This window comes from Lotus japonicus, chromosome 4 (assembly GCF_012489685.1).
Source record: "Lotus japonicus ecotype B-129 chromosome 4, LjGifu_v1.2".
NCBI lineage: Eukaryota > Viridiplantae > Streptophyta > Magnoliopsida > Fabales > Fabaceae > Lotus > Lotus japonicus.
Window position 1 is genome coordinate 60029929 of NC_080044.1, and position 141497 is coordinate 60171425.

Below are 141497 nucleotides of genomic sequence, written 5' to 3' on the forward strand. Positions count from 1 at the left end.
GGCAAAGGAATTTTAAAAGAGAGGGTTGGCCCTACAACTATTGTATCTGGCCCTAAGAGGCTCTATGTGCCTCAAGACATCCTCTTGTTGGGATTCCAGTCGCGATTTCTCCTGTCGAATATCCAGCTCTTCACGGGCAGTAGAAGAAAGCTTGTCCACCAAGGTTTTCAGAGCTCCCACACTCCCCTCGGGGCCCGCCTGGCTAAGAGCATCCTTCAACTCTTCAAATTCCTCCATCTTCTCGTCAATCTGGTGTTCAGCAAAGAACACTCGAGCAGTAAGCTCCCGGTGTTCTTCATATAGAGGTACAGCTTCATGCAGGAGGCTCAAGAACTCCTGAAGAGGAATTCTTACCGAGGCAATAATATTCCTCGAAAGAAGTTGGTTAATGAGCCCCGTAAGCTCTTCAGCCAAAGGAAGGAAAGAGTGCAATTCCCAGAATAAGTCTTGGTCAAAAGCCAAGTTCCGGATCTGGTTGAGAACACGACGGCTAGCAATGGCTGAAGGGATTTATGAAAGCAGGAAAAGAGGTCTGGAAAAGAAACAAGGGAGAGTTTGGAGAAGTTACTGAAAAGAAGTAACCAAAAACGCTCTATTTATAGGGTAACAACCAAGGAATGCATTAATTAATGGCAATCAGTTGCCAACTCTTCATCTTATGGTTATAGGCCATGTAGATTACCACCACCATCGTGAATAGCTTTGGCTTTTAATGAGCAAAGACTTGCATTGAATCAAGAAAACGTGGTATAAGATTGCAATAAATTGGTTCATTCCCCAGAAACAAAGCGACGACTACGTGAGGGGGTGCAAGGAAGTTTGAACGATGCAACAGTAAATGAATAGCCGTCAAAATAAATGCGTAATGGAAACTGAAAAGACTTGGCAAATTAAACGTCAAATTATATGGCTTAGGTGCCAAAACCATTGTCGAAATATTACACGCAATTGGCATAGCCATGGTTAGAATTGTGCCATCATTACATATTAAAAAAAAAAAAAAGTCCTACAGCAGGGTTTTAAAAGAGTTCAAACAATCAGCAAAGGTGGCAATCTTGGCATCGAGACCCTTCTTCACAGCCTGATCAATCTCCAATTCCTTGATAACCTCTTTTGTCGAGATGATCAGAGCCTTGGAGTCTTTAGTAAGCACATCCAACTGATCCTTCACAGCAGGGCCTTCCTCGACCAAATCAGCTCGCTTTTTCTCCAGTTTGGTAATCTCTCGATGCAGCTCTTCAAGTTTGATGTCGACTTCAGAGATTTCATCTGCGATCAAAACCTTCCTAGCAGTGAACTTCTTGAAGTCCTCTTTCATTGCTGCAACTTGAGCTTTACCAGCAGAGACTTTTGCTTCCTTAAAGCTGACAGCTTGACCAACGTCCTTGACTTGATGAAAGGTGGCTGAAGCATCCACTAAAAAAGATTGAAGGTTAGCCAAAGCAGCAGCCTGTTGAGAATCGAGTTTTTGGCCAAGAAGGAAGACAAGCAATTCCTTAGCAGCATGGCTCGCTTGAGGATCAGCTTGGATCTGGTCGAGAAACCCATTGGCGAAGACAATAGCCTTCAGCCGACCCATACTCTCCTCGATCTGCTAAGAATTGGCTACCCCACTTGATTGAGCAGTCTCAGCAGTGGCATCAGCTTGACGGGGTGGAGAGTCCCATTCCAAGGTGCCATCGAGGAAGCTATCCAAAGCTGCCAGCGGGTCCTCCTCAAATAAAGTGTCGAGCTTTTCACTAGACACATGAGATGAAGAGCCACCCTTGGTTTGAGGCGAATGTTGCACAATGGCAGTCGATTTTGGAGGAGGCATAGGGCTGTCATCCTTGCTTGGAAGAGGCTCTGTTTCGCGGATGGGAGAAGTTGCACCCTGAGTTTCCTGCAAGAAAAACCTCTTTAATGCCCTTTCGATAAAGTAAAACGCATATTAGAGGAGTCAAGAAAACATGAAAAGTATAAAGATACCTGGCAAGCAGAGTCCTTAGAAGGGCTCGAGTTGGTGGAGCTTCTGGAACGGCGAGGAGACTTATGACGAGATTTGCTCCTGACCTTCCTCCTTCCCTCGGATGAGGAGGTCTTTTTAGCTGAGGATGCAGCCTTGGGAGGTTTCTCGACACCTTCAGTTTTGGATTTTGCAGGAATGGGAGCTGGGGAATTCTCACGGGATGGAGGATTGGAAGTAGAGTGCTCATGAACATCATCCTAAAGGAAACAAAACAAACAAGAGATGACTCAGATTAGGAAACCACGGGTTAAAAATGTCACAAGGTACCCTCGAGAATGGAGAACATACCTGAATGGCGGCGCCGCCACCACCCTCTTTGTCATCGACTTCTGTTTGAGCATCAGATGCCAACTTAGAAGCCCCACTAGGGGTGGAAACACCAACCCCCTTGGCCCTCTTCTGACTGGCCGAAGCAACAGGTTTAGGTTTCCGTTTTCGACTCTGTCGAAAAATACGTCAGCCCATAATCCAAGGAAATCGAAAAGGAAAAGGTAAAAGCATGAGGAAAGTACCTTGAGCTTGTCAGCAAGACTGACATCATCATCCTCATCATCATCATCATCATCCTCAATCACGACTGGCTTGTCCTTGGAGGAATGAGCCACTGGGGAAATAACTTGAGGAGCTGGTCGAATAATGACTTCAGCTGCAAACAAAAGAAAAATTAAGAAGTAAAACAGGAAAACCAAGGCCAAGTCGAAGTATTACCTTGACCAATACGCATGTTCAGCGATATGTGGTTGAAGATTTCGACGGGCACATGATACGGAAAGTTCCATAGGTGGTACTTAGTCCAAGTCACTCGCTTTCGAGGAGGTAGAGCTTGATTGGCCAACACATTTATGTTTACATGGTCAACCCATTTAGGCAAGACCGGTGGAAAAGCCAATGCAAACTTACTCGTAGGCAAAGACGGGAACCTAAAGCCAGTTTTTCGAATAACAAAAGATAGACCTTCCTCACCAGGAGGAACCACTAACTTGGATTTCTTGGCTTTAAGTTCCCATTTTTGCCTTAATACTTGGGCCGCTTTCGCAACTGTATCTCGAAGGCGAAGAGTTGGGTAATATACCACACCAAAGAACTCTTGAAAAGATCGAATTTCTGCCAGGTGCATACCTTTGGTCTTCTTCGGATCCTGCCTCTGCAAAAGAAAAGCATCTGTCATGCATTGCAGACAATCGACGAGGGGCTTCGAAATTTGAGCCCAATACTCAGACCACCAGGCTTTGAAAGCATTAGTGGCATAATATGAAGGAGCGTAAGTGAAGGGGCTCAGGTTGAGGAGTCTCTTGTTATAAAACTGAACAGTCGTGTCGAAAACAGGAGCCCTCTTAATAGTTTCGGGGTACAGGACTAGACTCTTGTCAAATAAAGTGTTGGGTAGAACTTGGCTAAGCCCAAACTGTCGAGAAACCAATTGAGGGTTGTAGCCACATAGAGTGTAGTCACTGCTAGCAAAGCCCACAGTTAAAACCCTAGGAGATAAGAGGGTCCTCCAAAGTATGATGTGGTGCTCCTTGGGCAACGCAGAATCAGAGGCATTAGGATAAGAATTCCTCAGCCAGAAAGGGCCACGAATAGCCTTGCTGTAAGGAGAGAAACTGGAACGGTAGTGCTTCAGCTCGAGAAACATGGTAAAGTACTTCCTGAAATCAGCTTCGAAACTCGACGCATCATAAGCAGGGGTCAGGGTCTCGAGCCTATGGGCATCGATCCTGGTGTTAGAAACAGTTAGAGGATTATCTTGTACCGGTAGAAGAGATTCGAAGACTGCATTCAACCAAAGTTGAAACAGCCAAAGTGGTCCAGCCGCATTCAGAGAGACGGTCTTAGTATTCCGGATATCCTCGACAGCTTCACTCAGCATTTGATACAGGTTGCCAAGGACGAGCCTAGCCATAGCAAGTTGTCGACCCTCGTGAAGCAGATTGGCTAAAGGCAAAAGCTTGGCAGGTATGCGCAAAGATTTGGTGCAAAAGACATAAGCAGACAGCCAATACAGCAAGAAAGCGACATGTTCAGCGTCAGACACCTCACCATTCTCGACATAATGGTCCTTAATGAATCGACTAAAAGAAACGTTGTCAGTAGGGATCGAGATGGGTTTAACAGGAGCAGGTGCAGAGTGATAATCATCACCAATGGGCCACAACCCGGTGATAGCAGCAACATCCAAGAGGGTGGGGGTGATCATACCAAAGGGAACATGAAGGCAATTAGTGGACCTCTCCCAGAAATAAAGTGCACTCAGCAGCATAGCAGGGTTATACGAGATTGGAGATCTCGACAGCTGAATCAAGTCGAGAATCCCTACATCCTTCCAGTGTTGTCTCTTATCTCCCTCAACCCTATCTAACCATTTCAGGTAGGCCTTGTCGTTAGCAGAAGGGTTAGGAGGGGCTGAACGAAAGGCTCGTTTTGGGTCAGAAAGAAATGGCATACGGTAAGAGGGTTGAAATGCCAAAATGAGCTCCTCTCCCCTAACGCTAGGGTGAAATGATTCATGTTCTTCAGGGAGACTATTGGGCCTATCATGCTTCACTACTTTCAAAGGGCCCAAAATGGCGCGTAAAGTACCATTAACAGAGAAAGGAATGAGTACCTGGGATTTCCAGATAGCTCTCTTCTCTGCTTCGTTGGGAGGCTCTGGGATTGGCACGCGCTTGGACTCATCCAGCTTAAGCTCAGTGGCCAACGGAATGGTTTGCTCAGGATTGGAAGCCATTGAAAGACGCAGTAAGTATTTCAGAGAAGACGGAAGAATATGAAGTGATGAAGTCTGGAAGAAGAAGTTGCAGGTTGGAGGAAAGAGTAAAGCTTGAACAAGGAATACCAAAAGGGTATTTATAAACGGAAGGGAAAACGGAACCCAAGCCGCATTGAGCAGCAATTTATTAAAATTTGGGGTCCAAGCGATTATTTTATTAGTTAATTCATGTCACCTCTCAGCTTTTTGGCATAGGCGAAATCATGGCCCTAAAAAGGCTATAACTGTCAGCTAGTGGAGAAGTCATCAGACGTTATGGCTGCCGATTGGACTTGAAGATCGAATGGTCGAGAGCACAAAGCATTTGAATCGTTGGAATCGAACGGCTGCGATATAAAAAATGCTTGGTGTCTTTGAGCTAAAGCAGTCGACAACCAACATTTTTGGGGGGCAATTGTTAAGCCAAAATTACAAGTACTACAATTCTCGACACCATGGTGCAAAAGTGGTTTCTCGACAGAAAGGGTTGGGCGAAGCCGGCAACTCAGCACACGATGTCCCTCAAAGACAAGTTAGTAAAAGCCATAACTCGACACACTCAGAAGATGAAGAAATCTCGATGGAAGAGGCAGTTACCGAATAACAAGCAACTACAAGCACGTGCGTACACCCACGATGCCACGAATAGCAACAGTTGCCCACGACTCAGAACCATCCACGTGGCAATAGAGTCACGTGCGCGAAGACCATCGGCTAAACGTGGGGTATGGCGCCAAAATTCAAAACCCACGAAGCCATCGTGCATCCAAGGAAAACCGCCAAGAACATGGGCAGAAAGAACAATATAAATAGAGGAAGCAGCAGCAGAAGAAAAGGTTCCCAACTAAAAACTCTGAAAATTCACCAAAAGCTCTAAACGTCCGCATCAATGAGACTTCGAGAGCAGAACGTGATGATGGAGGAGTATGTTGCAGAACCAACGCTTTAGTTTCCCTGCATTTCAGTTTGTTGATTTCCAGTTCTTGCGTGTAGTTTGTTTTGTCGAAATTTGCTTTCATGCTATTTTAGTTTGCTTGACTGTTTTGTAATCGACTCATATTCAATAAAGTCCAGTTTCGTTTGAGTTGTTTATTGTTGTCGAGAATACACTCGTTCACACACTACACTTTGGCAAAGCGTTTTCTCAAAAGGACCCCGAATCTAAACTTCCTTTAGTCGAACTAAGAGGATATTTGTTTACCAAAAATCCGTGTAAACAGGTGGATTTACTGGTTGTTAATTTGCATCCTGGACTGGGCAATTGTTATTGTGTATGCTTCAGCTTATGTCTTTCTGTGGCAGAGTTTGGGATCATATATAATGCAATTTTCTCCATTCTGAAACATTGACTTATTGCTTATTTTTTAGGATTTTGAACCATTGAAGTAAAGTATGGGACGTATAGTTAGAGCAAAAAGGGACCTTCGAAAATCAATCAGGTGTCAAACCGATGTTGCCCTCAGCATCACAGAGCATTTATTCTCAAAGGAAGAATATCAGGAGAAGAACCTCATCTTTTCACCCTTCTCTCTCCATGCTGTTCTTTGTGTCATGGCTGCGGGTTCAGAAGGCCCCACGCTCGACGAGCTTCTTTCCTTCCTCCGAACTGACTCCATCGACCATCTCAACACTCTCTTCTCCCAGCTCGTCTCCGTCCTGCTCTCTGACGCTGCTGCTCCTTCACATCGTCTATCTTTTGTCAATGGAATGTGGGCTGATAAATCGGTTTCCCTTTCTCATTCTTTTAAACAACTTGTGGCCACTCATTACAAGGCGACTCTGGCTTCAGTTGATTTTCTGGCCAAGGTACTATCACATTTTCAAGACCGTCTTAATTTTTTATTGACAAACAAATACTTCTTTTAAAATGTTTATGAAAAAATAATTAATTTTGATTTTGATGTGGTTTTCAAGTTTGACCAAGTGCGCCATGAAGTGAATTCATGGGTTGAAAGAGAGACGAATGGCCTTATAACAAAGCTTCTTCCTCCCAAGGCAGTAGGCAAGTTAACCAGGCTTTTCTTTGCAAATGCACTGTACTTAAAAGGTGCGTGGAAACACAAGCTTGATGCTAGAGGCTATTATGATTTTCACCTCCTTAATGGCACCTTAGTCCAGGTTCCCTTCTTGAGAAGCGAGAAGGAGCAGTTTATTAGCGTTTTTGATGGTTTCAAAGTACTCCGCCTTTCTTATCAACAAGGTCTAGATAAAAAGCGTCGGTTCTCCATGTACATTTTTCTTCCAGACGCAAAAGATGGACTGTCAGCTTTAATTAAAAAGCTGGCCTCAGAGTCTAATTTCTTGAAAGGCAAGCTTCCTCGGCAAAAAGTGCAAGTATTTAATTTCAGGATTCCAAAATTCAAGATTTCTTTTACACTTGAAGCTTCTAATATGTTGAAGGAGCTGGGAGTGGTTTCGCCTTTCTCTGAACGGGATGCAGATTTTACAAAAATGGTGGACTCTCCTTTGGATGGAGAATACGTTGAAAGCATGTTTCACAAAGCTTTCATTGAGGTAAATGAAGAAGGCACTGAAGCTACAACGACCAGTTCAATGAAGAAGGCGCCGAAGGGTAAAATGTGTTGTACCCGTCGTCCTGGTATAGATTTTGTAGCTGACCACCCTTTCCTCTTTTTAATCAGAGAAGATTTGACTGGAACAATCCTCTTTATTGGGCAGGTGCTCCATCCTCTGAAGGTTAGCAATTTCAATATCTGATTTGTATTTTGTGATTAGGACTGTTCTCGTTCTCCTATTGATGCCAAACATATTCGGAAGATACAATTCTTTTCACTTGGGATGTGCATTATATAATAGACCAGGTCCTCATTGGCATCATACTTGTTACTTGAATTTTCAGCAATTCAAGCTGATGATGTGTGGGGTTTGAGAATCAATAGAACACAATCAAGTTTAAAGTTTCCGCTAAAAGAACTCAATAATATGTCTTACATCACATAATTCCTTCTTTAAGGGTGTGTTTGGTTCAAAGGAGGGGAGGGGTGGGAAAATGACCTCTTTTTTATTTGGTTCAGGAGGGAAGAGATTTTAAAAGATATTTACTTTAATGACCCTTAGCCGATGCTACACTTCACAATGTTGATGGGATCTCTTAGGAGACAGGGATAATTCATGCTAAGAAAAATTAGATTAACTGGTGAGAGTTGAGATAGTTACTTAAATGCCTAGGATGATACAACACCAGCCTCAGTATTTTGGATTACTCTAATGAGCGTATATGTACGAGTCTACTGGAAGTGGAAAAAGATTATTTGATGGTAAAGACTGAATGTCCCTCGAGTTCTTGATACAATGGGTTTTATATCTCGTTTCTTTTCTCAGTGTTTGCTTGTTGCATTCATTATACATGTCTTCCTTTATTTATTCTTACTGTATAATGAACTCACCAAATTGATAAATGGTTTCTCCATTGTATTTCTTGGGTACGTTTGCATAATTTGTGTGCTTGATGAAGATTGTCTTCATTTTTAATCCACAGAATGTGGGTATTAAAACTGGGCACGAAGATTGTGCTATATACTCTAAAAGTTCACGCGACATAAGGCATAAGAGAAGACACAGAGACTGGTAGCAGCAAAAAATTGATTGGAAAGGAGGGACATTTTTGTCTAATGAAATGTTTCCCCTGCAACTCCTCCCACTTTTGGAGGTTACACAAAATTAAGTTAGGACTTGGAGGGGTTTTGGTCCCCCTATTCCTCTCCTCTCCTAAATATTGAACCAAACAATCTAAGTTAAAAAAACCCCTCCCCCTCCATTCCCCTCCAACCAAAGAATATGCAAGTGAGAATGGAAATAAAGACAATTGATATGAAATTTTAGTCATCTACACCTGTTGTTTTGTTGGGTTTTTGTATCGAATACAGTGCAAGTATAATTTCATTTTGTTATGTTTTACCCATTTGATTTATTCTTATACACAAAATGTTTTAGGAGGAGGATGAATCTAGTGATTTTGAAGCGGAGGTAAATTGGAAGGAAGAAGATGAAGGTCCAGCAAAGAGGAAGAGGTCAAGCAAAGAGGATTCAGATGCGGATGATTTTATAATCGGTAAGCGAAATAGAGATGGGTCCTTAATTAGGTGGTAGAGTCAATATTAGTGGGTTAAAACTTGTGATAGAGCAAATAACTTATGCCATTATTTATTACTATTTCTGATGCCCGTAAATTATTGGTTTATTTCTTCTGGTTTTAATTTATTGAATGGATTTTTTTATTACCATCTGGCTCGTTTATTGTAATTACATGCTGATCGGGTCAGCGGCTTCTCAGCTTGCCAACTGCCCCTTCAGAATTCCATTTTTCCTTATTAGATCAGCCACCTTACTTTCATAAAAATGATAGATATTTGAGGTAGAAGACAACAGCGGTCCTGGTTTATTGTTCTTAGGAAGACAGCAGTGATCCTGGTTTAATTGCTTGAAGAAAGCTTGGTTGGTGAAGCCAAGCCTGGCTTAGTGGCTGGACCATCTAAGCCTATGTTTGGTTTTCCATTGGGATTGGGATCGGGTCAGCGGCTTCTCAGCTTGCCAACTGCCCCTTCAGAATTCCATTTTTCCTTATTAGATCAGCCACCTTACTTTCATAAAAATGATAGATATTTGAGGTAGAAGACAACAGCGGTCCTGGTTTATTGTTCTTAGGAAGACAGCAGTGATCCTGGTTTAATTGCTTGAAGAAAGCTTGGTTGGTGAAGCCAAGCCTGGCTTAGTGGCTGGACCATCTAAGCCTATGTTTGGTTTTCCATTGGGATTGGGGTGGGTCAAACCAGTTTGCCTCACATCTGTGTATTTGCAATTTTAAAAGTACATTTACCAAACTTTGTTACACCTCTAAACCCACATTCATCTCAAGAGTCACTTTTCCTAAACCCAGATTGAATTATTCTGTGACATAATTGAACTCAATTGTCTTTCCCATTCTGGTTTATATAGTTGGTAATGTGTAGTTAGATTATTGGTTACTCAAGTTAGATAATTGGTTTATCGGCTTAGTGTGTGTTTGGTTTCAAATCTGGAGAGGCCAAACGTGGATCCAGAAATCCAAAAGCAACTATTTCTTGCTTCTGCAAACGTGAATCGGGGTCAAACGTGGATCAACAGAAGTTTTCCAAACACACACTTAGTGTTTTCTCTCTTTTTGTTGCTGGATGCGGAATGCCGTTCAATAATAATTAAAAGTTTACTGTTAAAGAAAAATAAAATTTGCTGTTTATGAAGTGAAGGTGTTTAATCAGAGTATTGAGAGATGCTTAATCAGTTTATCAGTATTGAGAATGCTTAATCAGAGTATTGAGAGATGCTTAATCAGTTTATCAGTATTGAGAATGCTTAATCAGTTTACAAAAACCAGTTTTCAATAGACTGATTTTAAGCTTTAATTTCATTATAAAATTAATATCCTTTTTGGTAATTGCACACTTTGAAAATTGTTTTCAATTAACATCATCCCAACAGGATTTGTTTATCAAACTTAAAAAAAAAACGTAAATCTCATTACAACAAATCCACTTTGCCATGAACTCCGTTCAAACCCACATTGACTCAAACACTATTTTATAATTAAAATTGGCTTGACTTAATTGCAGTTTTGGTCCCTTAAGTAACACGAATGTGTGCATTTGGTCCCTAATTAAGAATACGAGTTATTTTGGAACTATTGGTGATACGACTGTTCGACTTTCGGCCTTCCGTTAACTTTCTGTTCAACTTTCGTCCTTTCGTTAACTTTCCGTCCAAAAATCTAACGCAATCTATTTCTATTTGCTCTACCTTCACTTCTTTCTTTTATTTACACCATCTTTTCTTCTATTCTCCCCACATTCAACACACATCGGCAATTTTTTTTTCTAAACTCTTTTTTCTTAACACACACATCAACAATTAAAACAAAATATAAAAAATAACCCAAAACACTGAAAACAGAGAAATTAACCTTACAAAATCCTGAGCGAGTTTGAGATGTTTGGTTCGCGCTTTTGAGAATCGATCATGCCTTTCGGACGCGAGTTCGGCTCTAGTGTGACATAAAATAGTGCGCCGCTACTGTAGCCTGTCACCAAGCTCACAACCTCGTCGCTGGAGTCCATTGTATATATGGTCGTTGAAGAACCGTGGGACTTATATCTACTTCTTGCATGTGGATTGAAACAGAGAATTTCCACTTATGTAATTGTTACGTATTAGAAAATTAAAGGAATTATTGTTGTGGAGAGACATCTCGAAAACTCAATTATAGGCAATTAAAACAATTAAGGGAATTATTTCAAAAAAAGTAAAGGGAAAAAAAGAATTAAAGTCTGTGTTAAGAAGTCGAGTAAAAGGAAAAATGCAACAAAGCACAAAGAAAAAATAAAATGGATTGAATAATATGTTGAAAAATGGAAGAAGCATATTTTATCCGCGCAAAACAGAGGCAAAGAAACTATATGTCCATATGAGACATTGGACCTTATTAAAATTAAAATTAAAAAAGAACCAGGTGAATCGCTGCTGCGATGGAGCATCACGGTGTTCGCTGCGACGGACGAAGACAACGAGAGTGTAGTGTACTGAACCAGATGAATCGCTGCGATGGAGAGTTCTCAGAGTCAAGAACCAGGTGAATCGCTGCTACGATGGAGAATCACGGACACGGTGTTCGATGCGATGGAGTTTCCAAAGCCAAGCTGCGATGGAGCTTCATCGAATGGTTCAAGATACCGAGAATGAGAGTGAAATCGAACAGATGAGACGAAGAAGCAGGAGAACGATGAAGCTCGAACAGAGGAAATGGAGAACAGAGGATTTGAGAGGGAAAGAGCGATTGAAACTCGTTCACGGCTATGTTTCTGTTTGGCGTTATTTTTGTTTACATGAGTAGTTGAAACGACGAAGACACTGTTTGTTTGGCTCCCATGTGATTTTGGTTTTGGTTTGCATGTAACAGTGTAACATAATATTTGGGTAATTTGAAATCACTTTTATCTTAACCGACTTTTCACCCAAAAGCCAAATTCACCAAACTGAACACAACTCTCACTTCTACTTCCAGTTGTCATTGTTGGGGCATTAATTGAGAATTTAAAAATCATCACCTGAGATTATGGGACAATAACAACCCTTTCTTAACCATTGTAATAAAATCTTCATAAAGTTAATGCTAAAATGAAGTCTTCTATCTAATATTGGACATATCATAAATGGAAACAATCTAATCGAATATTCTAATAACAATTGTGGGTAATAGCTTGTTTTAATTTGCAAGGAGGAACAACGAAACGAAACACTTCTTTAATAGGACATTAATTAAAGTGACATGAAGCTTGTTATTATATTAATTGTATTATAAATTTCATATCCTTTATAGTAGTTAATAATTATACACAATCAAAAAAGTTAATAATTGTATACAACTTCAAAACTATCTTTAACTAATATTATTCAAACAATATTATTTCATGACTCTGTTTTGAAGTAACAATATTTAAACATAAATCACATTACATTCAACCTACTTTAACTTACACTAAGAAATTAACCCGTGCGGTCTACAGACAAGACTTTCTACAAATTGTTGGTTAAATTTATAATCTAATATGAAAGTTGAGATATATAGTTGAATAGTGATAAATCAACAATCGACTTCAGATGCAGTTTAGTAAATGGTAAAATAAGAAGATAACAACATATATGTATATTATTAAATTTGGAGTACCAAAGTGAGTTGTATGTATATCAGTAACTAAAGATTAATGGATATACATCATCGGTGTAAATAAGTTTTACACTGACGTCCAATCACATTATGTCACATAAGATTAAGTGGTTATAAATCTTTTTAATTTTAAGTAGTAAATTAATAAATTAATGATGCGACAGAAATCGATTAAGTACACGTGTAAAATAAATTTACACTGTCAGTGCACCTACCATTTTCTCTGGTAAGAAACATGTTATTACTCCATCTTTCCTAATTATATAATTATATAAGACACTTTAGAAAGAATTTAATGTTCTTTTTAAGACTACTACTGAATTTTAGAAATATTTGTTGCTCATTTGCATATATATTCTTGTATTTATTAAACTTTTATATGATTCCAAAATTTTGATAAGCAATAGTAATTAATCTTCCTCATAAAGTACCTAATCTATAAACTATATAAAGGGAGAGTTTTTGCAGCCTTGGGGGTAAATTTGTCAATCAACAAATAATTTCAAAGACTATGAAGCTTGACCATGGATATTTTGATAAAGATGTCTTTTATTTCACTTGGATTGAATCTCAACCGTTGATTTACAATAAGTTATTAGTTAGGGATTAAATCTTGACCATTGAAATTAACCTACAATCTTGATCTCCTTCAATATTTCGCTGACGTTTTCGTTTTCCTTCCGTTTTCATTTTTCCACCTTCTTGCGTCGCCCGTTTTCATTTTTCCTCCTCTTTTAATCGGGTCACCCGTTTTTCTTTTTATGGATTCCGTCTTCCACCTCATTCGCAGATAAAGAGCTCGATCGGTTGTCAAAGGAGACATCTTTGTGGTGCTTCATCTATGGTCTCAAACACCTTTGCAGCCGTTTCACACTCAGCAGCTTGAAGGAGATGGATCCAAGGGGATCTGTGGCTCTTCCGACAGCGGAGTGACCTGATTTTTCCCTTTCTGCTTTAATACCTTCTCTACTCTGCACTGATTTCGCCCGACATTTATGCTTGAACAGGTTTTGTTTGACAGTTTTTAAATTCATCATCTCAACTGTTACCATCCTTAGAAAGTGTTTGAGTTTCTGGATGTGAAATTCATCACTACTTTGATGTAGAGAACTTCTTTTAGCTACCATTTACTATAGAAACATTTTTACTGCATTTGATTTTTGTTTGTTGAAAAATGTTAGATTTCTCTATTGATGTATTGGTATAACGTTATATCTTTTATAATTTTTAGGTTTCACCAGTTCTTTTGGTGGGATGTGGCTGCAACTCATAATGTTTATTCTCAAAAGAAGCACGAGCACCAACAAAAGAAAAAGCAAAAAGGTTTCTTTCTCTTCATTTTCTCTCTCTATCAACTTACTGTTTTATTTTACTTTACAGATTCAAACTAAAAGTTCATTTTTTGTTTCTTGAAGCTTGGCTTTGAGTAAGAACTCTTGAAAGCTACCACATGCATGCTTTGTTTCCCTCTTTTTAATGTGTATGTCTTTTGTTAGATTTTTTTCCTCTTTACGACTGTGCTTTTTCTCTAATATAGCAATTGTGTTTTTTTCTCAAATATACTATTTAACACAGCTTTCTATATGCCTGAAGCTCTTAATATCCATTCTTAACTCTATCTTCAAGTCAGTATAAGTAAAGTTATCTATATTGGTTAATGTCCATGTTTTTGCATTGTTACTCTCATCTGTGTTGGTTGAGTGAGACACTTTTCCAAGCATGTAAAAATTTGGTGAAAGAATCCCTCACTGGATAAAGAATGAATAGTTATAAACTCACTTGAAAACCATTAAACATAATATATGACTATATTGTTGATGGGTTGAAATTGGTTTGCCTTCCCAGTTTTAAAAAATTGTTTCTTTGATTAGGAATTAGGTTGTTTTGGCAGATGGGTAGTTTTGTTTTTTTGTGATTGTGATAGAGGTTTTGAGGGGAAATGAAAGGATGCTAGGCAATTCCATAATTTCCATTAGACAAATTTAAAGGGAGAGACAAGGCTTGCAGAATCAAGAAAAGAAGTTGATGTAGAGATAAAAAAGAATGCAAATGTCATACCACTTATTTGATTATTTCTATTTCAATATTAGTTGCCATTCTTAAGTAAGTAAAGAGGGCCTCTCACAGAGTTGAAGGGCAATGAGTGTGGCAAAATGAGTTTTATATTCGGCAGTTGAAAGACTCCCACAGGTACTTCTCTTTTAGAGTGTTTGCCAATTTTTATTTTATGGGTTTGTTGTCTTTGTGATTGGGTTTGATTGGATGGAGGGGGAAGGATAATGGGTTGAAATTGGTTTGCCTTCCCAGTTTTGAAAAATTGTGTCTTTGATTAGGAATTTGTTTGTTATTATTGATTGGTAGTTTTTTTGGTGTGATTGTGAAAGAGCTTTTGAGGGAAAGTGAAAGGATGCTTGACATTCCCATTAGAGAAATTGGAAGGGAAAGACAAGGCTTTCAGTTACAAAAATTGTATTGATAATTAATCATTGTGACTTTATTTTGAGCACTATATTTAACCACATAAACAGGAGTCCCTTTTAATTAAAAAATACAGGTTTCATAGTTTAAAAAAATCAATGGTCATCAGTTATTATGCATTAAGGAGTATTAAGTGTGTTCAAGGGCTATCATTATAAGTTATGAAACCACTAAATATTAGCTTTATGTCTATTTAGTATTTTTAATTGAGGTGTTACGTATTGGTCATGAATTACTCTTTAATAAATGGAGAACCATCTCATGTTGCATGCCTAAGATGTTTGACAAAATAATAGAATTCCTCATTTTTTATCACATGATAGGTAACTTAGCTATTTTTCACAGATACATTATTTTTGAAGAAAATTTTCAGAGATACATGCCCTGTTTGAGATTGAGATTTGGAATATCTGAAGGTGTTAGAACCATGGAAAGCGAAGATGCAATGTAGAGTGACCTGGAGAAAGAGAGCGAGAGATCTGAATCGATGAGCTGTGATTGAGGTACTGCTTTTTGGTCGTCTTCTAATTTTCGGTGAACTTATTTTCAATTTTTTGTACAAAAAATTAACCTCAGCATCTCATCACTTTTAACATAATTGTAAGCCTCTCTTTCGAATTGGTGGTTGGGCCCCATAAACAAGAAAGAAAAGAAAAACTGAAATTGAATTTTTTTTTCTGATGATTTTCTTCTAATTGATCCAGGCGGGACTAATTGCAGGCAACATAGCATTTGTGTGTAAGCTATTTGGGAGATTCAACAGTGCTTTTGGATTTATCATTGATTTTGGCATGTTGTATTACATGTTTGCACTGGGCATATATACAAATGGATCCTTTTGTTGTTTTCGTGCAACCACGCAAGCATGCTAAACTTGCTTATGCAGGAGATATTTCAACTTTCCTCCTAGCAATTATCTTAACCTCGATGGTAAGGTACTTCTAAGGGGAAAACAAGATTCTATAATTCACCTTCTCCCTCTCAGCTCTTCTTTCTAGCACAAACTTCCCAGTCCTGACCCGTTTGATAACTCACCACAATGATGGAAAATTAGATATTAGAAGAGCTCTTTTATTAGTTTGCTGATTTTGTTCTCCTTATCATGATTGTTCTGTTTTCTGCTTTGCATGTATTGTTTACCTCATTTCTTCTTCTTAAAATGGCTGTTCTGTTTTGTTTCCTCTTATTTGTTATGTTTTGGGGTTTGGGTTATAGTGGTTAATCTTACTATGTCTTCACTTTATCATGTATAACGCAGATCAATATGAGCATGCCTGCATTTCGTGTAACTGACTGCCTTGGGGCTTTTCGGATGAAGTTTGAATGGAGACATGTTTATTTCTTTTTGCTCTATTAAGCCAATCTAATCCAAATCTGGGAACATAAATTGAGGCCCTTGAAGGTAAGAACTTTAGAAAATTGTCATGGTTTGTGGTTTATTTTGTAAACAGTGGCATACTTAATTGTATAGGGTGCCTAGAGAAATGGAAAAACTATATTTTTTGAATAGGCTACTAATTTGGAGAGGTGAATTGTTATTTTCTGAAATTCTTACTTGCAGACATGTGAATACAACATGTTTCTTTTGCCCGTGTTTTATCGATTCTCCCTGGTGTGACGTTGAGTCTTCCTTCAACTTTTGCTGTTATTTTTTAGGGTTAACTTTTGTTGTCATTATTTATTCAGTGTATGCTGCTTTTTTATCATTCATATTGCCTTTATTTTTTAAGAGCTCTAACTCTCTAATTCTATTTCTCCCCATGTGGATATCTGTGTCATTTTTCTCATTATTTGACCTTCCTTTTGACCATTCACATGGTCAGAGATCAAATAGAATAGTCTTTGAACCAAGATGGCTTCTATGACGGTAATCAGTAATTTTTATCTCATAGCTTCTCTGATTAATAGGATGCTAATTTGGTAAGGTTAACTTCTTAACTGCTTTATCAATCTCTTATGGTCAAGCAGTTGGGTCTACTGATTCCGTTCCAAAAACATGCTTCTTTGACAGTGTTGTTGTGCAGGTGTATAGAATTACATCACTTTTAAAATTACTGTGTTTACAAGCTGAGGGTGCTGCTAAAATGACCGAGGAGGCTTGAAGGTGTGAAAAACGACTAGAAGGGGGGGGGGTTGAATAGAGTTTTGAATAGAAAAACTTTCCCCTTAAGATTTAAAGTAAATCTTTTCGGTTTCTCTGAGATAGAAGGTGCAGTGGATAAAGATAGAGAGAAGAGAGAAACACACAAGTATTTTATCCTGGTTCACTTGATAAATCCCTCAAGCTAATCCAGTCCACCCGTTAAGGTGATTTCTTCCTTCTTAGAATGAAGGCAATCCACTAATCAGATAATTGTTACAACTGCACTTGAAACCTACAAGTGACTAACAATACACTGACTTAGCTCACACTAAGATTCACTCTCTTAGTCTTCTTTAGGATCCGATCAACCTTGATCTCCTAAAGGAATCACCACTAAGATTCACTCTCTTAGTCTTCTTAAGGATACTGACCTACCCGGTCCCTTAAGGAAAATCAAACAACTGTTTGAGGTTGGTGTTTACAAAGGATTGCTTCTAAAATAAGCTGAGTGTAAACTAAATAAGAACAGATGAAGAAAGTAGAGGCTTGAATCTTTTCTTGTATTGCAGCTCTTGGTTTCTCTCTCTACAGCTCAGTCTTTCTTCTCTTCTTCAGCCTTAAATAGTCCAAGGTGCAAAGGATATTTCTGTTGACAAAATATGACCGTTGGAGGGCATTTCTGGAACTTCCAGAACCTGCTGTGGCTGAACCTTGGTAGGTAGGCATGTTAGAATGGTACACTGCTCTTGTACTTCTTGATAGAGACATTTGCCTTTAACCAATGACATCTGATCAGAGTTATGCTTCGTGTTGGAACTTGTGAAGCTTGGTGATCAGAGTCAGAGGGATGCTTGGATCCTCTGACCTTCGTAACTTCTGCTTCTGGACCTTCAGAGCCTCTGGTCCCTCATAGCTTCTGGTCTTCAGATCTTCTGATCCTCAGATCTTCTGATCCTCTGATCCTCAGATCCTCTGATCCTCAGATCCTCTGATCTTCAGAACTTCTGACGAATATATCTTCTGGTGTCAAAATCAGAACCTGTTTGTCAAAACACTCAAGACAAACATTAGAGTATCATAATTGTTCATCCACAAATAAATACTTGTTATCATCAAAACATATAGTTGTACCACATGACCAAATCTTGATCTTACAAGGCTGGGTTTGTTGTTGTTCCCCATGTTCCTGAAGCTTCCAATGCCAGAAATCTTGCATGGATTGCAAGTGCAACAAACTTCACAAAGCTGTGAAGTGTATCTAGATATAGAAAGAATATATAAAGTGTATCAAGTTTTCACGTTTTTTCAACTTTCTTTCTAAGTTTCTTTCTTTTGTGGGCTTAGGATTCTGAGTTCCCATTTGTACTATCAATGGATGATATTTTCGATTTTAAAGGGCATTATAACACCAGCTATGATGTATTGGAATTGAAACTTGGTGGAATTTTGAAATGGTGTAGAGCGATGAAATAAAATCAGTCTATGACAAGTTGAGTGGTTTATTGCATAGATATGAAGATATAACAAACCAGAAAAAAAAAATTCATTTTTTTAAAGGCAAATGTTAGTAAGTTACAAATATCCCTCCCCAGAGGGTTCAAACCTTGCAACTCTTACTACTTAAGTCATCATTCCGAGATAAAAAAAATTACAATTTAGCGTTCAAAGTATAAAAAATCACATAAAAAAAATTGAATATCCCCATGCGATGCACGGGTAAAAAGTACTAGTACATTAATAAAGTGTAAATGAAAGAATATATAATTTTTTTTACTTTCCTATGTAACCAAAAAAAATATATAAACTTTTTTTAAAACCAATGCATCAGTTAATATCATTACATATTTTCCTAATAAGTGCAATTATCTCAATGAATCTTATAATTAGGAACTAAGGGAGTACTATGTAACTTACTCCTAGTTGATTTTAGAGGTTTAAAAAACGGTTGAGTTTGGAGTTTTTAATTGTTTTTTTATCTAGATTGTTTTAATATTAAACGTTATTGTTTTGATGAGGCTCTTTCTCTAAAATTGGATTTTTAGGGGTTTTGTTTTGCTTGTTCTTTTTTTATGTTCCCCTCTTTCATGAGAAGGTTGTTCTCATGTATTTTCTCTTCAATAAATTGATTTTTGCTGTCAAAAAAAATATATTAAACGTTATTATTTACCTAATTTAATAGGCATTGATATAAAATCGGGCAAGTAAAATTAATTGTTGTGTTAGTGCATTTAAAAAATTAGTATTTAAAATTATTAAAAACCTATTTTTGCATTGTCACTATATTTTCTAGGTACAGTTGTTGATTCACACTACTATTCTTTTGCTTTATGTACCACTTCATACTTTCTAGTTTCTATTGCTCGTAAATAGTTTCAGTTTTTCAATTTCATTTTTATATCTACTGAGAATGTTTATGACAAGAATGATGAAATTTTCCAAACATGTCAGTGGATTCAAGGTTATTCACCTTCACCTTAAGCCATAACCATGATTTGTGTATTGAATCAGTTCAATAGCTTTAAATGTATCTACCTACTTATCACTAGAAATTACAGAGTTTTGAGTTTCCAAATGAACCACACAGCTGCTAACCAGATTGTTGAGCCACCTTGTAGATGTTGAAGGAAGTGGACTGCCAATCCTTAGGCAACACAATGGAAAAGCCAAGCCACTTGTAGATTCCAAAGACCATATATAAAGGATACATAACATCTGCACTATTGGTGATAATTGCACAAACTTGCTCTCATCTGCACACAACTAAACTTTCCAAGCTAAAACCAACACATTTGATGGAGCTTTGATAGACCATCGCCTATTAAATAAACCTTCCACTACTTCCAGGAATGTCCTCCCGTTTACCAAAAGCCTCAGTTTGCACCAATAGCATTTTTAATACAAACATTGAGATAGTTTTATGCTCTAATAAGCTCTTCAATTCGCTCATAACCATAAATTAAAGTACTGCTTCAGTGGATGAAAAAAAACAAAACTTGAATTCTAAGGCTTGCTGTATTGAGAAAATGTAATGCATTAGACCGGCATGATCAGTGCGGCAACTCTTCTGTGTAATTTCTGGCTTTTTGTTATATACAATGTTTAAAATAAGAAGCTATGTAAATAACCATATGCACTTGCAATGGAAAACAATACTGCCAATCGGTCACATATATATAGGCTTCTTGATCCTTTTATAACGGTTAAGATACTACAGGAGCATACAAAAGAATAAGCACATTATGGACCTAAGTTTAAGATAAATTAAAGCAATGGATTAGAAAATTTCCAATATCATATTTTCAGGCTATATAACACCTCAAGCTTTCAGATTACATTTATTTCAGCTAGTCTGCTATAGTTCATAGTTCATACATGCAGCTGCTAGAGTTATATATATTGGTTACTTCTAGCACTTGTTGCTGCTAAATTTCTATTAAGAAATAGACTTGAATTTTTAATTTGTTGGATACCAACAGCTAAAAAATAAAGAGAGAGAAGGATATCAGAGAAACATGTAGAGCTAAATTCACTACTTGCCTGTGAGATGAAAACCATAACAATCACTGTTGGGAAGTATTTAAGACCAAGCCACAGCCCACAAGGACATAAATGTCAATTGAGTAGAGCCTGACTTCCAGTTAGAATTCGATTTTTCTTCATTTATTTCTTTCTCTCCTTTATAGTCAAATAATAATAATATGGCTCCTATTTTCCATATGTCATGTAGAAGTCATTTAGATGCACTATTTTGTGTTTTAGTAGTGGCTCATAAATAAACTGAATGCAACTAATACTTACTCTAGTATTTAGTTCAATATGAATTCGGATTTAAAACTGATTTTCCTATTCCTTTTCTTTAACCTCATGGAATAGAACTGACAGTAATTTATTTTTGAACATTCTACTTTTTAGTTACTGGATGACCATAATCTATTGCCTGGGATTTCATTTTTACTTCCTTTGTTTGTAAATGCAGCATGTTAGGGGGCACTTATGCTATTGCTGTGAAGGACACAAGCTAGTTAACATGAAATTCGTTAGTCTCCTAATGAATGAATCATAAGATTCACTTGAAGATTGTTAGCAAGTGAGTATCCCATTGTCTGCATCCATTTCTTTTATTTCATGTCTTAAGCGGAAATTATTATTCATTAAACTATGGTATTATTGAACTTTCTATCCAATATGTATATCACATATATTTACCTGCAGATGCAACATCAAATGTGATAGTGGTGGAGATTCATGCAAGGAATAATTATTGCAGCTAAGTATGCCTTACATAGAATAAAGATTCATGTAAAGCCGTAAAGGAATAATTATTGGTTTCTCAGTACATATCGTTTAATTTGAGTTATGAAATATAACTTCTGTTATTGGTTTTTGAAACAAAGTGTGGAAGATTGCTCACAGCTAGGATATTTTTTTTCTCCAAAGAAGATGAAAGATGAAGGAAGGATCTCTTTCTCTGCTTCTTTTTCAATTATAGGCTTTTGTTCTTATTTGTTTTCATGTTGGTTCCTAGTACTTGGGCTACCTAGTCTTTGAAATATATCTCCTTCTAAATCTTGGCTAAGGCATATGACCTGATTTTCAATTTTAGGCTTTTGTTTTTATTTGTTTTCATGTTGGTTACAGAAGTTTGTAGATAGAAGTTATGAGCAGAAACATGGTATAAGTTTGGTGCCCTGTGAAAACTGACTTTAAAGATTTGAATAGCATGGATCACTTGCATTGTTTCCTTCTATCTTGATTAATAGTAGACTTTTTGTATCAATCATTTCCTATAATTGGTGCATCAATCATTTATGTAGACTTCGTTCTGGGAAAAGAATTACTCAATTATTTTATATGTTGTGTAAAATGCCAATGTACTCTTTCATAGACTTCAAGGGAAGGAAGGTAAAGAGTGGAAAGTTATAATAATAAGTTCACTGTGCACCAATTGGACTAGTGAGATTAATTTGGACTGTCCCTCATGAGACTGAAGAACTTTTACAAGTGGTACCATTTATGCAACATGGATGTTATTGCAGTCGGAGATTTTTCTGATACCTAAGTTCTTTTGTTTTAGTGTTCATGAGGAAAATATGACTTCAAGCCTGATTTTGGCCAGAAAATTATAGCTACTGATCCTATGCTTATATTATACCAACATTCCAGTTCCAGGTCCCATCACATGATGAGCCACGGCTTTCTTGCTTTGTTGAATCTGAAGCTGCTGGTGTAAGTAAGTAATAAATCATTAACTTAAGTATAATATAGAGGTTTTTTGTTAGCAATTTTATCTTGGTAGAAAATTAACATTTTACTTTGGGCCTCCATGCATTAAACCAAACATATATATAGCTTGTGCACTACTGATGTCAGAAATTGAATCTTCCTTTATGGAGCAAAATCAAGTTCAATCTACCAGCTTGAGAGATGAATATTTACAAGTATGTTGATATTATATTTCATTTTTACATTAAAATGACTGATAACAAATTGTGGTTGATTTTGGAGATAATATTCTCACTGTTCCTGCAACACTCCACAATGTACCTGTTGTTGTAAATTGTAATTGAGTATGAAGCTCAACTCCAAAATACTCTTCTACCACGTGAGTTGATAATATATATATCACTAGGATTATACCCGTGCGATGCACGGAGGAACATTTTAAATGGATTAAATAAATTACGTATTTCAACTCATTTTAATTTTTATTGACACGTCACTAACTTGGCCTGTGAGAGCGACACGTCATTCTAGAAGTTGTTCTTTTTTAATATATATTGATTTCTATGCACTGATAGTGTAAAAAGTTTTACAAAGTTATTCAATCACAACCTTCCATTTTCTATTTTAAATATTATTAAATTTAAAATTAATTATGAGCTAGAAAAATATGAGAAGTAATTGAATGATTGTGTAAAACTTATCTACAATGTAAGTGCATAAAAATTAATATCTTAAAAATATGTATTTTGTTAATAAAATTTGTTATTATTATTTTTTAGGGTGTTTTATCATGTGAGACATGTTATTATTGTAATTAATAAACTAACACATTCACAATTTGTTACAAAATATTTATTTTTGGTGAATTTTTTCATGTGAGACAAATTATGACCTTCCATTAGTAAATTAGGACCTTCACGATTTTTTATTAATTTTTTTATTCTTATTTTTTGAAAGTGTTATTGTTATTGTTATTTTTTAATATGCTGAAAATTTTAAATTAGTATGCCCAAATTTTCCCTTATTTTTAGGAAAAAGTTTAGAGAGTTTCGTCATGTGAAACAACGTATTACCTTTCATTAATAAATTACGACCTTCACGATTTTTTACTAATTTTTTTTCCTGATTGGATTTTAAATTTACGATTTTTTTACATAACGGTTTTCTTTCAAAAGTACATACTTTTTGGTTAATTTCTTTTATTTTTTGATTCTTAAATTTATTATAATTGAATTTTTGTAATTAAATATGTATAGTTTCTTAAATTAATTAATATATATTAATTAATTAATACATATTTTGTGATGTTACTGTATGAATTGCAAATTGCTGGTGTATATTACAGGCTTGGTGCTTTGGTTTAAGCATTTTAGTTTTGTGGTGGGAAAGCTTTTTAGTTTTGTGGTTGGATGTAATGTCATACTTGTGAATTTATTATTTAAGGCATTTTAGAGTGTGAGTATTCTTTTTCTTTCACTATGTTTTTTTCATTGGGTTTTCTTAGTAAAGTTTCAACGAGGCTCACTTCTCTTGGTTGTCCTTTAGGGGGTTCAGTTTATTGTGAGTTTGTGACATTACTAGTGTTTTTTACCCGCGCGTTGCACGGGGAATTTGTCTATTGTATTTGATAAATCGATCGATATTTTAAATTATAAAAAATTTAAGATACTAAGAAGGTAAGAATAATCATAATAAAGATGTAGATATTTAAATAGCATAAATTCAGACACCCAATTCTAGTGTTTTGTAAAGTTTTGCATATATGAGGTATAACTGAATTTTGAATGCGAAGATGTATACCCGTGTTACATAAAAGATATTGCTTTTGTGTTTTAGATATGTAACAATACATAAATATATAATTATTGTTTACATTATTAAAAGTACACTTAAGTTATATAAAAATGTTTTTTTTTTCACTCGTACAAATTTTCATTTTTCATGTAAAATGTTCCTTCCCGTGAGATCTCGTAACTCAAATATGTTAGCACTAATAAATTTATAGTACATATGTATTAATATTTTTTTTATTCCTCATACTATTCTTACTATCAAATTATTATAGTTATATACATATATAAATATAATCACTCTTAACTTTTCTTTACCTAATCTGAACGGTTCAACTTTTAACTATTCTTCTTCTTCCACCTATTCCCTCTAATAGTATTGCATGACTCCAAGCTCTAAAACTCACTCATTAATATTCGACACTTCATTAGTGAATCATCAAATTCCATAAGTACTAATTGGATATGACATCATACCATCTAAAATTTCACATTTCACCTACTTCTTTGATCCCCTTGAAGTGCTACTGCATGAGATGCTTTTTTGACCGCATAAAAGCGCTTCTATATGAGAAACAAATGATCAACCTTAGTAAAGCTTTGTTCTCATATCAGTACTTATTCCACAGGTACCAAGAAGTATTACTACAATGTTCAATGCAGAGCTTGGTATATTTGGCAAAGCTCTGCTAACAACATAGAAATCAACCTTAATAGTCAAATTCTTGAGCCTCACTTCCACAATTGGAGCTTTGCTCCTAAGTCCTAAGACAATAGAAATAATCAATCAGTTCAAATCATCTATATATTATATTGGGATCAAATACATGATTCAGTGATTTGATTTTATCTTAAACATAAATTTGACTGATTCTTCTAAAAGTTAATAAAGGGCATAAACAGTGGCTAAAAGCTAGGTTAGCCTCAAAGTAAAATGTTTGATTAGAAGGTTAGCCTCAAAGTGACACACAACTGACATAAAAGCAGTAAAAATGAATCTATGCTGCCCTAAACCACCTTCTTAGAGAAGGAGAAAAGCAATGTAAGCATACTTGGAAAAAGGAGTAGACTTGAATCAGGACGGAACACAAACTTGACATCAATTGCGAGCATTTATGGTTTTAATTTTAACCATTCAAGAATTACCTCTCAAGAAATCTAATTCCCAAACCTCCATTGAAACAATGGTTAATCGGGGAATAGAGTTCCAGAAACTTGACCAAAATACTAAACATCAAATTGTTTTCCCATCTTAAGAGTGGAAAAGAAAATTTCTTCAAAAGGTGCATAATTTCTGAATGCGATCACTCCTTCAATTACACAAAAATAGTACTCCAAATACAACAATAGAAGGTTTTATATGAAAAGAACATACATTTGTATAAGAAATCAGATGCATAATCAACAATGGTACAATTATCAAACTGACAAAGGTAGCATAGTCACTTGTTAAAATTAAATTAACTAACAGTTATTGATCGTGAGAGATAGAATTTAAAAAATAAAACCAAAATAAACTTGGATGATCATTATTTCTCGCCATCCCATAAAAAAAAGTGCAAAAAATCAGTTTGAAATAACATACCTTAGGTACAAACATAGTTGTTAGAGCATTTAAAAATCCTCCAATCATCTATCCCTCTTCTAATCGTGCTGAAACAAAGAATTCACACACACCTTTTAGGACCTTGCTGGGAGCAAGCAAGATGCATCCTCCAATCCAAAGAATATAGTTGAAGAATGTATCCAACATCAAATGCCTAAATCACCACAAACTACATTTATATCCAATCTGTTTGCATCCAACATCAAAATCCTTCTCCAATAATGGCTATAATACACTGTTAGTCATATTTGTTTAAGAATCTAGTTGTATTTGAGTTCATGTTTCTGGAAAACTCATGCTTCGTGTACATGTTCAATTGTCCATGTATCTTGGTTGAGTGTGTATTTTAATATATTTTGAGTCGGTTATTGCTTTCTTTTATTGATTATTAAAATTATAATGGAATTAATTAATTTATGATATTAGGAGATTGAGTTTGTTAGAAATAAGATATGATAGTTATATGTTTGCTTTTTGAATTTTAAGTCGAGTTGCAGGTACATATAAGAGATGAGATGGTTGATGCAGTATCTTAGTTAATTAGCAAAAATATTTTAAAATTTTGATATTTTATAATCTCAGCACTACATATTTTATTTTTATACTGTAGATCATGAAAAAAATAAAAGGAGAAATCAGGGAATTCCGGTAAATATGCAGTAAATTAGGCTAGAGAATTTTCCTAATTTGAAGAGATAATGAAAACGGTTTCAAAATTTATTTTGAAAATAAATTTAGTAATGAGTAATCTAGGTAAATCTTAGATAATTAGAGCAAATATTTTGAAATATGGAATGACACGTGTTAATAGAAGAGAAACTTTCTAATGGAATAACACATGAAATTTTTTATAAACAAAAAATAATAAATTACCTAGTTTATCACCTAAAATAGCACGGCTCTACAATCAAGAGATGAGGAATTTAAAATTTTCATTTACATTAAATATAATGTTACATGGTGGCTGATTTTTTTTTAGTGATTTTTGCTAATTTTTACTTTGATTTTACGTAATTTCTAGTCAAAAAAACGTTGATATTTCATGTTTATTTTTAATTCATGAGTGTATGATATATTTATTGAATGAAATTAAAATATGAATTAAAGAGTGTGCATCCCAGTATTTCCAGGTCGAAGTTTAGAAAATATTTTTTTAATTAAGATAAAATCAAGAAATAAACAATCTAAATTCTAATCAAATAAAAAATTTAATATAAATTACACATAAATAATAGTACTCAATAAAATTAATATAACACAAATCCACTACTACTATGCAATGCCTACAAACAACAATCAGGATTAGAGTCCCAACAAAAGAAATGGGTATCTAAACAACTTATTTCTTGCTCTCAACCACCACTCCACTTGTTCTTAATTTCTTATCTTATCTTGAAAAGCTGAAAAAAATCCTTAATGCATAAACATTTATCATTATCAACAATCACCATGTCAATGACTATTCAAGCTTATCAGCAATCACATTCCACTCCAAAACCAGTAATTTTATACAGAAACAGGAAAGCTTTTGAGAGAGTAAACTAGAACCATTTACATGCAACTAACTGAAATTCTTGTCATTGAACAGTTATCACCGACAACTTGTTACAGGAATGCTACAATGATTACTAGCATTTTTGGATAACTTCTCTTTCCTAATAATCAATTATAACACCCAGAAGCTACTCAAAAGCTTCTCCGTAATTTTTTTTATCACTTTAGAATAAATTGTAGATGGACTTTGAAACACGCAGTTAGTAATTCCTCCTGATACAGAATGGACAAAACAATGCGTTTTGAGGGTGATGATATGTCTCTATGACTCTACAGGTAAAGTAAAGTTAAGGTAAAAGTCTACAGAACACTCTAATCATACATGCTATCACCTAAGACGACCCACAGTGCATATTTGAATGCACGGTGAAAAAACAGGGTGAAGTCAAAATCACGATAGACAATCACAAAAATTAAGGGAATTGAAGTTGTTTCTATCAACCGTGATTTAAGCTCACCGTGATTTTCTACTATGTATCCAAACATGCACAAAAAAAGGAAGAGGATATACAGAGGCATACTTGAAGAGAAAAAACTCCCATGTATTATTTTCCTCTTTGGGATTTCAGAATTTCACAAATTTTGTTGAGGTTGGCAATGGGGGAGCCTCTCAGAACTGTAACAAATGAGAATGATGATTATGTCTCAAAGGGAATTTTACCATTGGACTTTCAGAGTTCAGATCCCTTCTCTTATGGGACTTGTGGACTTTTCCTCTGCTCTAGACGGGTTACGTGAATGTCTCATGACTGGAAGGTGCTCCAAGGTAGCCAAAACCTCAGACATCTGTGGTCTAATCTTGGCCTCACTAATACATTGTAATGCAAGGCTTGAAATTACACAAGCTTGCCTCTGAGAGTACTGTCCTTCTAACTTGGTGTCCATGATCCGGAACAACTTCCTCCTATTATCCAAATAGGGTCTTGCCCAATCAACTAGATTACGTTCTACTCCAGATGTTGTTATGTCAACAGCATGGCGCCCAGAGAGTAGTTCCAACAACACAACCCCAAAGCTATAGACATCACACCTCGTGGTCAGCCGACCTGATAACGTACATAGAATGTAAAATAATACCCCAAAGACAAAATTTTAAATACAATTTCGACTGTTAAGAATTTTTTGTTTTCAGAACATATTTTTGCGTTGTGACAAAAACAATTGTGAGCTAGTAATAGGTGAATGTTATATCAAAATATTTTGCAAGACAAAGCACAACATTGCTCCCCAAAAAGAGGATAACGAGTCATTTCACTTAAGAGGACAACATATTTTTTATAAACCAGAAAGCATGAAAAAAAAAGCAAAGATCAAACCTGTAGCAATATATTCAGGGGCAGCATAGCCTTGCGTGCCCAGGACTTGAGTGGAAACATGAGAACGATCACCAGTGGGTCCTGCTTTGGCCAATCCAAAGTCTGAGAGTTTTGCGTTAAATTCCTACATTTGTATTAAAACATATTAAGTTCATGTTTGAAAATCATTCTATTGTTGATACTAGAGCCAAAGTCAAATCTACGGAGAAGTTAGGTGTCAGAATTGATAATGAGAAAAAGAAGCTGATGGACTACTAGGATACTAAATTTAAATTGAACTTTCAATCATCGATTGAAAGTGAGCTGCTTCATTAAATCTAGGAATGCATTTTATTTTAAATGACCAGGAAAGGAAGAAGGGTTAAGAATAAAATAGATGAGAAGAAAATAAAAATAAAAGATGTAGCTAATTGAGGGTTACACCAACCCATGCATAGTTTGCAAGTATTTTCCCCAAATTCCCACAAGCCACAGAAACATTGCAGTGCTAATACTTTACCAACATACCGAATCTAATAAAATATTAGAAGCCTTGAAATCACGGTAGATAATTTGTTGATCAGAGTCATGTAGGAAGGTGAGACCTCGAGCAGCACCAACAACAACTTTGATTCTTGTTGCCCAAGGAAGTAGTTTTTCCTCTACAATTAACAGTTCCACATTGATTAAAGCATATTCAGTGGCACGTTTTGAAAAAATTTAGGTGATATCAAACATATTTGATAGCTTGATTTGCTAAATGTTATATCAGACCATAGTAAGTGTACTCCTCTATGAAATTACTTAGAGTCTGTTTGGATATGAACCAAAGAACACTTATTAGAGGTTATCTACTAAAAAAAGCACTAGATAAGATCCAACAAGTGTTGTTTAGTCTACATCCAAGAGGGTTTTTAAGCTACTAAAGGCAGCAACATACTGCGAAACAGATGATTTTCCAAGCATTCATTGGGCATGTACTCATAAACTAGAAGTCGGTTATCTCCATCCAGGCAGTATCCAATAAGTTTGACAAGATTCGGATGATCAAGTTGGCCAAGATAATTGAGTTCAGACTGTACAACAAAGTAAACTATGAGTAGAGTTTGATTCATTCAGGGCAATGAAAAAACAGCAAAATTAAAGGCTCATGAATAGAAGCAACCTACCAGCCATTCTTTATGCCCTTGAAAACCTTCAGGCTTAAGCTTCTTCACAGCTACAACCATTCCAGATCTAGGCCATGTAGCCCCAAGGAATTGACCATCAATCCACCCCTTATAGACATGTCCAAATCCCCCTTCTCCAATTAGACTATCAAGACTAAAATTTTTAGTGGCATTCTTAAGATCCTTGAATGTGAAGGCTGTTAAGTGTGGGGACGAAAGTATGTCTCCTTCAGATCTTGGAGTGGGGAGAATCTCAGGTTTACCTCCTTTACTGTATCCATGCGCCGTCGGACCTGTATGAGCTAACAACTGGGTGCTTCTATGAGGAACTTTTGTAGCATCTACAAAATGATTTTCATTTTAGTAAAAGGAAACGCTGTTCTGTAAGAAACAAAAAGAGTAATCTGTAAAGATTACCAAATAAGATGCACAACAAACGAATATCAAAGTCCTAAAGATTTTTTTAATTATCACTTCTCCAATACTGAATTATTATAATCAAGGGTTTAAATTGCGGTTCGCGACCGCAATCGTGGCCGCAACATAAAGGGATTTGAACTGCCCGCATCAGCATCGCGACCACAATTGCTACCACATTTTGTCTGCAATTACGCAACGCGGTTGCGGGAATTTTAAAACCCTGCTAGTACGTCCTTCCAACTATAAAAATGAAAGCACGAGAAAACATTACAGTGAGGTGCTGTCAAGCACACTATTTGGTATGTGGGGACTACTACAACATTCAAAACAAAAAGGTCCTCTTAAGAAACCATAGTAGAAGCATATACATTGAATTTCACTTTGTCAACTGAGACAAAAAAGAAGATAGTTTTGCTTTATATTCATTGATACATCCAATTTGGGTGAGGTAAATATAAGTATACTATTTCCGTGCCTTGCACTGGCCGGGGTCCCATCCCCTCCCCCTAAATTTTATTGTTCACCAAAAATTCATTCATACATACTAACAATGACTTAATAACCAACTAGATAAAAGATGACCTAGTCAATAACAAAGCATATTCAAAAACCACAACCATTTCCTTCAAAACCGCATCAGGAAGAAAATAATTCTCACTTCTAAACTAAAATCAAAACATCATATGAGAAACTCAGAAGAAAAACATGTCACTCTGCGCTCTGGAAGCAGTGACAACTATTGGAAACTAAATAAGAAAAACACATCATGATCTCCCAATTCCCATATCAACAATGGCATAACATTTATTTTGCATGCACATAAAAAGAAACATGTTGGGAAAAAACATACCACAAGGTGCAGAACTGGGTTGGAAACTCAGAAGTTTATCATCAACCTTGGAACGTGCTCCAAAACAATTTCCCATCAGAGCAACCAACCTTATTTGAAAACCCCAGAAAAGAAAAAAATCAATTCAGCTTTATTCTCGGCATGCAATGTGACCTTCATCACATGTCAATCTCCTAACGCATTGTATTGTTGTTCTTTTGCATCATGTCCTTCTCCCGTGTTTCCAGAGAAGAACACGAAAACAAAGAACCAAATTATGGTGTTGTTTCGTATTGCTTTATATGCATATGAACCCATTAACATTTGTTAGGATATACAGACAAGGTTACACATTTTGATTAGAACTTTCGTTGGTCTCAAATGCAACAAGTTGTTGCCAAGTGTACCAACATTTATTTTTCCTTTGATATACGCACACAAAGTTATTTCATGTTAAGGTGAATATGAAAGCAAAAATGTCGCCGGTAGATAGCCAGTTTCTTTAAGCATAAGTTTAAAGTTCAATTTATGAGCGATGCATATATGATCGAAAAATGATTTGTTTTGAGAGGACACTTACATTGATTTTCAAGTTTCGAGGGATTAGTCTCATAAAAAATACAACTAAATAGATTAGCGTAGAGTCGAGATTCACAACTCTTATAAATTGGAAATACATTTTACCAATTTTATATTCAATTACTTAATATTAATTTTTTTTTTACTAAATATTCAATTGTAATTTTTTAATTTATGCAAATTGTATTTAAATATTTTGTTAATCATGAAATGTGACAAAATATCGAGAAATACTATTAACAGGCATACTCTCTTTCGAACACTCTCTCATTTAGTGATTATAGTTTATGTGGGATCCATTAAAATATATAGTGCTCACTTTCAATTTAGTGTAACTCACATAAATTTTGATAAATAAAGAATTTTTTTTGTTATTTATATATACTCATGTCTTCTGTTTCTGTAGGATAGTTCAAGTGAAAGGAGCTGGAGACATATGAGTTGGGTAGGGGGAGGTCCAGGGATCGATTCCTGGCGGGTCAAATTTATCTTTACGATGTACCAAAAAAAATATTCATGTCTTTCTAAAAAAGGAAGATATAGATGGTAATTTGGTATGCACTAATTTGTTATGTCCTTCATATATTTTTCTGTTAATTATTTAAATTGAGATCATGGTGATGAATGAGGACAGTGCACAAGCTCTTCTATATATCTTTTATTTGCTGGGAATCGAATCTTATTCTATGTTTTAAAAACACTTTAAAAAAATGTTTGAGTCAAGAGTTCTTCTAGTTTTATGGGGCTATATAGATATATTTTTTTGGCTTAACTGCATTTTCCCCCCTTCATCTATCGCGGTTGAACAATTTGGGCCACAAATGTTCAAATGACCAATTTTGGTCTGGAAATTTTGATTTGTGAAAATTTGGTAATTTTTCCGCTACTCTCTCATCCAATGTTTAACAAAAATGGTTAATGCAATGTATATAATAATATTTTATTATCACTTAGATCACGTTACGCTCTTTTTTCTACCCTATCACTCTGTATCCCCCTCCCACTTTCTTAACTAAGCCGCTCTCAACTCTCATATCACCTCCACACAAATTCATTTTAAATCATATCATAATTGATATTCTATAATTTTTTTCGAAAATAGAATAATTTATTGAAATAAGAAGCTTCCAAGAGAACAACCCTCTCAAAGTTTATTGAGTCTCTTGGTGGGTTTGAGCGGCCCCTTGAGTTTTGGTTGTTCTTTTCCTATGGTTTTTTGAGGGGTTTTGGTGGTGTTGCTGACCTTTAGGGGGAGTTTATTCTGAGGATATATTCCTTTGGGTTTTTTTTTTTTGTATATGGAGGGAGTGCTTTTGGTAGGTGTTGTATAGAGTGCTTGTGATTTTTGTTAGAGCTGTAGCTCTTTCCCCCTGCTGTTTTTGAAGAGGGTGGGTTGCTTCCCCTCTTTTATTTTTAATATTATTGCTTTTGCTTTAAAAAAAACAACCCTCTCAAAGTAAGGAAAACACAAATAAGAGTAGCAAACAACTCAAGGTTGCATCCTAAACCATCCAAGACAAACAAAAGACAGGAAAATAAAAACTAAAGTAGCATCAGCATAATACATTGGTATAACCTTGAAGTAACTGGGCGCCCATCACTCTGCACAGATGCAAAATCATTATAAAAGGATTATCTACATCTTCAAAAGGGAGAACTAGAATTAGGAAAGAAACCAAGGAGGAAAAACAGAGAGAGCTGAACCCAAGGAGGAAAGGAAGGAGCTTTGAGGCCGGTTGATCGTCCATTGAGCTGGAGACACGCCGAGGACACCGCCGATCATCGTCTTCTTCATCTTTTCTCTTTGTAAGCCCATATAGCATCCATGACTATGGATAACTAAAGCTTTCTTGTTGGGATTGGATGTATTCTTTTATCTTAGATGTCTCCATCTTGATTCTCATGTATAAATTCATGTTTCTATGTGTTGATTTCAATGATCTATCTTGCTGATGACCCGAGATTTATTATATGTTTGTCGAGTCCTTCTTATTTCTTTCTTTTCCTTTTTGAGTCCTTTATTGAGTTTTAAGTCAAGTTGAGTCACTTTTTAATTCATAATTGCATCTACATTAGTTTAGGTGTTTTTAATCTATTTATTTGATATTTTTATTAGTTTTAGTTAGAGAGTAATTCCTATGGTCAGATTTGAGCTGAAATCTTGTGAAAATAATGAGTGTTGATGGTCTTATGAGGGTTTTATTTGCTGAATTGAATGAAGGGATAATGAATTATCATGATTAATGAGATGTTCCCATGAGTTACATTGTTGTTTTGATGGATTCTTGAGGTTCTTTTCAGGTTTGAATAGGTTTTTGATGCAAATGATGATGGTTGAAGGCCAAGTAATGAGACATGATGATAGGTGAAGAGGGAGTTACAAAATTGGGGAAGAATCTGATGAACCACGCATGTGTGCCGGCTATGCCACGCACATGCGTGGTAGTTATGTGCAAAGGAAGGCAGAAAAAGTTGATGGCCACGCATGTGCGCCGCCTAGGCCACGCACATGCGTGGTGGGCTGACCTGGGCACTTTATTTTTACAGATGTTCCACGCATGTGCGTGGTGTGCCGCTGGTAACTCTATAAATAGGGTTTTTGTAATTTCTTTTAGGTATCTTGTACTTTATTGAACAAAACTTAGAGGTTTAGGTTCTTGGAGCTTGTGGGAGGCTTCTTGACACTCTTATTTCAGGTTTTTGTTCTTTTAATTTGCATTATGAATTCCCTAGCCATGCTTGGCTAATTATCTTTGTACTTTGGGTGAAGTGAACCTTAGTTCTTATTATGGTTTGAACTTCTGAGTTTCTTATATGAATAAAGTTTCATTTCTATGTATCTCTTCTTTGTTTCAATACTCTCTTGAATGCATGCAAGTATTTGGCTTTCTTCTTGCACAACGGTAGTTGGTAAGGATTAAGGTACTTGGTATTAGATTGATTTGTTTGCTACCACTTAAGTATAAGGGTGAGAACTTATTGTGTTGGCCTGAACATAGAACAATAATTCTTCAATTGTATTGGCTAGGTACTAAGGTATTAGGCTTAGCAACCTGAGATTGAATGATTTGCTTGATTAAGGTATTAACAAGTGAAGGTAAAGGCTACATCACCATAGAAGGGGTTCTAAAGTTCATATAAGGATTTGGCTGTAAGAAACATAATTGGATTAAGTGAAACTTTAACCAAGGTACTTCTCTATCTAAAATACAATTCTTGCTTTTCATCAAAAGTGTGTTAAACACAACAAAACCTCAAACTTATATTGCTTTCTTTTCCACATTCTGAACACTAAACTCTTAGAACAAATTGATAAACAACTATCCTCGTGGTTCGATATCTTTTTATTACTTCGATCAATCTGTACACTTGCGGAATTACTATCACTTGCTCTTAGTGCTTGTTTTAGAATGATCAACTAAAACTTGTTTTTGGGTTTGATTAAGTTAAGTAGTGGAAAGTAGTTACTTGAATCTGAAATAGATAGGATCATCTAGTGATTTTAAGTTCTAGGAATGGAATTAATTTCATTAGTCAAGTAACATCTAAGCTTAACACAACTTGTTTTCTTAATTATTCAAGGGATTGATGGTTAGAAAGTGAGTTGAATGATCCTTTTTACGAGGGAACTATGAAAAGGATAAGAAATGATGTGATGAAATTCAACATAGGAAGTAATTTATATGTGAAATCATAAGGATACTGAAGAGTTAATCGGCGATATCCAATTCCAACTATTTTCTCAACTTGTTCACAACATGTTTTATTACTGCTTTTCTTTTGTGTCACAACGTATCTCAAAGCAATCAACCAAACGTTTCTTGAAGTCTTTGCTTAAGTAATTTAGCTAAAGAACGACATTGTATATCCAATTCCCTGAGGATGATAAAAACCCTTTACTGTACTACAATTGAATCTTGAAAGGGATTTGAAAGTAGTTGTGGTAAAAAATCTTTCAACAAAATGGCGTCGTTGCTGGGGAATTGCGTCAATACATTTTCATTGCTTTAGCTTTATTATCTTGAGTAATTGTGAATATTGTATATAGTTTTTCTTTTCCTTTTACTTTCTATCTATGTTGTTATTCTCACATCTCTTTTGAGCTTTGAGTAAGGGGAGATGTTGGAGCTTGGATTGAATGATGTTATCTTGGCACAAAATATGCTCTTGCAACAACAGCTGGAGAAGATGACAAAGCAATTGGCCAATCTTCCCAAGCAATTCTTGGAAATGCAAGAATCACCCTCCAATCAAAAGGGAATGAGATGTGAATTGTGTTTTGGAACTCATCCCACTGGTATGTGTGCTTCACAGGAAGAACACATGGATTACAGATGGAGGCAAGAACCAGAACCTTTCATTTGGCCACCACCATCACACCAATCATATGAACCACCAGAACAAGATAGAATTGCTAAGTTGGAAGATACGTTGATTCAGTTCATGCAAGTATCAATGATAAATCAAAAGAATACTGAGGCTTCCATCAAGAACTTGGAGGCTCAAATGGAGAAGTTGACTGAACAAATGGCTGAGCAACAACAAAGTAAATTAGCAGCCAATGATGAAGAGGTTGATAGTGAGAAAATTGAGCAAAGTGAGAAGGTTAGTGGAAAAGAAAATGAGAAAGAAGCAGAGGATGAGGTAAACTCCAAATTTTGTTAATCACCAAAACATAGATATGGACTGTCAAGTTGAACATATTGGTTTTGTGTTTGGTGATATTTTTAATCAATATACTCTACATAACTCCTGAATTCACATGTCCATACTTGATAATCTTAAATATGATTGTGATGCTAAAATGAAACCATGTGAAATTGGTTTGAAAGAAGAAAATGAAAGAGAATTGGGGTGGAGTAAGAAGAGGAAAAAGAAAATGCGGGCCAAGAAAATAAAGAGGCCAAGAAAGAAGAAGGGCTTAAATTTCAATCATTGTTTGTGTGCCTTAAGGTTCATGAGACGTTAAACAAGCGCTTCCTGGGAGGCAACCCAGTGTTTTTATTGTTTTTTGTTGTGTTTATGTGTTTTAGTAAGTGGTAGTGTGATTTTGTGAAGCTTTATTTAACTATGTGCTTTAAGGTTCTTCACAAGTTTTGATAGATACATTGAGTGTGTTCTTAAGCTTTGGAAGCAATGAAAATGATAAATTTTGATTTTGAGGAGGGGACTTGTGAAAATGCATGAGGTTTGAGTGAAATTTGGGTACTGTGAGAATTTTGTGCAAAACCTTAGTTTAAGAGTTGCTACAGGTCCAATTCAATGTTTCTAATGCATAGGGTTTGATGGAAAGTGAGGTTTATATGAATTGAAAATTTTGAGGTATGTGGTTGTGTGGTTTCCAAGTGAAAAACAGGTCCCTCTATAGCATTCTCTACATAAACTGTGAAAACTTGCCTCTAATTTCTTGTGAACTATATCAATTTTTTATTCGTATATCACTTTTCAAGTCTTAGGATAGGTGTTTAGTGAACTCTTTGATGATGTGAAGGATTTTCGAAAATGAAGGTCAAGTTGTGCTTGTCAAGCCCATGGAATGTGTCATGATGCCATGTGCTTCAACTGTGTATCTTAAGGCGCTCAACAAGTTTTAAATGATGTTAATAGATAGTTTTGAGGCCTAGCGTGAAGGAAGTATAAGAAGTTCAAAATATAAAGTATTGAGTTGTGAACTAATGAAATTTGACCCTAATTTTGAACTTGAAATGACTGATGTGCTAAATATGCTTCAATTTCTAATCTTAAGTTATGCACAAGTTTCTTAGGGCATTTGTATGTGTTTGGAGTGATTGGCATGTTCTAGAAATGATCACATCAAAATATGACATTTTGAGTTGTGGAAAGCATGAAAACTTGTCCTTGAAGCCTAGAAGTCTGAATTTTTGATAAATTGGACATGGATGTTGGATCACAAGGTTTGAACATGTTTCAAATGACAAATGAGTGTGAATACATCAATTGGCTTGCTTGAAAATTTTAAAACTCAGAATTTAGTATGTTCACTTGTGATTAAAGAGATTTGAGTTTTGGATACATGTGCCAATTTGAAGCTTAGATTTTGGAGATTTGAATGAAAAAGATGTTTGGAATTCATGGATACAGGTGTTAATGATCACTTAGATGGTTTTGATGAAGAATAAAGGTGATAATTTTGCTTAGAATGAGGTTTGGGGGTAAATGTTGAGAGTTGTTGTTTTTTTTTACTGGTATAGACCGCCCAGCGTCCATCTGAGAGCGCTCAGCGGCCTCAAACACTGATGTAGACCGCTCAACGGTCTTCAAAGGCCGCTCAGCACCACCCTCTTATCAGCAATCCACTCTTTTATTCAAATGAGCATAACTTCTTCATTTCTTATTGGATTTAAGCCAATGACCACTCTCTGGAAATCTCTTGAAGTCTATTTTCATATGGACTAGGATTTGACTTGTTTTAATGCTTTTATATTCTCATTTATCCCTTGTACTCTAACATGTTTTTCAAGTGACTGTAGGTAGATTAACAGGAAAAACATACCGTTTGGCTTGAGGACAATCCAATTCTCATGGAGGGGGAGAGAGATCAAGGACTTTAGTAGATAGCTTTGATTCAAAGAATTAACATCACAAGGGAGTCCACTTCACCTTGTTTTTAGTTTCTTTTTAATAGTATAGTTTTATATATAGCATTTGTGTCCTGGATTTCATATTTCTCTGACTGTTCTCAATACTAGCATGACTTTTGTGAGAATTGCTTGATATGTGCTATAAAAACTAAATGATTCCATGACTGAAATTGTGTTGCACTCATTGACGCCATGACTTGATATAATTGCATGATTCACTTGGAATTCTTGAAGCATAACATGAAAATTACTTGAAAATCAGGGTTATTTGAAACTTTTTAGCCTGTGAGGGAGTGTTCCTATACAGTGTGATTTGAGAGAACATCACTTCTTTGCATGGTTGATTTTGTTTGAGTCTCTGATATCATTGGCTGCATGGAATCGATAGGAAAGGATCAAGGCATATTTTGTTATGTATATATAGCTACTTAGCTAAATAGCCTTCCTATTTCAACTGAAATCCATTTGTTACCCCTTCGAGCCTGAAAGTTGAATGTTTTGTGTTTTGTTCTTCACTATAACCCTAAGCATAAAAGAAAAACAATGACTTTCCTAAGCTCGATAGGCTAAGAGAGCATTCACTAGTGTGAGTTGTATGCAAGTTGGGGGGAGAAGGCTCTTGAGCTAAAGTTTTTGTGCAATTTCAGATTCAATGTATTTGTAAATATTTTCAAATGTGTGTATGCTTGAAAAGAAAAGAAAAAAGCAAAAATAGAAAGAAAGAAAAAAGAGAAAAATGCAAAAAGAACAAAAAGAGAATAAAGAAGAGTTTGATGAGAAAACAAAGGGTTGAGTTGAATTGAAAATGGTGAATGAGAGTTAGTTTAAAGCAAGTTGAGAGGAGTGAATATAATGAAAGTGAAGTGTGATTGCTCTCTTACCTTGTTGAGTTTCTTTGCATATCTTGAAAAAACAAACTCTTTGAAGCATAACCTCATTACAACCCTGTAAAGACCTTAGTGATCCTTGATTGCACATGTAGTTTTGATGATTGTGGAGACAAGTAACAATCTTGACTTTTGTGATTCAGTGATGTATATGAGCGAAACACTGACCTTACCTGATTTACATGCTATATCTTGGCTTGATTAAGTGTTCCCTGATCAAGAGTAATTGATTGTATGCCTATTGAGTTTTAGGTTGAATAAGTAGTTGTATCAATGTTATGCATCCTCTTGTGGGCATCATGTCTCTGTTCTGGATCATTGATTCAATTTTTGTGAGATCTTACAAATTGAGCTTTGAAAATGTTTTAGTCATGCTTGTTTGATTTAAGTCATCGCCTTTTGTTTTAGGACAAACAAAGTGTAAAGTTGGGGGGAGTTGATAAGTGTCAATTTTACCTAGTTTCGATGAGCACTTTAGGCACTTATCTTAAGTGATTTATAAGAAATCCTTATTAGTTCCCCTCATCTTGATTGAAATTTGTTAATTGATTGAGAATTAAGCTCAAATATGTTTTATGATTGATTATATTCTCAAATTATGATGTAGGGTTTAAGTTCTCAAGGAAAAATGCATATTTTTATGAGACTTAGAGAATTTTTGTATCATCAGGATGCCCATCGCTTGTCAGTGGCCGCCCAGCGCCTATGGCGGTTCCAGAAACCCAACCTTGAAGTAACTAGGCGCCAAGCACTCTGCACAGATGCAAAATCATTATAAAAGGATTTTCTTCATCTTCAAAAGGGAGAACTCGAATTAGGAAAGAAACCAAGGAGGAAAAACAGAGAGAGCTGAACCCAAGGAGGAAAAGAAGGAGCTTTGAGGCCGGTTGATCGTCTGTTGAGCTGGAGACACGCCGAGGACGCCGCCGATCATCGTCTTCTTCATCTTTTCTCTTTGTAAGCCCATATAGCATCCATGACTATGGATAACTAAAGCTTTCTTGTTGGGATTGGATGTAGTCTTTTATCTTAGATGTATCCATCTTGATTCTCATGTATAAATTCATGTTTGTATGGGTTGATTTCAATGATCTATCTTGCTATTAATGCTTGTTTTAGAATGATCAACTAAAACTTGTTTTTGGTTTTGATTAAGTTAAGTAGTGGAAACTAGTCACTTGAATCTGAAATAGATTAGATCATCTAGTGATTTTAAGTTCTAGGAATGAAATTAATTTCATTAGTCAAGTAACATCTAAACTTAACACAAATCGTTTTCTTAATTATTCAAGGGATTGATGGTTAGAAAGTGAGTTGAATGATCCTTTTTACGAGGGAACTATGAAAAGGATAAGAAATGATGTGATGAAATTCAACATAGGAAGTAATTTATATGTGAAATCATAAGGATACTGAAGAGTTAATCGGCGATATCCAATTCCAACTATTTTATCAACTTGTTCACAACCTATTTTATTACTGCTTTTCTTTTGTGTCACAACGTATCCCGTGAATGTCGCTCTGGCTGCGTCGTTTCTTGAAATCGCACGCTCCGAGTTAGAGTGCGTCCTGTAGGGTTGAGGTGCGATCTTCTGGATTTCCCCTCAATTGGTTATTTATATGGTTTCCTTATCTTTGATTTTCCTTGCTTCATTGTCCTGTATGTGCACTACAGGCCTGTTCATTATTTTTATGCTTTCGTTTTCTTTATGTTCTTCCTCACCGTGTTTTGCTCTTCGCAGGTATTGTGTCTAAATCGCAGCCCTGCGGCAAGGCAAGGCAGGTTGTTCATTTGGTTCAATTGGTGTTTGCCCATTCGCTATGGAAATACTGAGACAGAGATCTGAAACGTGATAATTTTGTCCCCAAAATTCAGGTTAATTGATAGGTGCTTTCCCTGACTCTTTTTCTTCTTCTTTTTCACCATGTCATAGCTTAATGAGTTGAGTGAATTGTTTGGGTTTAAAGATTGGGACAAATTGTGAAATTTCATGAAATTTAATTATAACCATACAGGTCCTTAGTTGTTACAATGAACTCGACATTGATATTTGATCACTTTCAAAGTTGGAAAATATTTTTCAGTTGCTCAATTTTGAATTTATCATCTTAAATTCACGATTTTGGGAATAGCTCAAGAAAGGGTGGAAGTTTGCAATTGCCAATGGTTTGCATTTGTTTGTGAATTTTTTTTAGTCATTTAGCAGCCTCTATGGCTTGAACTGTTCAATGTCTCTTCCTTCAACTCTCTTTCTGTAACTCTCTTCTTAGTATTAGCTATTTATTGTTCCAGATTTTGCTCTTCCATGTGTTGGCATGTTCACAAATGTTCTTCCAATCTGTTTTTTCTGAGGAAGAGCCATACACAGATTGAGCTTCTCTCAAGTTTTTTCCCTTAATTTTCTTTGGATCTGTTTTTCTTTTCATAATAGTGACTTTCCCTATCTAACTTAAGTTGGTTTAGTCACAAGACTGAAACTCAAAAGCTATCAGTTACACATGTTATTTACAAAAGATGCTATAATTGTAAGGTCACATAATAAAGTATCCTTCATTAGTCTTTCTATAGGGAATTGGTGATTGCTATTTTACCCGTCTGCTAACAAGCTATGGAAGGTGAAAGGAGAATCCTTTCTCCATCAGAGCACTAAATGTGTAGTCCTCTAATTCCTCTATGTTTTCAATTTTTTTTCCACTGTTGTCAATATGCATTTGTTCTGTTGATCTTAGATGGCTCTCTAGGCTCTAGCAATTTGATCTAAGACGTCTTGTGAGGTTAAAATGGATGCCCCTTATGTCACTCCCTTTGTCTTTTCATTTTTTTTCTTATATTCTAACCTGTTTATACTGAATGGAAAGAAGATTAAGCTTACGATTGAGTCCATCATGGTTTTAATAAGGTTCAAGTCCTTTTCCCCCCAATTCAATCATGGTTTTCAAGGTTTGAGTATGATTTTTCATTAGTTGCTAATGCATTGTTCAACGGTTGAGCTTTGGTTGGAACATGTGGGGAAAATGTACCACAAATTTTCAAGATGAAAGACAAGATAAAATAGTCTTTGGAATGAGAAGGGCTAAGATGATATTGATAGGTGAGTCTAACAGATATAGTAACTATATATGATGAAACATTAAAGTGATTAATATACAACGGGTGAGTGATATTAAAAGTTAATAAATTTGTAACATATAAGAGACATTAAAAGTGATTCATTTGTAATAGATGAGAGACATTAAAAGTTATTAGTTTGTAACAGGTGAGAAGTGAATTTAGTTTTATGCAACCATTAGTTAATTAGAAGAGCTGAAGAGGAATAGCTATGAATGAGTCTCATAAATAATATATAGATAATTGATAGAAGGTTAGCGCTATGAAACTCTAATGCTAACCTTCTTCAATCTCAGGCATCCTGTTGTTCCAGTATTTTTATTTTTTATGGAAGTGCATAATTATAACAATAGTCACTTAAAATTGACAAGCTTGGGTTTTCATGTTACTTGACACTTCAACTGTTCAATCCAATAAATTTTCTAGGTTCATTGTAGATGAATTCTCTCTGCTCTCAGCCTTTTGCTCACTACAACACAGCCACTGAACATGCGTGCTTCCTAACAACAGCCTCAGGGTCAGAGCTCTTAAAACCGGAAAATTCACAACAATGCTTGAGGAACTTAAAGAGCTTAATATGTCTTTGATGGGTATATTTTCATTTAGAAATTGGGTTCGTGCCTGTCTTTTGTGCTGAAATATATTTGCAGGAAACGTCCAGAAGATTTCCTTCACAGGGCACATACTAAAGGATTGTTATATATGATACGGGCAGAGACACATACCGTAATTTGAAGCTTGCAGAATTTTATCGGCACGATCAATTTTTAATGAGTTCAATGCAAACCTTATAAATATTTGGATTCTCTAACTGAATCTGATGAAGGTTGGTGCTGCTATGATTTACATAAAAGAGCCTTTTAAAAGTTTTGAGTTTTATGCTTGACTTTGTTTTGGTACATTATTCTATTTTGATTTACATTTTAGAGAGATGGTTGTGGCTTCTTTATTCCAATTTCTACAGACTTAGAGTTCTATCTGCATAAAAATTAACAAAATGTATGATTTTACGGGTACTATAGCATAGATCAATGGATTTATTATTTGGAAGTGCTTCCTTTATTCCTCCTTGCTTTAGACTGCCATGTGAAATTTGAGTTTGTCATATGCAGCTTTTCACTTAATTTCATGGAATAGACGCGTTGTAAAATAAATTTTAAATTCTATTTTATATATTTTTTGTAAAAATATGATATGATAACCTAATAGTGAAAACGTGATATATAGGTTCCATTTTTACAATTATTTATAGATTTTTTTAATATAAAACATGAATTAAGTTTTTTTTTGAATAAAACGAAAACCTTTCATGTAATAAATGAAGGTTTAATTTTATTTGGTATGAATTTTATCCAACTCCACCAAAATTATTTTTAGTCTTTATTAGTTTTTGCTTAATATCATTTAGAGAATTCGATAGGACATAATTAATTTCTTTGAAATTATATAATATATTAATTAATATTAATAAATTTTAAAATTAATATTATTAATTCTTAGAAAATAAATTCAGGGGTTTTGGCATTAAATTTAATTTCAGTGCTAAAAAAACCATTCCACTAACCTAATAAGTGTCATAATTGTCATTTTCTTCATTCCTAATAATAATAAATTATTCTTTATTGGGAGAGTGCATCGGAAATATAAGTTACACCCTACAGATATTGATCATTGGATCTTTCCCTCCTCAACGATACACCGCAATGTCATATGAAGATTTTTTACAAGAACTGTGCAATGATACGCACCCGGTTTTATCCTCAATGAAATTATTCCACTTGCAAAAAAAAAAAAACAATTAGTGACTATTATTAGGACATACATGTTACATTAACTCTATGTAATAAACTATCCAAGTATCCATATAAAAAAAACATCAATCGAGCACTTACGAAAATAATTACAAAAGATAAAAACCAGAATAGTAACTCAAAGAAATACATTGAGTAAAAAGAACGTATAAATTTAAGAATTTTCAGTTCTAGAATAAATTTAGTTTTTTCAATCCATAAAATTTCTTAAAAAAAAATAGATTTTTAAAAAAATACACAAAAAAACAAAAATGAATATCCCGTGCATCGCACGGGTATAAGTACTAGTTTGTTAACATACAAGAAAGATTTGAATTTGAATTAATTAATTATGTTAAGAATAATGTAAATATATGATTGTATGTATTGTAGCACACTCATGTGCGTGTGAGGCTTTTAAGAGTATTTTAGGAGGTTTTTCTACTATAGTGGCTGTGTTTTAGCAGGCGTTGTGCTGACCAGGTACTGTATCAATGTTGAGAGAGGTTGTTTCTCATTATTTCATATATATATATATATATATATTATATTTTACTTAAAAAAATGATTGTATGTATTATATTTCATGGATGAACGTAAATGACTCCTTTTGCTAGGATATTTTATAATTGTCGTTTTACTAATGATTTATTTGTCAAATGGTGAAAATTATGAATAAGATGCAACCTGAATTTTAAAAGACCTCTAAATTTTTCATTCATTTGAATTTAGTCATTGAAGCTGATATGAATGATTAATTTGTAGGTTATCCAAAATTCAATTTGTAAACTATTAAGTAATTTTCATCATTTGATAAAAACCGTATTAATAAAAGTCTTAATATTATGGTATGCATTACAAACATGAATATGAATATGGAACTTAGGGGCTTAATAATGTGACAAAGGGCATAAATAGTTAAGAGTTGAAGTATTTTCCACAATAAAACACTTTCATTCCCAATAAATGAAGTTTTTTCCCCTTTCAATGTAGGCAAGTTATTGACAGCCTACACCATGGTAAATTACTAATGACTATAACCGTAAAAAAAAACCATATAATAGTGATTTAATTTAAGCACGTAAGCACTAAATAGTATTTTTTCCTTATTCTAGATTTTTTTTAAGGACTAAAGTGCATAAAAAAGATTAGACACCTAGCTATTTAAATGTAGCCCTATAGGTGAGGGACTACGAACATATTTAACCATATTATTCTTGTTCTCCTAAATTAAATAGACAACATGTTATTTTTAATAGATTTTTTCTGACATCCTTAGTTGAATAACACATTTTTTTTAATTGCGATCTATCATATTTCAACCATTATTATATAATATTGACCGTATTTTTTTTGTTACTAGAGCAAAATATACTGACCCATTTTAATAATATACTAATCATTTTAATTATTTAAAGAAATATTAAAATAAATATTTTGTCTACAAAATGCCAATTTTTTCACCAAAAAATATTTAATGACATTCATTGAAATAACTATTTAGGATAATTCTTTAAAAAAAAACTATTTAGGATAATTAACATTAATTCTTTCAAAGTGGTTAATCAGTCAATACGTATCAGTAAATAAAAAGTCAAGTTAAATTTAATTAATGTGATAATATAAATCCGGTCAAAATAAATTTAATGTGAGAAATGCATAAATAAATTGGTCAAATATATACTTTATATGAAAATTCATTAAGAGATAATTGTTTTTTGAAAAATGAAATATGGTTAATCAGTCAATATCTATAAACTCAAAGAAAAGTTAAAATTAATATTTTGGCCAAATATATACTTTTTTTTTTGAAATTGGCCAAATATATACTTATGATTTAATATTTTTACTTTATATGAAATTGTTTTAAAAGTTGAGATATGGTAAATCAGTCAATATGTATTTATACATTCAAAATAATGTGATAAATGATAAATAAATTGGTTAAATATATACTTCATAATTTAATATTTTTACTTTCTTAGATAATTTTATTTAAATATTAAATTTTAAATTTTAAATATCAGATAATTCATAAAATAATTTTGCACATAAGGTTGTAAAACGTGACATCCACTGTGGGTCCTATGTGCTTTATTTTTAATCTTTTTTATAATATAATATTATATAATAAAATAATATTGTTTTTTGATTATTTTATAATTGTTTTGAAGTATAAATAGCTGATACTGTCTGTCACCGAACACAACAGAGAATAACCAGAGAGAACCAGAGGAAGAAGATACACTGAGAGTGAGAGAGAGAATCAAAAGGCTCATACCCATTTCAACTTCACTGCTCCTTGTTCTAAATTTGTGAGCTTTTCTTCCAACGCTCTCGTTTTTCTTGCTTTGCTTGATCAATCACTGTTTTTCATTTTCTGTTTCTTTCCAGCATTTTTCTGCATGTCTATCGTTTTTACCTGCTCAATTTCAGGGTTGAAGAAAATGGGGGAGAACGGGTTATTTGGGATTGTAGCCAATGCAAACTAAACGTGTTCTCTTTTTTGAAAATAAAAATTAACAGTTTTTATTATTTTACAGAATTCTGCTGTTTCTGAATTTGTATAAATGCATGTTGTCATTTGGATTGAGCTTTGTGTATCTGATTAATTCTCGTGAATTCCCTTTTTTCACGAGATTCTAGATATCTGATTTTGAAAAAATTCCATTGCATATCTCGATTTTACTTGCTGATTAGTGATTAGTGATTAGTGATTAGTGATTAGTGATTATGGTTGGTAGACTGGTTTCACCGCTTTGATACTTATTGCTGTGTCGGCGATCTCTCTGTGAATGTGCATGATTCTGCATTTATTTTAGTGCTCTCTTGCGTAAGAAATCGTTAATCGGTGAAAATTGTTTGAATGTGTTGTTGTTTGCTGCTATCTAATGGATATGGTGTTTGCATGATTGGATAGGGTGTTCTCTGGACTTAGGGGGGAATATATATCCGATCGCTATGGTATATGTCGATAGTAAGAATTTTTGATATTGATGTAGTGGAGTTTGAATCACTGTTATCTATCTGATTAATGGATGTTTTGTTTCAATTTTTGATGGGTAGGAACCAGGTTCACAATTTTCATCCACCATGTTGGAGAAACAATCCTTTCTCATAGCAAGGGACTTGCCAAACTCATGTGAGCAAGAGAGTGAGTGGGTTTACAATGCTCACCTTTTGACCGATCTCTCAGACGATAAGCACCCGGTAGAAGAGGGAGAAAGGAACAAGCTTTCTGGTGATACTGAGGGAGAGGACACTGAGATGGATGTGGATTGTCTTATACCTTCACAGGACCAAGGGAATGACCAGAATCATGCAGGTGTGATGGTGGATGATTCAACTTTGCTCATTCACCAGCTCGGTCGGGACATGTCGATCAATTGTCTCGTCCGATGCTCAAGGTCTGATTATGGCTCAATTGCCTCGCTGAACCGGAGTTTCTGGTCTCTCATTCGGACCGGAGAGCTGTATAGGCTCAGGCGGCAAATGGGTATTGAAGAACATTGGGTTTACTTCTCTTGTAACATCATTGATTGGGAAGCATTTGATCCTAATCGTGGCCGATGGATGAAGTTTCCCAAAATGAATTGGACTGAATGCTTTATGTGTTCAGATAAGGAGTCCTTGGGCGTCGGTACTGAGCTTCTTGTTTTTGGAAAGGAAATTTTGGCTCCTGTCATTCATAAATATAGTGTTTTGACTAACACTTGGTCAAGAGGTATGGAAATGAATGGTCCCAGATGCTTGTTCGGTTCAGCTAGCCTCGGAGGAATTGCCATAATAGCCGGCGGTTCTGATTTGCGCGGAAACATCTTGAGTACAGCTGAGCTTTATAACTCTGATACTGGAACATGGGAGACTCTTCCAAACATGAACAAAGCAAGGAAATTGTGTTCTGGTGTATTTATGGATGGAAAATTTTATGTCCTTGGCGGGCTTGGACCTGGCCACTCAAATCATCTAACATGCGCTGAGGTGTTTGATCTTAAGACAAGAAAATGGAGTGAAATACCCAACATGTTTCCTGCACGAAATGGAGGAGTAGGGGTGAGTAGTACACCAGTCGGTGCTGGGGCACCTCCTTTGGTTGCCGTTGTAAATAATGTTTTGTATGCTGCAGATTATGAACAGCAGGAATTGAGGAGGTATGTTAAACACAACAACTCCTGGGTTACCCTTGGAAGACTTCCTGATGGTGCAGCCTCTTTGAATGGCTGGGGATTAGCCTTTCGGGCATGTGGAGATCGGCTAATTGTTATTGGTGGGACTGGTGCTTATCATGGAAGGGAGATTGAAGTTAGTGCTTGGGTCCCAGATGAAGGTGCACCACAGTGGAACCTGCTTGGCAGAAGGTATTCAGGGAGCTTTGTGTATAATTGTGCAGTGATGGGATGCTGAGGTGTTTGATTTTAATGAATAGTGGTTTCGGGATGGAATTAACATTCTTCACTTATATCTGCCCTCTCTTTTAGGGGAAATTTTAGGTCTTATTTAAAATCATAGATACAGTTTCAGAAGGTTTACAGATCATTGATGTTCTCTTCTTTTTCCTTTTTCGTTGGTCTGAATCTTATCCTTTAAATGGCCATTAGGGCTTTTCAAATGTTGGCATCATGATGTAGCTAAATGTGAATATTTTTGAGCTCCTGGTATATGTTGGCCCATTTTTCATAAGTTCGATGAAAGCAATACAGAATAGTACTTGGCCTCGTTGTCTCTCAGTTTTATCTTGTTTATTTCACTTTCCACCTTCGAACATAGCCATTTATCAAGGACTAACTCTCCTAAAAGCTTAAGATACTAGGTGAATAAATTTGTTATAAAATGTCTCTAACATGTCCTTCCATCTCACACAAGAGCCCTCTAAGCTTGAAGTGCGAACCTTGACAATGCATAGGCCTATGCTACCATGTGCTGCAATTTTGACTTTTTTATTTACTACTTGGTCATAAAGACTTTGATAAACCAAGAATCAACTCTCTTATATTCTTAGGTTGTTGGGGGTGAAGACTCATGAATGACTTTATTATATCTCAAACAACATATATTCATTTTCTGACCTCCACAAACCCTGTATACACTGCCATTATCTCACTGCTCCCCTGCCCTATCTCTTGAGAAGACATAAGAGAAGAAAGTTCGAATAGAATTTGTAATTGTCTCTCATAGGAATAAAATCTTTCTCATTGTATTCATATTCATAGGAATAGAACCTTTCTCATTCTCTCTTATAGGAATAGAATCTTTCTCATTGTCTCTTATAGGAATAAAATCTTTCTCATTGTCTCTCATTATATTACATCTTTTTTGTGTTGTAGATGTCATTCTGTTTGTCAGTAATCAAGGTTGTAATGCTTCTGTTTCATAAAATGAAGCAAATCAATGAGAATGTTTTCAATCTATTTAACCATAGAAGTCGAAGAAATCATAGGTTATACTGTTAGATATGATTGATGAAAGCAAATAAGTAGAGCCTTAAATGGCACTGGTATTCCACGAACTTGGTATGAGGGGATGCCTTTTTCCTATTCAACAAAATAAATGGTATGGAAATTTGAAGCACAAGTATGTGCTCATGTATTTTGTGTGTATGGATGCCTGCATTTTTTACTTTGTAGGTGCGTGTGGATGCATTATACACATATTTTTATCCATATCTATAGAAGTTTCCTTGAAAGGGAAGATGTTAGCCTAATTAAGAAACTTGGCAGATATGGTTGAAATGGCCAAGTCTGAAGCTAGGGAATTATATTAATTTATCACATGAATGAGTCTTGGCTTAAAGTTCTTACAAATTTGTCTTGCACCCCCAAAAACTCCTTTCACTGTTGGTGGGTTGATGATGAAATATGATTTAGGTTAAATGATAAGCCTTTGGTTCTTTCTTGAATTAATCTTCTTAGTTTCAGCAGAATAACTGTGCTTGATTTCTTTCTAAACCATTTATTTCTTTCTGTCTCTTCATTAGTTAGTGATATAGTGATTATAATTTTCTAAATGTCAAAGCAGCTCTATCTGTTCGCTATTTCTGACTTAAATGGGGGCTGCACCAATGTATATGGTTTTCTTTGTGTAGTATCGATGACTAGATTTCTTAAATTATTCCCCTGATGACATTTTATTAATGTTGATCCTTCCTTGAATCCCTTGGCACCTTGCTTCCTTCATTATTATTGATAATCTTTCATTGGAATTTATTGTGTGATTTTCATTTCTATGGATGAGTTATTGTTTCAATCTAATCATAACCTTTTCTGGTTTGAAGGAATTCCTAGATTGATCTATGTTCATTATTTCCATCAATTACAAAGGCGAGGGTTGATCAGGAGAGAAGCCAGGGATTACAATCTCATAAGATCCTGCGAGAGAACAAGGAAGCTGGTTTCAAATAAAATCAGATTGAAATTGGTTCATGTAAGTCAATAATTTCCATACATTATTATGGTTTTCCTCCATGTTATCCGTCGATCGTGGTTTCTTAGAACTTAAATCAGCAGAGAATGGACTAATTGCTCTAAATTGATGAAGGTTTGAGGTTGAGGAGAAAATAGGATCAGATTCTTAGAAAGATTTACTTTCAGCAAGAAAAGCTAGCAAATATATGGGTTCTTTGAAATATATATTTAGCATTAAGGTATAGAATATAATATAAGATCTGTATTTTGACATTTACAAGTAGATTGATACAATTTATTTGTTACCATACACCAGATACATGACAAATTGCATTGAATCGGTGCATCAACTTGTAATGAGTTTCAGAAATTAGAAGACTTCTGCGAGGTTCGGTACTTCAGTTTCACATAATACAAGGGATATATCTGGTTTTTGTGAGTGATTGTTTTCTCAGTTACTGAAGCAGAGTTTCACACCAATTTCATGTATATTTCTTTATTATGTATATATCCTTGCTAAGGAAGTTCTTGTGCTCAGTGTCACATATGTATGTATGTATGTATGTATGTATGTATGTTAGTGCATGTTTGGATACACTGTGGAAAATCACGGTGAGGCCAAAATAATGGTGGATCCAAACATGCACTTAGTCACTCAGTTGTGCATATTAGAAAGCATTCTTTTAAAGTGCTAATTACCATTGTACCTGCCTGAATAGGTGCTGCGGTTTTTCTTTACAAAACGGGGTCCATGCTGGTATTCACTTGATGCATGAGTTATAAAGTCAAACTGCAGAGTTTCTAATGCATTGCTCTTGCTCATTTCATGGCTTATAATCTGCTGAAGTGGCTAGCCTTTTGCCCTAAGGACCATGAGGAATTCATGACTCAGAACAGAAAATTTCAACAAAGTTTTACTGACCCCTTGAAAAAACAAAAGAAAGTAAAGAAAAGGAAAGAATCTTGGTCGGTTAAGTGGTGCGTTATGTGTTCTTGAACAAGATAATGGTTTAACTTTGTTGGAGGACAACATGGAAAGTACAGGTTGTACCAAAAACACAAGTAAAAGGAAATAGATTGTGATGTGTTGTTGTGGCCCACCTTCATGTGTATCATCGACCTATTAGAAAACTGTTGCTGGGTCACGTGGTTGGTTGATATGATCCACTTCCCTCTATTGGATCTTTGTAGTTTGTACTCTGTACATGAACTTCACTTTTCTAGCCGTTTCTTCTCATTCAGATTCCTCGTATGCACTGTTGTTAGAATCCAGGAAACCGGTTATATACCCTTGCGGTACATTGTATTGTTCATCTTCTGGCCATTGGTTGGAAACTTTACATTTTAGTGCTTGTTAGGTTTGGTGTTAGAGTTAACACCATCGTAATGTAGAAACTAAAATTTTCTTGAGTTTAACCTGAATTGGAGAAATGAGATTTTGACATGTTAACTTCTATGTGGATTCATGTTGAGTTTAATAGAAATTCAAAGACACATTAAGTTTATATGTTATGTTTGGCAGTGAAGAAAAAAAGAATAGTAAGTGAAAAGAATGATAATGATTAAATATGTTGGTCCTTGTAACATAGGGTCACATCTAAATTAGTCGCTAAGGACTTGTTTGACACATCGTATTAGGCATGATAGTATAAGTTTATGTAATACATTATTGATTTTATCCTTTATTTGGTGCTAACATAGTATTGTATAAGCTTAAATATCAATCCCCTCTTATACATTAAAATGATAGATTATTCAATTCGGCATGATAAAAGTGTGATGTATAAGCCACAACCATAATCCTCAACCATCGCCACCACACCAACCGCCGCCACCACCACTGCCACCACCGTCATTGTCGTCATTGCTATCGCCACTATCATTGCTTCCAGCACCATCCACCACTGCCACCACCATCGCCTCCACCACCTCAACCATCATTGTCATTGCTGCTACCACTACATACCGCCATGACTCAGCACCACCACTACCGCCACAACCACCTGCCTCCGCCGCCGCTACCACTGCCACCACCGTCACTACCACTGCCACCGCTGCCACCATCATCACCATCACTTCCAACACCACCACTGCCGCTACCACCACCTAAACCACTACTACCACCACAACCCTCCACCATCGCCACCACCACCGCCACCACGACCATCACTTACAACACCGCTGCCACCACCACAACCACCACCCTCCATCACCGCCACCGCCATTATCGCAACTGTCTTGACCGCTACCGCTATCTTTACCACCTACTAACACCATCTTCATTTTTATAATACATGTCATTATTCAATATTTCACAAATATAAGTTTATATTAATTTAAAATAAATGATAAGATACAAAGTGTCACCAAACGTTGTATAATATTAAAATTTTATCAGGCTTAATACTATCAAGCGTTATACTATCAAGCCTAATACTATCAAGCGTTGTACTATCAAGCCATACATTATACAATATACCAAACTAGCCCAAACATTATTTTCATAGCTTTTTATCCTTGAATATTTTTTTATTTGAAATAAAGACAGGTTACGTTATAGTGCTTACATGACTCTTTTTTTGCTCAGTCAGCAACCAATATGGTGGGGCTCAATCAGCAACCAACATGGTGTGGGTCTAGTCAGCTTAAAGAAGTGGACATGGAATTTTCACCTCAGTTTAATCTCTCTAAAATTTATTTCATCAATTTTAATATGCCTCACCTTTCTTCTTTCTTCCTCCTCCGGCCATTGCTCCTTCTTCCCACCATTATAATCGCTAAAGAAACATGAAAATATATGTCAACAACAGTTATTTCAGCGGTTGACAAAAACCGTTGCTGATTAATCATTCGATATTAGTAATCACAACGTTTCACCAACAGCTGTGAATGTTCATTTTGTGGCGATTTGAACCTCCACCAATTGCTAAAAAAACCATGTTATTTTCCTCGTAGTGTTAAGTATAGATATACTTAGTGATTTATGATTGAATTCTATATTTTCTCATCATAGATTCACATTTATAAAATGTTGTCTTTTCATTAGAATAAGTGTCTTAATTACACCCGTATTTTTTTTCCATTTTGTAGGCTACTTCTATCATCGCTATTTTTTTTTCATAAAAGGAAGTGCATTCATAAAGAAGAAGAAACTGACTCAAATTATCATAATTGTTAGTGATATTAAATGAATTGAACAAGTGATATCAAATAGTTAGCTTTCTGTTAAGTCTTTTACTATTTTGAGTTAATATTTTTCGTAGTGTATAAATAGAAACAGAATCTTCAATTCAGAATAATGAAGAATACGTACTATCACTAATCTATTTGCTCTTCTTTCACAATCTCGGCTCATGTTCTAATATAGTAGTAGAGTTCCTTAATCCAGAGTTCTGTTGCGAACTCATGGCAATGCCATTCTGAAGCTGGATTCTTCAAATATTCATTCATGGTGACATTCTCATCCTACATTCTGTTTTTCGATTGGTGATTTTTTCATCTTTTTTCATTTGTGTTTTCTGCATCATTCTTCATTGAAGTTTTTGTTTATTTAATTTGGTGATATGACGAATCCGATAGTGATCAAATTTTTCTTGATTGAGAATGAAAACCCACGGGTGACAATTATCATTCATGCATGTTCAAGATCTATGTTCATGGTTCTTAAATCAAAGAGCAATAATAAATTTGTTGATGTCACTCTTCCTTAGCGCGAAAGAGAGATGATCCTCAGTTTGTTGTATGTGATAGATGTAACACAGCCACACTAGTTCTTTCTTGGACAGTCTTTACATGCATCGTTCAATTACACAACTCTAGATTGAAACTGTAGAAGAAGTGTGGAAAGAATTAAAAGACATATTAAATTTAGGATTTCTGAATTACAAGAAGAGATCTATATGCTCAAGCAAGGTGATCAAACAATTACTGCATACTTCACTCAGTTGAAGAGACTTGACAAGAAATTTCATTCCGACTATTAAAAGATATATACCATGAAAATGATTACGTGATTAGATTTCTAAAAGGATTAAATGATGGTCAATATGTATCTATGTTATATTCTGTATATTTAATATATTTATCTACATTTTGATCTTCCTATTGATTACTCTTAATTAAATTAACGTTGACAAAGAAAAAGGTTAAAGAGTGTTTGTAAAGTTTGAGTAGAATGTCTTGCTTAAATATTTAGGCGGTGGCCACATTGCTGAAGGTCAAAGAGAGTGGGTCAGAGAAGAGTGTGATGTGTGGTTTAGTTCAAAAATCTTAAGACAATTGGACCTCCAATATCAATACTTATAAACATTGTTCTTCTCTCCAACTCCCTCACGTAGGACTTATTGTATTTCATACTTCCCTCAAGTTCAATTGGACTCGTCTAGTTGGACTTGCTTTATCTGCACTTGTACTTAAGCAGAACCTCAGAAATCGTAATCATGAGCTTGTGTTCCTTCTGTGTGAACATGAGTCTCACAGACCCATGACTCTTTTTCTAGTTGATAGTTTTTTTCTTCTTCTTCTTCTTTTGAGCCTTTTTTAAGTTAGTTATTTTCCTTTTTTTTTCAAGCTCTCTTTTTATGAATCGTGAGCCGTTAGACTTAGTGGACTATCCACTTGTTGACTTTGGTGTGTGTATGAACCAAAACATTAGTGACGGTGAGGGAGAGTGGATCGAAGAAGAGTGTGGTGTGTGATCTGGTCCAAAAATCTTAAGGCAATTGGACTTCCAACACCAACACTTATAAATCATTGTTCTTCTCTCCAACTTTCTCATAAAGCTATTGTTTTTCTAAACACTCTTTTAATGTTGGGTTAGTGTCGGGCTTTAATATGATTTAAACCATGAGAGATCATCACATTGGGCTAAAGAGTAAACCACAAAGTAAGTTGGAAATCACATCTTTCACCCATAATCTTAAGACATTAGGTGTATGAGTACTCTCACTTATAAACTGTTCAAATTTGTCCTTATCTTCTAATGTGAGACTTACTCACGCTTGATTTACAAAAATTACTTGGGCTCAAATACCTGGGGTTAGCTTTGTTGGGTTCAAATACTACCATCCTCAGCCTCTAAACCCCAATCTCCAATTCTACCATCCTCTTCCATATCCATATGCTGTGAGTATCCAGCACAGCCACTAAGTAAAATTACATGATGTTTACACCCACTGCTAAGCAAGGATAGTCGTTTCATGATGGTGTTGTCAACAATCAATTATTTCAAAAGTTTAAGTTGTTAGATAAATGTCATATGAATGAGTTTTTTATTATTTTTAAACACACTCTCTCATGTAAGAACCTACTTGAGCTTGAAGTGTGAATAAAATATAAGTTCTGGTGAAATTCAACTGTTAATTATTAGAATAAACAAGGGGGACACAGATCGAACTCACCAAGTGTTCATAAAGATTCTAATAGCATGTCAATAACCAATATATCCCAAAAACTTAAATTATTGGGTTAATGTCACATGAATAATTTTTTACTATATTCTAACAGTGTTACCTCTTGGAGTTGGAGTCTAGCAGCAAGTTCTTCGCGTGATTCATTTGGTCTTTTTCAAAGTCTTAAGCCCATAGAACCCATTTGGTTACGCACTAAAGAGCATGCATTGAAGTTTTTCTACTAGAAAAAATACTAAATAAGTTCAACAAATGCTCTTTAATCCGCATCCAAACATGCTTATAGTCTTATGTGCTTGTAAGTAGGTGGTGCCTTCTTTTTGCTGGATCATTTTTCTTCTGCAGGAGTCTCTAGGATTTTTATAATCTGTTTTTGTTTAGAGCTCATGTTGCTGGTTTGTTGCTGAATGCTTGGTAAAATTCGAAGTTTCTTGCATTACTAATTACTACAATACTAAAACAACAAAGTCACTGATCGATATACCGGATGAAAAAGTTCTAGCTAGTAATGGATATATATGTGTGTGTATGTGTCATGATATCGATGTTATTTATGTTTTCCAGGTGTATACTTGTCCTACCACCAATTGATATTCAATAGAATGAGTGTGAACAGTCAGAATGTGAAGCAGACTTCTAGACGCCACCTTCACAATATCTAAAGCAAGTTGTGTCACAGCTTCTTCTTGATGTGGTAATTGTCATCAGAATTCAGAACAAGTTGTGTCCCCTTTAAATGCTTTGGATTTCTAAAGTTAAGTATTTATGTTTGGAATGTTAATTTTCTCTTGTGTGCTGAACTCCAAAAGAAATCTTACTGCCAAACCTGGTCATTCAAGAGGGTTTGAGTCTCACCCCCAATGTGGGTTCGAATGATATAGATCATAACACAGAAGTTGCCCATAGGAATGACCACATCCATCTTGTAGGAATAACACAGACAATGACAATGACAATGACAATGACAGTGACAATGAGATCGAGTGGCAACTTCCTTGTTGTTACAAACTTCATAGACTAAGTTAGTTATTAGTTACTGATCAGTTAGTTTGTTAGAGCTAACTTTCATTCAGTTATTGATGATACACATAGATCATCAATTGTATATATACTGCTTCTGTACATAGTTATGAAACTTAACTTCATATTTACCAAATTCTACATAGTGAGATCATCATGCCAGTAGAGTAGAGTGGATCTCTGCTGATCTCAACATGTGTAATAGAAAAAACAATCCTACCCGACGAAGATCTTCAAAATATATATATATATATATATATATATATTATAAGCCAAATAGTATTAAGGAAGTACTAGGCCTATATGAATCTTAAAAACTGATCCAAACACGCCTTGGAATTGCATGTTTCATTGGGCTGTACGGAAGAAATGAACTTAATTTTGGGTCCGAAATAGTTACTCTGCAACCTTCTTGTGGGTCATCGTACTCACCGCCCATTAATTACAAAGGCCTGTAATTAAGATGGCCTATCTACCACAAAAAAGGACTTGGGTAGCGGTTATGTTCAATGTTGAGTAGCGGTTAAGTGGGTGATGCTAAACTCAGCGTTGCTAAAATTGGGTAGCGGTTCTGAACCGCTACTCAATTAAAAAGATGGGTAGCGGTTCCGCGACCGCTTCGCATTAAAAGATAGGTAGTGGTTTTCAACCGCTACGCATATAGGCATAAAACCGCTACCCATCTTCTATTTTTTTGGCAGGAACCGCTGCCTTACTCTATTTTTTTTTATATAAAAAAAGCAGGCAAATGAATCAGAACCCAATTAACCCTTGATACCCAATGTGAAATATAACAGTAAGATCGAAAACTAAATAAAGAACAACTCAATATCCATATAATTGTGCTGAAACCGAGAAATTAAAAATTGTGCACCAAAACAACAAATTCAATCTGATATCCAAATACACTTGTTTTGTTTACAAAAAGAACAAATTCATCCCTAAGTTATACCTAGCTAAAAGATTTTGAATGGAGGAATCACGTTTATTCTTCAAAGACGTGTGACCCTGCAATACAAATTAGAGACAAAATTACAAACAACATTCCTCATGACTGGATATCTGTATAGGCAACATGTGTATCAATTCATTTACCTCTGCTTCTATTTGTAGCTTGCTAATCTCCCAGATGGAATCATCTTCTTAAGGAAAGAACTTTGGGTGTCATTCATCTCTCTTTCCAACTTGCTTATTTTGTAACATTGCAACATTGCAATCCTTTCTTTAAACTTGGTCTTGCAATTCATCAACTCTTCATCAGTGTCTAATCAATACAAGAAGCAGAAAAAAGCATGAGAAACATACAAATATAACTAGCAATTCATAGAAAACTACAAACCCAATACAGATCTAAAACTACAATAAAGCTATATTAATAAGTCACCTGCAACAATACTTAAAACTATAATCCTAATAAACAAAATGACATAGTCAGTAAGACAAGAGTCTGCCACCTAAATGTTTCCTAGCCAACACAACAGAGTCTTCAAATAGCCATAAAATGAAGCCAAATAATGCCAAAAGCAGGAACGAGAATAAGACAGCAACTACAAATTCCCTACATTCCAATGACTAAGCAACCTCCCAAGGAACTCAAAGCTTTTCAATGTAGCACACTAGCACTCCACTGTTGAAACTCACTAGACATGAATCTTTACTCATGAGGCTCAAATCTGCTATAAAATCCAAATAGCAGTCAACTAACATCTCAGCATTAAATTCTCCAAATCCCCAATAAGGGCTTCCCAATTTGGAATCAACATATTAAGACAGTAACAAAATGTAAGAAGAAACCTCACATAGAGACAGCCAAACGAGCCAACCCAGAAAACAGGACCAGCTATGGGGGTATCCACCCAACAGTCATCGTTATATGTTAAAATTACTCAGGGAACTTAATGGGTTTCTTACTCTAGAAAAAGTATATCATTCATATAAAGAGCAATTGAAATCCTTCCCCATAACATGTTCTAATTAGACTTTTGGGACTTGCAAGCACTAGTAAAATAACAGTCACGATAAAGTATCTTTTATAAAATGGGAAACAAAACATAACATGTTAAGAGATATTTGATTAAGTTACATCTATTTCAGGTTAGCCTTAATTATCACATCTTATTTTTCACACATTCATCACAAACTAAGTTCAAAAAGCCTCTTACAATTTTAGTTCACTTCTGCCTCATGTTGTACAATTTTCCAAAAAACACAAAAAAAAAGAACTGAAATAGTAACAAATCTGCCAAACGAAACATCATCTAAGGTGCAAAATATTTGAGATATGAATTCAAATAATCAATACTCTAATAACATTAAAGAGAGAAAAATAAATAAATCAGAGTTCAGTTAACGAAACAAAGCCATGTCCATTTGAGTCCACAATCCAATCCAATATAATTTACACCACAACTGACCTTTTTTTTTCAGCATCAATATAATTAACTCTTCACACCAGGGATCATTCTGTGAATAAAAAAAACAAGAAATCGCAAATGAGATAGATTAATGCAATGACTAATTAGCTTTTGTGAAGAAAACACTGAGTTGAGTGAATTTTTTTGACTAATCAAGCATAACCAAACTGGAACCCGAGCTCAATTAGTCATGGAATCAATTGCAAACAAAGCCAAATTATATCAGAATTTTGACCTTCAACAGATATATTCTTCTTGTTTTCATTAGCACAATCAGAAGAAATCCTTAAAAATCAATATAGTCAGGACCCAAGTCAATGAATTGGAAACAAATAAGTAGGTGATCTAGGCACATAAACAAATCATAAGAACAGAATTTATAGCAGCAAGAGCTAGCATGTCAGTACAAGAAATACAATCAAATTTTCGATTTCGATTTATCATGATGCTGAAATTGAGCTTCACCGAATTCAATTCAATAGCCCAATCAACAAAATGAAAATGATACCTGTAATCGGTGAAGCTGATTTGGCTATGGGGAATCATGGTGCAGAAGAGAATTGAAGTGTTGTGAGCCGGTGACGAAGCAGCAGAACGGAACCAAGGCTCGACGAAGAGAGAGAGACAACGTAGAACTAGGGCTCCCTGAGATGCGGCGCGGAACTACGACTCTCTAGATGTAGAGACGGTGATGGCAACGAGGAAGGGTTGAGATCAGGATCGTGAAAGTAGGAAGATTGGTGAGTAACAGAAGCAGCGTCGAGCCCCAGTAAAAAAAAGAAGGTAAGATGAAAGAAAAGGGAGATGTCACCTGCAGAACTTGCGCCCATGTCGAGCGCACTGCCAGAAGGGGAGCAGTAGTCAGTCAAGGCTTGTGGTTCAGATGCGGAGACGGTTACAGCAGGGAGCAAGGGTTATTGCGTTCACGACAGAGGGAAAGGGAAAAGGATTTCCCAGGTAGGGTTTTGATAAATTAGGGAAAAAAAGGTTCAATTTGGGTAGCGGTTAATGTAAGCGCTACCTAGCACCGAGAAATTTTACTTGGGTAGCGGTTTCACTATAAGATTGATTTTTTCTTTTCTTTTTTAATGTTACAATAGTTGCTTTCCATATTTTTTTTTTCTATAAAAAGCTTGGGTAGCGGTAAACAGTGAACCGCTACCCCATAGCCGCTGCCCAATGCCCTTTTTGTGGTAGTGTATATACACCTTGACAAAAAAAAGGTATACACATCATTGTATGTATGTATTAACTATTAAGTTCTAGCATAGATACTTTTTACCGTTGGTGTTGGGAGATGTGATCTCACAAAGACAAACAACTTTCATAAGGAGGACAAGTAACTTTAATTTGTTTAAGTTGATTTTGAGAAGACTTATGATGTAGTTAGCTGTGTTTTTTGAATTATATAATAGCTAGGATGAGGTTTTGTGATAAATGGAGGTATAGCTAGGATATACAGTGCTTAAAAGACACATCTATTTCTATTCATGTTAATGGGAGCCATTGGCATAAATTAATCCTGGTAGAGATTTAAGAAGTGGATCTTTTATCACCTTTTATGTTCATCATTATAGTTGAAGGCTTAAGTAAAATGATATAGAAGGTAGTGGAAAAGAATATGTAATCTGGTGTTCTTGTGGGAAAGATAAAGTTAAAGTTTCTCATTTGTAATTTTCAGATATGATACTCTTCTTTAAGGGAAGGCCTCTCTAAGGAATATTTAGGCAATGAAATCTATTCTAAATTTAATTTGTTCAAATTAATTTTGGATTAAATGTGAATTTTTTAACTATACCATCTAAATATTGAGCAAGGTTGGGTTACTGAAGCAACATCAGCTTTAAACTGCAAGGTGAGAGTTGTTTCTTTCAGTTATTTGAGCATTCCTTCAGGACAGGATCCCAGAAAGCTAGCAACGTCAAAACTGTTAATGCAAAAGGTTTAAAATAAGCTCTCATGTTGGTCTAGCAAGCATTTGTCCATTGGAGGTCGTGTTGTACTGTTAAAAGTTGTTTTGTCATCTATGCCGAAATAGAGACATTTAGATGATAATTATAGGTGTAGTAATAAAAGAACATAAGAGAAGAAATGATATAGAAAGAAGTAGAGGTGTGGTAATAGAGATATTCATATGATAATTATAGGTTATTGACAAGTTTTTTTTAAGTAAATTCGCCAGTAACCTATAAGTATTTCAAAGAAGAAGTTGTCAGTAATTTGAACGAAGTCAATAATCCAACTGTTGACAGATTTTCTGACGACATTTTCCATCAAAGAACGGACAATTTCAGATGGGGTTCGTCCGTGATAGTATCAACGGTTTGAAGTCATCAGTAAGGTTACTAGCTAATTTTTCCCAATAACAAATGTGAATTTCCGACGGTGTAGGTCATCGGTAATGTAACCCCCAAGATTTCCCATAAAAAAACACGAGCAATTGGCAGATTCGGTCTTCAGTAATACTTTCTTGGGAAAAACAAAGTGGTCCCAACCTTTGTCGTCGGTAATTCTTAAATTTACCGACAATTTTCAGACTATTAGTGCATATCCGTTGGTAATTAAGCGTTTTATTGTAGTGGAAGAAGATATTGCAGCTAGAGAAATCTTTATGTGCAGCTTGTGTACAGCATATGAAAGACTCTTCTCACTTATTTTCTACTTGTCCTCATATGGTGGCTGAAGTTTTCCCCTTGTTTTACTTTTCCACTAGTTACACTTTATTTTTGAAGTGTATCATATACCTCAAGAACATTTTACTCAATTCTTTGCTTTATATTCATGTCCTTTTGAAATAAAAGAGATATGGGTGATAATTTGGCACACAACAATTACTACAAGAATTCAATCAAATACCAACAATAGTTATCGACAAATAGAGACTGTAAAATCTCACTTTAATCCGACGATCATATCATTTGTAACAAAATTTTTTAATCAGTTAATAGAAAATATGTTGGTGACGGCCTTGACCATCCGTAGCTTAGTAGCAAGTTAATATATATTTTAATGCTAGTAGGTAATTAATATATTTTTTTCGCACATAACTTAATTTTTTATGCATTTGTACGTGGACCGTTACATATTCTGAATAAATGTATTAGTCTTTTTTAAAATTAATCAATAAGTTCATAACTTTTTATGGTTTCTTAAGGTAAACCTACAATCGGCAGCCATGAGCATAAATTCATAACTTATTGATAAATATAACTAATTAACTTGATTAGTATAGTTAAGGGATCAAAGAATTTGACCCCGATCGAGCTGCCCAGACAGATGGACCCCTCTCTGGGAAATATCTCAGTTGATGGACTATGCAAAAGTACGATTTTATGTATCTGTGCAGAATTGAACTGCTAGATAGTAACATGGTAACATCATTGTGTGAAAACGCATAGGGCCGAAAGGTTCATTCGTGTATAATGAAAGGTCAAAGTCATTAATAAAACAAAAGGGTCCCTTTTTTCTAACCCTCTTGCAACCAAAATTGTATGAGCAAGGTACTATTCATAGGGTCCATGGAGAATCATTATGGTTATCGTCATTTACTGGAAGGTCAAGTGAGCGTAATATAGGCCACTAATATTTCTCCCCCGTGAATATATACATGTACATATGAGATTGGTTGCCAAATGTTATGGTGATAAGGGAACGAAGACTTTAAAGTAGAAGGACCCTCCACTCCACCTAATATATATACAATTCAGTTAATACTCAATAACACTGTGATATAAGTGCTTGACAGGACAAAGCCAACCTTTATTATACACGTCCTTGTTGTACCACATGATTTACTTAATCCAATGCCTAGTTGAATGGCGAGGGGCGTCTTAGATCCACATGTTGTACTGTCCTGTTACTTGGCCAATGCCACAATCACACAGCAGCAAAGTAAACTTAAATAAGTTCTAATCTTGCATTAAAGACTAGGTTGTGCTATATTGGTAATTCCAAAAGATTAATTTGCGTTTGAGTAAGATTCTATTCATGTTCGGTAATCCCTTAATTATCAGAACATTGATGTTGTATGTGGAGTTCAATAAATTGTATTTTCAAGGTAAAAATAAAATCGCCGCACTCCCTTCCGAGAAGGGTAACCCATCACTATCGATCGAAAACACATGTCCAGGAAAACGACGATCACGTGATGAGGTGGGTCAACCGCTTCCTCAACAGTTGCCTCATAGTTGCCCCTGAAGAACGACGTCATATGTAACGTCATTATAACTCTCAGTGAGGAACTCACCGCAGCGTTAGAAGCGCAACTGTAATGCAACAGGGAGCTTAACCGGACGCTGATGGTGTCTCAACCAGCCAATAATGTCCTTGTGCAACCTGCATTGCCCCAAAACGTCTATGCTGAGTGTAGGCGCTGATAGCCCCTTTGCAAGTGTACAAAGTTATTCGTAGTAATAAATTATCGATCCCTCGAGGATTGTGATTCAATACTAATTCTAGTAACTTCTAGTATTTAGATTATGAAAATAAAAACTAATTTTAAGGATTTTGAAGATTGTAGCCGTCACTAATAAAAAGTAAAAGCGAAAATCAAATAGTTTAAGAAATCAGATGAGAAAAATAACACTTAGGTCTCGTTTCACCTAATCGGCTTATGCTTTCATTCTAACAATGTTCATATGAATCAAATAAACTTCTCTACGACAATTTAGCCTATGTTCTAAGATGTTGATAACTCACACGCCCTAGACTTTCAATTCAATTACTAAGTCTGTTTTACGAGCACCTAGACTAGGAAATTGAAGATTAAGTTATGTTTAAACTATCCAACACAATTAGGTTCTACTCTTGAATCAAGCAGTAGGGAACGCCTAATCTAATTGTTTCCTTATTTCTCTAATTCCTAAGGGTGGAAATAGGCCAGCCGGCTCGTCAGGGGCCTATGGCTCGGCTCGTCTGAGGCTCGGCCCGGCCTGGCTCGTTTATTAAAAAGGTCAGGCTTAGGCTTTTTAAAAGGCCTATTTAACTAAAAAGGTCAGGCCCAAACAATTTAAAAAGCCTATTTAGCCTGATAGGCCGGCCTACTTATATATTATTTTTATTAATAATATAAATAAATATAATTTAATTATATATAATTTAATTTTTTTTAAACTGATGTATACTTTAGTATAAAAGAAAACCCTAAGTCCCTACCCTAACCTAGATTAGAAACGTTCCAAACATATTCAGCATAGCACATCCTCAGCCACACAGGACGCAGGCTGCAGCCAGCCGCCACTACCGATCTACCGCTGCCAAGTCCACCTCTCCTCCAATGATATAGGTTTTGTTATTGAAATGCAATGATACAGGTTTTTTTATTTGAAAAGAAAGTGCAATGATATATAAAAGGCTTATTAGCAAGCAAGCCTAATGACCTTCTTTTGATAAAATTGTCTGTTAAATAGGCTTTTAAGAAGGCTTGTAGGCCAGGCCAGGCCCTAGAAAAGGCCAGGCCAAGCCATAAAATTTGGCCTATTGATAGGCCACAGGTCAGGCTTGGGCCACGAAAAAAAAATGCAGGCCAGGCCTAGGCCACGCAAAGCTTGGCTCGGCTCGGCCTATTTCCACCCCTATGATTCCTAATCAACTTCCGTTCTCATAAGAATTAGTAAATTACTAGCATGCATTCAAGTATAATCAAGATAAATTGAAACAACTACGTAGATTAATGAACAAAATTGATATGGAGCAAAGGTTCGAATCGAAACATAATCCTAAAACGGATCCACATCTTAAATACTAAAAGAGGTTTAGCCAAGCATTGACATAAAAATTACAAAGGAGTAAAAAAAACCTATGAAAGATTCAATGTCTTTTTCCTCTCCCTCGTTTTCGCCATTTCTGCACCTCCTCTCTGCAATATACGTACTGGTCCCTCTCTATATATTGCAAAACCTAATATTTGGGAGAACCTAATATGCACTAATTTTAGGTGGTATAATTTTACACCATCTACTTTAACTGGGTATAGCAGGTTAACACATTATATTTTTTAAGAAAAAGCATCATTAAAAAATTTGTCATATATTAAATATCTTTAAAAAAAAATGTTATCGTAGGTTAAAAAAAGTGGTCTAAAATTAGACCACTTTAAAAGTGGTTCACATTAGGGGTCACAAATATTTAAATATTGATCTTCCATTCCCACGTGCAGTTCACTTTTTTTTGGCAATTCAACCATCCTGCCACGTGTCAGCTCTGTATTGGGCTTTGGTTAAGGTGGAAAATTAAGTGGTACGCAACCCACGGCCTTATAGTGGTCCTTGGTCACGATTGTGCCACGTGGCTGGGTATAAAACGGCAGCCGCATGATCTGTGCGTGTGCATGATAGCTGCGTGGATCTCAGCGCAGGATCTGCTCCCTTTTCCTGATTTTCTCTTTTCTTTTTATTCCGAAAATCCTAAATAAAATAACAAGATAAATCAAAATCAAATACTAAAAAGATAATAACCAAAAAATAAACAACTTAAATCATAACTAAATATATAATTTAAAAAGTACTAATTAATGATAGATAAAAACTACTAAAATCTAATAAATCAAAATAAAAACTCATAAAATCCTAAATTAATTAAAAATCCGAAAAATACTTAAAAATACCATAAAAACTAATTAAAACTCAGAAAATAAATTAAAAATAAAATAAAAGACCCACAAAAATACTCTTATATCCCCAGGTCAACAGGCGCTCTGTCTGCCGCTTAGTCTCAATCTTTGTTTGCCAATGAAGCACAACCTTTGCTCGTATACAAGAGGTAGCACATTTTTTTTTGATAAACCAATGAATTAATGGAGTACAAGAGGTAGCACTTGTGGCTATAACCTAGAATCAAGGGAGCCACTAAAATGCCGTTGCAATCGACCACGACATGAGTCTCCCACAATTGTTCACATATGTGACATGATGTTCTACTTAGAAATATATCACAAATATCAACCCCAAGCTGTGAGATATTTGTATTTCTTTTAATTTATTCTCCTCCTTAGCATATAAGTTGAGGAGCCAATGCATGTATTAAACATTCAATATTTGAAGCAAATTTTTATTATAGAATTCAGAGTTTTTTCTATGTTTTTCTTTAGGCTTCTAAGTCATTAATTAACATTAGATCAAGGTTTCCAAGCTTCCTATGCTATCGGATTAGCCAAAACCTGCCCACCCGTGTTTCAACCGCCCGTTAGAAAACACCATTTTTATTCATTTTTTCTTTTAAAAAATAACGTTATACACAAGTTCGGAAAGGAAAAGAAAACTTGAAAAGTCCAAATTTTGTGTCGAACAAAGGTCTTTAGAGTAAGAAATGACCTCGTCGAAAAAGTTGATGGTAAATTTTCTAGTCACCAGAGTTCAAGGTTGAAGACGATTACATCAGCCTCACATCATCGCCACATCGCCATCACGACATCAATTAACGTGGCCGAAGTTGACGTGATCAGTAACTTTGAAAAAATAAATTGTAACCCCTTTTTATTTTCAATAATACCATTTTGTGCACCAAACAATTCCATAATTACCATTCCATCTATACTTTATAAAATTACAACATGACCCCTAAACTTTTTCAATTTCCATTTTTTGCATATTTCTTTATGAAAGTACACCTTTAACCTTACATTCTAAGATTCCTTTTAACGCCAAGTCTTTGCAAATCTTCAGCATTTCTAAACCTTACATATCATTCAGCATTCTCCTAAAAAAATATCATGCCACCATGAAGTCAAAATCAAATAAATATTCGTAACATTGAAATGGAAGAATTAAAACAACAAATCTGAAGGTTAGAAGAAGTTGTTGAAACTCACAAACTCGACAAACGGAGACTGTGGATTCAAAAATAGATGGAAGTGGCACTTCACCCATTAATAGTTATCAAACATGAAGATGATTTATCATGTCAAATTCAGCATTTTCAAGGTAGAAATTCCTTAATTCCTTAATTTGAAGGTCGACTACAACCTGATGAAAATGTGAATTGGGAGAAAACTATGGAAAGAGTATTCGAGCGAAATGAGGTTCTAGATGAATAAAAGGTCAAGATTGTTAGAGTTTAACTAAATAAACATGCATCAATATCGTGGAAATATCTTAAGAAGAGACACAAACAAAAGGATGTAGTAAGATTAATTAGAACCTGGAAGAGAACACGTCGAAAGATCACAAGTAATTTCTTACCTGATCCTTACTACGAAGATATTTCATTGAAGTGCATAATTTTTATCAAGGATCAATGATTGTGGAGAAGTATTCAAGATAATTCAAGCAGTTGTTGATGAAGTGTGATATTCAAGAAATGGAGGAACAAACCATTGCACGATACTTGAGTGGTTTGAATTCAAAATTTTCCCAACTAGTACAACTTCAACAATAATGGAGCTTAGACAATGTTATTAAACTAGCCATTAGAAAAGAAAAGAAAAAACCTCTTCAAATGACAAAACTTCCAACCTTCCTCTTGAAGAAATCCCATTAATAACGGTAAGTTCCAAACCCCTCAATCATCTATTCTAGATAAAACAAACACCAAAGCCGCCAAAGAAACTAAACCCAAGCATTCAACCAATCAAACCTGCCCCGATGTTTCTAATTCCAAGGATATGAATATATTGCTTCAAATTATCCAAATCAGTAAGTTGTCATCATCATTGAAGGAGAACCTTAAGAAGTATTCGAGAACAAACTTGAACTTGATCAGAATGAGTTTGGTGAACAGTTGATTCTAGCATGTTTGGTTCTCTAGCATGTTTGGTGAACAGTTGATTCTAACTCATTATGGAGAAACCTTAGTAATCATATGTAGTCTGCACACAAATGTTACAAAGTTAGATTCATGGTTGCTACACAATATCTTCCACACCATACGTATATGTAATGTTATCAACAATGTAAGTTTTGAAAATATAGTGTCCAGTTACGCGGTGGACATTATCTAATAGCATTCTTAATTGATTTTTTTTTTCTGTAAGACTTAAATTCCATTGATAAATAAATTTGAAGCCTTGAGCGTAATTCACCCAAGAAGGCAATACATACAATCTAATTGTGCACAAAATGTCAAGATAAAGTATTGTGCTCAACAAGGTAGTACAATCAATCTAATTGTGTACAAATTATCAAGATACGACCAATCTAATTGTGTACAAATTATCAAGATACGATCAATCTTATTGGAGAAAATATGGACGCATGCCATATTGTTTTAAGACTCTCCATACAGTATCATCGGAATATTGTCTAGAATGAATTTAAATCACCTACTCCTTTGTGAAAGATGGAGCGAGAATCAAATTGCCTCCATTGTTCCAAGATGAACTCAACCAAGTAAAAAGCCAAGCTCATTCACCAGTGACTTCAGTTTCCAAAGCATCAATGAAATCATCATCGGGAAAAACCCAATTGATGAGCATATTACTAATGGTTAAACAAAACAATATTGGACCAACCATTACATAAAATATTAAAGAAATTCTCGTTGAGTAACTTTTTTTATAAGCAATGATTGTATTAAATACTAGCACAAAGGGTGCTAGAACCCAATACAAATAGCAGGGGAAAGATGAAGAAAAAAAAACAGAAAATGAAACAGAAAGTAGAAAGGTACATAATAAACGACAGGGGAGGCAACTGGATTGCCACAAACCCAAGAGAATTCAGCGATGAATACAAAATTGAAAGAAAACAATTATATGGCCATATTAATCCCCTGGCCCCAACGAAACCATTCCACCTCCCATGCCATTCTACACTTGGGCAATGCATGGACACGAATTCATGATACACTCAGGCATCGAGCAACAAAAATCCCTCACCTCTGATGAAATCCACAACCAAGATTTCTATTGAACCAAGCCCATCAAGTTATCTCAATCTGGAACTTCGTTAGAGAACACCAATTTATTACGAAGGCTCCAAATCGACCAAACAATTGCTCCCCAAACAGACCACCAAACACCAACTTGCTTCCTTGTCCAACTACCATGGACAAACTGCAGAAAATTCATCTTACTGTCACAAGGGAACGTTGTATTGAACCCCAGCCAAATAAAACAAGAGTACCAAACAGCCGAGACTTTCCTACAGAAAAAAAAGAGGTGCTCTACTTATTCTACAACTTCATCACAAAAGGGGAAATTTAAATCAAGGGTGATCAGTTGGATTCCCCTCCTAACCAGGTTCTGATTAGTTTGAACTCGCCCTCAGTGAAGTCTCCAAATGAAAGCCTTTACATTTGAAGCCACGAAGGCCACCAACACATGTGCAAATGCAGGAATGAGAGGACAACTTGAAATCCCCCTAATCAGAGAATAAGCCGATTTGATTGAGAATACCTCACACGCATTGTCCTTCCAAATCCATTTATCTGCAACATATTCCCTCAACGAGATCGAGTCAATGACGCTCAACAGTTCAACTAACCAGACCAGTTCATAATCTCTTAAGGCCTGCCTCCAAGTAAATTCCCATCTTCATACATCGTTATGCCAAGAACCCATATTCGCCAGAACACTTTGTTGTTGAGAGGATAGCTGGAATAATCTAGCAAACTTAACAACCAATGGGTCACTCCCGACCCAGGTATCCAGCCAAAAGCTAACCAAGGTCCCATCCCAATCCTTCTAGTTATTGCATTACAAAACCCGTCGCCATTTGATTGTTCAGAACACAGACCCACAATATCTTTCCACCACGTCGTTTCATTCACATACTACGTTTCTTCAAATGAGTCATTTCTCACTTTATACTTAGAATTGATTAATCGAGCCCATAGACCACAATCCCCATAACACAACCTAGCTCCATCTACATTTGCCAAGCAAGGCTTTGTTGAAATCTCACCAATCTTTAACCCCTAAACCACCCGACCCCTTGAGTTTACACACAATGTCCCAACTGATCAAGGCGATCTTCTACTGATCCTCCTCCAAGCCACCCCACAAAGAGTTCCATAAGAGGTTATTCAAAGATTACCATCTATGAGGGACATTTAGCATGCCATTGACCTTATTCCAGGAGCTGTCTTTCCAAATAACCTTACTCATATAGGATGAGTCCACAAGAACATCCAGAGATATAGTGCCAATTTGAGGAGTTTCTTACAAACTGAATGATTCAAGAAAGTGTCAGTTCGTGTTGGAGAATGTGTGTCGATAGTCACACTATTAGAATTAGGGAGACCTAACTCAACTCAAAGCTAGCTCAAGAGTTGAGGGTTGCTCTACCCACACACCCCAAGACTGGACATCTAGAGAGCGTGGAATGAACAACAACGGGTGGCCCAAATATGGGTATGGAGCGTGGAATGAACAACAACATGTACGTGGTCCAAATATGAGAGGTCTCCACAACAAACAAATAGATCTATGATAGACTGTGATACCATATTAGAATTAAGGAGGCCTAACTCAACTCAAAAGCTAGCTCAAGAGTTGAGGGTTTCTCTACCCACACACCCCCAAGGCTGGACATCTGGAGAGCGTGGAATGAACAACAACGGGTGGTCCAAATATGAGTCTGGAGCATGGAATGAAAAAAAACGGGTGGTCCAAATATGAAAGGTCTTCACAACAAACAAATGGATCTGTGATAGACTATGATACGATATTAGAATTAGGGAAGCTTAACTCAAACCAAAAGCTAGCTTAAGAGTTGAGGGTTGCTCTACCATTTATAAACACTTGTTTTGTCATATCTCTTGCCAATGTGAGACTTCTAACCCACACTGAATAAAATCACTAACAAGTATATTTGTTTTGGATACCCCAACTTGATGATATGTTTGACCACCTACTCAGTTATTTTCTCAAAAATCAATATTCTCTCCAATGGTTATGATTAGATTCGATTACGACTTAATGATAAATGAAAAGACTGCTAGACACTAATACCCCTTGGATTGTCTAATGCTCCTAACACTTTCATGCACCTAATGAATCAAGTGCTTCCCTCTCTTATTGGTAATTTTAGAACGAATAATATTTTATTCACACCTCAAAGATGAGGTTGTTGACGTGGAAAGAGATGGAGGACGAAAGAGATTTGAAGAAAAGAGAGAAAAAGTAAAGATGTGATAGATGATTTGATTGATAGAGAAAAGAGAAATAGATAGAAAATAAAAGTGAAAAAGAGGTGGGAGGTGTGAATGAATCATAACTCATTTTAGAATTCAAAGTGTTTTCTCTGTTTTGTTTTAGGCTTCAGAGTCAAAGACCTTGACTTTTATCAAGTTCAAACTAAGCAATGCATCTAACATTCTTACTTGTAAAAATAAATCCATTATACAGTAGCCACAAAGAACAGATAGCTAAATGCCATGACGAATACATCATGGTTTTATGTTTAATGCCATCATTTGCAGCAAATGCCATCTTGACCTAATATTGTACTTTTTCTTTACCCAAAATACCTTTTATACCCAGATTCTAATTCCATTTTTTAACACCATTTGGAAGGAGAGGTCAAATAAACAATTGGTTATTGATCCTATCGAATACAATCCACAAAATTCTCTCACAAACTTTCGTAGATCATCAGTTCTAATTATAGTCTTAAACAATGTGTTTGTGGACATGATTTTCGACAACGATGTTGTGCGTTAGCACGTGTGGTTATTGCAGCAAGTTAACTTGATGCGCGGGGTACACACATTCACAATGTTAGGGCATTTGATGATGTAAGATATTCATAACTCAGTCTCAAGTCTAAAAATGTTTCACCTCTAGCACAAGTAAAACAAGATTCTTGCGGTCCTTAATAACGCAAGGAATATGAGAGCTCTCCTTTGATGGGCACCTCCAAACCTCAAACAACTGCAATTAGTTTTAAAACAAATGGACTGAATGCATAAATTAGAAGCAAAAGAAGGCCTAATAGAAAGCAAGAGCTTTCACAATCAATGAAGGCATAACATCCGACAGCTGGAATTAATGCAGATTTTGAATTTAATTACTTTATGTTTTGTTTTAAAGAGCTTATTAATTTGAAAACGTTTATACAAATGTTTGAGATGACTTATGTAAATAGTTTATAATCCATACATTATTCTGAATAATTTATGAATAAGTTTATGCTTATATATAACATAATTTCCATTTATATCGTACTCCCTACGTTTCAAAATAAATGTCAATTTAGAGAGTAAATATTTGTTTCATAATAACTGTCCACTTAGAATTCCAATGAAGCATTAATTGATGTTTTTCCATATAATGTCCTTATAAGAAGAATAAATGAAGAGAGATAATAAAACACTTTAAAATGTAAAATATGAAAACAAATATTATGTTTTAAAAGTTAATAAAATTAGTTGCATTCATTAATATATGTGCACCATTTTTTAAATAGACACTTATATTGAAACGGAGAGAGTATAATGTTAACTTGTTCTTTTGGTGTGATTAATGCATGTAATTAAGCACCCCTCTAATAACCTCCCCGGCAGCTGGTTCATCTTAGAAGTGGAGAACCTTGGTAATCACGCCATTGCCCTTGTCTTGAAGAGGAGTAAGGAATGAAAGGTTAATTTGTCGACTCGATCGTTTTTTTATATGCTTGTTAGTAATGTTATACGTAAATTAGTCATCATCAGGGTTCGAACCCTAAACCCTTCACCCTTCATCTCACTCAACATTTATGTCGATCTCTAGATCTTACCACTTGATATATCCTTCAAAGACATTTGTCAACTCGATCGTGACACTGATATATGAGAAAATACTAGCAATACACCAAACTTTTACACAATAATTGTGATTGTTTTATTTTTGAAAAGTCAATAATTTTTTAAGAAGCGAGAAAAATGTGTTGACATTTTAAAAATTAAACCATTCACAATGAATTACTTAGAGTGCATTTTAAAAGAGTATGCTTCTAATTCCATACCGGTGTTGTGTTGGATTATTGGTTGAGGTTGATTTTAGGAGAGTTGAAAGGTTTGATAGCTAGGCCTCCTCCATTAATTAATGGTGCTACAGAGCACTACTGTTTTCAGTTAGGGAAAGTCGGTTTTGTGGTACGAAATACAATTAGTTAAGAGTCGTGGCAGGAGGAAGAGCCCTCTGGTTGCAAAGGGGAGGGACGAGGGAGTAAGATAAAGACACTTTGGTTTGGATTAGTGAGATTCGTGGCTAGTATGATTTGATTCAGCTTTATTTCCCAACACATCATTTAATACTACCATTAACGACACGATTGAAGTTTGATACATTTTACATGTACCTGGATCCTTTCTAGCTGCACTGTCGAGCCAAATGTTAATAATCATAATTATACTCCAAATATTAATAAAACATCAATTAATGTTTTATTGGTCAGTTATTATACTCCAAATGGACAGTTACATAAACCAATTTTAATTTTGTAAATGTAAATCAACGGTTAGGGTTTTATTGCAACGTGAGATGATGTACGTAGAGAATTGTATAGGGGCCAAATGGTGTGCCGGTCCAGCCGATTTAGAGTGTGCATGAGGTCCTTCGGGTGTGGCTCGCGAGCTCCCGGAGTTTTGGACTTGTCATTGCTATCACACTCGGAAGTATGGTTTAGTTATGTTGTTTTCATCTTTGGTCGATGTCATGTGCTGATTCGCGTTCCCTCCAATGCTGAGACGAGCTTTGTTTTTGTTGGGTTTACGAGGCTTTCTCCTCGCCACTTCTAAGTCCCTGACAGACACGTTTTTCTTGTTATTCATTTAATGCTTGATCAAGGGTTCGGCCATTGTGATTGTGGCTCTGGGTTTTACTTGCTAGAAGGATGTTTATGTCGCTTTCCTTGTATTGCTTTATGAGGCGACTTTACTCACATTGTTATGTGTTGACTGTAATATCGATGATTTTCCATCTAATAAAAGCTTCTATTTTCAAAAAAAAACAAGTATATAATTACTGTCACTTGAAAAATATTTCTATGGGAGTTTAGTAATTTTTTTATGAAGGAGGCGGACTTCACAGCCTAGAAAACAAAACAAAGAAGAAGAAAAACCAAAAAACTACATGCCCCTATAGTAGACAATGGACGCACTATCCAACATAAAAACAATTGAACATAAATTAGGAAGAGACTAAAAAGTTCTAAGATCAATGCTCAATATCAACCAATGCTTAACTAATGCATCTGCAACTGAATTAGCCTCGTGAAACATGTGACCCCAAACAACATGAGTGAAGTCACGCATGTATCAACATATCTAGGGATGGCAACGGGGCGGGTATCCGAACCCGTACCTGAACCCGCAACACTACCCGCGGGTAGTCGACCCGTATCCGTACCCGTTAAGCGTCAAACGGGTACCCGTTTACGGGCCTTAAACGGGTTTGGATACCCGCGGGTACCCGTTAAGCGCCAAACGGGTACCCGTTTACAATTTTTTATTTTCCTAAATTACTGCAAATTAACTTTTTTTTTGGAAAATTTAAATTGATTTCAGATCTTAAATAACACCCATATAATTGAACATTAATTGAGCGGATGAAGCAAATAAATATGAATTAATTTCAATTAGTTTGAAATATCAAGTTCATCAAAACAATCCAAGATTATAAATATTCTTCTCAAATCGAAACTTAATTACCACCATTATACACCAAACTTTGCTTATATTTTACTAAAAAATAATTATAGAATATTGACTTTGAATGATAAATTGAAAAAGAAAACATGCCAGGCTAATTGCATGCCAGGCTAATTATCAAAAGAAACTAAGCAATCACAATTCAAAACATTGAGATCAAAGAGACCAAAACAGATAAAAGATCCAACATTGATTTTTAAGTGGTCAAGCAACACAGATGCATAGATACCACAAAGAGAACACTTGCAAAAGCTAGAGCTGACATTTTTAAGAGGCACTGGTGAAATGATTTTTGGACCCAGAATAGTTAAACCATCCAATTGACATATTTGCAGACTCTACTAGTATCAGAGATCCTAGCTTGTACCCTGAAACCTCAAATCCTAGTGTTCAATTTAGCAAATCAAAACTAAGAGTGGATAGAAAGGATTGTCGGGTTTTCACCTTAAATATCAGACCAGGTTAACAAACCGATTTTGCAGCAAACCCAGATGATCTCTAAACCCCCATCTGGGTTTTCCTTCATTTCCCCAGAGAATCAAAATTAGATTTTTCTTGTTCTCCACACACACCCAAACAGTGATTACACAAGCTCTTCCTAACATCATATCGGATAAAAAGAAAAGGATCAACAAACTTACATGGGCTGACGGTGGCGGAGTACCAGTCGCCGGAGATGGGCTGACGGTGGCGGGAGGAGATGGTGGTGTGCGGCGCTGACGGTGGCTGAAGGAGAGGGAAAGAGTGAATGGAGAAGAATGAAACCCTAAAATTTTAATTTGGGCTTAAGTAAATAGTAAGGGCATTTATGTAATTTTACTCTAACGGGTACCCACGGGTAGGGTACGTGGATATCCGCCCCGCCCCGTTTTCGGACGGATATTTAAAATATCCGTTTTTCAAACCCGTGGGTACCCGAACCCGCGGGTTATTATACCCGTGACGGATTTTTATCCGCGGGTACCCGCGGGTTCGGGTTTTTTTTTGCCCCATTGCCATCCCTAAACATATCTGACTAACAAGCTCGACACAAGGATAACAAGCTTCACACCCAATATTATGAAATTTAATACTCCCTCCTTTCCTTTTTATAAGACTCCTTCTCCGGGAGACATCTTTAGTGTTCCTTAATATAAGACCCCCTATTAAATTTCAGAAAAAAAAAAATATTATGCTTCTTAATCCGTCGGAGCCTTCTCCATGCCCAATAGAGAAAACTTGGTGTGAATCGGAGTACATACGCTCCTGCTCGTCTAACTAATGTACTAATGTAATTCTACACAAATATGGTTGCCCGGAGAATCCATAGCTGCTAAGGAAGAGGGTCGACTCGAAGGGGCTGAGGTTCGGTGCAGAGCATTTTGGTTGTAAATTTATAGCAGCACTGAGCAAGATCCAACAGCTCTAGTCCTTCTAGCAGGTTTGAACTTTTCCATATTTATCCCTTGTATTAATTAATTTTGATTATCAATCACCATTAATTCCCTCTCTCTCATGCTATCCAATCAAGTCATTTATAGTGGGAAACAATTTGACTAAAACCAATGTAATGATAAAAGGAAAATATGGAAAATTGTAAATATTTTTTTAAAACCAATGTTAGACTCATTACATTTTTTTATTAAGTGCAATTGTGCGAAAGGAGTCTTGAAAAATGAATGGAGTTCCCTCAATTTCAAAATAGTTGTTCTTTAAGCTTTTGGCCTATTTTCCAAAATGATTATTTTTTAGAAATTCATGACTATATCTCTTAACTATCACATCATATTCTCATCAATTAATTAACGAATAAATTTCATTCTCTTTCTTTAATATACATTAATTTTAAATAAAAGTATTTTAGTCAAATTATATATCAATATTTAATGAGCTCTTATACTGTTTGCATAACCTTATATAAAACCATTTAAGAACAGTGAAGTAACTTATTTTAATTAATCATTACCTTTACATTTTATCATTAAAAGTGCATCCTTTATTTGGATAAATTTATGTAGTTCAGAAAATTAATGGTAAATACAATTTAAATTTGATATGTTTACATAAAAATACGTTTTATATTTTTTTAAAAATTATAAAAAAGGATAATCGTTACCAAACAAATTATTTATTCTTCTTTTATCAGTATAAAAAATATATCAGGATAAAACTATCATGAAGATAAAACTTATCTAACTATCCTTATTAGAGTTAAGTACTTGAACTTGAGGGTAATACAATTAATGCCCTCAGTCTTGATTAATAAACTTATATAGTATTGATTTTTTTTATAAGCACTTATATAGTACGCTAAATGCGCTAAAATCACATCAGTATATAAGCCATAAGTTAAACGTTTGTTGGTAACCCTAGATGAATTGTCATTTCATGGTATAAATTAGAAACATTACATTAATCTCTGGTGTGGCTTTTGTGTCACTTCACAATGTTGGTTCTTTGAAAGGGTATGGTGTTTCCTTTTCTTTTAATTAGGGAGGGATTGGTAATCAGTATATGATCTCCAACTTTTGATTCCTGCTCTTTCTTTCTTAGGTCATATTGTATTTAGGTTCTACCACTCCTTATGTTAGCTTTGAATACAGTTTTGCTAATAATTAAATAAAAATTAAATGGCGAAACAACACGTACATTGAACTCTTAAACATTGGTACATAACATAATTAAGGATAAAGACGTACTTGTAATGTACAATTCTAATTAAGCTAATTAAGTTACATTTGCAAGAGCTCGTCCATATTTCTAAAAGGCCTTAATTTCCGCTGTTTGGATGCACATTACAACCTACTGGAATCACTTTAAAAAGAAAAGTTACAGTGCATGCTTAGAATCTCTTCTACAATTGATCCTGAAGCTGAGATCGATTAATGAAAGAAACTTTGAGTAGCTTGTAAGCTTCAGAATTGATTGTGATGAAAGAGAAGTAGATCTAAACATACTAAATACTAATATTACATAGCTTTAGCATTGAAGGTGATTCCGACTCTGAATTCAAACACACGCTAAAACAAACCTGTGGAACTTTCTTCCAGTGACATGTTTATGAGATCTTCATGGCATTGAGCAGCTCCTTCATCACAGAGCCACTTCTCCAGCAGCGTGAGAGGGACTTGTGTCTCGAAACCTGTCTTCAGATCTTGGAAGATACCCTCCTTCTTGTTGTTCTCTTCAACTGACCTAGATCGAGATCCGCCATCACATAATTTGAAGGTCAACAAGTAATCAAAAGCATGATCTTGCGCGCACGTCGTGGTGGATTGCCCTCCTTCACTAGAACTAGATCCAGTGGTGACCACGTTGCTGATTGAATAACCTGATGAGGAGTTTGTCTCAACTGAACTTGGAGTTGTTTTCACCCAGTTTTCCATCAATCGAGCAATGTTTTCATAGCTTGATGCGTATGTGGTGGATGCATGAGAAGGTGAGGGCTTGGTTTCAGGTGAAACATTATTAAGGGACAAAGCATCAGATAAGGCTTGTTTGGCCATGTGGATATCTGTTTGGAGCCTTCTCTCCCACTGACCCTTTATCTGTTGGGAAGAAGAAGAGGAAGGAGAATGTCCTTCATGGTCATGACCCTCTTCACTCCCACTTTGGTCTTTGTTTAGCTTCTTCTTCAAATGGGTGTTCCAGAAATTCTTTATGTCATTGTCTGTCCTCTGAGGAAGGTATGAAGCTATAGCAGCCCATCTGCATGTTCATACATACAGAAACCTTGTTAATTTTTTATTTTTTTTACGAATCGAAACGACAATAGTTGAATCTTAGTGGATCATGCCAAGACCACATCTGCTCCTTACAATATCATTTTGTGTATTTAGCAACAACTTCATCATTAATTTCAGCAAGTATTTCCAAACCAAACAACTAGATCCAATATACTTACTTCCTTTTATTTCATGAGTACCATATATTGTTTGGATCTGAAAATGTTAGTATTAGGTAAAATATGTGTGTGTTTTGTGTATGTGTGTTTTGTGACCTAACTTTCTTTTCTTTAACTACTTCTTCAAGATCTAGTACTGTTATATTGAAAATAGCAAATTAGAGCAAACATGTGAGTAATTAGTACCTGTTTCCCAAAAGGGCTTGGAGGTGGATGATCATCTTCTCCTCTTGATCCGTGAAGTTACCTCGTTTGATACCGGGACGAAGATAGTTAGTCCATCTAAGTCTACAGCTTTTACTGCATCTCATCAAACCTAGAAAAGAAAAAAGAACACACAAAATTAATGAAAAGACTATACTAATCAATCAGAAAAATGGAAAAAGTGATTAAATTAAGAGGAAATAGTTAAGTGTAGTTGTATACCGGTATTGGTAGGAACTGATCTCCAGTTCCCTGGTCCGTGTTCTTGAATGTAAGAGACCAAGATGATGTCCTCCTCTGGGGTCCAAGGTCCTTTCTTAATGCCAATTTTGTCACAGCAAGGTGGTCTGCCCATGTTTATGTCAAGAGAAAATGAACTCTAGCTAGCTATATTTGCCTATCTTTTATCTTTCTTCTTCTCTTAGTTCTAAGAGTTTTGCTCTCAGATCCAAACCTTGCTTGATCTGATATAAGGGTTGATGATGGCGTTGTAGCGCTACAGGAATTGGCTTGATGCGAGTATATATAGAGAGACAAGACAACCAGCTAGCTCTATTTAATAGCTAGGAAAATTCTAAAGACCTATCGAGAAATTAATATTTTAAATGTGTAATTCTTTTTAAGTTAACAACTGGGCAAAAGAAATAAAAAAAATATCATGTTCAATGCATGAGTAATTTTGTGTGATGTAAGAAATCAAACTCTTTTCAAAAAAAAAAAATCAAACTAAGAACATAAAAGTAGAAAGTAGTTAAACTTTAATTAATACGGATAGAGAATTATAAATCTACCTAAGAATTTTTTTTAACGTATGGAAAGAAAAAGAACAAAAAAAAAAAAAAGAGTTTAATTTCTATGCGGTGGGGTGGGATCCTCTCAAGCGAGAAAAACTTGAGGAAATAATATGAGTAGATCTCAACCCTTAATTTCTTTTAAAATAAATCAAAGAATGAAATTAAGAGAAGATTAAATAGTATCTTTTATGTGTGATGTACCCAATCATTTTTTTGGTAGTAAGAGATGATAAGAAGTGGAATTGAGATAATTAAGGATATATTAGAAAATATTTATTGGTTCCAGAAAAAATTATTCTGAATACATAAATTTTGAAATGGTAAATAAATACTTGTTGGTTCCAGAAAAGAAATAAAAGTATCAAGAAAAGAAAAGAGTGAATTATGGAAAACCTTAACACTGTGCTTTGAGGATTTTTTTTGTAGTATGGGAGATGCTGATCTGATCTGCATTCTACACGAAAATGAAATTTACTGTGTTAATGTTATGGTATGAGAATTGGGTAGAGAAATGAAATGATTGAGTACATCACACATAAAATACATTATTTAATCTTTTCTTTTCAGCTTTTGATATGTTTTAAAAGAAATGGTGGGTTGAGACCTGCTCACATTATTTCCTCAAGTTTTTTCCCACAGGAGAGAATCCCCACCCCTGGCGGTGTAAAGTTTTTTCACACCATCAACCAATCAGATTTCAAGGATGTGAGAAAATCTCTCTTTTTATTTAATTTCATTAATTGACGTAACACATCTTTGAAATCTGATTGGTTGGCAAGGGCATATCTAGGGAGGGGTTGGCAGGGGTCATCGCCCCCCAAGAATTTTGAAATTTTCATCGATTATTTTTATATAGAAAATATGATAACATTTTGTGATGCTCATCAAGTTGAAGTTCCTGACATGAAAGCTCATTATTTTATGAGTAATGATCGTCATTAGAAACAAGATGGAGATATGGAACATCCTTATAGAATATATGTATTTTATTCTGAAGTTGATTTGCAACTATCTGAATTAAATAGAAGATTTAATGCAGAGGCAGTGAAACTTCTTATACTTAGTTCAGCTTTAGATTCTTTGGAAAATTTTAAATTATTTTATAATGAGAAAATCTATAAGCTTGTTGAGAAATGTTATGCTGATAATTTTTCCGAACTAGAAAAAAATAATTTGTCTTTCCAATTGAGACATTATCATTTAGATGTTTCCCGAGATCCTAATTTAGGAAAAAATTTCAGTTTATCAGAGTTTTACGAAAAGTTAGTTGAAACTGGAAAAACAACAATATCTACAGATCGATCTACATAGTGATCTTTTTCTGCAGTGAAAGTTTTTAAGACTTCGGCTTTGCAACAAAATTGAAGATGATCTTCTCAGAAATTTATTAGTTGTATATATCGAGCGAGAAATTGCTGAAAAAATCTCTGTTAATACAATAATAGATAAATTTAGTATTATGAAAGAACGAAAAGTTAAATTTAAATAATTTAAAGTTTATATAATATTCAATAAATATTTTTTTAGTCTTATATTCCGGCCCCCCCAATAAGAAAATCTTAGATACGCCCCTGTTGGTTGACGATGTAAAATTACACCGTCGGGGCATCATCCTTTTTTCTCAAAAGAAAAAGACTACTCTAATTTATGCTGATACAAAAGAGCGATTGCATCATAAGTCGGTAATCTCTATATATAAATTAAGAAATTTAATTATTTTATTATTTAATTATTAATAAAATATATAACTAAATTAATTCTATTTTTATAACTAACATTTAAAGAGGTTAAGAACTATTAAAAATATGATTAATTACTATGGATAACGTTGTTTGATTAAACAAATTCATGTATTGATTAAAATAAATAAAGTAATTGTTTTTTGGCGCAACAGTAATAAATAATAATACGCTTTAACTGAATATAAGTATATAAAAAGTAATAACTATTTTGAAATGTATTTGATATATTTTTATTATCAATACAGCCGGCAATTATGACACTAATTCTTTTAGGAATGGAAGTCTCGACTAAATGCTTAAGTAATTCAACTATCAGACCAAACATAAGTGTACTTATTGGTAAATGAGAGTATGAGACTCAAATTTGATGTATCGTCTAACCCACATAACCTGATAAAATGTACGATTGAACTTAGAGATAAATATTTTATATATGTCAAATATTAATTTGCAAATCTCTAACATAAGAATTTCTTAATTGACTACAAAAGTAAACTGCAGTCTGCAGGAAGTATAAAAGCGCTTTCTCTGCCTTGACAATTACCTAGAAAATTTTGCTGCAAATCATTGTTAGATACATATCAAACATTCCTTAAACATACAGTTTAATATGTACGTAATGATTTTTAACTGCCGCTAATATTTGACACGTCTAAAAATCTTCATAAATATGTATGTCGGTTGAACATTGTCTCATATAAACTGTTTGTTCTACGTCTACACAAACTATATACAGAAGTATAGTACTCATATAGCAAGGGAAAAAACTTTTTTTTCCCACCATGCATCTAATTTACTAGTACTGTATTTTCGGTGGTTGCTATTATTCCCGCTATTAAGTTATTTTACAGGTCACGCTTGCAAGTGTTAGCTCAAATGTTACAATCGAAATGTGTGGATATGCAGAAAAGACAGTTCAATTATTAATAATTCTTTATTGATAGAATTTACATATATATATTTGCGCTTGATGGACGTAAAACAAACAAATTTTTTAATTTTTTTTGTTCTTGTATTTATTTTTCACCTTTTTATTTATCTCTTATTAATTTCTTTACGACCATATTCTCAATTTTTTTCTATTTCTCTTCTCCTACATTTCTTTTTCATTGAAAATCAAGTGTAAATTTTTTTCCCATAAAACTAATGATATACATTATCTTAGCCTTTAAAAAATGTTTTCTGTAAAAATAAATTTAACATTTATTTGATGATTCTCATCTTGTAATAACCGATCATGTATTAAATTTAATAGTAATATTGATATTTTACTTAATGAAGTATTCTTAATTTTCTCAATTCCTCAAAAAAAAAAATCAATGTATTTTCATTCACTAACTCATTTTTTTTTCTATCACGTCATTTATTTTACATCTCACATGCATTTCTCTCTTCTATTTATTTCTCTCACTATCTCACACAAGATAGAGGTGAAATTTTGTGGTGAATGATTTATTTTTCTCCCATTAATAGATAATTAAATTACAACAAAGTTTTATTCACACTTGCACTAGAAATATAAGAAGAATAATTAGAGATATAATAAATTATGTGATAGAAATAAAAAAAATAAAAAAAATAAAAAAATTGAAAATAAGATGAAGAGAAAATTATTTATGAATGAATCGGAACCAATTAAATTAACATCAACAGCTAAACAGCACAAGTGGCTTAGAACTTTTCGTCACTTTTTCTTTTTTCTTTCCTGAAATAGAATAGTCTAATTTAGCTTCTAATTGTTGGCTTATATGCATTGAAACAGTTGTTTTCGAAGTAAATAAACATCTGACCTCGTGATGTAGACCATGATGTGGTCCAAAAGACATCTCAGACCGTCAGTCACTCAAGTGTCAAAATTTGATGACTAAAGCCACAAAAATGATTAACAAACCACTGTACGGTAAAAATACTTGGAACACCAATGTTTGTAACGGCTTTAAACCGTAAAAAGAAAATGCATTTAAATTTTTTTTTTTTAAGTTTCTCATTTTGTGGTGGTCTTGAATTAAACTGTTATAAAGTGTGTGTCATAATACATTCTAGTGGTTTACTTATTACCATTGTTAAAGCTTTGGGCAATTTAAGTGGTCGGTAAATCCAGACGACCGACGAAACTAATTATATCCACAATTTTTAGTTGCTGATGGGTCGTTAGTAATTAAGCATTACCGATAGCCACTAATAAACATAGTTTTTTTATAGTGTCAGCGTCAGCATCCAGGAACACATTAAATTGTATGAAGCTAACTTAAAGTTTCAGTCACGAAGCCGACATTACAATTTAGTGTGAGTTTGCCGTCTCTGAGTTGACACAACTCACTTGGATCTTTGACCAACGTAAGTTCATAAACATTAGCATCATACGCATAAACTGACTCTAGTTAGAGTTGATTTGGTTGTCTCTACAGACGATTTGGAAAATCAAAAAACTTGCACCAATCATGCCGACGCTAATATTAGTTGACAATACAAAAATGATGATGAGGTACACAATTATGCTCGTAGTATACGGACCCCTAAACTAGTCGTTCTCGGCCGGGTCAAAGAGTGCCCCTAATTTGGAGCTTTTATGCTTAGGTTCTCCAAATTATAGGTACTGGTTAATCAGCACGAGATCACCAACTTAGGGACCCCAACAATGTTAGCAAATGATGTAAGTTATCACCAAATTTTCATTGACACATTAAATAGATAGCACCTAAATTAGTTATATAAGTTCTACGACTCTAGCTAAATGATTAACAAGAAAATGAATTAAATAGCAAAAATAATTCGTCATCTTTACTACAAGCCATTCTTCATTAAAAGCATGCTTGGAGGGTTGCCACTCATTTTTAAGCAAAAATGAAAGATGCAAAAGAATGCATGGTCTTGAAAAAAATAGCAATTTCACAATAAAAATAAAGGTTGAATCATGGATAGAGATTGATCATACCCATATTGCTTTGATTCTTGGAATGAGCTTCACTGTAAATTTTTTATTGACAGCCATAGCTTAGCAAAATATAATAGATAAAAGGAATTAACATTCCAGGAGTTGTTAATTAAGTAAAATAAAACACATACGTTGTGCTAAGTCGCCCTTGTAAGAAGGAGACGGGAGGAAGGAACGACAACTATGGAGCACAACGATTTTAGCTTAGCTCATGGTGGTGCGGGGCACGACAAAATATGGAGTACGAAGGCTGTGAAGCGCAACAGAAGTTGGTAGTTGGCCTGCTTTCCGATCTTATGACCTTGAGAGAGAAGCCAAGTAATGAAGGTTTAGGGGTTTGAGGTGGACAGGTGGAGAAGAGATGAGGGTTTGTGGGTGTGAAGAGGAGACGAAAGGGTGGGGGAGAGGTTGAGCCAAGTGCGATGACGTGGGAGGTTGGGGCGAGCGACTAAGATGTGAGGGAAAGGGTTTGTGAGGTGAGGGTTTAAGGGGGCAGATGTGGAGTATTGAATACGACGAATTTGTGAGTGTGAGGATTTCAGAGTGTGAGGGTTAAGGGTTTGAGGAGGAGGGGAAAAGGGGGCTTATATAAGGACAATGGGGTAGACAAACCATTGAAGTTTAGCGTCGGTCAGGGCTGGACCTAGTTCACATTAGCGTCGATCACGACCGACGTTAAGTTGGCAAGTGAAATTAGCATAGGCCATGAATGACAGCTAAATGACGTTAGGCATATGCTAGGCTATTGGATTTAGCGATCGTCGTGGCCTGCTCTAATAGTAGGTAAGATGATGCTAAGTAGCGTCGATCTACCGACACTATCATTTAGTGGAATTTATTTTTTATTTTGACGCTTTGAGTTGGCCTTGTCTTGTCTTAGCCGACGCTAAAGAGGAAAAAACTAGCATTGAAGTCGATGCTAATCTTTTACTTTAAAACAAGTGTTTCTTGTAGTGTAAACTGAAGCCCTAAGTAATATTCCATTTTTTAATTCTTTATAATATCTATAAATAAAAATAAAATTTTAATATCTCACCCAGCAGGTTGGCTCGATCAATCTATTTTGACCTATCAATTTAATGGGTTGAAAAATTGAGCTAAGTGTTGGAAATACTCATCCCGTTGCACTAAAAAATGTGGGTCAAATGGGCTGGCCTAATGGGTCAAGCCCATTTTGGTACCCTTGTTGTACACATTAACGCAAAAATTATGCATTTATAATCTATAAAATGTAAAAATTTCCATTAAATATTAAAGGCTTAAAAGCACTTTTAGTCCCCCACGAATGCGATATGTGCAACCATGGTCCCTTAATTATAAAACTAGCATTCCTAGTCCCCGACATTACCCTCCATTAACAGTTTTGGTCCCTTTTCCTTTTTCCGTTAAAATATTAACGTTTTCTGGAAAACCCAGAAAAGATTCACCATCTTGAAGTATTCTTCCATCATCTTCATCATTATTTCCAAACAACCCAGAAAAAAAAAATCATAATCTTTCATCCTAATCTTCATCTATATTCTTTCACTCATTACAAACAAACCCAAAACAAATAAGATAAAAAACACAAATTTTTAACAATTCCATCACGGTGACAACAAATCACGGGAGTTGGGTTTGGCACCCCACCTATGGGGCTTGGCACCCCACTTTATCAAATACGGAATTTAAAGTTCTGTATTCTCCCTATTGAATACGGAACTTAAAATTCTGTACTGTATTTAAGCATGCGTGTCACATTTTCAACCACTCATTATATACTAAAACAGATACGGAATTTTATTTTCCGTATTGATACGGAAATTTAAATTCCGTATCTGTTTTAGTGGGGTGCAAAGCCTAAGGGGTGGGGCTCCAAACCCAACTCCCACAAATCACCTTCCACCCCAAAGAGATCCAGTACCACTCATCTCCCATAAAACCATTACCACACTCCTTGCTTTGTAGCCTTTCATTCTCCCAGATTTGTATAACTTCCCCTAGATCTGAACACTTGCCCAATATCTGAATACTTCGTCCTCCTCCAATCCCTCAACTCCGAACATCCACACCACCGTAGCAACGATGACCCATCACCGTCTCTGTCAAAATTACCCGTTCCATAAAGGTGGTTTTGGTTACCCATCAACCAAATCTGAGTCTCTGCTTGAAGATTTGTTCTGGTGGCTGGAGGTTTCGGTTTGGTGGTTGAAAAGAATGAAGAGGGGGAGAAGAAAAGGCGACTGGGCTGCTGGGTTGGTGGGTGGTGGTTAGGGTTTTCTTGGGGAAGATGGGGATAAAGCTTTCATTTTTATAAACTTCTCTTGATTTCTTGTTTCTGAATTGAACTTTTTCTGGCCTTTGGGATCCCCATTTCAGTTTTTGGCGTGAATTGAGGTGTTGTGATGAAAGTGTGAATCATTTATTATTCTATTGATTTCAGGAAGACCAAGTTTATACTAACCAGAGAAAGCCAAAACAGATCTTTTGTGCTGCATAGACATGGGAGGTATCGATAAACTTCATCATCATTTGCAATTTATATTTCACTCCTCACAATTTGTTAAGGATGAAGATGTTGAAGGAATTAAAAAAAAATAAAGGATGAAGATGTTGTAGAACTTAATAAAAATAGCAATTTTAGTACCAGACAAATGTGTGCCACGTCATTTAAAATGTGCCATGTGGGAGTAAAAACGTTAAAAATTAACAGAAGGACCAAAACTGTTAACGGAGGGTAACGTTGGGGACTAAAAATGCTATTTTTATAGTTTAGGGACCATGTTTGCACATATCGCCTTCGTGGGGGACCAAAAGCGCTTTTAAGCCAATATTAAATAAGTAATATCATATTTTCAAATTTTTTAACATATATAAGCCTTTTTTATATTAGTCATACCAGTTTGATGACTCGTGGGTTGTATGATATTTTAGTTTGTTTTTGGTTAGTATTGAATAACGTAATTTACATACATATTTTTTTTGTTAAATTAGTGTTACAGAATAAAATGATAGGTTCATGTATTTTGACATAGTGTCAACAATGTCTCGCGAACATGAGAATAAGGTCTCTACGTCAATGTAATAGCCTATCTTATAGGCTTAATTGCACTTTTGATCCCTGATGTTTGACCTTTGTGTAATTTTAATCCCCTTTGTTTCAATTTGTGAAAAGCAGGTCTGCCGTTAGCTTCCGTTCAATTTTAAACGGAATATTCTTATTTAGATTCCTCATCAAATAAATAAAAAAATGAAAAAAAAAATAAAACAAATTAAATAAAAAAAATTCAGTAATTAAAACACCCGTTTTAAGTGTAATTTTCATCCATTAAACAATTCATCATATTTATCAATTCATCATCATCTCCCAACATCTTGATTAATTCATCATCTTGAACAATTCATCATCTTGAACAATTCATCATCATCTCCCAACATCTTGATCCATAAAACACCCGGTGTTCTCACCCATTAAACAATTCATCATCTTGATCAATTCATCATCATCTCCCAACATCATCATCATCATCTACATCAATTCATGTCTTCATCCATCATCATCAACAACCCCTACAAACCCAGACCTGGAACCTTGAATTCAAACACCCGTTTTAAGTGTAATTTTCCGTCAAATTTGACTCATGAACTACCCTGCAACAGAAGAAATCAAAGGCCAGAAACTCATCATTTGACTCATGAACTACCCTACAACAGACATGATCAAATTCAAGAAAAGTAAACACATTTCAAACAAAAACCCAAACTTTTTGTGAGTTTGATCTTTATGAGAGTGAGCATAATAAAGAGAGGAAAAAAGAAACCAGGGACAGATGCATGATGAATCAAATCGAGACCTGCCTTGGTGCTGGGAAAGAGAATGGCGGTGGTGCTCGGAAGTCAGAGGAACGAGATAGTGGTGGCGGCGCAGCCGCAAAGCAGTGCGGTGGCGATGAACAGATCGGGAATGGGAGATGGTCGCAGGGGCGGTGGGCGATAGATCTGAGGGGAAACTCCTTTGGACGGCTCCCCGTCGTGGTCAGCTAAGGCTGTAGGCACTTACTCCGTCAGATCAGAAGCAGAACTGGGCGTTTGGGTCATGGCCAGTTCCATCTGGTGGCTGCGCGCGAGCAGAGGAGGAGGTGGCGGTCGCGGGCGAGCACGGGAGGAGGTGGTGCCCGCGCGAGGATAAAGAGGATGAGGTAACAGCAACGAGCAGAGAGAGGGGGAGGTGGCGGCTTGAGTGGAGAGAAGAGGAGCGTGGTGGGTGGAATGTGGCGGTTGCGTTGAGAAGAAGAGAGAAGGAAGTAGTGACTGCTAAGGTTGAGGAGAGGGTGAAGAGAAGAGCACAGTGTCGGGACATGTGGTGGTGTGGGAGTCGGAGGCTGAAGATAGTGGTGAGATCTGGAGGTTGAAGATGATGAGTATTAGGTTTGGGGATTTTATTTTAATCTGTATTTGTGATTATCATGTATTAGGTTAAATAAAATTTATAAATTATTTATTTGTTTTTTTAATATAGGGTAGGTGGTGCAGATAGAAAATAAAGGGTGTAAATAGAAACCATCGTTAGTAATTATATGGAAGACTAACGACGGGACCCAATTGTCACTAACTTAGAACAAAGGGGACTAAAATTGCGCAATTAGAACAAAGGGGATTAAAATTGCACAAAGGTCAAACATCAGGGACCAAAAGTGCAATTAAGCCTATCTTATAATTCCTTATAGGATCTATTATATCTTGATATATCCTTATAAGTCATGGAAGATTCAGGTTTAGTGTACCCTATATATGCATAAAAACAATAGGGGACACATTCTAAGTACACACTTCCTCCTAACCTAACCTTTATTTCTCGCTTAGCTTTGCTAACTTGAGTGTCAAAGTACCATGCAGGTACCTACCTCTGGTATCCATCTGGATGCTAGAATACGAGAATTCTTAAAGAGCGGTCTAACGAAGCATCCCTTCATTACGTCATTCATCCTTAATCCAGTCGCGTAATACTAGAATAATTACTTACTAAATTAATTGAAGTAAAATGATAGAAACTTTGTAAGAGTGGTGCAAATTTGAAATTTATTTATAAATAAAAGTAAAATAATTTATAATCTGGCAAAGAAAATTGTACAAATATTTTATTAAAATTTTTATTTTTTTTAAAATTGTCATAAATATGATATTTAATTAAATAATTTCCTACTTTTCTAAAAATGATATTATGTCTTTTTTTTACATCGGAAAGATAGATTGCACCCGTCAGGGATTGATCCCTAGACCTCCCCCACCCAACCCATATGTCCCCTAGGTCTTACCACTTGAGCTATATATTATTCGGGGATAAAATGATATTATGTTTAGAAACTTTTATTCCAAGTTGTAGTTTTTATTTTCTCTTCCAACATATTTTACTATGGTTTGGAGCACCTTTACGGCTTTACTTAAATGTGAATCAACTTAACTATAGTAGCTATATATATATTTAATGAGGACAGTCTGGTGAAAGATTTTTTACCACTCTACGTTTGAATCAATAGCTAACAAACACAAATAATGGTTTACAAAGAGATTGATTGTTTGTTTAAGAACATAAAAACATAAATCAAGAAGATAAAAAGAGTTGGATTCACCAAGGTAGATAGTTTTGCTGGGATTAGAGTTTCGTTGTTCGACCTCTATGTATTCTATTGATTCACATACAAATATCGTTCTATGCAATTGATTCCTCCCACCATTTCTTATCTTACTACCCAGTTCCCCGGTGTAGAAGATTATCAACTCCCTATATTAACCTTCACTCCCTTGACGATTAACAATAGTGAGTAGCATTAAACATTGATGTTTGAATAGACTAATGATCTAACCCTATTCCTAGACCTTAGAATCATTAGATGATTTGACCTAATTCAGATTTAAATAGTTAGTTCCCACCGCCCTATTAAATCTAAATTCATGTTTTAGGTGATCAATCCAAAACAAGCATGAAGCACAAGGTAAAAATCATTGAATCATGGAAAAGAAACATATGATTAACTCTAGTTCAGACTCAAGAACGTGCGAGTTCCCTACACAAGTTTGAATCAATCAAAATACCCAAGGGGATCAAACCTCAGATATAGCATGAAGCAAAAGAGAAAACCATTGATTCTTTAGCATAGAAACATGAAATTTGCATGAAAGGAAATCAAATAGATTACATGAGCATCAAAGCAACTAGTTCTAATCCCAACAAATGAGAAATTAGCTATTCATTTCCATGGATAGCTTTACAATCATAAAAGCGAAGAAGAACGATGAAAAACCGAATACGTGATGGTTCCCCGGCGATGAAATCGGCTCCAAAGCCTTCTCTCTAGTCTCCTATATCTCCCTTGATGCTCTCCTTCGAGTTCTATCTTTCCCTAAGTGATGGGTTTCAGTTTTGGTCCAAAATTCTCTCTCAGATTTCTAAAGAGGGGGCTTAAATAGGAAATTCGTCAGACAGAGTGCCCGGCAGCCTCTGAGGAGCGCCCGACACTCTGCATTCTTCATAGGGAAGTTTCCTTGACCACCAGGAGCACCCGGCAGCCTCTGAGGAGCGCCCGGCACTCTGCATTCTTCAAGGTAAAGTTTCCTTGACCTCCAGGAGCGCCCGGCAACCTCTGAGGAGTGTCCGGCACACAGGAACTTCAAATTTGTTATTCCTAACCAAAGCTTGCATTTTCTTCAATCTTCAATCCTCAATCCTACAACATTTTTTGAGATTATAATCAATACTTGTGCACATTCTAATTAAATTTCACATATCAGGAAATTCTAATAAAAAGAGGGTGAAGTTGTTAAATATAACTCATTAATCTCAAAGATAAGGGCCTAAATTGCACATCAAAACTAGGTAAAAATGACACTTATCACCTGGTGATGGTGTTATTTCTACATTCTTTCTTCATCATGGAGTTAATTGGATTTTTCTTGTAGCTTCTTATTTTAGACTGGTTTATCATCATAAGCTACAACTGATGCCACATTCAAAGCTGATTAGTGATTACAGTACCTAGAGCTTGCATGCATACTGCTATATTTAGGCTTGTCTGTTTCATTCTTATAATCAAGTGGATCAAGAAAGTGGGGTATTCTGTTATTGGATGTTGCTGTAACTTGCTATTGCTATTGCTGCCTTCTCTCCATGTCAAGATTTTCTGCATGTGGCTACTAGTTTGAATGCGATAACTGATTCTGTTGCAATCTCAGTTTCATTTTAGATGCTATCTTCCAGCTCTGTTCTGGTGATGTTAGTGGTTATACTCTTAATCCCTTTCATGGCTCATGTTCCTTGTAATGTACTTTGTGCTATTCTACCAAATTCTTATGGTGCTATGTTCTGTTGGTGTTAATGCAGTTTGTTATGTTGGTGTTATGTCCAGCTGGCAGCATGTGTTTTGTTGTTTTTCATGGCTTTGGTGTTCTGCTGAGTTTGATTGCTTGCTGGATTTGGTATAACAGTATAAAGTCGGATGTACATGGTTTTGTAGGGTACTATTTCTGTTGCATTGGCATTGTATAATCATTTCATGCCTTTTGTTCAACCAAGTCACATGGACAAATGAGCTAGACTACACAGTAACACTAGTCATGGATAATGTTCTTATTACATGGGTTGCTAAACTTCACTAACCACCTGTAATATAATACTTTTACAATTACTAATAGAAAATAAAATAAAGACACATTTTTTTCTTCAAATCAAACTGTTTCATTAGGAAAACATTTTCAAATATGTTTCGGAAATCATTTGATGTTTGTATAACTCATTCTCATTGTAAAAGAGGTTTCTATAGTAATCAAATAAAGCACATTACATAAAGATGTATACTGTCCTTGGACACACTTCTTCCTTTCCATCAACTACTTGCGCCTCTGAAGACAGAACCAACATAGCTGCAGAACACCAGTAACATTGATATTCCCCGCTTCATAAAAGGAAGTGTCAATTTAAGCTGCAGAGCCAAAATATTCTTGCAAGAATTGATAAAGCTCTTCTGCCACCACAGAAGGATACTCCTCTTGTGGAAGAAGAGCGCCTGGCACTTCCACAAACTTGCTCACTCCTTTAGCTCCCTTGAGAGCTTCCATCTCAGCCTTAGACCTCTTAGGAGATCCTTTGGTTGATACAACAAGCACCGGTATCTTCCCCTCGAAATCCACAAATAGTTCAAGGAACTCCTCGCGAGATTTCACGGGGTCTAGTAGCCCGGTCAGGAATGCAGCAGGCAAGTATCGCGCTCCTTTTCGTTTTGTCAATGCATATCTGCTTTCCACAAATTCTGGACTAACGTTATCAGGGTTGGCATATACATGGGATTTGTACTGCGATTGGATCGCGTTCTCATTGCTCACAAGCATGTTATACATCATCCAGCCAACTGCAGGGGCCTTTAAGGTCCCTCTTAGAAGACCGTACCTGTCAAGTTTATTATATTGCGAAACAACTATATCAATGAGAATTCTAAGGAAATTCAAACAACATTTTGTAGAGCAGGTGAAAATGGAAAGATCGTTTAAGGGGCACAGACACAGCATAACACTGTTACCCGGAACAAGAAGTTATAGACGTGGATATAAATAATAAAACTAGTATTGCATCCCTGTACTGCCTCAACAACTTCAAAGAAACTCACCCTGAAGTTAAGAAATATTTATGCTCATAGGGTTAAATTTATTTTTCCTTCCAGTAGAGATTAGAAAGCAATATCATAATGATCAGTAACGAAAAAGTACATCCACTGAAAAAGGGTTTCAAAGTACCGTGTTTCCATGGAGGAATCTCGACCAAATACAATAGGAAGGGGACCAGCCCAAGTTGGTGCAACAGCAGCTATAGCTTTGGGCTTCACCAGACCCTTTTTTGCAGCATGGAGTACTATCGATGCAGCGTGCCCACCTCCAAAAATTACCAAATCGCTTTCTAGTTTAACAAAAAAACAATGTTAGTCATAAATACTAATTAATACAAACCCATGATCAATTCAACTACCCACGGAAACAAATATGCACCCTGGAAAAATCACTCAAAGAGAAGAGACAATCAGTGGCAAACACAAAACATACATTACCCCCACAATTTACAGGAAGCATCCTGCTTGATGTAAATACTTGATAAGACAACAGAAGAAAGACAGTACAATAAAAAATATCTACTTGATTTAAGAGACAGAAAACAAATGACCATATATAGGGCATGATATTAACCAATTAGCTAAACCAAAGCTCAAGTGTATAAAGACCTCCTCAATTTCCTAGCCCCAGAAAAAATGAAACATATACTCTAGCCTATATTCCTCATAACCACCAATGAAGAGGGAAATAGCCTTAGAAGCCCTAGTAAGCTGGTTAGGAATTATATCTTTCAACAGCAACCTAAAAGATTTAGCAATTTCTCAAGCACATGATTCAATCTGAAAGTTAATAGATTTTAGTCCCTATACTTCTTAACTAAAAAACACAATCATAAAAAACATGAATAATAACTGCAAGTTGCAACCTAACTGTAAAAAAATTATCTAAAACAAATATAGATCAAAACCATCAACCTTAATCTAATGTTAACTGTAGCGAAAAGTATTACAAACATATAATGTCCTCCACCACTACCTGATTGTTTTATTGGACCATTGGGGGAATTGATGAAATCTACTAGAAACTTTTCCAAGACATCAGCATTATAATCAATCTTCGGCCGATCAGAATAACCCAAACCAGGCCAATCAACAATAGTTGCCCGCCAATTGCGACTGCCATTACGTTGAGCAATGTCTCCAGCAACTGATCTCCACTCCTCAACAGTGCTAACATCAGAAATGGTTGGCATCATCAAGATATTTTGGTAAGGCTCCGTACTCTCCTTTACATGCTCCTCATAATAAATGTTCACAGAATTATCCTTGAATTTCCATTGCCAATTACCAGTCTAATGGGAAATGGAAAAGGGCATTACACATGAGCAAGAATTGGTTCCAAATTGACACAAGCAGTATCAAAATTATAGAGCTATCCAAATTGAAATTGTGAATAATCAAATAAGAAACCGTTGCTTCCACAAATCAAAGTAGATAAATAAACAAAAAAAATTGTTTATTACATAAACTCAGCTATATATAAGTAGTTGAAAAACACTAAAACCTATATGAAATTTTTGGGAAATGAAACAATTAGAAGTTTCTCACCTTCAATGGGGAGGGTTTGTCGTTGACAGAGACGTTGGAGTAATCCAGAGTAGTTGAAGCCCGGATCTTCAGTGGGGTAATGAGATTGACGGAGTGAGAGAGAAAGGGTCTACGAATTTTGGTGCAAAGGTTCGAGCTTGGAGAAGAAGGAAGCATAAATGTTGCAGAGAGCGCCATTAGAAGATGCAGAACTTGAAGAATGGAAACTGGGGATAGTGAAGGGTTAGTGAAAACTGAAAAATATGAAAAATTCAACAAGGTTTTTTTTTGTGTGGTAGTAATATCACCAACACTAGTTAAGCATTTTCTTTCAAAGTATCTCATTGTCATTTATCTCGCATGTTATTTTCCAAAGGATAAAACTTAGATCAAGTTCCTTCCCTCTATTCTATCAAGTTTATGTGTGATTTTTTAAATTTTGACAATAAATTCTTAATAAATGACATTTATATTTAGAAATAGTTGCACATGTGGCATCACATGATTGGTAAACTTGATGAAATGGATTTAAGGAACTTGATCTAAGTTTCTCCATTTTCAAAATATCACTTGCCTCTTAGAAGGTGAAATTTATAGTGTCACTCTAAAAAGGGGTTGCACTGATGCTCTCTCATGCCAAAACTTTGATAAAATGGGGCTCATAGGTATATACAGTTTTACTTTCATTGGATATATTAGTTTTTTAAATGAGTGGTTTAGATGCTCTATTGATAACCAGTTGTTTAAATTTTTGGGAAATTTGTGAAAATTACAATGAAGTCCTCCAACTCCTTCTCCTTCACGATTTTAGGCCCCTTAAGTACCCCCTTTGCACCTCAGTACCTCCTATGTCTCCTCCATCGCAACCCCAACCTCACTCTGTCCAACCAACTCCTCGTCGCACCTTGACAATGATTCCCATTCCGACGAGACCTGCACATGATGAACAATGACTGAAGAGGGTGACGAAGAACAGATCTTGGGAGGGAGATAGCGGCGGCGAATAAAAGATTATCTGTTGAATATACGACAAATAACAATAGGTAATAGAAGATGGAAAATTGGTCATCCAAATTTCAAGTCTTAAAATCATCTTAAGACTTAATGTAACATTAAGATGGTTTACATTAGTGTTACTTATAGTCTTTTAACCTTTGATGACTCGACTAAGTATGGTTAAAGGACCTATTAATGTCTCTAATGATAGCTCAAGTGGTAGGAGTTAGATCACATGTGAGTTGGGTGAGGGAGGTACAAGGATCAATCCTTGGAGGGTGCAATTTATCTTTCCGATGTAACAAAAAAAAAGACCATTAATAATATGTCATTAACATGAACCATCTTAAAATCCACCAAACTTAGTCAATAACTGGAGTTCTAAGCCAAATGTTTGGCAACCACATTCAGTCTTTAATGTTGATAACAACAACAAAAAACCTCTGAAAAAGATTCACAAAATGTTCGTTCTCAAACATATGAAAATAAAAATCAAAAGATCATTGAGACCTATTGGCCTTGGTTTCCGCAAACTTCAATGTGGTTTTGGGCATTGACTAGCTGCATACTCTCCTATTCTCCGCTGCATATTTAAAGTGACCTTGTAACACAAGGGTTCCCTCTCTCCATGAAAGCTTCTATTATCCCAAATTTTCGCTTCAATGCTCCACATTTCCATGGAATTAAATTGCTAGTCTCTATTAGGTGCAATTCTGTAAACAAAATCAGAAAAAATAGATAAGGGGACAAAAATTAAACACATATTTAGCAAAACCAACAATAGCTAATAGGAGTAAATATACTATTTGAATATCATTCTATTAAGGAAATTTTTCTCTTGAGGGCAATTGCTCCACTTTTATTCTATCTTGGCCCGTCCCTACCTGTAGACTGTAGTGGTTGATGCAGTCACTTGGCCAGTTGGCCTTGGGTGGAAGCACATGCAGAGGCATTGATGCAAGGGGGGTTGCTTGAGTTGATACTTACAGTATCCATTGCAGTTGATTTGGTTGCACTGGATGTATCTTCAGCTGGCAATTCTGTTTGTTGAGACTTTAATTGTTTCATTTTGAATACCTCAATAAGTTTTGCTCCTCTTTAGCTTTTTGGCTTTGACTCATCCTTTTCACTTTTGTTTATTTTAGGTCAGGCAATAAGAGTCTTGTACTTTGGAGGAATAGTGGTTAAGAGTTAAGACCACTAGACAAAGCAAATAAATGCTTTTTTACTAACTACTTGCTCATACCATCACTCATCATATATGTCAGAACAATGATATCGTCAGCATTGAGCTATCTAGCTCAGCCAATTCAGTGAAGATCAAGCCATAATCAACTTGTTTAATTTCTTTACAAACAAGGGTAGTCAGGATAAACTAATTCATCAATCACCCCTGTCACCAGTAATCTCTGCAAGAACACAATCCATCTTTGAACAAGTGGAAGCGGCTTCTATCTCTCACAATGATTTCTACTTGATAAAATTTAGAAATTAGCTTCATCACAGTATGGCAGTCCCCACACACCCTCAGGTTCTTCACTATTCTTAATTGTTTTCCCTTAGGAAGTTTCGCTATTCCAAAAGCTGCAGCAAGCTTCTCACTGTGCTTAGACACTGAATCTTCTTTTTCTTCCTCTTCAATATCATGCAAGACGCCCCTTACCTGCGGGGCATAACCTGCTTCTGCCCTGAGTCTCAACATTATTTCCCTCAGTTTATCATGAGCCTCTTCTGTAACCTCGTTAGGCTTTTCACCCGCCACAAAACCATACATGACCTTGTTAATTTCAATCATGCTCCAACCAGGAGTTTTTACCATGCTCTGTTCAGTCATTGTTCTTCTTATGCTGACAACATCCTTCCATTTCCCTGCAACAGCATAAACATTCGAGAGTAGTACATGGTCACCAGAATTGTTTGGATCCATTTCAGCAAGCCTTGCTTTCACAAGCTCTGCTAATTCAATATTACCATGAATGCTACAAGCCCCAAGCAGAGTCCTCCAAATGACTGCATTCGGTGAAATTGGCATTTGACATATAAATTCATAGGCCTTATGCAACCTAGCAGCTCGACCATACAGATCAACCATACAGCCATAATGCTCAATGGTAGGTTCAATACCATACAAATTCTTCATTTTAGAAAAAATCTCACACCCTTGCTCAACTAAGCCACTATGGCTACAAGCATATAGGAGAGATATGAAAGTAATACCATCCGGCCGAACTCCTGATTCTTCCATCTCATGAAAAAGTTGAAGTGCCTCTTCTCCGTGACCATGCATCGCAAGGCCTGCTATGATCGATGTCCAAGACACAATGCTCCTTCCCACCGACATATTTCGGAAGACCAACTGTGCCATAGCTACATTCCCACACTTGGAGTAGGTATCTATGAGAGCATTATTCACAGAAGAAATATAAAGAAACCCAGATTTCTCCATAAACCCATGTAAAATCTTCCCAAACTCAGATGCCCCAGCTTGTGCACAAGCAGACAACACCCCAGTGAGGCTTACCTCATTCGGCCTGATTCCCTCGCGCAGCAACTCCCTGAAAAACCCAAAAGCTTGGTCAAAAGAACCATTGTGAGCAAGCCCAACAATCATAGTGCTCCAAGAAACATCATCTTTCAAAGGCATTTCAGAAAAAACTCTCCTTGCCAACCCAAGCTCACCTGCTTTAGTGTAACCAGCAAGCATCACATTCCACGATGTCAAATTCCTAACGGGCATCCGTCCAAACACGCCCCGCGCGCCCGCCACATCCCCACACCTAAAACACGCAGTCACAGCAGCGTTCCACGTGACAACATTCGGTTCAGGCATTTCATCAAACACCCGTCGAGCAGACTCAGAATCCCCACATTCACCGTACATGCTGATCAAGGTTGTCCCAACGAAGACATGGGTATCAAAGCCATGCCGAAAGGCCTGACAATGCAGCTGAGTGCCGGGTTTCAAACTGCCGCCATTGGCAACACCTTTAAGAGCGAAGGCGAAAGAGAAGCTGTCAGGGAAGACGGTAGGGTGGCGACGCATTTGAATGAAGGGCTGAAGGGAGGAGAGAGGGGTTGAAGAGAGAGCGAGTGCACGAATGAGAGTGTTGTACATGAAGGTGTCGGGGTTGGGGAAGTGTTGGAAGAGACGGAGAGCGTAGTGGAGAGCATCGGAGATGGTGACGGCGCAGTGGAGAAGAAGCTTCCCGAAGAACAAGGGGTGGGTGTGAAGGCCGGTTACGTAGAGGTGGGTGTGGATTTGCTTCGTGGGTTTGAGGCTGCTGCACTTGCTCAACAATGAAACCCATCGTGGTTCCAAAGTGTTGCTCATCGCTTCTTCAGTACCTGAAACCAGAGCTAGTGTTCTTTTATGAAATGTGAATATTAATAGTACAACAAACTGTTAACTATTTATGAAGAAGCAGAAATACCTGAACTTGGGGTCGGGATAAAGTAAGACATTAAGGGCATGTTTGGATTACAAAATGAATTGATTCTGGAAGAAGCTAACTTATATTGTCATCTAATCAGCAGATGATGACCTGGCCCCTCTACGAAGAGAATTCATATTTGGGAGTTTTTTCTTATGAACCTTTTTATCTCTAACACCATCATATAGTAGTTCATAGGCATGATAAGTTATATGGCCCTTCTTCAACAAATTTTCTACAACAATCTTAGGTGCTGCTACCACCTTTTTATCTGCTTCAAAAATTGTATTTACAATCTCTGGGACGATGCCCTTTTGTACCATAAGGTGGATGATACCGACTGCTTCACGAACCTTGTGCTTCACGCAGAGGCAATTTAAAACCCGACCGAATGTTGTTAGTGATGGAAAAAACCCCTTTTCGATATTTTCCAACAGAAAATTGTATCCATGAGTAACGTTTCCAGTTTTGCAAAAGCCGTCAATCATGACCCGGTAAGTATAGGTGTCCGGGTCACAACCGTTTTTCTTCATCTCGGAAAAGAGCCTTACTGCCATGTTCATATTGAGATGTTCAGAAAATGCACTAACTATGATGTTATATGTTGCGGTTGTATGGCAAATATCATATTGTCTTTCCATCCTTCTAAATAACCGGTAAGCACCATCAAGATCCCCAATCTTACAGAACCCAGTGATCAATGTGCCAAAACTTACAACATCAAGTGTCAAGCCCTTGCTTTTCATTTCCCCCAACAAATCAACAGCTTCATTTACTTTCTTAGCTTTGCAAAGGCTTTCTAGGATAATGTTGTATGTAATTATGTTGGGAGCACATCCCTTCTCCACCATTGCCTTGAAAATCTCCATTACTTCTTCAGATTTTGCAGCCTTGCAGAGCCCATTCAACAAAGTGTTATATGTGATAACATCAGGAGTCACACCTAGGCTCCACATTCTGTTTACTATCTCAGTCGCACTGTCTAACTTCAACTGTTTACAGTAGCCATCAATCAAAGTGTTATAGGTAAATATGTCTGGGAGGCACCCTTTGGCAATAGCTTCATCGATAAGATGACTAGCATCAGATACACAACCCATCTTGCACAAGCCATTTATAACTGTATTATAAGTCCATATATTAGGTTGAACACCATTTTCTGCCATCTCATTCATCAATTGCAAAGCTGGCAAAATAAGACCCTGTTGCGATAACCCTTTAATCAAGGTATTATAAACAACAATGCTCGGCTTCAAACCTTTTTCTACTCCATCCTTAAAGACAGCCATGGCTTGATCAGGATCACCATCTCCGCACAACCCATTAATCAAGGAACAATAAGTAAACTCATCTGGCTTAAAACCCTTAAAAACAGCATCTTTCAAAATCCTATTCGCATCCTGTACCATCCCCTTCTTGCAGTACCCATCAATAATAGTATTATATGTGAACTCATCAGGCTGGAGTCCATCGTTAACCATTTTATGCAAACATTCCTCAGATTCTACAACCCGAGATTTCCTACACAGCCCACAAATCACAGTATTATAAGTTACAACATCAGGACTCATGCCTTCCCTTGAGACACTACCCAAAAACACAACAGCCCTGTCAAGAGCACCCTCCCTGCAAAGCCCTTGTATGAAGATATTATAAGTAAACAAATTAGGAGAAACCCCTCTCTTCAAAACCTTATTGAGAAGCTTCTCACTCTCAGGAACAAAACCCTTCTTGCAAAGCCCATGCACCAGCTTATTAAAAGTGGCAACATCAGGACACAAAGACCTCTCAAGCATTTCATCAAACAGCTCACGTGCCAAGTCTCTATCCCCAAACTCATAAAACCCAGCAACCACAGTGCAATAGGCCACAGCATTGAAACTGCAACCAAACACAGACATGTTACGAAGCAGCCTCAGTGCAGCATGAGGCCTACCAGTTCTACAAAAAGACTTGATCCTTATAGTGTACGTATACACATCAGAACCCACCCCTTTATCCTTCATCCTCATGTAAACCTTGTGTGCTTGATTGAAGTAACCAAACTCAACCAGAATGTTCATGATTGCATTGTACGAATGAACAGAAGGCTCGCAGTTATACAAGTCCATGCGTTCGAACACGTCCACTGCTTCCTGAACCTTCCCGAACCTTCCATAGCTTCTCATTGCTTCCACGTAAGCTCCTTCCAACAAATTGTTCTCCAATGTGGCCCTCATCTCTGAGAGAAGATTCTCCATCTGGTTGAACTCGCGGTGGTGGCCGAGCTTCTGGAGCATGCACTTGTAGGTGAAGAGTGTGTGGTTGAAGCCATCTTCGTTCTTCGCTGAATTGAAAATCTCCAACGCTTTCAGAGGATCCTTCTGGGCTTTCACCACAGCTGCAACGTGCTTTGGAAGCAATGCACGATTCATTCAATCCAGCATTCATTCACAGAACACCAACAAGGTTCGAGTTGAAGCAAGGAACACACACTGTTCTCTGTTCTACTTCTGGTAGAAGGTGAAATGAAAACGAGGACGAAGACGAAGAAAACGCAGCGTTTTATATCAGCGTTTCCACGTCAGCGAGAAAAGGAGTCCACGTGGCGAGATCTGAATTGCGCGTGCATAAACTGTTCGCGTTCCGCGGAGAGCTAGATTTGCCACCCCAACCATTAGATTTCACACCCCTAATTTTCGGATTTTCAAGTTCCGAATTATTTCGGAATCTTAGATTCCGAAATTAATTCGTGATTTTTAGTTCAAAATACATCTAACACCACACTTTTGAGTAAAAAACCACACTTTTGAGTAAAAAAGTGCTTCGGAAACCTTATTTCCGAAATATTTCGGAAACTGAGTTTCCGTAAGTGGGGTGACATTTCTAATGGTTGGGGTGCCAAATCTAATGATCCGTTACGCGCTAGGATCGTGATTGGTGAGTTTTGTTCTGGTTTTGAGGAGAGAGAGTAGAGAAGAAGAAGAAGAAGAAGAAGAAGATGGAATCGGCGGGGGAGTGGTTGGAGAAGGCGCTGGTGGAGTTATGCTCGAAGATTGAGACTGGTTTGGGATTAGGGTTGGATGAAGAGATCATCAAAGGGCTTGTTTCGTATTGCAACCTTGCTGAACCGCGAGATGCTAAAGAGTATCTTGATGTAACCCTCGATTCCTTTCATTCTCTCTTTTTGATTGTTTTTCTTTCAATTTCTGTGGATTTAGGATAGTAAAGATTTGTTTTTGTTGAAATTAGGATCCAATTGCTATGGATTTAGGGTTTAGGGTTTCTATGTATCCTTACAATGCATTCATGTTTTATATTTGTGAATAATGCTTACTGAATTGTTGTATTGGTGAATGGAAAATCTTATAATTTCTCTGTTTGATGGAAGATTTAACACTAGATAGTTTTATCTTTGTTTTGCATTGCAGAATATAATTGGTCAGGAAGCGGGGAAAGCTGTGATTGAAGAATATCTACAAAAGAGAGGTTACTCGGAATCCAGCGCCAGTTCAAATGTTCCGACTACCAAATTAAGTGCCTATGTGAAACCTTCTTCGGCTGACATATCTGCGATTGGAAGTAAGAAATCGAATAGAGCACCGAAAGCTGTGGCGGTTCGAGGTCAAGATGCAGTACCCAATAAGAATGAAGTGAATCAGACTCCAGCTTCTGGCAGTGAATCAAGAGCGTCACAAAATGGGAATCAAGTGAGTTCCAAAAAGAAGAAAGCTGGGAAAGTTGTGTCGCTTGCTGAGGCGGCGAAAGGGTCGATTGTGTTCCAGCAGGGGAGGCCGTGCTCTTGTCAAGCACGCCGTCACAGGCTGATCAGTAATTGCTTGTCTTGTGGCAAAATAGTTTGTGAGCAAGAAGGGGAGGGACCTTGCAATTTTTGTGGTGCGCTTGTGTTGAAAGAGGGGAGCTCTTATGCTGGCCTGGAAGAAAGTTTGTTACCCTTGTCAGAAAAGGAGGCTGCTGCTGAAGCTTATGCGAAGAGGCTTGTTGATTACGACCGGAACTCTGCGGCTCGTACAACTGTTATTGATGACCAAAGTGACTACTATGAGATTGATGGGAATAGTTGGTTGTCAAAGGAGGTATTCTATTTTGTTTGCCTCTTGTAATCACATTCACATCTGATACTCTTTGAGCATGTTTAATTAGGCGTCTTTAAGATTTAGAATTGCGTGTGGGTACTAAAAACTATCGTGGGTAGCTTATTATTTAGTGATTCTTGAGTTTGCGTGATTTTACACACACCTTTTAAACATGCAATTTTTATCACATTCGGCAATTTAGTGTTTACAACTCTCTTCTTTCTTTAGGAAAAAGAACTGCTGAAGAAGAAACAAGAGGAGATGGAAGAAGCTGAGCGAGCCAAGCGGAATAGAGTTGTTGTGACTTTTGATCTAGTTGGTCGCAAGGTATGTATATTCTAACCATACGGTCTTACCTGAGGTTACTAGTTGCAGTGGCTGCAGCATGAATTCTCCAGTTGGATTGGAAACAAATGTGTTTTTTTTGTGTCAGTCTGTCCTGATATCTGCATGTGTATCTCAAGTTAATTTGTTTGTGCAATTGTTATTAATGGTTTTACATATTATTTTAATGAGTTATGATTTTTAATGAATCTAATTTGAATGTGACATGAAATAGTTCTTTTAGGATCATGTGCTATTAATTATTGTGGTTCTATACGTGGTTTTAAAGCAGAAACCTAAACTAGAAGTTCTAAGAACATTCTTGGTCTTCTTCACATTTTCCCATTGTCCTGCTTATATTGTTTTCTTCGTAGGCTTGTTTTCTGGAAACCTTATTCTGGAAATATAATCATTCATATGTCGTTTACCCAACACTCCACAGCTTAAGCTTTTCGGATAATTGGTTCATGATACCTAATGCTATGCAATGTGTTTTTTATAATTTATTTTGGATTCTAATCTATATCTTGCAGGTCCTTGTGAATGAAGATGAAGTTTCAGAATTGCAGCCTGACAATAGAATATTACGTCCTCCAGATGAAAGGGAAGTGAACCGTATTAAACCAAACCCTACTCTCAAGATTCAGCCGGTATTCGTGGACCAGGGATTCAGTAAGAAGTCTGCTAAAGATAGGCAACCAAACAAAGGCCTCAGCAAGGGCATGTGCTTGGAGATTTCTGGGAGGGTGCAGCATGATAGCAATGACCTGAAGTATTTAATGAGGGAAAACCAACTGGTAACAGCTTCAGATTAAAAAAATTTGGCTGTGCCTTCAGGAAATGCCGAAATAGAAGACTGCATGTTGTAGATGATAGTGAATGTTTGCTTAACAATGATAATGAGTAGTGAGTTGTATAGCTTTTACTGATTATGGTTGCCCCTTTTCATTTGCTTACTCCCATTTTGCATATTGACTTTTGTGTCAAAGCCTTGAAATTAATGTTCCTAATTCTGTCTTGAAAGAAAGGAAGAAATATTAGAATTTTAATGAGTCCCCCCCCCCCCCCTTCAATGCTTGTGCAGATATCAATATCAATAATGTTACTGTAGATTTTACAGTGATTGGTTTTTGTTCAAGACTTCAAGTAATTTTACCTTTCCCCTCGTATGAAATTGGAATCATATACTGATCACTAGAGCCCTGAAAAAAGGAGGATAGAAACAAGTGAACAGAATAGAAAATGAGTAAATTTCTTAAGTTGTTGGATTCCAAGAAAAATGTAAGAAGTGGAACAGAATGCAAATTTGAGTTTTATCTGGAAAAGTGAATAAAAGGAGATCAAGTTTTATACATAATCACTTTGTTAACCTTTTCTGAATCTCATTCTTATAGTTATAGGTTGTTACTTTTAATGATTTAATTCCTTTCTCATATTGCCTGCAGCCCTTTAAAATATCTCCAAGGACCAATTAGACATAACGTGAACATTCACAAAAAATATGTATTTGTAATATTTTTGGTCAATTAATATTTATAATTCACAAACAAAAAATAGACAAACTTGAACGGTGATTGGGCCCAATTGTGGATGGCTCCTGATATCCTGGGCCAAGAATAGAAGGACCATTTACGCATTTTGAACTCAAATGAGGGCACAATTCACAAATATATCTTGTGATGTTGATGAAGTGCGTGCTATTTCTTCATCACTTTCAGTGGAGTCTACCTGCCACACAAAGATTTTTTGTGACCATTTAGGTTGTGGGTGCTTTAGGAGTATTTTGCGTTTGACTAGGGATATTTTTTGGGTCATGGCTGTGGATTCAATATGCCAAAAGGAACAAGTTAGTATATTTATTCTTGGGTCACTTTATGTTAACCAGCAAGGTTTGCCTCAAGTAAAAAATGGTTTGGCTGCTTAGATTGTAGACATCATCCTTGAGACACGTATGAAGCAACAACGAGAGAGACATAATTTTTTGTTGGCAAGATATCTCAAAACCTCGGAGATTACATTAAATTGTCAAATCTATCATAATAAATCACTCTTTATATACACTACTCAGGAATTAAACTATCGAGTAAATGATTAAGTCCATATTTGATTTTTAATTAGGAAGTCCGTTTAAAGCATTGAAATTCGAGATCACGATTTCCAATACACATTCAACTAACGGAATGCAGTTATTAAATTGAGTGAACATATTTTCACATTCACCCAACTGAAAACTAAACATGCACTAAAAAACTTACCAATCTACCAGTTATGTTGAGCTCCATGGTACATGAGAGGGAGATAATTGTAAGAAAGATAAGAACACGGAAGACCCACGTGTTACATACCGGGCTAATATGGACCACAACCTTGTATTGCAGACATCAAATCAATTCGTGGGTAGTTTTCTTGGTTTCATTTCGAATTGACCATGACAAGTTGACGTCAACATCAGTGTTCCCAACTTGGCCATAAGCTGCTACTGATTATTTTCATTTGTTTTTGCTGATTTGTTTCCTAATTGAGTCATCTCTGTACTATGATCTACCAATCCAATCTATTCCATTTTAATAACTAGAATTTTGTTTTTCTTTCTAAATAACGTATATAATGAGTCTGATTAGTGATTTGTAATATTAAAAATTCAAATGATATATACCTGGTTACTGATGTGTAATTTTGACGTTTACTAATATATATTCTTATGCTAATTACTAAAAGAATGATGCGATGACAAATAATGTGTTATTGCATATTAATTTGACAACACAATTATTCAAAATTTTAACCAATTTTAATTTGAACTCAAAGATTTTTTTATGCTTAGGAAATAATTTAAATTCAAAGATGATTGTAACATCATCACATCTTAAATTATTTATATATATTTTTGAGAATGTCACATCATTTGACAAATTACTTGTATTAATATAGTGTGTTTATGTCTGAAATAAATAAACGTATTTAAATATCAATCTGAGAATTTAGATAAAGGTTATTTTAGTCTCTTTAATTTAGCAGTTTGAAGATAAAAAAAACTCTTATGCATATATTCAAAATAAACTATCTTGTCCTTATGTTCGAGATGGATTCATGGTTTAAGATACGTTAGAGAGTCGGATACGTTACAATCTTCTGAACGGTGTGTCGTGACCCAAGTCATAGATTTAAGATAACTAAATAGTGGTCTCTGACGCTTAAGACTCTTGGGCTAATTGCCAAGCTCTGCATTTAGAATTAATCTTGTAGTTGTACTGATATTCAAACCACACAAACTACACCATTTTTTGCTTTTAGCAGCAAGGGTATATGCAACAAGCAAAGAGTGTTGCCTAAAGTGTCTCAGGAATTAGTTTACGCATGTTGTCATAATGGTTTGTTTTAGGCTAACGCATTTTACAACAACACTAAATAAGTGTACACTATGTAATAATAGAGAACAATTATTACGTCATATTTGTTGCATTTTCTGCATAATAGATTACATTTTCTCACAGTGTTACTAGAGAGCACAAAAAACCGTCCTCAAAAGAAAAGGGTAACCCCATAAGATAACACAGTCAAAAACTGTTGCGTGAAGTTGTGAAAAAACAAAAATTGTTACCTTTTATATCTATCATCTATGGCTACACTTTTCTATTGTTGTGATAACAAAAAATATTGTAGTGCAGTAAGCTTCTTTTAGGATAAACAATGAGACCTTTGCTCACCTTAGCTATTTTTAAAATTTAGTATAAACATTATTGCATGGATTTAACGTGGAGATCGTTAGATATTCATCTAATATGTAGGCCTAAATATATATATAACAAATCATGTATTAAAGTTATCTTAAGGATTTTACCCTCTATAAGAGTGATATACTCTTGAATAATTTTAGGGTTTATAACATCTTACTTGGTATGGCTTTATAATGTGTAGATACTATATGTGTTATTTCTATTTTGATGACGCGTTAAATAACAAAACATTAGGACATGACTCTGGGTGAAAGGTGTATATATATATATATATATATATATATATATATATATATATAAGGGGTAATGGTTTCTAAGACATATGCATAGTTTACTTTTCTAACATGAGAGAGACATTCATTAGGTTTATGAGGAATTGTGCATATTGTCTTGGAAGATCAATCTCCAAAGTTTCACATTAAGGTTACCATGGATTTATTTCTGCTCCCGCATCAAGTCACTCATGAATTATGTTTCACATCAACTTCATCAATATTTGGGTACGCTTCCGCTTTCTTATCGTTTATTTGCATCTTCTTGATGATTTGACAAAGAAGCACTTTATTCCTCAATCATCTCCTTTAAATTCTAACAAATAATACAATTCACATTTACTCTTCTAGATTTTTTTTCTTTTGCACTAAAGAAATATCTATTTCGGAGCTGGAAAATTGCAGGTGTCAAACATGATTAAAAATTGTCGGAGAACATACAGCTGAAAATGTGAGTGATTCTCTACCGATATGAATTCATGAAAAATGCAACTACATACAACTGTAATGTAATGTATTGACCATCATGAGTCCATGATATTAAACATTTTAAAAATACAATACATACTTTGACAACTGTATAGAACCAAAAACAGACAATCTAAAATAAAATCTAAAGCTAAGACAAGAAAAGCCAGTTCAGCAAGGAAAACGAGTTGTGTGGCTAATATTAATTTTCACCCACTCGTTTGTTTCAATCTTTTCAAGGTTTTTGATATCTACAAGACCAAGAAACAGAGCTTCTAGCACATGTTGGAGTTCAACCCCAAAATTGAAACGCATATACTCTCCCATGATCCCTCTCTAAACCGTGATTGTTGTCCAAATGAGAGAAATTTTAAGGTCATTTTTTTAGGTAATATTTATTTACCTCATAATGGATGCTCGCACTTAGCAGTAAATGATTACTTATAAAAATTTTATAATTCTCACAAACAAAAATCAAACATTTCACTTCATGATTAAAAAAAGTTGCGATCAATCACCACGCCACGTCTCATGATTGCATTAGTTAAATTTTGGGCATGAAGATTATGGAAACTGAGGCAGCTTTTCAGAGGGCACAAACAAAATTGAAACAGAGAGGAGCAGGGCACGGATGTGTCATTTAATTTGGGTGGCAGAGTGTTGCACACGAGAGAGCATGGCACGTACGTGTACTGCACAGACACCTGATTACTGAAATAAAAATGATTTTTATTTTTTTGAGCTGAAAAAAGAACACTGTGCTTTGTTTTGTGAGCAGAAAATTATTCTGAAACATGAACAGGTAAAGGTCAATTCATATTTCGTCTTTTGAAGAATAAAGTGATGATAAGCCGTGGAAATAAAATTCTATCTTTGAGCACTCAAATATTGGCACGTAGAAAGCACAGAATCTTGTTTCTCTAATCGGAATAGATATTATACTACGATTTCTTTTTTGTTTATTATGAAGCTCTAGTCCAGATATTAAAAATCAATAAAAGACTCCCGTTAATTCAAGTTTAATTACAAATCATACTTTAATTAGTTTGTCCCCGAAGCCCAAACAACCTCCGTCCCATAGAGGCACATGCTGCATTATAGTGCTTCCTCCCGTAAGCACAATGTTCTAAGGAATAGGGATCAATTGAGCAAGACCAAAGCTCCTTAGAGCATTGGTCTTCCTATCCAAACGGACCCCTATATTGCAAAGGTGCACGATTAATAAAGGTAAGTGTTTCATTTTGAACCATAAGTTTAACAATCCCAATTAAGTTCTTGGAAACATGATATATAATATCGTTAATTCTCATGTTTATCAGTTGCCGAATGAATGTTGTAGTTGCTACCATGGAGAGTTTTCCTTGATCTCCGGTCACATAAGCTTGGGAACGACTATTCACAGACATAGTTGTGATGTTTGTCATGGTGACGACTTTGCTTGTCTTATCAACAAAAATTGATGACCCTGAAGTTATTGACTAGTGGTGGTGGTAAATCCAAAAGTATGCTCACAGTTGTTGTTGGCTCTATGGTTATTTAATGATTTCATATTGCTTCCAGACATTAGATGCATACGCTAATTCTGGTCTTGATCAGGAGATGGAACTTCTCAATAGTAGTGTAGTGCGGGTCTCATTGAACAATTTTCCAATTCAAATAAATTAGATTAGATATAACTGTATGAGTCAACTGAGAAACCAATGCAATAATTCTCTAATCAAAACAATTGTCTCTTCAAATATTCGTCTTGTGTTGTCTGCAAAGCTAGTCTTTATTAGGTTGTAGTTATCATCGGCTGCTTATTAAAACCCGTTATCTGCAAATAATCCTTATTGAACCTAAGATCGGTAGAAGCGGCTTCTTGCTTCTGGAACTTGTCCAATTTTTTGGTGCTAAAAGTATCCGACCAAACGCAACATGTTCTCATCTCTTAATAATTTAATAATTAAGTTGCTGACATCACATGGGACAATAATTCAAGCTTAGTTTAGCAGGAAGCACACATTAAGCTTAAATTGATAGAAATTTGTAAATATGATTATATACCCGGATAAGAAAGAATATGTGTCATTGTATTTGGTTTGACAGAAAGAGACATTGTTTTACTGTAACACTGATCATCAATTATATATCTAAGTAAATGGTTATAGATATTAGATATTATTGAAAAGTAAAGGTTGTTTTGCTCTGCTCAGCTCCATGAACACCGAAATTCCAACTGTCTAAACTAGTGAGGCACTTTAGCAAATCCTAGCACACAGGCTTCCAAGTTGCTGTCAAACGTCATTGCCAACTAAGATATATATACACATACTCTACATCATATCGTTGTGTCTGCATATCAGTAGCACTATCTTGGTACTGCACAGTGCATATTAATAATTGGATATCCTAGATATAGCTTGTACCTGATTTTATTAAATAATTATTGGCGCCCATTTCATGTTTATAAAATTAGCCAAATATCTAATGTATTCAATTATTTCATTTTTTTACTCCTGATATAATTATAACTAGTTTTTTTTTCTCTTCTGTTCCACTAATTAATCCTTGTTAGTTTACTAATTAATGAGAGAATGCACTACAGACTCCAATATTTTCATATGTACACCAAATTAAAAAAAAAAATATTGATTGCCTTCATGAAAACTATGAATTAACAACAAATGTTTTGGAATGGAAGGAGTATAGAGGAGAGGAGATATTATAATATTTGTGAATTATGGTGACAAGAAAGAACTATATAGTGGAATCCGAGTCCCCTTGAAGTGTGAATGACAGCAACCACCAAACACAAAATACCTATTGATTTCTCTAGCTAATGTCACCATCCTGTATCCCTCCCCATGAATCCATATTAATCTCATCCTCTTTTTTCATAGAAAAGTTATATGTTGATTGGATTGAACTTTGGTTAGTTAAATTCTTTTCAAATAGATATGTGAAGTTGTTGCTGTGCTCTGTAACTTGAATTAGAGTGGGACCAAAACCCGGGCGGCTGAGATTAATATTGTTGGGATGATTGCTACTTCCAAGTTCCAATTTATCAGGAAATTGTTCAGTTCAGTGGCAATAGGAAATTGTTGGTTTCTTCAATTTGTTTCGTTAAGTACGCCTACGCTTGGATAGTCGATTTTAAGCCCGAATAAAGGAGAAAGGTTGTGCTAGGTTTTGACAGCCATTGTAAATCCGTCAATATCTTTAATATGGCTCAAACGCTACAGATTAGCGCTAATGTTAGGTCGTTGCTCGGAAGCAACACGTTGTATAGCTTAAGGGAAATGCAATAATATAACACAAGAAATTGAGTGTTTGAATTATGTCTTGTAAAACTTGAGTTTTCAAACAATTATAAGTTTTCACAATCGTTTGGTGCAGCAAACAAATGCATAAAATAGTAAACGATAAAAACACAAGCAATATATCATGGTTCACCTACAAACGATGGGGCTATGTCCAGTCCTAGGCTTCACCAACATTTCACTAAACAGGTATCAAAGACTTCTCCTACACCAAGTATTATAGAGGACTCATCCAATCAAGTATTCTGCAGGACTTCTCCTAACCAAGTATTAGACAGAAATTCTCTCAACCAAGTATTCTAAAGAACTCCTCCTTTACAAAGTATTATTCAAGACTTCTCCTAAGTTATTTTTCAAGATCGTTTACCTTTACAAGGTTCTCTTCTCACAAGAGGGATAGTAGAAAATTCTAAGCACATGAACTACAAAGTATTTGATGACATTTGACTATGTGGTGTACTTTGAATTCTAGATTTAGAGAGAGTTGGGTGTAAACATTTGACTCTTATGTATTTCTCTCAGACGATGTGAGAACTTTTCTTTCTTGCTTGCTTGAAGAAGATTTATAATTCAGATTAAAGTTGATTGTCATTGAAACTCTACTTCTTGCTTCTGAACATCTTCAAGTCTTTCTTTTATACTTCAAGTGCTTTAGGGTATGTTGATAGCAATTGAAGCGTTGTAGAGCACTTTGAGTTCTAGCTGTTAGATCAAACGGTCTTCTCATCAGGTGCATTAAATGTGTTGTGTCCTTTGACTGAGACTTGTTGCTAAAAAATGTATCTTATCAGTTATTGGTAGAATATTGACTATTGAGGATCATTCCAATCATTTTGTGAGAAAAAAAGGAAACTTGATTTTGACAATGATGTACTTGTTTCCTTGATTAATGTGTTTCGTAAAGTATCACGTGATTATTTGTACTTGACTTTCTTCTCAAGAATGTCAGAGAGATTTCTTCAATTTGAATATGACGCTCTTTCTCTAGACATTGTCTTCATTGGTCAGCTATGAGATAGACGAGAAATTTCTTCACTTAGTGTAGTCTTCTCTTCTGACAGACGATCTAGAAAATTTGACTTTTCTTTTCTACTGCAGACTGTCTAGTAGCTTTGACCGTTCTTCTCTTGTACGAACTGTCTTCTTGCATCGTCTTGCACTTTAAACATCAGACGATGATGGATGTAAGTCATAAGTGTTGTTTCCTGAAATATAATTCACATGAAATTTTTAACCATTGCACTTATACTCTTGAAAATTGTTATCATTCAAAATATGATAAACGATGTATCAATCGTTTGAACTTAACATTAAGTACAATGTTAAATGATCAAGAGTCGTTGCATCAGCGCCCGGATGCAATATTAAATGGGCAAGAGTCCCCATATTTTCCTAGAATGTTGGGTAAAGAAGATAACCTATGATTGCTTGATTAGGTTTGATTCTTGGAGTACTCGTACTTTAATAGGTAAATCTATGGAGGTGGTGGACGTTGTGATTCAGAGAATAATTAACATATTGCATCTTCAAGAAACTAAATGGGTTGGGGAAAAAGCTAATGATTTGGGCACCACTGGACTTAAGCTTTGGTACACTTGGAAGGTTAGAGCAAGCAAACGACATGGGTAGTGGACAAGAACTAGAAAAATAATGTTGTGGGTGTTGAAAGTGTTGTTACTTTTGGTTGTCTGCATTTTGTCAAAAATAACCTAATGTCGAAGCAGATGTTGTGACATCGTGCCTGTGACATTTGTCCCTGCGGGGCTGCTGTGTGTTGCATTCTGTTCTAGAAGTTTTGAATTCTCTTACGTGATCAACAAGTTAGGGTTGTTGAAGAAGCTTCTATGTGTTATCTGGAATATATTATAGTGTAATCAAATCCGTTGAAGAAGATTTGATTTGGTTTAAATTGTAGAAGATTATATATTTTTATTTTTAAATCTTATTTGATAAGATTTGGTACTGGTTTAAAAAGATTTGTTCCAGATCTGTTTTGTGGACTCTATTTTCATGCAAGCCCATTGAAGATCAAGACTTGAAGAACGGGTATTTAAGGATGCTTAACCCTAGTTGCTAAGTGTGCGTTGGGCACCCAAGGATTGGGTTTTAGAGTTGTGTTTTGTGAGTCCTTGTTATGTTATTTGTACAGCACTCTACTGCCTCCATTGATCATCATATGACATAGAGTTGGTTTGTTTTAGTTGAATTGTAATCTCTTCAAACATGTGTTGATTGTTGTTACCAATCACAGTGGCAGTGATTGAGAGAAAGTGAGAGGGACTCTCATACTTAGATCGATATACTAAGCAGAAAAACACCGGGTAGATTAGAAAAAGAACTATGAGCTGAGGTGTTCATGAGTGTCTGTAGTTCCTAAATCTTGAGATAGTGGATTTCATTTCTTTGGGCGAAGCCCTCCAAACGTAGGTGAACTTTCACCGAACTGGGTTAACAATTCTTGTGTCTTGTTTACTTATGCTTTTAAAGTTTATGTTGTTACTGTTAGTCAGTTGTCGAACCGACTATCCCAGCATCGCGTAGAACATCTGTCATGTGCGAGAACCAGAATTTCAGAAAGGATTGGGGGTCGAGCGAATTGCATCTTTGAAGTTTTTGATATCTCAAGAGACTACCAATATTAGCATTGTTTCCCCTCAAGTTGGATCAGAGGTTTCTTAGAAAAAAATTGAGAGGATTTGGAGAGTCTCAATCAAGGCATCCCACAAGAAGATAATTTGTTCATAGGCGGTGACCTAAATAGACACATATGTCAGAATGCAGAGAACTTTGCTAGAGTTCGTAGAGGTTTCAGCTTTGGAGAGCTTAATGAAGAAGGACAATCTATATTATATTTTTCTATAGCACATGAACTCAAGATATGGACACTTGTTTTGAAAAGCAGGAGGAACAACTTATTACCTATAAGAGTGGGAAATCGAAATTACAAATTGATTTCTTTTTTGTTAGAAGCGTAGATAAGAGAGTCTGCATGGATTACAAGGTAGTACCGGAACATATCTTACTGCATAACATAGGGTTTTGATCTTTAGGGCCCGTTTGGTGGCCAGGACAGGATATGATAGGACAGGATAATAATCATATCCTGTTGTTATATGTTGTTTGTTGCACCAGCAGGATAGGATCGGATAACGCTATCCTGTCTCCTATCTTATCCTGTCCATTATGTGTAAAAGTTATCCTGAGGGGGGAGCTAGGATATAACAGGATAGGATATCAGTTATATATTTTCTTTCAGTATCCTATCTCCAAATTAAATTATTTTAATATTATATAATTTAAAATAATATTCATTAATACATATAAAAATATTAATTTAAACAAAATAAAAAATAAAATTATTATTCATAAATAGTCAAATAGACTACAAATATTGATGTATTAATAGTAATAAACTAATTTAATATTTTTCATCTCCTATTATTTAAAAATTAATAATAATATAAATATAAAGTATTTTTTAAATAATAATATTTTTTATTTAGTTAATTTTTATTATTTATCACGTGTCACAACTAAGTGAAAACCAATTGATTATAAATATTATTTTTTAATAGTAATGGACTAATTTTCTATTTTCATCTCCTATTATTTAAAACTATTTATCTACTTATATAATAATTTATAATTTAAATATAAAGTACTTTTTAAATAATAATATTCTTAATTTAGTTAACTTTTATTGTTAATTATCACATGTCACAACTAAGTGAAAACCAATTGGTTAGTAGCATAATTTTATTTAAAATATAGGCTATCTTCAAAACAATAAAATAGACTAATTAATAAAATTTAAATTAATTTTAGTTATTTTAAAATATAGACTCATACATGAAAATGTAAAAAAATTAAATTTAGTAAAATGATCAATTTTTAAATGTATTTTTGTATTCAAATATAACATTTTTCCTTATCATATCCTGTCCTTATTATGTGCACCTCAAACACAGGATACGATAAGAGTCTATCATGCTCTTATCATATCTTGTTGCTATCCTGCTCACATATCATATCCTATCCTGACCAACAAACGGGCCCTAATATGTTTGCTTTAAGGGTCAACAAAAAAGTCAACACGTAACAAATTCAAGAATATAATTAAGTGGTGACAACCCAAGGGAAGGAAACACAAGGTAATGCTAATTTCATTTGGGATGATATATTTGAGAAGGTTATAGGAGGGCGGCCAAAGATGTCTCTAAAGGTTTTGACTTAGAGATAAAGTATCCTAGTGGTGGAATGAAAGTGTCCAAGAAAATGTAAAATTTAAAAGGAAATGTTTTAAGACTTTACACGGATGCAACAAGACTAGAAATTAGGATCATTACCGAAAGAATAATATCTCAATACATATCACTATAAGACACTACACATTTATGGTGGTTTTTAACCGATGTCAGACAATACAATTTGTGCTGGTAAAAAACCGGCCTAAACAGCACAATTTTTAACTTCATCAATCTTTCTCGATTTCTTTTACCAAAACTAAAACACGTTATAAGTTTGATTTTGAGTACCAAAATTTACAATTGAGTTATTATCAAGTATTGAAGGGAGTGTTTAAAATTTTGTCAACTTGTCGTTAGACTCGTTACGTTAGTCTTTGCCTTTCTTGGCATGATTGAATGGGTTATATTAAATTCAAATAAAATAGGATATGTTAATTTTTTTATAGGCATAAAATAGGATATGTTAAAATTGATCGCTCTGTTGTGAATAAAGCGTAGCAAGTAAGAGAGAAAGGAGAAGAGAAATATGAGAAATAGTCTGATGGGGATGCTCTGCTAGGTGCAGACTCCCTTGTATTTATATTATTAGGTTTAGAGTGTTGAACAAGTATACATGTGGGTCTGACCCATGGACTCTTAACTATGATGGGCATCCAAATATTCATAACACTCCCCCTTGGATGACCATCCCTTAAGAATGTGCCTCATTAAAACCTTACTAGGAAAAACCCAGTGTGGGATAAAAACCTAGTGAAGGAAAAAGAGTACATCATTCTATAGTTCGTCTTTGTACATTGCCTCATTAAAAACCCTATCATGTAAAACCCAATGGGAAAAAAACACGGTTAAGGAAAAAAGAGTGCAATGCATTTTAATTGAGATCTTTGAGCCGACGAACTCTCATATTCCGCACAAGCTTTTCAAATGTTGTAGTTGGAAGAGCCTTCGTAAATAAGTTTTCCAAATTATCTTTTGAACGAAATTGTTGGATGTCTATGTCACCATTCTTTTGTAGATCATGAGTGAAGAAGAGCCTCGGTGATATTTGCTTTGTCCATCTCCCATGATGTATCCTTCTTTTGATTGAGTAGTGCATGTAGTATTATCTTCATATATAGTTGTTGGCGACATCTTTCAAGAGGACAAAACACCAATATCAAGTACGCATTGAATCACGAATCTCAGCCAAACGTATTCTCGTCTTGCCTCATGTAATGCTAATATTCCTGCAAGGTTAGCTGAGGTGGCTATCATAGTTTCTTTCACAGATCTCCATGAAATGGTTGTTCCTCCACATGTAAACAAGTAACCTGTTTGAGATATTTAGACAAATATCCAGCATCTGCATAACCAATTAGATTAAGCTTGGACATAAAGGGAAAAAATAAACTCATATCTAATGTGCCTTTAAGATAACGAAACACTTGTTTTCCATTCCAATGTCTTTGTGTAGGTGAAGAACTATATCTTGCTAATAAGTTAATAGCAAATGATATATCAAGTCGAGTATGACTAGCAAGATACAATAATGCTTTGATAGCACTAAGATATGGTACTTCAGGATCAAGTAATTATTCATTCTTTTCTCAAGGTCTAAAATGATCTTTATTTATATTTAATGACCTTAAAATCAATAGAGTACACAGTGGACATGATTTGTCCATATAGAATCCTTTTAGTACCTTTACAATATAAGTCCTTTGGTATATAAATACACCATCCTTTAGATACTTAATTGATAAGGCTAGACAAAAGTTTCATTCTCAACTCTTTTATCTCAAATTCTTTCTTTAGCAAATCTACAGCTTTTGTGAGCTCTTCTAGAGTCTCAATAAATCATTGTCATAAACATTAATTATGACATAAACAATCTCATATCTCATCATAAATATGCATGAGTTTGTTGGGTCATTTTGTGACCGTGCTTAAGAAAATAATCATCTAGATTGCCTCAATCTAGTAATTTGTTCATTGTTGAGAACATGAATTGTGTGCTTTAGGCATCTTACAATCTTCAAGGAGTTTTATAGAGATATCAATCTCAAGTGAGCCATACCAATAAGTTGTAACTCCAAGTATCCACCACGATTGTCACTTGTTTGTCTTAAATATGACAACATTATTTCACTTTACTACAAAGACTTTTTAAGCCTTATCGTCTTTATACCTTTAGAGTATAGATATGAGGTCCAAAGACCCTTAAATTCAGCAAATGAATAGCTTCTTTCTATTTATGGCCAATCACACCCATTCATTTTCGGGTTCAAGATTCTCGCACATATTTCTAATATTGAGCGCTACTTCATCATGTCGACAATTCTTCATGTTCTTGGTTCCTTGTGTTAACTTGTAGAGACATAATCATATGAGATCTCTTAAATAAATAATTACAGGTACCTGAACCTCTTCAGGAGGAATAAACATTTTTGTAGTCTCTACACTTTTCAAGATAGTTTGCCTACTCAACAAGACCATCATCCTTCTCTAGGATATATATTTTTGAACCAAGTTTTAGGCATGCCTTAACCTAATAATAATGAAAAAAATTTCCAACTGGCATATCAAGTTAGAGAAGGGTATTTGCAGTATATAAGGAATTTAATAATTCCTTTTAGGTCAGAGAATGCATCTTTTGAACTTCTGGTTCATAGTGCGAGTATACATATGCATTCTTTACAAATTTTCAGAGCTGCTTAATTTCCTCTCCCCCCCAATGCTGAGAAACAACAAGTAAGATATAAAATATATATCGGTACTGGCTCAAATTGATTACATAATCTCAGATTTTCTTGTGGTCCCACCTTAGTGCGTTGTGGTGGAGCGATTCAAAATATATAACGCACATTGAAAATTCTTAGATGAGAGATATTAGGTTCCTGACCATGAACCGATTGCAATGGGGAGAATTCTAATGAATTGTTGGCTTGATGCGTGTCAATGCTGCTAATTGCAATATCACATGTCCATAAATAAGGATATTTGTTCTCATATGTAATTGTTTAGCTATAAATATGAGGCATTTAATTAAACAAATCAGCTAGATAATTTGAATACGCACATGTGCAACTAGATATTCAAAATCATGTCATTTACCAACTTGATCAAGGTTGGAATTTTCACTCTATCAATATTGAGAGTTGATGACATATATTTGGTCATTTAGTCGATGCATCGATAAATTTATGAAATACTTAAATGACCCATAAAAAAGAGTGAATACGTGCACATGTATCGCATCTAATATACTCAAGAGTATGCGGGATTCAAACCCATATATTTTACCAATTATTAATTGGTAATGAGAACAAGATATAAGAATTCATTATATTGAAGAATCTTTAGGTTCTTCGATGGGTACTCATATGAATTCATATACTTTCGCATCATAAGACTCGGGATGGTCTAACCGGTCATGCATGCCAATCACATTCAATTTGTTCCATATATAGAACTTTATCATTCAAAATAATACTTCAATGTTTGAAGTAAAATTTTCTGGCATTTTAAATCCTTCAAGGATTTTGATATTTTCAACCCATAGTTTATCGTTACATCAATTACATGTAAATAAAGTCCTTCAAGACTTTCAAATTAATAAGGAATATGTGTACATGACAATTGTGTCACAAGATGAGTATTACATCTCATAATTTCCTTTAACTCATATCCATCGCATGGAAAACGCAAGAGGTTTGACATATTTACATGTCTGGATTACTACCGATCCAAGCAATATCTAACAACAGTTTTTATATTGCTCCTTATCTTTCTATACTTTGATACCAATTTAGGGGAAGATAAAGGGAGCAGAAAGCATGAGATCATGCGCCAATGTGAGACTCTAACTCACACTTCAATTCTCAACATTCTCCCCCTAAGTGTGAGTCACAACCCTATTATTATGCTCCCCCTCAACAAACTATTAGCAATTGCACTGCAATTCGCTTCATCACCGTGTCAATAGGACATGTTGTCTGACCACCACATTGTGTCAAGAAGACTTTCGATATGAGGAGTCATTATCATGGTCACATCAACCATTAATTCAAATACCATTTTTAGGATTGCAACCGCATCTGGGGTTGTTTCTTCAAAAGAAAATATAAGATTATTGATCAATAGATTTTTTCAAGAGTGTCAATGATCCATTTCAAGATATTGCTTTGAAATTTCATAGGCTTCTTCTAGAGAGCCACCACAAAAGTTTCATTTCATGAAACAATACCATATATGCCATTTGATGTCCTTCAGGGACATTTGACCATGCGTTGATCTAAATGATCACAACTTTTGTCATGTTTGTTGAAATATTCACTTCAGTAAATATCTCAATCCTTCCTTAATATACCTACTTCTGTAGCTTACATGATAGACACATGTCTTTCAATCAACTTGATCATTTATAATGATAACGATATAGTTCTTCAGGAACTACAATATAAATATTGACAAAAGACTATAGAGTCTTCTTCTTTTGTTTATTTCAAAAGGCTAAGTTTGTTTAACTATTCATTTATGATACAAGAAGGAAGTCCAAATATATGTAAATAAATTTGTTTATAAATAACTAAAATAATTTTATCACAAACCCATAGATTTATTCCTAAAATACTCTGTTCATGATCTCATAAATATTTACACATATTAAAAAACCTTTAAATTCTAATTTTATTAAGAGTCCCAAAATCAATTGATATTAGATTAACTCTTCCCATATTATCTAGCCATAAATCAGGTTTTGCAATGTTCTGCATTTTTACTAAAGAAATTAATCAGTTATTATAATGAAAAGACATGTAAATTTTTATTTATTTATTTAGGAACCGTATCCAATTTATTGAAGATAAAAATAAACTCATCATGATCATATCTCTTTTAAATATATATATATATAATTTGAATTGAATTTAAATTGATTATAACATAAATTAAATGTATGATTATATAAGCATAAAATTTTCATGGAGATAGAAAAAACTGATATTGACACCAATAAAAATACAACCGTGATCTAAATTTTTTTTAATTAGAAGATAGTATTTCACAAATCAATTATCATAAGAGAATTTATGTAACAAATCATATGAAAAGTAGTAAATTCAATAAAGAGATCAATTTAATAATATAATATATTTTATGAATCTTTTCTTGATCTCTTCCCATTATGATATATCTCATGACCTTTCTTTATCTCTGCCACTTCAGGTGGCAAGATTCAATAATATTTCATTCACATCAAGGAAGGAATGAAGAATGATCAAGTCAACTAAATCATAGAGTAATTTCTCTCAAACGTATCCAATAAATCGATTGAATCTTTTTGAGATTTAATATTTATATAAATTTCTATTTCTCCAAGAACTGTTCTTTGTGTATTCATGCTATGGTACTTCTGGACTCATAGCTCAAAGAGAATATATCTCAATACAATTCTTATGGATTCGTAGGATACAAATCTTCATGATTCATATTTTAAAAATTCTACTACGGTACTTCCAGACTCGTAGGTTACAAATCTTCAGGATTTGTATTGTAAAAATCAACTACGGTACTTCTGGACTCGTAGGCTATGAATCTTCATGATTCATTCAAAATAATTAAACTATAATGCTTCTGGATTGTAGGCTATGAATCTTCATGATTCTTTCAAAATAATTCAACTACAGTGCTTCCGGACTATAAGGCTATGAATCTTCCTGATTCATGCATAATAATTCAATTACAGTGCTTCTGGACTGTAAGGTTATGAATCTTCCTGATTCATGCAAAATAATTCAATTACAGTACTTCTGGACTGTAAGGCTATGAATCTTCCTGATTCATGCAAAATAATTCAATTACAGTGCTTCTGGACTGTAAGGCTATGAATCTTCCTGATTCATGCAAAATAATTCAATTACAGTTCTTCTGGACTGTAAGGCTATGAATCTTCCTGATTCATGCATAATAATTCAATTATAGTGTGTAAGGCTATGAATCTTCCTGATTCATGCAAAATAATTTAATTACAGTACTTCTGGATTGTAAGGATATGAATCTTCAGGATTCATGCTTAGTACTATGGTACTTCTGGACTCATAGATAAATGATTCGAAGAAGAATGAGAAGAAAGAAGAAGGAATTTTTTTTTTTTGTTAAATTATAACCTTCCACATGGATGTGGTACTTACTCTAGAAGTGATACTGACTCTTTCACTTAGGAATTATGAATTATGAAGAGACTATCGTGCTGATAACGTGTTGTGAATAAAGCGTAGCAAGTAAGAGAGAAAGGAGAAGAGAAATATGAGAAATAGTCTGATGGGGATGCTCTGCTAGGTGCAGACTCTCTTGTATTTATATTATTAGGTTTAGAGTGTTGAACAAGTATACATGTGGGCCTGACCCATGGACTCTTAACTATGATGGGCATCCAAATATTCATAACACGCTCTAAATTTTTTATATATTTTACTATGTAGGGTCTGATCCTTAAACATTCCGAGCTAGAGTAAACACATTTTGGGGGGGTTAGGTTGGATTAGTTCGAATTGTTTTTACTGCATTCGATCACAATTAACTCGAATATCGAGTTTGTGGATTGAATATTTATGAGTTATGAACTAACTTAGTGCTAAATGATATATAATGAAATTATTTTCGTAGGTATATATGGTGACTCATAGTCTATGAAATAAATTGTCCTTCAGTAAAGATTTTTTGGGTTATACCCAGTGGCGGATCCATGACTCGGGGTTAGGGGGTTCAAATTTTTCAAAGGAACACATCGGTAAAAATATAATTAAAAGTAACTTTAATATGTTTATACATCAGAAATTATACGAGTCATAGTTGTCCTCTATGTGATTTCATATTCTGAAATCGTTGAACAATAAGCTCAGAGTCAATGTTATTGAATATATCACTCTCAATGTAAGTAAATAAACAATCGTTCATCCATGTATTTCCAATTCGGTTACGTACCCTATTCTTGACAATAACCATAGCAGAGAAAGCTCTTTCTACAGTTATTGTTGCAACAAACAAAATCAGTGTCAATTTCAAAAGAAGATAAACTTGTGAAACAAAATGTCTTCCTTTTTCAACCAACTTCTCCGAAAGTTGTTAAGTTGTTGGACTCCTTTCAAAGAGGCAAATTCATCATTCATACGCATATTGACGATGTAACAATCTAGTGCATCACCAAGCATCACTAAATTAAATGGAGTGAACTCATTTGGATAAAAACTTGCAAATTTCAACACATTTGCCTTATCAAAAGCAGAGAACAAATTAGATGGATCCAAAGAAGTCAAACAAAGGGGCAATTGAGTATTAATGAGAACTCCAACGAGTATCAGCAGGGTGTTTAAGATTAGTTTCTTGATTAAGACCATGCCCACTAGAATTTTCTCCTATGTTTAATGCATCTCAAATATGTTCTAATTGTTTTTCACGAAGCATGTCAACTCGCTTGCAAGATCCCCCAACAACATTCATTGCCTTAGAGACCAAATTAAAAAATAGGAAAACTTCACCATGTTCTTGATCATGTTCTTTGGTGCAAATAGGTGCAAAACTTTGTCTACTAGTATAATTTAAAATTTTCAGGGGTTTAGAAAAAATTATATAGGCCGGGGGGTAAATGCAAGTTTTTAAGGGGGTTCATCTGAACCCCAACATACATCCGCCATTGGTTATACCAACGATTTTTAACCCTTTACTGACGGTTTTTCACTTTTGGTATATGACAAATTTCTTGTAGTGAGCTTGGGCTCATTACATTTACTCATTTAGGTTTTACAATTATACTGGAACACATTTACCTTAACCATGCGCAGTTATTATTGTTGACCTAAGTTTTTTTTTACAGGGTTGTTCACCTAAGTTACTTATGAGTTTAACGTTAATTCCACTACTTGTTTATGTTTGTTTTGGAGATATAGGTTTTAATTTATTTATGTTGGATTATACATTATGTTTTAGATGTTGGATATATAATATGAGTTTCTATATTTTAATATTTTTCATGTTTTTAAAAATAAATTTCATGCAAATTTTGAAATAATATCATTTTACTCCAAACCGACCACCCGAATTTAACAAATCCAATCAAGATTGAGTTGGTTTGGTTTGGGGCCATAAGTAAACTCAGGACATTTGAACCATCACAAATTGAATATGTTTTATTGAAATTTAATTAGCTCAAGTGGAAAGAGCTATGGGACATAAGGGTTGGGAGGGGAAGGTCCAGCGTTCAAATCCTCAAATGGAAATTTGAAGGGATTTTCTAACTTACTAGCAACTAACCACTAACATTTTCCTATACAAAAACACCTTAAATGAAAATCAACTATGTAAGATCCGGGATTTTAGAATTAAAATAAATAATTAATTTCCAACTCACGCATAGAATTCTGTGTAAGCGTGAGAGGAACTTGACTTGTGTTTGATGTTTAGATTAGTATTATGAAGAAGAAAGTTCAGGAAATGACTAAGAATAGTACTATAGTCGCTATATGTTATAGCACGAGTTTTATTCACTTCCGCCCTAGGGCAAAAGCGTTAGTAAATGGCTAATCCGCTCTTAAAGCACTGTAGAAACGAAACTCGAAAATCTTCGAAGGAATATGAGAATTTCTCGTATTCCTTTCCATGACAAGTGTTTCGACACGAAATCCTGGACTGTACGAACTATCGATTTCAATTATCGGAAGTTTGTCGAAACCGAGTTCCTGGTAACTCAAGAACCTTAAAACAAACTGTAGATGAAGACTTTTTATATTCGGAGCTTCAAACGAAGATTCCACACGCGTACACCCATTTATTGCGATGTTTCCAACTTTCTTCAGAAGGAAGTTTTCTCATCCGACATCAACTGCAAAAAATAACTTTTCGGGTTAAATCGATTAACACTGTTAGTGAATCGTTTTTTAAATTCCAAGAAACCTGTTTCGAGTTCTGGAATTCTCTCGCCGAATTTTCTCTTAGAATTCACAGAGGAATGTGCAGGAAAAATCGGAATCGCGAAATATTCATTTTCCCGCGTTTTCCCTTTCCTATAAATAGCTTCAAAAATCAAAAACTCACCACCATTCCCACCTTGAACCGGCGGCTTAGAGAGGAGAAGGAGGAGGAGAGTTTTTCACCGTTTCTTGCCTGATCATCGCTCTGTTCGTTGTTACGCGAAGACCTCGAGGTACTGATGTTATTCCTTACCTCTGATCGTAAATTTTGTCATTTTTCTCTATGTCTTTCTGTGCTCAAAGTTTTGAGCTTTTTGTAAAACTGACCAAATAACTTGATTTCTCTGTCAAAACCTCTTCTCTACTAACCCAAGAGCATGAATATCTGGTTGTTATTCGCCGATTCTCGCCGGATCGTCGTAGGAATTCAAAAACTGCTCAAATACCCATTTTGTGCTAAGGTTCCGTTTTTTTTTTATCAAAAACTCTCAGCTGAGCTTAGCGTCAGTAGGATTAGTTTTCATAAACTCCGTTGGTATCAACCTCATCCAATTTATTTTTCGAAATTCCGACTTTGAGTTTCCGAGCTAAAAATCTTGACCAAAATACCCCTAGTCGTATTTCGAATTCTTAAATTTTTCTGAGAGTTTCCCTGGCTAGATATCGCCTAAGAATACCTAGGGATTAAATTAGATCGAAGAAAAAGTTCGGGAAATCCTATTTTTGAAAGTAGCCGAAATTAGTGTTATGGTACCTTGTCCAAAAATAATTTTTGGGTCTGTATGGGCTGAGCTATAGCATAGCTCTTTCGATAGTTGAAATTTTGGCGTTGGTTTCGTGTCATTCCGAGTTCTGTAGCTCTAGTTATGCGCGTTTTAGAAAACGAAGTTATGTTGTCTATTCGTCCCTAAATAGGAACTCCGAAGCTTTAAAAGCTTTCTTTTCGGTTTCGATTGGTGTTATTAGATTGTTTGTTTCTTGTGAAGTTTGTGTTGATGAGACTGTGTTCCTGTGTTTTAGGTTCGTAATGTCCATGCACAACTTCTACTCACGAAGGTAAGGGTAACTCAGTTTTAGAGCGTCTTTGAGTATTGCATGTTTATTTGCATTGCATGCGTTTGAGATGAAGATGTTTAAATTTGATTGGCATTTGATTATGACTGCTGTGTTGAACTGGGAAAATGTTTTCTGGAGGCTTCGGCCGAGTGAACTTATTGAGACGTGTGTCTTCGTTTTCTGAGAGACTTTGACTGTTTACTGGTTTCTGTTATTACTGCTTTCTAGTGGATAGGTCATGGTTATTGTTGATACTTGACTTGATTATTGGATTTGGGAGTTGTTGATTGATTTTGGCATATAGGGCTGAAAAGTGGCAGTGGAGTGGATATTTTCACATGACTGTCTCGTCTTTCGTGGCGTTATCAAGTGGTAGTGGAGCAGATCTTTTCACATGACTATCTTGTCTTTCGAGGTGTTACTTAGTGGCAGTGGAGTGAATATTTTCACATGACTGTCCCGTATTTCGAGGCGTTATCTAGTGGTCGTGTAGTGGATCTTTTCACATGACTATCCTGTCTTTCGAGGCGTTACTTAGTGGCAGTGGAGTGAATATTTTCACATGACTGTCCCATCTTTCGAGGCGTTATCAAGTGGTAGTGGAGTGGATCTTTTCGCATGACTATCCCGTCTTGCGAGACATTGTTGATCGATCCATTTTTGTGGCAGCATATAGTTGCATTATAGAGCAATAATATTTGCTTCTGTTGATTTGATGTGATATTGTTGGGGTTGTTGATATCTGATTTGATGTTATATTGTTAAGGTTGTTGATATCTGAGTTAATATATGTTGTTAAGTGGTTGATATCTGAGTTAATCTGTGTTGTTAAGTTGTTGATATCTGAGTGTTTACGGTGATTTTTGGTAAACAAATATCCTCTTAGTTCGACTAAAGGAAGTTTAGATTCAGGGTCCTTTTGGGAAAACGTCTTGCCAAAGTGTTGTGTGTGAGTTGATGGTTTTCGACAACAAATGATCGATTCAAAAGAAACTGGATTTCACTGAATAAGGATCAATTACACGAAGGTCAAAGTGTAACAAAGTAAAAAGGGAAATGCAAGGAATATAAATTTCGACAGGAACTTAAACAACAGAACTGGTGAATCCCAGGAAATTAACAAATAACACGACAAGTTCAAACGTAGTAAAGATAAATGCTTGGTTCTGCAACATACTCCTTCATCATCACGTCTTGCTCCTCGAGTCTCATTGATGCGGACATTAGAGCTTTTAGTGAATTTTGCAGAGTTGAGTTGGGAACCCCTTTTCTGACTTGAATTCTCCCATTTATAGGGCATATCCTTGGCGGTTTTCTTCTTCTTCTTGAATGGGTTAGTGGGTCTAACCCCCTCTTCCCACGATCTGGAGTTGTTTCTGGAAATTCCTTGTGCGGTGGTGGAGATCGTGTGCCTCAACTGCTTCAACCGCTTCTTGGCCACGTATTCAACCAACGTGGTGAGAGTCCGACTTGGTCAATGCTGCACGTGTTAAATGTGCCCCTGTTTGTAGCAATAGCTCTTATTGTCGAATTCGACTGCCCCTTTAACTTGGTGCATTTTTCCTTTCCCTTCTTTAGTCTAAATTCGACCTCCTTGTGTGCTTTGGGCATAATGTGTTTTTTCTTTCTTGGGCCAAAATATTGGGCCAACACTGAGTTAATCTTTGTTGTTAAGTTGTTGATATCTGGGTTGATCTATATTGTTGAGGTTATTGTCATATGATTTGATTCCATATTGTTGAGGTTGTTTATATCTGGTCTAATTCAATGTTGCTGCTTCTATTGATATCTATCTTGGATTATATTGTTAGCTTATTTATTTGTGGTATCTATGCTGTTAAGTTGTTGATATATGTTTTAAATCCCTATTGTCGATTTTGTTGATATGTAATTCGATTTCATATTGTTGGATGAATTGTCATCTAACTTAAATTAATTTGCTAGTTTATTTATCATGATATGCAATTAAATTTGAATAGCATGATTTTCTCTTTTATATGTGGTAGTTGTATGGAGTTAACCATTTCTGTTTGTTATTTGTTGTTTGGGCGCTTAACGTTATTAGCGGTGAAGAGCCTTCCGACGATGCTTAGTTATGCATGAGATGGAGAAGGGATAGTAAGCCGCAGAGTAAAGATGGAAGAAGTTGTTTAGTTTCCTCTTAGTAGTTTATGCTTCGAGTCTTCTTCGTCATCTGAAAACTCTGTTACTAAAATCCTGCTTTCGTCACTGTTTAAGTGTGCGTACTTATTTTGGAACCTTGCTTATGTTATTGTAAGTCACTATTATTAATGTCGGGAACGGGTTGTTTAATTAAGGCTATGTCATGTCTTCAAATATGATTAGTTGTTTGAAAAAAATATATCATGTTTTCCTTAGGATTGTATATTAGTCCTCAGACTTTGTTAGGTTTCTAATGTGATTCCTCGGTTGAGAAATCGGGGCGTTACAAACTCAGTCCAATTACACCCTTGTATTTCAATTCTCAACATTAATAAAATAAGTGACTTTAGTCTAAGCTCTTCATTTTGTGATGGCGTTGTGTATCAGTTGCGATTTTTAACTGTTAAAACTTATATTTTTTTAGCATTATATAGTAGCAGTTGAAACCGTTGTAAAATGAACAACATTAACTAATAGTAGAGACTAAAATATAAAAATAGTGATTTTTTAAAGGGATTAAAAAATCAATTTACTATTAAAAACATATTTAACCCTATTTGAATTTTGAGTATCTAAAAGTAAAAATGGGAAAGTAGGTGTGAGGTCGACTTTCATTAATTTGGAAGTGGCCAATATTAAGCATGTTTATTATATTTATGTATAACAAATTAGCAAAGCTACTCTGATTGGATCACGGTCATCCTGACACATTACTCTCCCCCAAGTTATGAACAAAAAGTTTTACTATTTCAATTAGTTTAAGAAATAAATATCATAATAGTAATAGTAAAGTTCGACACTATTTATTTTCCCAATCCCGCTACAATTAGCTTTTCATATATTAATAGGTAGGATGCTTCAATTCTTACATAGTTATTGCTTTAATATATTGTAATCTCTAATTGCTCTTGAGTCAAATAAAGTGGATAGTATAGTGACAAATTACAGTCATGAAAAGTATAATAAATTAATAATCACCCCTGGTTAATTGGATTTAGCGTTGAATTTGCCATACATGTTTACTTTTACAGCTATATCACTATATATTATTTGATGATTAATCCAAAAAACAACATTGACCTTTTCTTTTGCAAAGGAAGAAGGTGTACTTTGTCGTTACACACGAGGTACCACTGCATGTGATAATAACTGATGCAACACTGCACTATTTTTAAGACTAACCAAAAAGTACAACTCAAAATTTAACTCTCACTCACATCTTCAAAATTCCAAGTAAAAACTATTTGATTCCATGTAGCATTGATATATTGAAGTTGAAGGGCAATGGAGATCAAGATTCAGTGTCATGTTCAATACAAAAAAAGCTAGCATTTGTGTTAGCCTCATTTGTTTCCATTACATGTCGTCACTTCAATTTTTTTTCCTCACTAGTTTAGTGGTCATGCAATGCCAAATTCTATAACAAGAAACTAGAAGCTCATCATAAATGCAAAGAAAACGAAATTGGGTTTGATTTGTGTGGAGCTTGCTCACATGAGATTGACGGAAAAGGAACAGTGTCAGCCTCAACTTCAAGAGTGTAACCAATAAGCAATGTTGAAATTGACGTCCCTTATAAACAACCATGGCCACTGCTTGTTCTCTCTGAAACTTTACATTGATTTAGATCCATTTTCCATGTGCCACTTGTGGTCCTAATGCTGAAACAAGATAACTCGCAATAGCATAGGTTGAGTGACTACAAAATTCCCCTTGTGTATAACATGTTGTCTTTTTCCCATGATACCCTTCAAATCTAATGATTCTGAATTGGAAAATGCCATTTGTTTGATTTGGATCAAAAGTGAAATTGAGAAATGAATTGATTGAGAGGATTGGTGGCTTAGTGCAACTAAACATCCCTATTTAAGGCATTTGATAATGGACAAGTAAACACCCTTAGAGGGCAAAAAAGTGATGAAGATGAAACGAAGTTTGGATAATCCATGGGATCCTCCTAAATGAGTATGTAGTAACCCACATTAAGGGACCATTGATGTGTGAAGTTGAGCATGTAATCTGATGTGAAACTAAATGGTGTCTAATTAGGCCCATGGGAAAGGTGGATTTGAGGAATCCCAAAGTTTCCCAGCAAAGGTGCAGAACAAAAGGCAAAGGGCAAAGGCAAAATGAAATGATTACTTGAATGGGACGGGACCCGCTCCATAATCTTTCCTTTCCAGGTCTTTCAATTTTTTGACTTGGGATGGTGTCCCACATCGGCCACCATTGTCTTTATGGATTGAATGATAAAAAAGAGCACCTCACGTGGAGTCTGAACCAAAGAGCCAGCCTCACCCTCAGTGTCCAACCACATTCAAAAGGGGAACTAACTCAACCATGAGGTTTTGTTCGTTGGTCGGTTCTTCACCTCATCTCTTAACCATGAGTTCGATATTTCAATGCAAAATTAAGCACATTTTATGATCTATTGTTTCCAGACTAACGCTACACGAGCACCAGCTATTAAGAGATTAATCAGTGTTGTTGATGGTGGATACCGATTGAAAAGATGGAACTAACTTCAGCCTTCCATCACATAAAAAATTTCACAAATCAAAACAAACAAATATCTAAGATTTTTCCACTTCAAGCTGTCCATACAACTAAAAGGAAAATGAAAAAAAAAACAAGAAATATCAAGTTATACAATGAAAAAGCTCATCACAACAACAAAGCAATTTCTTTTCTGAAAAAAACCATGCTTTTTAAAGCTCACCCATATAATTCCCACTCATTATCTTTGTTGCTTAAAGCTCTTGTTGCCCTCCCACTCCTAGCTACCCCTTATCTCCTCTCACTCTTCTTTCTCTCTCTCTCTAAACCACATCAATTCCAAGGGCAAAGGAAGAAACAAATAACTAGACACACACACACATCTCTTCCTCTAAATATATTTTCAGTTATGAGAATGAGAGAAAGAAAGACCCACCACACAGATTAAACTATACACTCACTGATCACACTCACTCACTCACACAAATAAACAAACACATACACTACAACTTTTCATTCTCTATCTTCTCCTTCTCCATGCGATCATGGACGGAGGTGATGATTTCCACCACCACCACCACCGTCAGAACTTCCCATTCCAGCTCCTGGAGAAGAAAGAAGACCAAGAACCCGCCGCCTCGTGCTCCACCTCCTCCCCATACCCTTCCCTAGCAATCTCTGCAGAACAACCCAGCACGTCCAATTCAACCCGATCCAATAACCAGCAGCTGGTACCGGCACCGGAGGATCCAGCTCAGGGGAAAAAACCTCCGCCGAAGCGGACCTCCACCAAGGACCGCCACACCAAGGTGGAGGGCCGCGGCAGGCGTATCCGAATGCCGGCCCTCTGCGCCGCTAGAGTTTTCCAACTCACCCGCGAGCTCGGCCACAAGTCCGACGGCGAGACCATCGAGTGGCTCCTCCAGCAGGCTGAGCCCGCCGTCATCGCCGCCACCGGAACGGGAACAATCCCGGCGAACTTCACCTCGCTCAACATCTCGCTCCGTAGCTCTGGCTCCTCCATGTCGGTTCCTTCCCAGCTCAGATCCTCGTACTTCAACCCGAACTTCTCCGTCCAGCAACGGCGGAGCATGTTCCCCGGGATCGGACTTTCCTCCGACAACTCCGGCGTCGGGACAACGCTGCTGAATTTCCAATCCGGCAACCTCGCCGCCGGGATGCTGCAGCAGGCAAAGCAGGAGCAGCAGCTCCGCGACGGCGGCGGCGGCGCGCCGTCGTCGTCGACCATTGACTTATCAGAAACAACTACAGAAGAAAGCCTCGGAAGGAAGAGAAGACCATCGGAACATCACCATGACCAGATGGGAAGCTATCTCCTCCAGTCAAGTGCAGGCGCGATTCCGGCTAGTCAGATTCCGGCGAACATATGGATGGTGCAGGCGAATTCCAATAACCAAGTCATGGGTATCGGCGGCGGTGGTGGTGGTGGTGGCGGCGGAGGTAGTGGTAATGACCCTGTTTGGACTTTTCCACCGATGAACAACAGTGCTTTATACAGAGGAACCATGTCAAGTGGGTTACATTTCATGAATTTTCCAACACCCATGGCCTTGTTACCGGGTCAGCAACAACAACAAATGGGTAGTGGAAACAACAACATGAATCATCATGAAGGGCATTTGAACATGCTTGCAGGGTTAAGTGCTTATAATCGTTCTGTTTCTGAGTCTCAGCAACAACAACAACCAAGTGGGTCTCAACAGTCACACCGTGGTGGAAGCCATGATGAACGCCATGATAACAGCACCAGCCACGACTCTTAGAAGAAGAAGCATCAATCATGTTCATCATTTCATCCACCACCACCAGCTTCATGATCTTCTTCTTCTTGCTTGTGTAGTAGTGGTTGTGTTTAATTAACACACGTGAGAGGTTTGGTTGATTGATTGATCTTCAAAATTGAGTTTTATTATTATTTATTATTCCAAAAGATTAATTTTTTAGTGTGATTAAGATTTTGGAGGAGATGGGGTTGATGCAAATTGCAAGAGAAGAGAAGAAGATTAAGAGGGTTGGTTTTTTACTTTTTAGGGTTTGGGATTGAGAAGATGACACTATTTAACATTTGGGTATTTGCCTCTGCCTGTTATTTTTTTCTTGTGGGGTAAAAAAGATGTCTTCTTTGAGAGTATTTATTTATCACTACACAATAGTATCTTATGATCATCATTGTTTGTGCAATTCTCTTTATTTGCTTTGTAATTTGATGCTTTTCATGTGGAAGAGAGAAACGAAGAAAACGACTCATCACTTCTTTGCTGAGTTAGTTCCCTACCTAACAGGCATTATTTTGGGGTTATTTTTTTACTTTCTTTTACTTTTCTCTCTATCTTTCTGGGCCAGAATGCTCGTGTGGTAAAATAAAAGGGATGGATAAAACAGTGATTGTTACTGCCAGTGAGTGTGGTGATATTAAATTTTACATTGCTTTTTGATCATTGAGAATGTGAGGAAATGGGTTTATTACTGCATGAATGATTAAGAATTAGGGGTAATAGGACGTTGGGTAGGGTCAGGGGCCTTATCGGGTTCCAGGTGTTGGGTCAGGTGGTGGGGTCAAGGTGCTGGTTATTGCCCAAACCAATGTACCATGTCACTGACAAACAGGTGGATCATTCCCCATCTTCTCTGTTCTTTTTTTAAAAAAATTAATCTTTTTCTTTTGCTCTTTTAATGGAGCAGTTGTTGCTGGCAATGGCATCACAGAGAGATCCATCACCATGGTGAGTCTTAAATGACCCTACTGGGATAATAAGGCCCACCATCCATCAATCAGGACCGTTCATTTCATGGGGTCCATGTCCTCTTCATGGTCGTATTGAATGATTGGGTCTGTGCTCAGCAATGGGAAAACGTGGAATCTTAATCTGGAGTTGAGTTTCATTTGATGCCCTTCAATTCAATTACTGTCTCCCTCCAAAATGTTTTGAACAATTGATAGTTGCTAGCTACTACCACACAATTGGCAAATGGATTTTCTAATCTTCTCCCCCTATATGTCTATTTTTATATATTTTATTTTGTGCCTGTCTCTGATTCTTCATTTTGCTTGACATAAGTCCCTTCTTAGTTTTCCTTCATAGTCAATTTGGCATGCTTTGAAATCTTTCATCTATAAAACTATTAATTTTTTGAAACCAAAATTAGTTCCGGTGAGAAACTTATACGAGTATATAGTAACTTCTGAATTGGAGAATTGATTCTAATTCTTTAAAAGTGATTATGAGGTTTTCTAGTGTAGAATTGAATACACAAATAAAAATTATGATCAAGTCAAAATCACGATGGACAACTATAAAAAGTAAAAGAAATTACTTCACTCTATTATAATTTTAACTCCCATGATTTTCTAGGTGTGTCCAAACATGTATATATACCTAATTTCGAATAATCTTGTTATCCTAAAATTTAATGTATAAAAAAGAGAAACAGAATCAAATAATATTTTCTCCTTTACTAAAATATTCAGGACATTAATATGCATTCAATTGAAAATTAGTAGGGAAGGTGGAAAGCAGGATTAGGATATTCCCTCCACTATAAATAAATTTTGTTGTCCACACTCCACACAATATGATTTGAAACCAACTTTATTTATGATTATAATTATGAATTGATGACATCAATAACATGAGTGCAAAGCAAGCAGCCATTGAAAATGCACTTGTTAAATCATAATCAGAAGCCCACAATATCTGATTATTAAGATAATGTGTTATTTGATAAGAATGGTCAATGGAATGAGGTACCTTGGTGTGGTTCCAATTATGGGCACTAAACAATGAACTGATAATGACACCGCTGAAATGCATGGTTCCCACCTAGCTAGATAGCTCTATATAGCTAGAGCTGCCATTGAATTATAAGTCTGGTACTATATATACAAAGAAGTGTTGTATCTTGGTAATTGAGATGAATGTTTTTGGTAGTGAAAATAACAGAAAGATGTGCATGTCCGTGTGGTGTGCATGTATCAGAGAATTGAAGACACTTTTACAGTAAAATTTTCTGAGAGCTTAGGCGTAATAGTACTGTACTGTATTCTGTGACTAATATAATGTAGTATTGTGGTATGAACCCAGATGAAAGATTATTGTTTCTTTCAGTAAATAAATCTTGCACTTACAGCTTCAACATTTATGTTACATATGTATGTCCAATTATAATATTCAACCATTTTATCATGTTTTAGTTGAATTGAAATCAGAAAAATGTATATGGTTCAGAATGTCACATTCATGCAAATCAAATTTTATTCAGAATTTTATTACAAGTTCTTAAGAATTATTAATTATATTTTTATTGTAAGTTATTAACATAAGCTAAAAAGGAGAGGAGAGATGACTTTTCATCTACCGTCCATGGTTTCAAACCAAAAACAAATATATACCATACATCCTTATTACATTAGTCTAAGTATTTAATTATGACCACTTTCAAAAAAAAAAAGTATTTAATTATGACGGAAAGTAGAGGGCAATGTAACCTGTTTGGTGGGGACGCGAAAATAATTAATTGCTTATAATCAAAAGAAGGAGAGCGTATTATTATCTATAATTAGTAACTCTAGTACTATTGTATTTAATTTATTTTATAAATGTATCCAAATTTTTTAAAGACATCAATGGGTGATTGCTCACTAACCACACTAACCACACGGCCTAATCAATATCACTTCGAACAATTTGAAGGTTTCACAATTAAGTGAATATCATGTTAGTGAAATCGAACAAAGTCAGCACACATACTAAACAATTGCAAGGTTACTTAATGACAGTCATCATTGTCTCGAAAGTGTTTTCATGTCTATAAAACATTACTCATTGTGATATCTGAATTCTGCTATGACTTTGAAATTCTCTCTCTAATCTAAATGTTAATTAAGGCGTCAAAGTGATGTTTGCAAGTACACCGAAGCTTCACTCCACCAAACTCTATCATAGACACTACTACCACTATATTTAAATCTAGATCCACTCTGCAAAGATGAGTAGTGCCTCAAGTTCTTCCTCTCACCTCGTCCTTGATTAGTGTTTAATCATCACCTATAAAAATGAACCGCATTTTATGATATCGTTAGACGTGCTTTGTGTGAGTACCCCCATGGTGCAACCACAACTAGTGGTTTAGTCACAACATATACTTGATTATATATTCACCATGGAGTGAAGAAGGATACGGCCTGGGTCGTACAAAATCTTGACCACATGGATCTGAAATCTGAATATGAATAAGTGATGAAATGGTACACTCCACAGCAATGGTCCCCCTGAGGCTGAAAATGCATAGCATGACCAATTTCGTAAAATGTGAACAAGTCGGCTAGATTTTGGGCACAAAAAGTAGCTGCGAAATTACCTGCAACAGATTCTTTAACATTTGGGCCATAACATCCCTAGCTAGTTCCTTGTTTGGGCCCATCCAAAATCTATTAATCTGTCCCACGGAAATACAATTTTTGTTGAGGCACCACCATGTGCTTCCTTACTCTTGTTTAGCCTGCAGGTTGGTGGTTACTGGTTATGACTTATGACATTGAGAGTCCTTACAGATCTAGACCCACCACCACAACATCAATATATCAACTCAAATGTTCGTGTGCTGGCTTGCTATGTTTGCACTTTTTATGATCGTATAGGGGAAGGTGAGATGAATTGGCCCATTGTCATTTATTGCTTTAGCTACATTTAGAGAGAAAAGAAAATTAAGATGATGTTGGAAGATCCAGAACACAGCATCAATGTTCAAATTCACTGAATTCTTAGCAGATTAAAACAGTAACAACTTCAAAAAAAAGTTAATGTAAAAGTGGTAGCAATAAGGAGATTTTACCTCCAATTTCCCTAGGCAGAGATGCTTACTGTTACGGAATAATATTATCATAGCGGCTTACTACAATAATGAAAATTATGATTAATTAATACTCCCTCCGTCCCTAATTATAAGCTAAAGTTGAGACTTATGTTTTGTCACTAAATATAAGCTAAAGTTGTAAAAGCTAATATTTCTTTCCAAATTTACTCTTGCATTTATTGGTAGTGGAGCACTATTCATAGTATAATAATTAAAAAGTTCTATCTTAAATAGGGGTAAACATGAAAAGTTGTACATTTTTTTCAAAAACCAATGCATCAATTAAACCTTTCTTAATAAACGTGATTTTTACAACTTTAGCTTATACTCCCTCCGGTCCTATTTATAAGCAACAAAAAAAAAATTCACATAGTTTAAGAAATGTAGTAAAACTAGATAAAATGCATTAAATTTGTCTTGAATCAAAATAAACTTCCAAAATTACCCTTTGTTATTCATGTTGGAAAGTGGGAAAGAGAGAGAATAATTAATGAGACACATTCTACAAGTTAGAATTAATAAGGGCATCATTGGAAAAAAATAATTAATATAGCTCAAACTTTCATTTGGTTCTTATAAAAAATACCAAGATTTTTCTTCTCTTTCATGCTTATAAATAGGACCGGAGGGAGTAATTAGGGACAGAGGGAGTATATCTTAATTCAACTTATTTAGATATCTCAGTCCAAGGTTGTCAGACTCGTGAGTCTAAGCAGACTCGTTTTGGGTAGGTAGACTCGACTCGTTGACTCGACTCGTAGACTCGACGAGACTCGAGTCTACCAAAAATGAAAATTTACTAAGTATAACCCTGACATTGCACTCACTCACTGTCCCAGAAAACAAAAATAGCAGGTAAAAAAGCAAAAGCAAATTACTCACTCACAGGCACAGTCACTATCTCAGAAATGAAAGAACGGGAAAATTAAAAAAAAAACAAAAGAACTCACAGAAATAGAAGGTACACCAAGAGAAGGAGATGAAAATGAACAAACAGAGAATAGGGAACAAACAGGACAGGGAAAGAACAGTAGAACACGAAATGAAAAAAGAAGAAGCAAAGACAAAGAAGAAGCAGTAGCAAATCGGGAAGGAAGAAGGAAATGAAAAATAAAAATAAAACAAACAGGACAGGGAAAGAACAGTAGAACACGATGGAGAGAAGCTTACCCACGAACAGGGTAGGAGACGCGAGAGGCGGCGCGGGCGGCGGCGGCGGCGGCTCGCACGCTGAGTGTGGAAGAGGAACACGCGAAGGAGGAAGAGGAACACGCGAGATAGGTTTAGTTTTAGGGATTTTTAATAAATTTGGGATTTTTTAACTTTAAAAAAAAAAAAAAAACCTTGACTCGGTGACTCGCGAGTCGACCGATTCAGACCGAGTCAGGCCAGAAAACGAGTCTGGTAGCGAGTCGACTCGTTTTTCCTAGGTAGACTCGCGAGTCTACCGAGTCAGCGAGTTAACTCGCGAGTCTAACAACCTTGGCTCAGTCCGTATTGCGAGATGTCCCAAATCTAATCTTTAGGATTCACTTAATTAGGTGAGAAAGAATGATCGTTAAGGGATACACCTTCATTCTATATTTGATCCTACTTATGAGCATTGTTGATTTGGACGTCAGAGTTATCACGACAAACGAAGAATATGACGAGGGCATAGGAGAAGAAGCGAGGATCATCAAAGTCAACATTCAGGCTCATCAAAGTCAACATTCAGGTTTGTTATGAACACCTACCATGGACGGATCCATGTTAAGGCTAGGTGTGGCTTTAGCCACACCAGTTTTTTTTAACTGTATATTATTAATTAGTGATAACTTTTAATACATAGTAATAGTCATGAAGTTAAAGATAGGGATGACAAGAATAAAAGTAAATATGAATTGTTATTTGTGGATACCTTGTATATAATTTTGGACTGTGTTAATATATTACATAGTTCATAATTGATTATTAAATTTGTTTGATTTGTATGATTCGATTGATTATAGTGAATCTAAGGACGTAGCATTTTATTTGCCATGTTTTTTGTTTAAGAATGTCTCTCAATACGAGGGAAATCACTTTGTGACAGAGGGTGGTTGTCATCTAATCACCCTTGGACTATAAACTATTCTATTTCCATGATAAACTTTTTCTCATGATTTTATCTATAATATTTCTCTTTTTCGAAAAAAAAATTCAATATATTTTAGTCTATAATTTCTTTTATGTTTAGCCACAGTGATATATACGGTCTGGATCCGCCCTACCAAGCATGATTTTAACCGTAGAATTTAACATGTATTCATTGGAAAGACAAAAGTTTTCCTTTGAGAGAGGCAGAGGGTGAGCTGGATAAACTACTTGAGCAACAAGAAATATGGTGGAGTCAGAGGTCCAGGGCTAATTGGCTTAAATTTGGTGACAAAAATACCAAATTTTTTCAGCAGAAGGCTACACAAAGGAAGAAAAGGAATTTGATTGAGAAAATAAAGGGTGACGGCGGCAGAGAATTTATTGATGACCCTAGCATCGGGAGAGTGTTGGGAGACTATTTTATTAGCTTGTTTACTAGTTCCTCACCGTCGGGAGTTCAGGATGTTGCAGCTCTTGTGGCGAATAGGGTTAATGCTACTCATCTTGAGGTGTTGTCTGAGCCTTTCACGAAGCAGGATATAGAAGAAGCTTTGTTCCAGATGCATCCGACAAAAGCTCCGGGGATGGATGGTTTTCCAGCACTCTTCTACCAGAGACATTGGGATCTTATTGGCGATGATGTTGCTCATTTCTGCTTACAGGTTCTTCATGGAACTGCTTCACCAGGTAGCATTAATAATACTTTGTTAGTTTTAGTTCCAAAGGTTAAGAAGCCGGAACATGCTACGCAGTTTAGGCCAATTAGCTTGTGCAACGTTTTATTTAAGATAATTACTAAGACCATTGCAAATAGATTGAAAATCATTTTGCCTGATTTGATTTGTAACACTCAAAGTGCCTTTGTTCCTGGTCGTCTGATTACAGACAATGCCTTGGTGGCGTTTGAATGTTTCCATTATATGAAGAAAAGAATTACTGGCCGGAATGGCATGATGGCTTTAAAATTAGATATGTCGAAAGCTTATGACCGAGTTGAGTGGTCTTTTCTGAGTTGTGTGCTTCAGAGCATGGGTTTCCCAGAATGTTGGGTGAATTTAATTATGAACTGTGTTTCTACAGTTAATTTTTCAATTATGATGAATGGAAACCCCCAACCATCTTTTTTTACCTCATCGAGGCCTAAGACAGGGGGATCCTCTCTCGCCATATTTGTTTATCCTATGTGGGGAAGTTTTTTCTGCGCTAATTCAGAAAGCAATTGTTGCAGGGTCTTTGCATGGTATCAAGGTGGCTCAAAAAGCCCCTGTGATTTCCCATTTACTTTTTGCAGATGATAGCATCGTGTTTGCTAAAGCTAATAGACAGGAGGCGGAATGCATTTCTGATATACTTACTACTTATGAAAAGGCCTCAGGACAAGTTATAAATCTGGATAAATCAATGCTCTCAGTTAGCCGTAATGTGCTTGATACTAGTTTCAATGAGCTTAAACAGCTTTTGGGTGTAAAGGCAGTGGAGAGTTTTGACAAGTACTTGGGACTTCCAACTATTATTGGTAAGTCTAAATCCCAGATTTTTAATTTTGTTAAAGATAGAGTTTGGAAAAAGCTTAAGGGTTGGAAAGAGAAGTTCCTCTCTCGTGCCGGGAGAGAGGTTCTGATCAAATCCATAGCTCAAGCCATTCCCTCTTATGTTATGTCTTGCTTCATTCTGCCTGACAAATTGTGTGCAGAGATTGATAGTATGATTGCTAATTTCTTCTGGGGTGGAGATGCTACCAAACGGGGCCTTCATTGGGTCAAGTGGAGTCATATGTGCCGGCACAAGAATGACGGTGGCCGTGGTTTCCGTGATTTTAAATCGTTCAACCTGTCTTTGGTGGGGAAGAATTGGTGGCGGATTTATTCTCAGCCTGATACTTTGCTTGCTCAAATTTTCAAGGCTGTGTATTTCCCTAGAACAACCTGTTGGGATGCCAAGAGAGGGTATCGGCCTAGTTATGCGTGGACTAGTATTTTGAAATCAAGAGTGATTTTTGAAAAAGGGGCGCGGTGGAGAATTGGTGATGGGAAAAAGGTCCACATTTGGAAGGATAATTGGCTTCCCCAAGGTGCACCTCTTTTATATAGGGAAGATTTGGTGGCTGAATGGGGTATTAATACTGTCTCTGATCTGCTTGTACAGCCGCATGGGGCCTGGAACGTACCATTATTGGAGATGGTTTTTGCGCCCATAACGGTGAAACGCATTACTGAAGTACCAATTCCTATGTTTCGGGGTGAAGATTCTTTATTTTGGCCCTGTACTATGAATGGTATGTATAGCTGCAAGTCTGGATATCAACTCCTTCAGTCTTTGGCTCATGAGGTTGCCCCTTCTTCTTCTCGAGGTGTTAATTTGCTGCCTGGTTTGTGGAAAAAATTCTGGCGGTCGAGTGCTTTACCAAGATGTAAAGACTTGGCGTGGCGTGCGATCAAGGGAGTGCTTCCGGTTCGGGGAAGCCTGAGGCCCCGTGGGGTGGATGTAGATGCTGTGTGCCCTTTCTGTGAGGCTGAGACTGAGACAACTGATCACGTTTTGGTGAGGTGCCCGGCGGTTCAGCCTTTCTGGTTTGCTTCACCGTTGGCGATCCGGGTGGCCTCTTTCTCGACCATGCATGAGCTGACTGTGGCTTTCCTTTCTTCAGCAGAGGATGAGTTAGTGGCTGGTTTCCAGACCTGGTTGTATGCCCTTTGGGAAGCCAGGAATGCTTTAATTTTCAATGGAAGGCAGGTCACCATGGCAGGTTTATTGCAGCATTTTGTTAAGCTGACGGAGGCTTCCCCACCGTGTCCAGCTCCGGTGCTTCGTGGGAGGAGGGAACCAGCTTCTTCTTGGTCACGACCACGGCAAGGGATAGTAAAGATTAAGGTGGATGCTTCATACCGTGAGGGGGAGGGTGCCAGCTACGGTTTGGTGGCGCGGAACTATTTAGGCGAGGTCCTCGCGGCGGCGGCTTCCACTTCTGTTCCAACCATGTCCGCGACTTTGGCAGAGGCTCAAGGATTGCGTTGGTCCATGGTTATGGCAAATGAGCTGGGCTTCATGAATGTGTGCTTCGAAACTGATAGCTTACAAGTTTACAGGGGTTGGAGTAGTTCCTTTCAAGGTGGCTCGTATTTGGTTTCAATTTTATCTGATTGTCATAGACTAGCTTCTCATTTTATTTCAGTTTCTATTTCTTTTGTTCGCCGTAATGGCAATGCGGTCGCTGATTATCTTGCTCGGCATGCTTCCTCTTATCCGGGGTGTGTCTGGATAGAAGAAGGCCTGCCTGAGATTACTCCGCTTGTGGACACTGATGTTATGGCTTCTATGCCACGTTCTACTTAATATATTATATATGCTACATTCAAAAAAAAAAAAAAGTTTTCCTTCAATCCCTGACTATGAATAATATTTGTGTGAATGATCTGGATTGGCAAAACATTCAAAATTTGTAATAACCAAGGTCTACATTAGCAATATGAAATTACGAAGTATGGTAAGTTGTAATAGATGTATAGTAAGTGATATATAAGGAATGAAATAACCTAATTTCTTTTCCTTTCCCCTTAAGAGTCCACTCAATAAAAA

The 141497-nt window shown here is 35.7% G+C and overlaps 9 protein-coding genes and 4 long non-coding RNA genes across 20 annotated transcripts; 6 read left to right on the forward strand and 7 right to left on the reverse strand.

Moving 5' to 3' along the window:
* The first annotated feature begins 6149 nt into the window (after nucleotides 1-6149).
* LOC130713062 (serpin-ZX-like) lies at nucleotides 6150-8867 on the forward strand. Its single transcript, XM_057562864.1, has 3 exons — nucleotides 6150-6563; nucleotides 6672-7454; nucleotides 8712-8867. The coding sequence occupies exons 1-3, from the start codon at nucleotides 6150-6152 to the stop codon at nucleotides 8865-8867; spliced, it is 1353 nt and encodes a 450-aa protein (XP_057418847.1).
* Nucleotides 8868-13102: 4235 nt separating this feature from the next.
* Nucleotides 13103-22681, forward strand: LOC130715480 (uncharacterized). Of its 5 annotated transcripts, none has more exons than XR_009011672.1 (8): nucleotides 13150-13481; nucleotides 13706-13797; nucleotides 15298-15455; nucleotides 15657-15882; nucleotides 16211-16354; nucleotides 21012-21122; nucleotides 21248-22265; nucleotides 22385-22681. It is a non-coding gene; the product is annotated as an uncharacterized LOC130715480 (long non-coding RNA). The 5 variants fall into 5 exon arrangements; XR_009011675.1 differs by lacking the exon at nucleotides 22385-22681 and adding an exon at nucleotides 13890-13954 and having other exon boundaries at nucleotides 21248-21442; XR_009011673.1 differs by lacking the exon at nucleotides 22385-22681 and having other exon boundaries at nucleotides 13103-13481; nucleotides 21248-21442.
* Nucleotides 22682-27394: 4713 nt separating this feature from the next.
* On the reverse strand, nucleotides 27395-31235 carry LOC130716085 (probable serine/threonine-protein kinase PBL3). The gene is made up of 6 exons (XM_057566273.1): nucleotides 30943-31235; nucleotides 29673-30013; nucleotides 29444-29579; nucleotides 29032-29165; nucleotides 28525-28648; nucleotides 27395-28254 (listed from the first exon to the last, which is right to left on the reverse strand). Exons 1-6 carry the CDS (start codon nucleotides 31016-31018, stop codon nucleotides 27887-27889), a joined length of 1179 nt encoding a protein of 392 aa, XP_057422256.1. The 5' UTR covers nucleotides 31019-31235; the 3' UTR covers nucleotides 27395-27886.
* Nucleotides 31236-40416: 9181 nt separating this feature from the next.
* On the forward strand, nucleotides 40417-43148 carry LOC130714733 (uncharacterized). The gene is made up of 3 exons (XR_009011394.1): nucleotides 40417-40571; nucleotides 40732-40877; nucleotides 42525-43148. It is a non-coding gene; the product is annotated as an uncharacterized LOC130714733 (long non-coding RNA).
* A 2958-nt stretch (nucleotides 43149-46106) lies between these two features.
* Nucleotides 46107-51726, forward strand: LOC130709865 (F-box/kelch-repeat protein At1g74510-like). Of its 3 annotated transcripts, XR_009010214.1 has the most exons (6): nucleotides 46107-46203; nucleotides 46809-46852; nucleotides 46955-48246; nucleotides 50160-50308; nucleotides 50606-50677; nucleotides 51009-51726. XR_009010214.1 is itself a non-coding variant. In XM_057558995.1 (3 exons), the coding sequence occupies exons 2-3, from the start codon at nucleotides 46850-46852 to the stop codon at nucleotides 48290-48292; spliced, it is 1341 nt and encodes a 446-aa protein (XP_057414978.1). In that variant the 5' UTR covers nucleotides 46107-46203; nucleotides 46809-46849; the 3' UTR covers nucleotides 48293-48602. The 3 variants fall into 3 exon arrangements, 2 of the variants coding, with proteins under 2 accessions (XP_057414978.1, XP_057414979.1); XM_057558995.1 differs by lacking the exons at nucleotides 50160-50308; nucleotides 50606-50677; nucleotides 51009-51726 and having other exon boundaries at nucleotides 46955-48602; XM_057558996.1 differs by lacking the exons at nucleotides 46809-46852; nucleotides 50160-50308; nucleotides 50606-50677; nucleotides 51009-51726 and having other exon boundaries at nucleotides 46114-46203; nucleotides 46955-48602.
* Nucleotides 51727-57583: 5857 nt separating this feature from the next.
* On the reverse strand, nucleotides 57584-58084 carry LOC130714476 (uncharacterized). Its single transcript, XR_009011294.1, has 2 exons — nucleotides 57813-58084; nucleotides 57584-57725 (listed from the first exon to the last, which is right to left on the reverse strand). It is a non-coding gene; the product is annotated as an uncharacterized LOC130714476 (long non-coding RNA).
* Nucleotides 58085-77308: 19224 nt separating this feature from the next.
* LOC130709910 (myb-related protein 306) lies at nucleotides 77309-79309 on the reverse strand. Its single transcript, XM_057559040.1, has 3 exons — nucleotides 79008-79309; nucleotides 78768-78897; nucleotides 77309-78385 (listed from the first exon to the last, which is right to left on the reverse strand). Exons 1-3 carry the CDS (start codon nucleotides 79138-79140, stop codon nucleotides 77698-77700), a joined length of 951 nt encoding a protein of 316 aa, XP_057415023.1. The 5' UTR covers nucleotides 79141-79309; the 3' UTR covers nucleotides 77309-77697.
* An 8232-nt stretch (nucleotides 79310-87541) lies between these two features.
* On the reverse strand, nucleotides 87542-88902 carry LOC130716031 (uncharacterized). Its single transcript, XR_009011843.1, has 2 exons — nucleotides 88090-88902; nucleotides 87542-87886 (listed from the first exon to the last, which is right to left on the reverse strand). It is a non-coding gene; the product is annotated as an uncharacterized LOC130716031 (long non-coding RNA).
* A 3079-nt stretch (nucleotides 88903-91981) lies between these two features.
* On the reverse strand, nucleotides 91982-94782 carry LOC130714380 (uncharacterized). The gene is made up of 4 exons (XM_057564281.1): nucleotides 94438-94782; nucleotides 93866-94181; nucleotides 93020-93179; nucleotides 91982-92675 (listed from the first exon to the last, which is right to left on the reverse strand). Exons 1-4 carry the CDS (start codon nucleotides 94765-94767, stop codon nucleotides 92207-92209), a joined length of 1275 nt encoding a protein of 424 aa, XP_057420264.1. The 5' UTR covers nucleotides 94768-94782; the 3' UTR covers nucleotides 91982-92206.
* Nucleotides 94783-95758: 976 nt separating this feature from the next.
* Nucleotides 95759-98979, reverse strand: LOC130711115 (pentatricopeptide repeat-containing protein At1g74630). 2 transcript variants are annotated; one of them, XM_057560608.1, is made up of 3 exons: nucleotides 98844-98979; nucleotides 96400-98757; nucleotides 95759-96125 (listed from the first exon to the last, which is right to left on the reverse strand). In XM_057560608.1, exons 1-2 carry the CDS (start codon nucleotides 98881-98883, stop codon nucleotides 96809-96811), a joined length of 1989 nt encoding a protein of 662 aa, XP_057416591.1. In that variant the 5' UTR covers nucleotides 98884-98979; the 3' UTR covers nucleotides 95759-96125; nucleotides 96400-96808. The 2 variants fall into 2 exon arrangements, with proteins under 2 accessions (XP_057416591.1, XP_057416590.1); XM_057560607.1 differs by having other exon boundaries at nucleotides 96297-98757.
* On the reverse strand, nucleotides 98936-101331 carry LOC130711114 (putative pentatricopeptide repeat-containing protein At1g74580). The gene has a single exon (XM_057560606.1). It carries the CDS (start codon nucleotides 101255-101257, stop codon nucleotides 98936-98938), a length of 2322 nt encoding a protein of 773 aa, XP_057416589.1. The 5' UTR covers nucleotides 101258-101331.
* Nucleotides 101332-101490: 159 nt separating this feature from the next.
* On the forward strand, nucleotides 101491-104353 carry LOC130711116 (uncharacterized). Its single transcript, XM_057560609.1, has 4 exons — nucleotides 101491-101979; nucleotides 102254-102919; nucleotides 103148-103246; nucleotides 103777-104353. Exons 1-4 carry the CDS (start codon nucleotides 101824-101826, stop codon nucleotides 104056-104058), a joined length of 1203 nt encoding a protein of 400 aa, XP_057416592.1. The 5' UTR covers nucleotides 101491-101823; the 3' UTR covers nucleotides 104059-104353.
* A 25814-nt stretch (nucleotides 104354-130167) lies between these two features.
* LOC130713585 (transcription factor TCP14) lies at nucleotides 130168-132131 on the forward strand. The gene has a single exon (XM_057563360.1). It carries the CDS (start codon nucleotides 130475-130477, stop codon nucleotides 131711-131713), a length of 1239 nt encoding a protein of 412 aa, XP_057419343.1. The 5' UTR covers nucleotides 130168-130474; the 3' UTR covers nucleotides 131714-132131.
* Nucleotides 132132-141497: the final 9366 nt, after the last annotated feature.

What these genes read in the sequence shown, in the direction of transcription:
- LOC130714380 (XM_057564281.1), bottom strand. Translation starts at nt 94,767, where the DNA reads ATGACAATGAGATACTTTGAAAGAAAATGCTTAACTAGTGTTGGTGAT. An exon ending in TGGTCCAATAAAACAATCAG is followed by an intron (nt 93,180 to 93,865) that starts GTAGTGGTGGAG and finishes TTGTTAAACTAG; the next exon opens with AAAGCGATTTGGTAATTTTT. An exon ending in GATTCCTCCATGGAAACACG is followed by an intron (nt 92,676 to 93,019) that starts GTACTTTGAAAC and finishes TAAACTTGACAG; the next exon opens with GTACGGTCTTCTAAGAGGGA.
- LOC130716085 (XM_057566273.1), bottom strand. Translation starts at nt 31,018, where the DNA reads ATGGGAAATTGTTTTGGAGCACGTTCCAAGGTTGATGATAAACTTCTG. An exon ending in ACCCAGTTCTGCACCTTGTG is followed by an intron (nt 30,014 to 30,942) that starts GTATGTTTTTTC and finishes ATCATTTTGTAG; the next exon opens with ATGCTACAAAAGTTCCTCAT. An exon ending in GGAAAATCATCTGTTTCGCA is followed by an intron (nt 29,166 to 29,443) that starts GTATGTTGCTGC and finishes TGTTAATTGTAG; the next exon opens with AGGAAAAACTACTTCCTTGG.
- LOC130711114 (XM_057560606.1), bottom strand. Translation starts at nt 101,257, where the DNA reads ATGAATCGTGCATTGCTTCCAAAGCACGTTGCAGCTGTGGTGAAAGCC.
- LOC130709910 (XM_057559040.1), bottom strand. Translation starts at nt 79,140, where the DNA reads ATGGGCAGACCACCTTGCTGTGACAAAATTGGCATTAAGAAAGGACCT. An exon ending in ATCAGTTCCTACCAATACCG is followed by an intron (nt 78,898 to 79,007) that starts GTATACAACTAC and finishes TTTCTTTTCTAG; the next exon opens with GTTTGATGAGATGCAGTAAA. An exon ending in CAAGCCCTTTTGGGAAACAG is followed by an intron (nt 78,386 to 78,767) that starts GTACTAATTACT and finishes ATGAACATGCAG; the next exon opens with ATGGGCTGCTATAGCTTCAT.
- LOC130713585 (XM_057563360.1), top strand. Translation starts at nt 130,475, where the DNA reads ATGGACGGAGGTGATGATTTCCACCACCACCACCACCGTCAGAACTTC.
- LOC130711115 (XM_057560608.1), bottom strand. Translation starts at nt 98,883, where the DNA reads ATGCCCTTAATGTCTTACTTTATCCCGACCCCAAGTTCAG. An exon ending in TATCCCGACCCCAAGTTCAG is followed by an intron (nt 98,758 to 98,843) that starts GTATTTCTGCTT and finishes CTCTGGTTTCAG; the next exon opens with GTACTGAAGAAGCGATGAGC.
- LOC130713062 (XM_057562864.1), top strand. Translation starts at nt 6,150, where the DNA reads ATGGGACGTATAGTTAGAGCAAAAAGGGACCTTCGAAAATCAATCAGG. An exon ending in CAGTTGATTTTCTGGCCAAG is followed by an intron (nt 6,564 to 6,671) that starts GTACTATCACAT and finishes GTGGTTTTCAAG; the next exon opens with TTTGACCAAGTGCGCCATGA. An exon ending in AGGTGCTCCATCCTCTGAAG is followed by an intron (nt 7,455 to 8,711) that starts GTTAGCAATTTC and finishes AAAATGTTTTAG; the next exon opens with GAGGAGGATGAATCTAGTGA.
- LOC130711116 (XM_057560609.1), top strand. Translation starts at nt 101,824, where the DNA reads ATGGAATCGGCGGGGGAGTGGTTGGAGAAGGCGCTGGTGGAGTTATGC. An exon ending in ATGCTAAAGAGTATCTTGAT is followed by an intron (nt 101,980 to 102,253) that starts GTAACCCTCGAT and finishes TTTGCATTGCAG; the next exon opens with AATATAATTGGTCAGGAAGC. An exon ending in ATAGTTGGTTGTCAAAGGAG is followed by an intron (nt 102,920 to 103,147) that starts GTATTCTATTTT and finishes TTCTTTCTTTAG; the next exon opens with GAAAAAGAACTGCTGAAGAA.